The following is a 121,896-nucleotide window of genomic DNA, read 5'->3' as shown; positions in this document are numbered from 1 at the left end:
GGTGCGAAAGTGTACAATATACATGATAAATGCACACAGGAGAAACGGGACGAGTGACAAGTTCAGCACACAGTGTTTGCATTTCCAATGTCAGACACAAAACCGGCCCCAAAGATCCATTCTACCACATGGCAAATACGGAAGAACTAAATTTCAGTCTTAAAATACATCTTAAAGTCAGTACTTTCCTGCAAGGAGGAAGAAAAGAACTATAAATAAATGACAATAGAGTGAATTTGCCTGAGGTCTTCCACCCTTCAAGTCAAAGAAAACCGCATGGAAACTGTCGAATCTTAACACAATAGCTATCCTTTTATAAAATAACCTGCTTGAAATATTAATTTAACAACAAGGAAAAGCCAAGCCCTGTTCCTGTCACTATCAAAAAAAAACTTATTTATAGACTTTTGAAAACAAAATGTGTATATTAATAACTTTGCACAAATATTTGAAAGACAATTTTAGCTAGACAACTTTAGAACTTCGTGGAAATAAAATAGGCAGATAAATACTTCATCAAACATCATCAGTCGGCAGCGGAAGTATGTTGTCCTTGGTCTCGTGAAAAATGTTACCTTCTCCCTGGGTGGGCATGGAAAAAATTATGTTAGAAGGTGATATGCAGACACTGAAAGCTGGCAGGAAGCTCTCATATCAGTGATGGCTTTGCTTGTTCACAGAACAATCAGAATTTGAATTCCCATATGTTTGTACACAAATTTTCAAAATTTTAATAGAAGTTATGATACTCCTAGGAGGGCAGGGATTTATCTCCAGTGGCTGGAAGAGTGCCTGCTACATAGTAAGGGTTAATTCTTGTTCTATCAACAAATGAATACATTTTTAAAATATATCAATATATGAATTCTAAATCCAAACTGAAGGAAGTGGTTATAATATCTTGTGTTATTTTATGATAAGGTCATAGAAATTACAGGTATAGAAAAAAACAAAGCTAAAAGGCAGGCACAAAGTAGTATGGATAGAACTGTGTTAACTGCGGCTGTATAAAAGAACAAAACCATGCAAAACTAATTTATGTCATTAGAATTCAACACAGTGTTTAAGGAAATTTGCAGGGTAATCTGGAAATGCTGATAATGTTTTGATTTCTGTAATGTTCAGTTTATGAGAACTCACTAAACTATATTCATAGAAAAGAACATTTTCCTATATATAGAGTATGCTTCAATCTAAATTTTAAAAAGCAAAGATAACACATACTGTACATATGTAAATTGCTGTTATTTATGATCATAAACATAAAAGATGTTACACGAGCCAGTAAGTGAATTATGTTTATTAGATGAAATTAGTCATGAAAAAAAAACAGGTTAGGTAGTAACATGTGGTATTTTAATTCTTCATAAGCTGAATGCAAAATTAAACAAAAAATGATCATAATTGGCCTTAATTAAAGCTCCACAGAAAATAAATCAGGAGAAAAATCGCACAATGCTAACGGCAGTGGCGATTCCAGCTTTGTTCTCGACTTCCTTGTGGGTCTTTCTCAATACTTACTTTACTCTTTATAATGACAAAGGTATGACAGTAAAAAGCAAGCGGGAGAGTGAGGCCTGGGCTTCTCCCCACCTGAACGCCTGCACCTGGATGGGCTCTTTGAGGTTCTGCCTGCGCAGCTGGCACACCCCTTTGGAGGCCTTCTTCAGCATCTTCTCAGCTGCCTGTTCTTGATGGAAGTCAAGTTTGGTCTGTCTCCTCTGGAACAGCAACGCGGGGTGAACCAGATGGGTTTGCTTCCAGTTTTAAGGAAGAGCGATGGAAGCCCCTGCCAGCTCCGGACACCGGGAGGCGAGAAAGGCCCGCCCGCCCCCTTCCCCCGTTGGCGGGCGGGGGCCTCACCTGCCTCTCGGCTTCCCGCAGCAGGCTCCGGAAGCGCTCGTCGCGCAGCAGCCAGGCCGGGGGCTCGGTGTGGCCGCGGAGCTGGGCGTCCTCCAGGCGCTGGCGCAGCTCGCGCAGGGCGCACAGCTCCTCGTTCAGCTGCCGCTGCCGCGTCCGCGACGCCTGGAGGTCCAGCTCCAGGTCCAGGGACGTGCGCGCCGCCAGCGCCGCCAGGGAGGACCTGCAGGGCTGCGAGACCACGGCCGTGAGCGCGCCCACCCTGCCCGCGCCCTGCCTGCAGCTTCTTCCCCGAGTGACCGGCCCCACTGGAGGGAGACACCCGCAGCGTGGCCCGACGCCAGCACAACACGGATGTGGGCAGCACGGGTTCAAACCTCCACTCCGGTAACGAGCCAGTGACAGCAAACTGTCCGCTGTAATGACGACCTAGGCTTTGGCTAAAGCGCAGAGAAACAGACTGTCTCACACGGGGCAGGAGGGCGTCATCTTAATCAAGTGCTACTTGACAATATAAGCAAGAGCCACAAAATGCTGTGTTTTCTTTGGGTCTGAAATTTCATTTGACTTGCATCTGAAAGGCACAGCAAAAGGTTTATGACGGAAAAAATCCTAAATACCTAACAAGAGTAAAGTGATCAAATACATTATAAGGCCAGCAGAACACGCAGCTATTGTAGAAAGATGAAAAATATACCGACACGGCAAAACCTTAATGACCTACTGCGTAACGGGAAAAAAGCACGTTATAAACCACGTTGAGGGCTTTCTGGTTAAACACACGCAAGCTGTCAAAAACGTTCCTCCCCAGGGAATTCCCTGGTAGTCCAAAGGTTAGGACTCCCCGCTTCCAATGCTGGGGTGGCAAGTTCAATCCCTGGTCCAAGAACTATGACTGCAAGCCGCGCAGCGAGGCCAAAACACAACAACAACAACAACAACAAAAAACCATTCCTCCCCATATAAGCCTGAAGTAAGCAAGTCTCCTGTTTTCAAGAAAGTTCTAAGACGAGAATAGAATTTTGTACGTGGAGCTGAGAGCGGTACTTCCCACGCCACGGCAAACGACGCCGGAGAAGGCAGTTAGTGCAACAAAATCACAAATCCACGAGCCTATCAGCGTTGTCGGGGGGGACTGAATAACTGTATGCGTCTTACACACCCATAACACTATTTTGCACATATACAGAAGTTAAATGCAAATGTAAGTGACTTAAACACAAACTCACTTAAAAGCTCTGCTGAACCATTCATAGCAGAGCTCACTGGTTCCCAACCAGGGGTGACTTGGGCCCTCAGGGGACATTTCTGGTTGTCACAACTGGGGGAGGGGCTGATACTGGCAACTAGTGGGTCAAGGCCAGGGATGCAGCTCAACGGCCCACACTGCACAGGACAGCCCCCAACAAAGTCAGACCTAGGCCAAAATGCCAACAGCATGGCTGCTGAGAAATATTTTTGTTGCTGAGTTATGTATTTTCTTATCATTCTCAGTCAGCGGCTACTCTAAATACAACCACCGCAGCGAGATCTAGGAATTTCTTTTTCTTTCAAAGAATTATTGCCCAGGAAAGTCAGGGAACAACCACCTTACAAATTAAAAGTAGCAAAACTGTGTAAACTGGCATGATGTGGAGAAAAAATTCGGTGTATATAAAGGAAAACTGTAGAACAGTCCTATGTAGGAGAATGTGCCACGTTGAAAGACTCGAATTTTCTAAACTGTCTATACTCCCTTGTCAAAAAAGAAAGAAGAATCTCTTATACAGAATGGCTGCTTATTTATATTTTAAAACGTAAAGGTCATGTATTATCGTAGATTATGACATTATCTTAGGAAATTAACAAATATTGGTAACATATTGACATATACACTTTTAAAAATTATATCTAAGTAAACAAGGAAATAAACATATTACCTTTCAATTAATCTTACCTAAAATATTACCTCTTCCGGTTTGTAGAAGTAACTCCCAGGGTATGTAGGGATGGCATATTAGTCTACGTGTCACATACCTGCTTATAGCGAAGGGTTCGTCTTTCCAAAGTGTTTCGGACAAAGGGAGACTTCTGGGACAGCGTTGAACTGTCGCTGTCACTACGATAAAGCTACACCAAAAAGACTGAGGTTCAGAAACACTTCCTCAAGAATTCAACATTCATTCTCTGTGTACTCTGAACTGGATTATTTTGTTTCTCGCGCAAGTACTCAAACAGATACGCTGCTTAAAGCTTTTACCAAGACTTTGGGTTTCGCTTACAAGAAAACCCTAAAAAAGAGTTTCAGGCCAAACAAAGACAAACCAAATAAGCAGACCAATCCCCAGCCCCACCCCTGCTTCAGGTCCATCAACCAAACCAGCTGAGGTTTTCCAGGCTAATCGAGCAACACAATTTCAGTCCTGTCAATGCCAACTGCCTCTTGATATGGTGTGATGATCATGAAAACCCGCACTCTCCCCAGCGCTTTTTACTTTTTATCAATCATTCTCATTTGCTGTGTTTCTAGCTTTCGCAAGAGCTTGGAAGAGTGGCGTTCCAGATAAGAGCCTCGTTCCTGGCAGGAGGACAAGCGCACACCACTAACACCCACCCTGCCCATCAAGGGAAAAGGCCTGTCTTTAAAAAGAAAAATAAATAATGCCGACTTCATGGGAGCCAAGACATTACGTATTTCATTTGGCGGCAGGTTTTCATTTCAGTATCAACATATATCTGTGTGAAAGCAAAGTCTTGGCCTTCACGGCCTTACTTGCCATAACAATGAACCCCAGATATCAGGAAATGTCACAGCACTGCACTTACGTGCCTCCCAGTCATCACAAACATATATAAAAACAGAGGCCTCTAGACGCATCGCCGGTCAGTGCGTGCCTTTGTGCAGGGCGCAAAGCACAGGGCAGGGGCTGGAGGCCTGTCTCTGGGGAGGTGAAGGGCTTCCTCTTTCACCACCCTGTCCTCCTCATCAAGCAGGCTGGAGGCTGCTCCGCAGGGGTTCGGCAGGAGTCTAGGATAAGGAAGGACGGCCCTCGATCAGGCACCTCCAGCCGCGTGATGAAGCATCAGGCCCCGCAGAGCTGCAGCCTGATGGGGCAGGAGTGCCCCGCCTGACCCTGGGCTGCCCGGGGCAGCACGACCGGGACACCTCACTGCGCGGGGAGAGGAGCTGCAGGCCTCGCAAACGTGGCCACCCGGGGCCCAGCCCCTGTTGCTCCCTCCTGTGAGTAAAGGATTCCCTCCCCAAGGAAGGTGGGCTCCCTTCTCAGCTCCTGGGCAGTGACCTGTAAGTCCCTAGAACGTTCTAAGTGTCTCTGTTTACCTGGGGACCTTGGCCCGGCCACACAGTCTCTGCTGACAATGTGAGGGGGGCCCTGGGCCACCAGCTTGACCCTGGAGGGGCTGAAGACGAAGGTCGGCCACGCCGGCCACCAGCTGTGCCCCGTGACAACCCCCACAAAAGCCCTGGACACCAAGCCTCGGGTGAGCGTCCCTGGTCGGCTGTGCTCCGGGCACGCTACCACTGCGCCGAGAGCTGCCGCACAACTCTGCTGCGGGAGAAGGGCTGGAAGCTCCGCCCGGTCTCTCCGGAGCGCTGCCCGATGCCTCTTACCCCTGCGCGTCGGCCTGCACCCCTTCCCTGCGGCGCACCATCACCGTGGATACGACGGCTTTTCTGAGTTCCATGAGTCCTAGCCAGTTTCTGAGCCTGAGGGTGGGCCTGGCGACCCCTCAGTATCTCCCACGTGGGCCTGACGGTCTGCCTCTCTCATATGATCAAACTCTGGCTCCGCCCTAATGCAGCGGCTCCATGGTAGTCCCTTCAAGGGAAGATGCTTTCCCCAACGAGCCCCGTCAGAGGAGCGGGAGGGTCGAAGCTCTCCTCGAGCCAAATGGCGCCCCAGTGTGCTGCGCCGTGAGCACTAATCCTCAACAGCGCCTCGTCTCTGCTAGTCCGTGCTGTTACTGTCACACGGCCACGGCCGGCCGACCTCCAACCTGCTGTCCTGTCTCCACGGACCACAGCAGGTGGGGTCTCCCCCTCCACTTGTCTCAGAGTTCTCAACCCTGCGTGCAGGTGAGGGTCAGCCGGGAGCTCCAACCCTCTGCTGCCCAGCCCCGCCCGCGACCGATGAAGAATCCTTCCAGGTAGGTGGCAAAGGACTCCCGACCTACGCTGCAAACGTACTGGCTTCGTGCTCCGGGCGAGAAAGTCTGGGAACGGACAATGGTGCTGCTCCGCGTGAAGGGCGAGCCGCGGGCCCTGCGGCCGGGCCTCTCCTTCGGCAGACTCGCCACCTCTTCTGGGAAGAGATCTTCTGTGTTGGTTTCCTTATCAACCTAGAGAGTAATTTATTGTTTACCACGACTCTTTCTAGAACACAAGCATTAAATTAGTGTAGTCACCAAACAACCTTGCCATTTCCACTGGAGGTCTAACTGGCATTTCACATTTAATGAGTCTAAACGTGAATTTCTGTACTCTACCAAAAGTTTTTCATCTGTTCATGCAAAAAAATCTCAGTGTCATCCTGGACTCCTTTCTTTCTCTCACACTCCATTATCTAGACCAAGAGAAACTGCGTTGGCTCAATTTTCAGAATTACAAGTATTTTGCACACGCATGAACCTAGAGCATATTAGGCTTAGTGAAATAAGTCACACAGAGAAAGACAAATGCTGTACGAATTCACTTATATGTGGAATCTAAAAAAACAAAATAACTGAACAAACATAACAAAACAAGCAGCAGAGTCATAAGTCCAGAGAACAAACAGGGGATTGTCAGAGGGGAGACAGGTGATGGGAGGGAAGAAATAGGTGAGGGAGATTAAGAGGTACAAACTTACAATCACAAAACAAATGAATCATAGGTATGCATATACAGGGTAGGGAACAGAGCCAATACCTGTGCACTGTCTTTGTGTCGTGACAGATGTTAACTCGACTTACTGTGGAGATCATTCTGACATGTATAGAAGTATGTTGTATAACAGGAACTAACAAAGTGTTGTAGGTCAGTTATATTTCAAAAACCAACAAGCTCACTGAAAACAGACAAGATCTGTGGTTACCAGAGGTAGGGACTGGGGGAGGCGGAATTCAATGAAGGCAGTCAAAAGGTACAAACTTCCAGTTACAAGATAAACAACTACTAAGCATGTTTGTACAGCATGATAAATATAATGAACACTGCTGTATGTTATATATGAAAGTTGTCAAGAGGGTAACTTCTAAGAGTTCTCATTACAGAAAAATTTTTTTTTCTATTTCTGTAATTTTGTATCTATGTGAGATGATGGATGGTCACTAAACTTACTCTGGTATCATTCTAACATGTATATGTAAGTCCAACCATTATGATATATACTTTAAACCTACACCGTGTTTATGTCAATTATATCTCAATAAAATGAAGAGAGAAAAAATTAGGCGTTTTTTGACCCCTTGTCACCAACCCTTCATCCAAGTCACCATAATCTCCTACTCAGCACATTAGTGCTATACACTTCTCATTGCCCTGCCTGATTCCATGCCTACCCTTCTCTTGAATCTATTTCTAGTGCAATAATGGAGATCCCAGTAAAACTGAAATACAATCACGTCACCCCTGGGCTCAAAACTACTCCTCAATTTCCTACCCCTTTCAGAAAAAAACAAGAGTCCTGAGTGGACCCTACATAATTTGGCCCCTTCACTAACTCTGCTCTCAGCTGTGACAACTGCTTCTGCTCATCGCCCCAGACCATGCTCCTTGCTATTCTCTCACCATATTAGGCCTTCCTCCTCAGTGCCTCAGTGCCTCATGCTCTTCCCCAGCTCCTGCTCTTCCTTCCTTAAGGTCTCTACTCAAAATTCACCTTCTCAGAGATGCCTTAAAATGACCACCATTCCTAAAAATCTACACCCTTATGATATTATTTGTTCGTTAGCCTCTCTGTTAAAATGCTTTCTTAAACAGGGTGATTTTGCAAAAATGGTGAACTAGGAAGCTCTAAGTCCTTGTTTCTTCATGGAAACATCAAAAAACACTCAACTATACCTCAAAACAAAACAAAACAATACACTGCTGAAATAGACTGACAGGAGCTCTGCAAACAATCGCAGTCTTTAGTAAGCAAATGAATGAAGAAAAATGATAAAATATTCAAAATGAAAAAATATTCAGGTGGTAGGAAATTTTACAGCATTTTTTTTTAATAGCCCTTGACCATGGTCTTTTAGCTTAGAGGAGACAGCAGCCTAGTTCCCAATTCCCTCCCTTAAACTAGAAAAAGTAGGGTAGACCTTACTTGTAACATTTTAACATGTTAGGGAGCTAAAGGATTGGACTAGTTTTGCCTCACTTGAATCTCAGGTGCAGGAGAAGCAGCATGGCCCATCTTAGTCATAGAAAAGGAGCAGAAGCAGCAGGCGGTACTCCTGAAAGCTGCTGCTGGACTGACCTACTGGTATAAACATACAATAGACCACAAAAAGCCCTAGAATAAGCTGGGTACACACAATCTGGGAAATTGAGCATTCAAAAATTGAGCTATTTTTATAGGGGAATTGAGAAAGCAGAAAGCAGGGTCAGTCAACACACGCTGAAGGAAAGACTCAACACACACTGAAGGAAAAAACTGGGGAGGTCATAAGCTTTCGCTTCAAGGTGATGTCGAGGCTCACAGTCTGCAAAATCTGGGAAAAGTGCCTGTTTTTTCAAATGCACAATTTTCAACAACAACAACAACAAAAAATCACAAGGCATAGAAAGAAACATGGAAAGATGGCCCATTCAAAGGAAGCAAATAAATCAACAGAAATCATCGCAAAGCAAGCACAGACAACAAATCTACAATGTCAAATAATTGTATTAGATATGTCCAAAGAGCAAAAGGAAAAAAAACATGGACAAAAAAATAAGGAAATCAGGAAACAATATAAGAATATAGTAATAATGATGATAATGAGTAAAAGATATAAATTACTTTTTAAAAAAGCAAAGCTGGAGGTGAAAAAAATAAAATAAGTGAAGAAATTCACTGAAGAGGTAAAATGACATATTTAACTAGATGTAAAAACAAGAGGCAAACTGGAAGACAGGACAATTGAAAATAAGGAATCCAACAAACAAAGAAAAAAGATTGAAGGAAAGTGAACACAGCCCATAGGATCTATAGGACACTGTGTCAGTGGACCACTGTGGGATCCTTATAAGGAGAAAAGATAGAGTAGTAGAAAGATTTGTTTGAAGATATAGGAAGACTTTCCACATTTGACAAAATAGACATATAAATACAAAAAGCTTAACAATTACAAGTAGGATAAACTCAGGGTGACCCACAACAAGACACATTATTATCAAACTGAACAAAGATAATGATGTAAAACTGAAAGCAGCAAGAGAGAAATTCCTGGACACATTTAAGGAATGTGGTATGCTTTTGGAAAAAAAGAGGTGGGATTTTTAACATCCTCAGGACAGCTTACCAAAACTGGTAAACAAGTAGCAAAATTACTAGATGCAATTCTGTTGCCATGTGCACTTGCTGTTACTAAGGCATGGGGCCGTTCAAAGACTGACACTGCAGAAGCAAAAGGAAACTCTCTAGTTGATCATGCTCCCAAGACAGCAGCTCTGAAAAACGACAACAACCAACTAACCACTGTCTTTCCCTTTCAGCCGCCCAGTAACCTTACTGAAGTTTCAGGGAATGGTGTTTTCTGAAAATGGTTAAAGCTTTCAGAAAAAGGAAAAAGACACCTAAACACAGAATGGAGGAAGAGTCAACTAACAAAGAGCTGTGGACAGGTCCAAAGGGAAAGCCTATCTTTCTGTTTGGAGCTCAATATCCTATTTCACAATACATGTATGAGTTAACTCACTGGAACCCAGATAAGGTGGTATTACGAGGTAAATAATATTTTTTGAAGCCTATTTTACAACAGCCCAGAAGGTTTACTCAAGATGTGTAACTGTCCAAAATATAACCCAGGAAAGCATTTACACAGTTCTCAAAGAAATTTCCCATTACCTGCAGGTCTTTTTGAAATTTGGTATGTTGATTTTATACAAATGCCTCGCTCAGAAGTCTATCATACATTCTTGTTATAATTTGAATGTTTTCACATTGGGTTAAGGCATTCCCGTGCAGAAAGGCCACAGTGCAGTAAGTAGAGAAATCAATTTTAGAAAGGGTGATACCTCTTTGAACAATCCCCTCAGAAATACATAGTGATAAAGGAACTCATTTTACTGGACAAATTATTAAAAAAATTTGCAAAATTTTTCCAACTACGCAGCACTTAATTGTGTTTATAATCCCTAGTCTTCTGGTTAGTAGAAAGAACAAATGGAACAATTAAAAAACAACTGGCTAAAATTATGGATGCTTATTCCTCACCTGGCCTAAGGCCCTTCCATTGGTTCTCAACCTCATATCCACCCCTCTTGGCAAACATCAATTCTCTCTGAGATGATCACAGGGAGAACAATGAGATTGAATGATGGACTATATTAACTTATATTATTAAAAGGAGACACATTACATCATGGCATAGGTTTAACTGCATTTTTCAAAGGATATTCTAAGCTTGTTTCTGAAGCATATCATAGTAATCTATCCTCAAGCGAAGATCAGATGCCCCATGACTTACAACCAGGAGATTACGTACATTGGAAAAGGCAGTATTTAAAAGACTACCTCCACCCTAGATGCAAGGTCCCTTATCAGGTGCTTTTAACTAACTCATGTGCAGCAAAACTGAAGGGAACTGACTCTAGGATTCATGTTTCCCACCTAAAAAGGGCTCCTGCACCAGACTGGTCTATAGACAGGGCTGATGACCTCAAACTCACCTTAAAGTGATGCTCCAATAGGAAAGAAACACCAACACCAGGATGAGAAGGTGACATCAGAAATAGACAGCTATCCCAACAGGCCTGACCCATACGGTTATTTACAACATTTTCTTCTTGGTTTCTTGGCCTTCTGCACACAAACCAAATGTTTTCCTATAATGGGCACAATTCTGTGCAAATTTGAGAAATCACTCCAAATGTTGGGACTATGGTCAATCACCTGCATCCGGTACTTCTGGGTTATCTTGCTGGGTTTCTCCACTCCAAGGGTCTAATTGGATGGCCCTCAGGAAATTTATTTTAGAAGAAAGAAATTATAGTTCTGTCAGGCCACTCCTGATATTACTAGATGGGACCCCCTCACTTGGCCCATCAAGCATACTTATTCTGACACTAGCCATAAATATGAGTTTTCTATTGAGGTCAGTCAAGCTCAGTCAGAACAATGAACTGAATTTCAATCAAAAGGTGTAACTTTTTAATTATTAGGAGGGACCCTCCCTCAGCTACGGGATGGATTTTTACGGCTGAAAATGGTCATCAAATACGCTATGGTCATCTAAGTTTAAAGACCTCCTTATGTTGGGAACAGTTAAATCACACTAAAAATCATCAGCCTGACGACACTAGTACATTATGAAAAATGGCAATATATCATTTCCCTTAAAGATAGTGATAGGTATGGAACAGACTGGGTCAGGCGACGAGAATACAGTGCATCGCACGTAATGGAACTCAATGGCTTTGTGGGTCCAATATACGGCCCTGGCTTCCACCAGGATGGCTAGGAAGGTGTACTTTAGGATTCCCTTGGGCTCAAGGCCACTTACGTAAAAATTTAGACATAAGTCCAGCAAATTTGCCATCAGTATGAGCCCAATGGGCCAAGAGATCTGTATCTCACGGGTATGATTACTTAGCAGCTATTTTTGTGCCTTCAGTAGGTCTGGAAGATATAGTTTCCCACATCGAAGGCTTAACAGAATTCAGTCAAAAGGCCTTAAATGATAGCAACCATGCTATTAGCCTACTGAATTCTGAAGTCTCTATGATGAGAAAAGTGGTGTTATAAATTCCTTAACTTGAGGTGCCTGGTTTCCTTTGATTAACTATAATCTTTCAATGTTCCAACTACATGGTTTTTGTTGCAAAACCCCTATATATCCTGGCTCCTCCCTTACCTCTTTGGAGCAGTCTCTCAGAGGTACCTGAGAGGGTGTCTCCCAGGCTATAGTCCTCAGAAAGTCTGCCAAATAAAACAGAATTCTCAGCTTTTAGAGTGTGCTTTTTTTTTTTTTCAGTCAACAAAGCACAACGGAACAATGGAGGAATTTTGTACGTGGACTTTATACTCGATGTCATTGTTATATTTTCTGAGTATAACTCTACTGTTAAGTAAGAAAATGTGCTTGTTCTTAGATTTCTACTGAATTGTTTAGGAGGAATGTGTCATGATCTTGGATTAGTTTTCAAATGATTCAGAAGGAAAAAGAAGCTGGGTGCACACCCACATGTATACACACAAAGAATGGAAGTGTGAAGTATTAACAAAAGTGATTAGGGCATAATTTAAACGTTGGGGGAGGGGGAAATACCAAAAGTGTATCCCATGGCTGCTTACTCTGATTTGGGTCAATGACTGTAAATAAAAGTGTTATAACGTAGAACAATCACAATTATTGGCAGCCTAATCCAAAATAATTATTCCTGATGTAATGCACTTTAATCCACTTTAGAAAATGCCAAGGGAGGGACTGCATGTCCGCATTTGTTATGTGCTAAATAGTTTCGGAACAAAGATTTCCTCACTGGAGATACGGTGATGGGCACAACTAGGGTCTGGTGAACAGAAGGGCCAAATGGATGCTTCACTGCTCTTAATGTCAGAAACGGAGAAAAATGACAAGCGTCCAAAACGTTAGGGACCACAAAATACCCTGAGCCACACGCAGCCCTGAAGATGGCACATGAAGGAGTAAAAATCCACCCCGTTTAGTTGTCCACTTAATGGGTGAACTGTATGGTAGGGAGATTATATCCCAATAAAGCAGTTAATAAAGAAAAAAACAAAACTGAAAGGGCCCTATTGTATTCAATCTGGGCTGAGGGAGTCCCTCAACAGTCCCCCCCCTTTAAGAGAAATTCGGGGAACAGAAGGAAAGGTGAAAAGCCTACGCGTAGAGCTGGGGTCAGTGTACTGCCCTCGTGCAGACTGGCATACGATCCCCCGTGAGGATCCCGACTTCTGGGCAAAGGTACCGAAGAGCCACCGCACACATTCCACGCAGCGTGGCGTCTGACGAACACCCCGGCGGCCTCTCGCCCGAGGGGCTGCTGGCCGCGCTCACCTCTCGGACACAGCCTCGGCCTGCTCCACCCTGCGCTCCATCTCCACGACCTCCTCCTCCGTGTACTCCAGCTTCACCCGCTCCTCGGCCAGCTCTCTCTCCACCGCCTGCAGCTGGGCCGTGGTTCTCGCCAACAGCACCGTCATCGCGTCCTACAGGACCAAAGGGACGCTGCTAAGAAGCGGAAAGCGGGCGCCTGCACGGCCCGTGGGGAGCATCCCTGCTGCCGGGCTGGTGGCCGTCCCCGGCTGCTCTCCAGCGGGAAGCAGCTCACCCCCCGGGCTGGCAGCAAGACAGTAACTTGGCCTTTCCATGTGGCTCTGAGGACTCAAATTTTAAGCAACCAACGCATCACTCATCATCATGAACAAGTTGCATTAAAGAATATTACCATGAATGGCCACATACATCACTATAGTCCGTTTTTATTACTTCCCTTGAAACCCTGTTTCTTCGTCGCCACTGTGTTCTATTTAAGACTAAGTCTACACGCGTTTCTTAGAAACAATGTCCCCAGGAAAAGCCCCTCTTAAAGCCAGGCCACCTACTGACTTCCGAGAGGTGGCGGGCACAGGGTCCCGGGAGTCGCTGTGTCCCAGCCACTCGTCGTCCCGCCGGGGGGGCTCGGGGCCGGTGAACACCTGCACCGAGTACCAGCGCAGCTGCATCTCGCTCGAACCATCGTAATCAGCCAAGTTAATCTGACCAATGCCCTGTGCGGTGTTTAAAAAAAAAAAAAAAAAAAGGCATAACAGGCCCTGAATGACTGCACCTTAACAACCAATGGGCATCAAGGTTACCCTTTAATCTTAAGCAGAAAGAACGGAAAGTATTTCATTCTTACTAACAGGACTAAGGTAAAATGAAAGTAGTGTTAAAGTGGTGCTGGAGAATCCTAGGGAGGATGGCTCTCATGTTGCTTATTCAGCTCTAATAGAAACTGCTAGGAAGGGAAGAAGGACAGAGAACAAAAGGTAACTCACAGTGAAGGAAATGGACACTTCAGGATTGGATCTCACCCAGACTCTGGCCTATATGTTTCCTCCCTTGCTGATTTTAATCTGTATGTTACTCTGAAACAAACTGTAACCAAACAGAAAAACAGACAGAACCTGAGGAAGAGAGACAGGAAGAAAAGCAGGATTGAGGGAGAAGACAGGAGGACAGAAAGACTGAGGCAGAGACTGACAAAAAGAGAGGGGGAGAGAGGGGTGGAAGGTAGGAAGGAGAGGAGGAGGGTACCATACCAACAGTTCTCCCTGCAACTGAGGATTCACTGAGCACATGTATAACTGAAGGGACTTCAACATCACCATGTTTGAATGCACAGGGATTCTGAAAACTTCATTAAACGCCAAGGGGGCTTTCAATTCCAGAGCCTTAGAGCAGAATGTGTTTGGTGTGTCGGGGTCAAGCGGAGGCAAACAGATGCAGACGTGTCTGGAATCGAGACAGGGAGAAAAAAGCATGGACCACATACACGAACACCCCTGTATGTTACCCTTTGGATGTGAATAGGTAAAACTGCAAAGTCCTTTGGAAAAAGTCCTTTTCTCAACCAAAAGAAAGTCCAAAGAACGGACCTACCTTTGGAGAGAAAAAAAAAAGGAAAAGAAAAGAAAAAAAATAGCAAAAAGAAAACATAAAAATCAGCAATTATAACTTCAGGGGGAGTCAAACAGACTTTCTGCTTTCACCATCTTTGTGGCAAAACATCTGCACTGATCTCTGAACAGCCCCTTGGCTCCCTCTCCAAGCTCTGCCCGCCTTGCCTCTCAGAGCGCTTGCCCACCCAGGCATCTGCCGTGCTGGGCTCCTGGCCCTATCCACCCCCAGCGTGGAAGCCAGCACCCAGGAGAAGCTCCAGCATCAGTGGAGTGAAGTACAGCATCAGGGCGAACCCTCAGCCGCTGAAAACCAGGCTGCTTCCAAGGCCTTCGGGAGACCAGTTTACAAAGACGACTCACGGAAAGGGAGGGCACCATCGGGCCTGAACACCCATCACAGGTGGGTTCACCGGCCAGGGTGAGTGGGACCTCACATCCCCATCGGGCACCCATCTCCCCACTGGGGACAATACAGATTTCCTTCTCCCTGCTCGGACAAGGATGCCTGAGCCCAGCCTGAGGCCTCTTCAGGCAACTCATCAGATCGCAAGAGCTGAGTGTGGCTGTGTCGCCACCAGCCTTGTGACCAGGATGGACGTTTTCAGCCCCAACACTGCCAATGATGGGCACCCGGCATTTTGTCAGCATGGCCACGGCACATAACCAGCCTGGCTCCATTAACTCCACCTGCCTCAAATAATAAACCAGCCTCTTCGTAAAACTTACAATCCTTTAGATTTCAGACAGACATTCCCTGGTGTTTTATTCTAAATTCAGGTTCCACGACAGTCTTTTCCCACCCCAAACTGCCACGTGCAGCAGGTCAGCCAGTGGTGCCGTGTGGAGGAGGGCCCGTGGGGAGGACACGGCCCCCACCGGCACGGACCTTACATTTTGCAGTCTTCCTTCACCACCAGCCCGGCAAAGTTCTTCAGTTGGAGCACGTTCACGAGGAGACACTCGCTGGCACTGTCGTGCCTAGAAACTAAAATGCACATTCACAGACTGCAAATGCCCCACGGTGCAGAAATCCTGCTTGAACTACTGCAGTGGTCCTCACCCCACCCCAGGGGACCTGTGCAAAGTCTAGAGGCTTTCCTTACTGTCACACTGAGTGGAAGGGGGCTACTGCATGTAGTGGGTGGAGGCCAAGGCTGCTGCTCAACACCCCAGGGGGCACAGGACGGCCCCCAACCAAGAATGACCCAGCCCGAATGTCACGAGTGCTGAGAAACGCTAGGATGGCAAGAGTGAGCAAAAGAAAGCTGCTGGGATGTGAACATCCTGCCTTGTTCGTCTGAACACTGCTGGTTACTGCCTTTCTAGACACTGTAGCTAGAAACCAAAATGCTTAGTGTTGCACAGCACCTGGCTACCCCAGCTCTGGCGGGAACTTTCCTGAGGGCCTGACTGTGCCCATGGGGTGAGAGTCCCCGGCTGTGACTCGGTGTTGGAGGGTGGCAGTGGAGCCGCTCTTGCCCATCTCTCCTTCCCGCCACCACTGTCCCTTCACCTGAGACCGCTGAGATGGGCCCAGGGGTACCCAGGCCAGGGAGCAGCACCCAGATCACGCGGGTCCCTCCATCCCTCCTGGCCTGTGTGTGGAGGTGTGAGTCGCCGGGCGGGCCCCAATCTACCCATTGTCTTTATGAGCAACAGGGAAGGAGACTTCTGTACTCACAAAAATCCAACATCGATCTAGGGCCCCTCGTTACCACAAGCGTCTCCACGCGCAGGCTCGTCAGCATCCTCACTCCTGAACACAGTCGGAAAGGCACCGTGTTACTCCGAGGGGGCCTGGTTACCTCGGGCTCGGCAGAAGCTCTCTCACACTAGGGGTGCTTCTTACTGAGAAGGGCTTTATTAAGTTGCGACATAAATAAATGCTTTAAGTGACTGACAGGGCACGGCAGGTCCCCAGGATCCATGACGTCACCTCCCAGGGTACCTGCTGACGAAGTGGCCTTTTTGAGAAAATACCTCTCAAAACCACATGTGATATTCAGGACAAAGTTCAAAAACATATACTCTTAAAAGTTTTGCAGGGGAGACTTCCCTGGCAGTCCAGTGGTTAAGACTCCGCGCTTCCACTGCAGGGGGCGCGGGTGCGATCCCTGGTCAGGGAACTAAGATCCCGCAAGCTGAGCAGCGCAGCCAAAAAAAAAAAAAAAAGTTGGCGATAAGTTAAATGTATACAGGTATCTGAGCTGAAAAAATGACATCAAAGATCTCAAACAAAATAAAGCCCACAAGGGGTTTTGTCCTTGCAAAGTGATTCCTCCAGCTCAGGAAAGGGGATGGGGGGAACATCCATTTCTAGTGAACGTCCTTTCTAGAAAAGCAGGTCTCCCTCGCACACTGGTTCTCCTTTTCCGGCTCTACTGGGCTCACGCCTTCCAACCCCCGGGGCCGGAGAGAAAGCAGTCATCCTAGATGCCCGAAGCCAGGCCAGTCCCCAGACGCCACCTGGGACCAGAGGGGGTCCGTGGGGATGCTCAGGGCCCCTCCCACATGGAGAGAAGCCAGAAGAGCTGCACCCCGGAGACACACAGGGTGTCAAGCCAGACAGGTCTCAGCAGGGGTGCCTTCTGGGAAGTCAGCCCAGGGAGGCCAGAAGGTCAGCTTCTAACCTTTCGGTGGGAGGTTCAAACACGCCGCTGTCGCTGGCCAGCAAGTAATCGGACAGGCAGGTGGACACGCAGCGCACTCTCCGCTCCAGCCTCTGGGCGCTGTCTTCTCGGGGGGTCGTTGCTGCAGACGAGAGACACGGCCGGGCTCAGGAGGCAACAGTGCGGGAGCCCAGGGCAGAGCAGAGACAAAGGCACAAAGTGGCAGAGACAGGCCAGCACGTGTGCAGATGTGTGTTTACATGCACTCTGCTCCAGTCTTTTCTTATATTGGAAAATGGAACAAACAGGCTTCTGGCTACTTCTTTAAAAGCCCTTTAAATGATCATCAATCTCCCTTCACCTCCTTAATGAGCGCACAGGTCAGAAGGTGGCGGGAAGGCCCTTGGCGTGGCCCTTTGAGAGAGTGTCACACGGGAAGACCTGGAGAGAGATTTCGCCTGCACGCGGATGGCAGCGCGCTCTCCGAGAAGCAGGAGGGGGGTGTTTCCTCCTTGACGCTGCTTGGTATTCTCCATACTTTATACAAGGAACACAGGCTACACTGCTTTATAATCAGAAAACAGAGTTTTTAAAAATCATCAAATAACCTCCAACAAAATGGAGGGACTTTCAAGTCAGAGGACACAGATGCACCCAGACTCGGCCTTTGCCAACGTCTCCGTGACCCCTCTGCCACTCTAACCCCAGCGTCCTCCTCAGCAGCCCTGGGGCCAGACTGGCTTCCAGAACTGTCTCCTGGGATTAGAAAGGACCTTCACTGGGCAGCTAATTTTTGTCTCATATCGGTTTTAACCAAGAGCCAAAGACAACCACTGACACTTTCCCTTTTACCATTTCATCAACTCTTTCTATTCCTTCCCTCACAGCAACAAGTTTCTTTTAACAAAAGCAACAGAAACAGGCATGCCGTCTCCCGCTGCAAAATGTGATGATGGACACAGGAACCTCAACGCTTCTGAGAGAGACACACATGGTTAGAACACAGGCTTAAAGCATGACGCCCCAAAGTGAGCCTCACTCCAGCATCATGATGCCTCTTGTTAATAATGCAGGTCCCTCTTGTCTCTCTTCTCCGGCCATCTAAGCTCTAGAAACTAAAAATCTAGACATCTGTGCACCCCTGACACCAATGACCATCTCTTTTCTTTTTTTTTTCTTTTGCCCGCGTTGGGTCTTCGTTGCTGCACTGGGCCTTCTCTAGTTGTGGTGAGCGGGGGCTACTCTTCATTCCGGTGCACAGGCTTCTCAGGGCGGTGGCTTCTTTTGTTGGGGAGCATGGGCTCTAGGCATGCGGGCTTCAACAGTTGCAGCGCATTGGCTCAGTAGTTGTGGCACACAGGCCCTAGAGCGTGAAGGCTTCAGTAATTGCAGCTCTGGGCTCAGTAGTTGTGGCTCTCAGGCTCTAGAGTGCAGGCTCAGTAGTTGTGGTGTACGGGCTTAGCTGCTCCGTGGCACGTGGGATCTTCCTGGACCAGGACTCGAACCCGTGTTCCCTGCACTGGCAGGCAGATTCTTAACCACTGCACCACCAGGGAAGTCCCCAACCATCTCTCTTTTCAGCCAAATTATTATTCACAGCAACAATTAAACCCAGATATATTCATCGGGGTACAAAACAGGGCTGTGGCCTTTGGTCTCACAATGTTAAATGCAGACAAAAGCCGACCTTTCAAAGGTCTGCAGCACCCAGCGTGGGGGCCACTGGCTCTGGCTCAGTCAGTGGCAGAAGCTGGCTTCTTCCTAGGGTGGCCGGAGGCACCGCCTCTCAGATCGTAGATGACGACTCCCAAGTCCAGCTCTGCTCGTCACCCCGGCCCCATGGAAGGACCCAGAGCCTCCAGCTCTAAACTGCAGATAGAACCGCTCAGTTTGCTGCATGGAACCCCAGCAAACACAACGGCTCACTACTTCCATTCCCAGCCCCGACACTCGGCCTTACATGCCTTTAAGGAAGTAACACCGCACAATGATCCAGTTAACTTCCAGGCAACCCAATGATGTAACTGACAAAATTTCTCTCTCATTGCAGTGAAAGTGGATGAAGAGAGAAAGGAAATAGGGGAATCAATCCTCAGTGATCCTGGGCTTAGCACATTCACGGAGCAACTGGATGCAGGAGTTGACAGAAGGAGGTACGTTCAGCATTTGCCCTGGGTGAGAAACAGCACACGGCACACCCCACAGTACACACCGCAACCATCTGCACTTGGGCTTCTAGGCAATGAGACGGAAAGTGGGGAGCAAAGCCAGTGAGGTAAGGAATAAACAAGCTTCCACACATTCATTTTATAAACCTCTGATCTTTCCATCATGAAACACAGACAAACAGACACTGAGACCTAAGGACAGCAACACTGCTTGACAAAAGGGAGGAAAGTATAAGGAAAATCACATCGTGGGCAAAGCTGCCAGCTGGCCTATTAAAATAATGAAAGCGCTAAAGTCTGGGAAAAAAACGCAAGAAGGAAAAAAATACGTCAAGCTCTTAGAAAAGTTCTTACACAACTTTCAGAGCCAGGATGAATACCGTTCAAACAACAATAATAAGAGCAACTGTTGAGCTACATTAAAGCACAGCCATGAGCTATGCCCTTCCTGACCACACCCCGACCATCCTAAATACATTGATTCACTGCACAAACATGTGGCACAGCCTGACCAGCAAGGCAAAGTGGAAGTCCAAGGTCACTTACAGTGAACGTTTCTGTCGAGCCGCATGAGAAAAGAGATTAAAAAAAAAAAAAAAGCACAAAGTGAAAAAACTGTAGAATTTAAGCCAACAATTTTTTTTTATTTTCCAAATTCTATATTTGATTATTTAAATTTTTTATGAAGAGCAATTTCCATAATATGCAAATCATTGTCCACTAGGGTACTGACCATTATGCACTTTCCAAATGAGGAAAGTCAGTTATATCAGAATAATTAAGGGGGAAATCATATGCATGATTTTTAAATGAAATAATATGGTGTCACATTCTTTTAAACTTATCTAAATTCTCTCACACGTTATATCTCTTGAATTGATCTCATTCTTCTCCAGCTGTGTCTCATTTTTTTTAATAAGATGATTCTGTTTTTTTTTTTAATAAATTTATTTATTTATTTTTTGCTGCATTGGGTCTTCGTTGCTGTGAGCGGGCTTTCTCTAGTTGCGGCGAGTGGGGGCTGCTATTCGTTGCGGTTCACAGGTTTATCATTACCGTGGCCTTTCTAGCTGTGGAGCACGGGCTCTAGGCACGTGGGCTTCAGTGGTTGTGGCTCGTGGGCTCAGTAGTTGTGGCGCAAGGGCTTAGTTGCTCCGCGGCATGTGGGATCTTCCCGGACCAGGGTTCAAACCCGTGTCCCCTGCATTGGCAGGCGGATTCTTAACCACTGCGCCATCAGGAAAGTTCCTTATGTCTCTTTTTATTGTACTGAATGTTTGCTTTTCAAGTTCCAGGAAAGAGTCTTTGTCAAATTTATATTTGTCTTCTTTAGTTCCCAGAGCTTGTGAATGATATCAGAGTGGGAAATACTGTGAATTATTCTCAATAATTGGAACTTTGGAAATGAAATTAGTGCTTCAATGCAAGTAAAATAAAATGTTTTGCCCAGAGCGCATTAATTCTAATTTTGTTACTCATCTACTTTATGAAGTTTCTTTACTTTTTATGTGGAAAAAGTAAGGAATAGAATTTTCTATACACATTTCAATTTTGAGAAACTCTATAGTAGAATAAGCCCAAATTAAAGAATGTCTTCCACTTTAGAGCAAATATTTTCATTTCTATTATCTAGGAAAGGGAATCTTTCAGTCCCATTTCCCAAATGAGATATCCCTTTCTAAATAGCACATGCTACAATTTCCATGTGCAAGATATACATTTAAAAAGCACAAGCTATCTTATAAATATAAATTTACAGTAGGTTTATAAGTATCTAATAAATATTATAAACCAAACTTAAAATTTTCACATACTAGGTGTATCAGATCATGTTTGGTATTTTAAAAAAATCTTTAAATAATGAGATATACACAAAGGAATACAATGGTTACAAAACTTATGAATACCAGTACTTAATCCACCTCTCCAAATTAATACTATGTGATTAATTTCTTCACCATCTCTGTAATTATTTTTATCCCTTGCTGGAATTGCAGGGCTACCTACACAGCCCAGAGGAGAAGAAATATCATTTCAGGCTGCAAAGCTACTGGTTTGGGGATTTGGGATTGAATATGGCACCTGAGTGCCCCTTCTAGGATGATTTGATCAAGCAGGTGCTTTTCAGGATAAGCTTAGAGAGTGAGGTTGGTATGAAATTGTGTTGAGTCTCAAATAGAAGACTAGGATTTTAAACTTATTTTGGTGGAAATTATTGTTGAATTTTCATTAGGGGAAGTATGGAATGAGGGCTGGGCTTTAGGAAGATTTTAAAGCTTCAAATTGTTTTCACTTACTTCAATGTACAAATTCTACTTTGAATAATTATAGAAATCTGACTTTTGTTCTGAAAAATTTCCCCCAGATTTATTGAGGTATGGTTGATAAACAAAAACTGTGACAAATATATATACATTTAAAGTGATAAATGTATATATTTAAAGGTGTACAATGGTATATATTTAAGGTGATGTTTTGATATGCATACACATTATGAAATGATTACACAGTCAAGCTAATTAACATACCGTTACCTCTAGCTAGTGGGAAGCAGCCGCATAGCAGGGAGATCAGCTCAGTGCTTTGCGACCACCTAGAGGGGTGCGATAGGGAGGGTGGGAGGGAGGCTCAAGAGGGAGGGGATATGGGGATATATGCATTCGCATAGCTGATTCACTTTGTTATACAGCAGAAACGAACACAACATTGTAAAGCAATTATACTCCAATAAAGATGTTAAAAAAAAGAACTATAAACAAAACAAAACAAAACAAAACATACCATCGCCTCACATAGTTACTACTTTTTTTTCTTTTGTGGTGAGAACGCTTGAGATGTACTCTCTTGGCAAATTTCAAGTCTGCAGTACATTATGTTTTGAAATTTTTAAAAATCAAGATGTTTAGTAGGTAAAAACCAAGAAAATCGTCGAGAATTAGCAAACAAACACTTGTTTCTCTTTTCTTTTTTTGTAGTCAGTCTATATCATTAGCTCTCAAATAGAGTGATTTTTTTGTCTTCCTTCCCAGAAGACACTTGGCAATGCCTGGAGATGTGTTTGGTTGTCATTAACTAGGAAGGGTGGAGGGTATGTGCTACTGCCAGGGATGCAGTTAAACATCCTATAGTGTATAAAACAGTCCTCCACAGCAAAGAATTATCTGGCCCAAAACAACCATAGCGCTGAGGTGGAGAAGCCCTGGTGCGCACATGTGGAGGGCATACCCTGGGCAGAACACTGAACTAAGTTTGTGATTCCCAGTTAAGCCAACAATGTTAAACAGGGTATGAATGTAATAAAAACATCAATAAACAGATGAACAAAGTCAAAATATTTATGGACTTATATTAGCAAACACCAGTGCGAAATGAAAACAGAAACAGATTTCAGAATCATGCCACATTTGACTTTTAAAGTGTGGGGACGATAAAACTGTAGTAAACATGTAAAAACGGTTAAAGATGACAGTTTATTTCCCCACTCCCCTGCCCCATCTCTGTCCCCTCAGACTGATTTAAAACACAATGGGCAACTCTGAATTTTATGTTACTAAAATTTTTCTCACTAAAGCTTGCTTGAGTCAAACTTAGACTGTACTGTTCTTAGACTGGAGAGTGGAGGGAACTACATGACCTCGGGCGTCATAAATGAGGGGTGGGGTTATTGTAATGAGTACTGCGATCCTTGCCAATTTTATGAAGCTGCGATGACTCTAGGCTCAGGCATTCCCACAAGCATCAAGGGAGGCAAGGAGTCACCCTGCGTCCATGCCTGAAGCTGCTCACCCAGCCCTGCGCAAGCACCTATGAGGACCCATTCACTGAGTCAAGTACTTCTAGTTTGTAAGGGCCCAATTCTACTCATATGTGAACGCACCACCAGGTGGCAGTATCTGACCGTACCGATAGCAAAGACCTCCCAGTCTAAGAAGCTTGAAGCGCTATAACATACACCAAGTGGTGGATGAAAAATAAAGAAATTAAGTCAGCTTTTCTCCTTCCCACCCAGTCTCTCCCGTGGACCGAAAGGGGTCCTTAAATCTTTTGCTGACTTTGTGTATAACTGGACTGATACTTCTATATTTCGGACTGTTTGCATAGGGAAAAGAAAAGTTTGCACAGGGAAAAGAAGAGTAAAGGCTAGACAATAAGTGAAAATGGAAACGTTTTAAGGAAAGTTTGCAAAGGGAAAAGAAAAGAGTAAAGTTAGACAATAAGTGAAGATGAACAAGAGAATATGTGTATAAAAAAGAACAAAGTAAATACAGCTTACATATGCATATGAACTATGGAAATAATTTATATTGGGATGTTGAAATAATGTATGAGCAGCATTTGCAAACAAAAAAGATAGGAAAACAATGGAGGTGCCAATTAGCCAAGGGACTGATTCAGAACATAGCTGGTCAATAGATATGTAAACGCTGAGAGAAACTAGGACTGTGTCTATAACCCATGGGTAACAAAATGGTGTATTTGTTGAAGAGCAATGAAGCCGAGAGTCAACCAGGTCTAAGGGTGTGCCCAAGGATATGCAGTTAGAGTTGAGTAGGCAAGGATTTGAAGAGCACCAGAAAAAGTAATTTGGTAGAAATGACTAATGCTTACTGCGACAACTTCTGAAATCATCCAAAATACTGTCATTTCCTGTTTGACAGAATTAAGTCTTTGAAAATTCCAGGAACAAAGGATGAAGAGATGAAGTCACAGGGCCAACGTTAGTAGAGATTTCTGCCGGGCCACAGCCAGACAGCAGTGCCAGTGCTGGTCTGAGGCGGGAACACACAGAACGTTGCATGTGGGCACACGCCCTGGAGAGTTCGTTAAGGCCCGAGTACTTCTTTAGCAGCCTCCGAATGCGGAGGAACTGTCTCATTTTCGACAATTAAGTATATTCTGAAAACAAGCCAAATGGCTGGGAAAGACTACTTTCCATGACATTTCAAGGACCCAGGGCAAAAGCACGCGGAACGAGCAAGGGAGCCGGCGGGCGGGCGAGCGTGCGTGCGTGCGTGCGTGCGGGCCTCCTCTTGCCCTGGAGGGTCCTAAGCTGAGGGCTCACTAGGCCAGAGCAGAGCCAGCTAGCTTCCATGCAGATGCATGCGGCTTCCTCCCTGAACTCGAAACCTTTCCTCCCCGGCCCCGGGGCACCCACCGGACCCATCAGTACGTACTTGAAGCCATGGGAGCGGCAGCCGCTTGGGGTCCTCGCTCGCGAGGTCCTTCCCCGTCCCCGGGGCACCCGTGCGGCGGCAGGGACTCCGCGCCCGGCGGGTCCTCGTCCTCCACGGCGGAGGCCTGAGCACGCAGCCTGTCCAGGGGGCCCAGGACCGCCACCTCGAAGGCGTCCCCGAGCTGGGCCAGGGGCGAGTCTCGCGAGGCCGGGAGGAAGCACGTGTCCAAGGGCGAGCTAGGTGGGGACAGCGAGGACAGCGAAAAGCGCGAGGACAGGGACGCCAGGGACTGCGGCGTGTCCAGGGAGCGCCTCTGCTTGTGGAGGTCTGCGAGGCCCGGGGCGTCTACCAAGGGGACGTCCCGGCCCAGGGAGTCGAAGGGGACGAGGTCGAAGCGGGAGCGCCCGTCCTCGGCGTCGGGCTTCTCGTACTGCGGGAGGCCGTAGATGTCGGTGAAGCTGACGGAGCTCAGGGAGACCGGGCTGGAGGCCAGCGAGCCGCGGCTACTCCCCGAGGAAACGGTCAGGGTGCTGGCGGACAGGCTGAAACGACAAGAGCAGCCTGGAGCCCGCAGCTGGAGCCTGCCCGTCCGCACCGCGAGCCGAGCCTCCGGTCTGCTCCACGAGGAGCAAACCTCACCCCGGCGCCTCTTCAACACCTCTGAGCGTTTTAAGACACCCACCCCCACCCTCGCCCCTTCGTAAATATTTCCTTTGTTTCTTTGAATGTCAGTCGAGAGCAGTAGTTAACGTCAAGGGCTCTTGCTCGAGTTCAAGTTCCAGCTCACACTCAAGACTAGCTGTATGCAATTGATTTGGTCAAGGGCTTTGCCCTTTCCGAGCCTCCCACCTTCTCACCCGGCGCTGGGATGAGAGCGGTTCCTGCCTCAAGGCGCTGTGAGGGGGAGAACTGAGAAAATAATACACAGAAAGCCCTTAACACTACACTTCACGATACGGTAAGTGCTTGAAAACTGGAGCTCTTACTGAGCATCCAAATCGGATTTTAAAGATATTCATGCCTAATTAAAATGAATATCTTAAAAAGAAATACTTAAAAGTGTACATGTGCATATATGTAGATGGACATATACACTCGTGATGCTGTGAGTTACAAAATCCTTCGATAAATCTGACTTAAGTTTCATTATTCTGAAGTCACACTTGGTTCTCCTCATATTCCTTGGGTCACATATAAGCAGCTCATCTTAAAAATATCCTGTCTTCACTTTCCTGTCCTGTACTTAAAACCACTGCAGGTTCTAAGTTCTGGGAGAGAAAGCCAGGCTAAATGAATCGTGAAGTTCACAGCCACTATGTTATAACATGATAATCATGTTACCTACCTTTGTAACTCGGACTGGAGATAGGACATTAGGCAGTTGGCTTCTTCCAGCTGCATCAGGAGACAGTTTCTTTTTTCCTGAAGTAGAATCCTGTAGGTACAAAAAACAGTCCACTGGTGGATTTCAAAGATGCCAAGTATATTTTCCTAACAAGAAATTCAACTATATTTTCCGCCAAAACAGATTAATGACTATCAGTTCTAAAAGCACACCTATGTTACAAGTTCCAAGATAACTGTTTTTGTTTTCTTTCACACTGTACCTCTAGAATCCTGAACAGTGCGAGTGATCCACACTAGAAGTTGCATGTGTGATGGAACAGATGTGTGGATACAGAGATAAGATGGACAGATGGGAGGATGAGTGGGTGGACAGGCAGGTAAATAGACAGGTGGATGGGAATCCCGCAGATGGGTTCAAAGGCAGAGCTCATAGAAATCTACTGGATTTCCTTGGAATAAATCTGATTCCCTCATCCTAGGCCCTCTTCCAGGCAAAAAATAAATGCAATTCTAGTATCTAGACAATAAAAGATCAAAATCAAATAAAACATCAACTGTCATGGGTTGATATGGGTTGGAAGTATATATTTCTTCTTCCTTCTGCCTTCTTCTACTTCATAATTTTCTAGAATATTTTTCTCCTACTGTAGTAAGCCTACTGCCGAGAGTAGAGCCCTGCACATATAATAAATAATTGTTGAACAGTGGGGACTGATTAATCTTGCCTTTATAACAAAAGACCCATTTACAAATCAAAATGATTGCATTTTGATACGTGGCAGTGGAAATAGCCCATTAAACAAAGTTTTCCACCTGTTAGGGAAGGCAAAATGCTCAAAGAGAGGAAACCAGAAGGAGGTGAACTTTGGCAGCAGCCAGAGTTACAAAGTTTTGACTATTACTGATAAGCAAAACTGATATGCCACTAATTTACAAAATGGAAGACAAGCTACTCAGAATTAATTTAAAGCCTGAATGATAAACATAACCTGTATCATACCTTCGTTTCTCTTAGATGGAAACAGAACCTCAAAATGTTTCCATGTAAAGCTCTTGTTTTATAGAAAAGACACATCATTCCTTTATAATCTAGCATGCAGGAATCACAGTACATTCTGACTAATCAAATACCTTCTTCGCAAGAGCAAATGACCAAATTTAAATCTGAATAGTAAACAAGTAGTTTTCCAGGTGTGGTCCAAGGATAAATGGGGATCCCAGAGACCCTTTTAGGGTGTCTAGTAAGGCTCCATTTCTCAATGACACATCCATATGCAGTCAGAATTTCTTCATATATCTAATCAAATTGACACATCACAAAACCTGGTCAAGCAGCTGCCTTTCACTAAGTAAACCACTTGACAAAAAATTTAAAACCATACCACTCTTCTACACAATTATTATTATTTTTATTAGTTTCTGCTTTATAACAAAGTGAATCAGTCATACATGTACATCTGTTCCCACATCCCTTCCCTCATGCATCTCCCTCCCTCCCACCCTCCCCATCCCAACCCTCCAGGCAGTCACAAAGCACCGAGCTGATCTCCCTGTGCTCTGCGGCTGCTTCCCACTATCTATCTACCTTACATTTGGTAGTGTATATATGTCCATGCCTCTCTTTCGCTTTGTCACAGCTTACCCTTCCCCCTCCCCATATCCTCAAGTCCATTCTCAAGTAGGTCTGTGTCTTTATTCTCGTTTTACCCCTAGGTTCTTCATGACATTTTTTTAAATTCCATATATATGTGTTAGCAAACGGTATTTGTCTTTCTCTTTCTGACTTACTTCACCATGTATGACAGACTCTAGGTCTATCCACCTCATTACAAATAGCTCAGTTTCGTTTCTTTTTATGGCTGAGTAATATTCCATTGTATATGTGTGCCACATCTTCTTTATCCATTCATCTGATGATGGACACTTAGGTTGTTTCCATCTCCGGGCTATTGTGAATAGAGCTGCAATGAACATTTTGGTACATGTCTCTTTTTGAATTATGGTTTTCTCAGGGTATATGCCTAGTAGTGGGATTGCTGGGTCATATGGTAGTTCTATTTGTAGTTTTTTAAGGAACCTCCATACTTTTCTCCATAGTGGCTGTACCAATTCACATTCCCACCAGCAGTGCAAGAGTGTTCCCTTTTCTCCACACCCTCTCCAGCATTTATTGTTTCTAGATTTCTTGATGATGGCCATTCTGACTGGTGTGAGATGATATCTCATTGTAGTTTTGATTTGCATTTCTCTAATGATTAATGATGTTGAGCATTCTTTCATGTGTTTGTTGGCAGTCTGTATATCTTCTTTGGAGAAATGCCTATGTAAGTCTTCTGCCCATTTTTGGATTGGCTTGTTTGTTTTTTTGCTATTGAGCTGCATGAGCTGTTTATAAATTTTGGAGATTAATCCTTTGTCAGTTGCTTCATTTGCAAATATTTTCTCCCATTCTGAGGGTTGTCTTTTGGTCATGTTTATGGTTTCCTTTGCTGTGCAAAAGCTTTGAAGTTTCATTAGGTCCCATTTGTTTATCTTTGTTTTTATTTCCATTTCTCTAGGAGGTGGGTCCAAAAGGATCTTGCTGTGATTTATGTCATAGAGTGTTCTACCTATGTTTTCCTCTAAGAGTTTGATAGTTTCTGGCCTTACATTTAGGTCTTTAATCCATTTTGGGCTTATTTTTGTGTATGGTGTTAGGGAATGATCTAATCTCAAACTTTTACATGTCCCTGTCCAGTTTTCACAGCACCACTTATTGAAGAGGCTCTCCTTTCTCCACTGTACATTCCTGCCTCCTTTATCAAAGATAAGTTGGCCATATGTGCGTGGGTTTATCTCTGGGCTTTCTATCCTGATCCACTGATCTATCTTTCTGTTTTTATGCCAGTACCAGACTGTCTTAATTACTGTAGCTTTGTAGTATAGTCTGAGGTCAGGGAGCCTGATTCCTCCAGCTCCGTTTTTCGTTCTCAAGATTGCTTTGGCTATTCGGGGTCTTTTGTTTTTCCAAACAAATTTTGAAATTTTTTGTTCTAGTTCTGTGAAAAATGCCAGTGGTAGTTTGATAGGGATTGCATTGGCTCTGTAGATTGCTTTGGGTAGTAGAGTCATTTTCACAATATTGATTCTTCCAATCCAGGAGCATGGTATATCTCTCCATCTATTTGTATCATCTTTAATTTCTTTCATCAGTGTCTTATAATTTTCTGCATACAGGTCTTTTGTCTCCTTAGGTAGGTTTATTCCTAGATATTTTATTCTTTTTGTTGCAATGGTAAAAGGGAGTGTTTTCTTGATTTCATTTTCAGATTTTTCATCATTAGTGTACAGGATTGCCAGAGATTTCTGTACATTAATTTTGTATCCTGCTACTTTACCGAATTCATTGATTAGCTCTAGTAGTTTTCTGGTAGCATCTTTAAGATTCTCTATGTATAGTATCATGTCATCTGCAAACAGTGACAGCTTTACTTCTTCTTTTACAATTTGGATTCCTTTTATTTCCTTTTCTTCTCTGATTGCTGTGGCTAAAACTTCCGAAACTATGTTGAATAAGAGCGGTGAGAGTGGGCAGCCTTGTCTTGTTCCTGATCTTAGTGGAAATGGTTTCAGTTTTTCACCATTGAGGACAATGTTGGCTGTGGGTTTGTCATATATGGCCTTTATTATGTTGACGAAGGATCCCTCTATGCCTACTTTCTGCAGGGTTTTTATCATAAATGGGTGTTGAATTTTGTCAAAAGCTTTCTCTGCATCTATTGAGATGATCATATGGTTTTTCTCCTTCAACTTGTTAATATGGTGTATCACATTGATTGATTTGCGTATATTGAAGAATCCTTGCATTCCTGGAATAAACCCCACTTGATCATGGTGTATGAACGTTTTAATGTGCTGTTGGATTCTGTTTGCTAGTATTTTGTTGAGGATTTTTGCATCTATGTTCATCAGTGATATTGGCCTGTAGTTTTCTTTCTTTGTGACATCCTTGCCTGGTTTTGGTATCAGGATGATGGTGGCCTCGTAGAATGAGTTTGGGAGTGTTCCTTCCTCTGATATTGTTTGGAAGAGTTTGAGAAGGATGGGTGTTAGCTCTTCTCTAAATGTTTGATAGAATTCGCCTGTGAAGCCATCTGGTCCTGGGCTTTTGTTTGATGGAAGATTTTTAATCACAGTTTCAATTTCAGTGCTTGTGATTGGTCTATTCATATTTTCTATTTCTTCCTGAGTCAGTCTTGGCAGGTTGTACATTTCTAAGAATTTGTCCATTTCTTCCAGGTTGTCCATTTTATTGGCATAGAGTTGCTTATAGTAATCTCTCATGATCTTTTGTATTTCTGCAGTGTCAGTTGTTACTTCTCCTTTTTCATTTCTAATTCTATTGATTTGAGTCTTCTCCCTTCTTTTCTTGATGAGTCTGGCTAATGGTTTGTCAATTTTGTTTATCTTCTCAAAGAACCAGCATTTAGTTTGGTTGATCTTTGCTATCATTTCCTTCATTTCTTTTTCATTTATTTCTGATCTGATCTTTATGATTTCTTTCCTTCTGCTAGCTTTGGGGGTTTCTTGTTCTTCTTTCTCTAATTGCTTTAGGTGCAGGGTCAGGTTGCTTACTCGAAATGTTTCCTGTTTCTTAAGGTGGGATTGTATTGCTATAAACTTCCCCCTTAGAACTTTTTTTGCTGTGTCCCATAGGTTTTGGGTCATCGTGTCTCCATTGTCATTTGTTTCTAGGTATTTTTAAATTTCCTCTTTGATTTCTTCACTGATCACTTCGTTATTGAGTAGTGTATTGTTTAGCCTCCATGTGTTTGTATTTTTTACAGATCTTTTCCTGTAATTGATGTCTAGTCTCATAGCATTGTGGTCGGAAAAGATACTTGATACAATTTCAATTTTCTTAAATTTACCAAGGCTTGATTTGTGACCCAAGATGTGATCTATCCTGGAGAATGTTCCATGAGCACTTGAGAAAAATGTGTATTGTGTTGTTTTTGGATGGAATGTCCTATAAATATCAACTAAGTCCATCTTGTTTAATGTATCATTTAAAGCTAGTATTTCCTTATTTATTTTCATTTTGGATGATCTGTCCATTGGTGAAAGTGGGGTGTTAAAGTCCCCTACTATGATTGTGTTACTGTCGATTTCCCCTTTTATGGCTGTTCGTATTTGCCTTATGTATTGAGGTGTTCCTATGTTGGGTGCATAAATAGTTACAATTGTTATATCTTCTTCTTGGATCGATCCCTTTATCATTATGTAGTGTCCTTCTTTGTCTCTTCTAATAGTCTTTATTTTAAAGTCTATTTTGTCTGATATAAGAATTGGTGCTCCAGGTTTCTTTTGATTTCCATTTGATTGGAATATCTTTTTCCATCCCCTTACTTTCAATCTGTATGTATCTCTAGGTCTGAAGTGGGTCTCTTGTAGACAGCATATATATGGGTCTTGTTTTTGTATCCATTCAGCCTATCTGTGTCTTTTGGTGAGAGCATTTAGTCCATTTACATTTAAGGTAATTATCGATATGTATGTTCCTATTCCCATTTCCTTAATTGCTTTGGGTTTGTTATTGTAGGTATATTTCTTCTGTTGTGTTTCTTGCCTAGAGAAGTTCCTTTAGCATTTGCTGTAAAGCTGGTTTTGTGGTGCTGAACTCTCTCAGCTTTTGTTTGTCTGTAAAGATTTTAATTTCTCCCTCAAATCTGAATGAGATCCTTGCTGGGTAGAGTAATCTTGGTTGCAGCTTTCTCTCCTTCATCACTTTAATTATGTCCTGCCACTCCCTTCTGGCTTGTAGAGTTTCTGCTGAGAGATCAGCTGTTAACCTGATGGGGATTCCCTAGTGTGTTATTTGTTGTTTTTCCCTTGCTGCTTTTAATATGATTTCTTTGTGTTTAAGTTTTGACAGTTTGATTAATATGTGTCTTGGCGTATTTCTCCTTGGATTTATTCTGTATGGGACTCTCTGTGCCTCCTGGACTTGATTAACTATTTCCTTTCCCATATTAGGGAAGTTTTCAACTATAATCTCTTCAAATATTTTCTCAGTCCCTTTCTTTTTCTCTTCTTCTTCTGGAACCCCTATAATTCGAATGTTGGTGCGTTTAATGTTGTCCCAGAGGTCTCTGAGACTGTCCTCTGTTCTTTTCATTCTTTTTTCTTTATTTTGCTCTGCATCAGTTATTTCCACTATTTTATCTTCCACCTCACTTATCCGTTCTTCTGCCTCAGTTATTCTGCTATTGATCCCATCTAGAGTATTTTTTATTTCATTTATTGTGTTTTTAATCAATGCTTGATTCATCTTTAGTTCTTCTAGGTCCTTCTTAACTGTTTCTTGCATTTTGTCTATTCTATTTCCAAGGTTTTGGATCTTGGAAATAGAATCTTGGATCATCTTTACTATCATTATTCTGAATTCTTTTTCAGGTAGACTGCCTATTACCTCTTCATTTGTTAGGTCTGGTAGGTATTTATGTTGCTCCTTCACCTGCTGTGTGTTTTTCTGTCTTCTCATTTTGCTTATGTTACTGTGTTTGGGGTCTCCTTTTTGCAGGCTGCAGATTCGTAGTTCCCGTTGTTTTTGGTGTCTGTCCCCAGTGGCTAAGGTTTTTTCAGTAGGTTGTGTAGGCTTCCTGGTGGGGGGGACTAATGCCTGTGTTCTGGTGGTTGAGGCTCGATCTTGTCTTTCTGGTGGACAGGTCCACGTCTGGTGGTGTGTTTTGGGGTGCCTATGGCCTTATTATGGTTTTAGGCAGCCTCTCTGCTAATGGGTGGGGTTGTGTTCCTGCCTTTCTAGTTGCTTGGCATAGGGTGACCAGCACTGTAGCTTGCTGGTCATTGACTGAAGCTGGATGCTTGTGTGGAGATGGAGATCTCTGGGAGATTTTCGCCGCTTGATATTATGTGGAGCTGGGAGGTCTCTTGTGGACCCGTGTCCTGAAGTTGGCTCTCCCACTTCAGAGGCACAGCACTGACTCCTAGCTGTAGCACCAAGAGCCTTTCATCTACCTGGCTCAGAATAAAAGGGAGAAAAAGTAGAAAGAAAGAATTAGTAGAAGAAAGAAAGAGAGAGAGAAAGGAAGGAAGGAGGGCGGAAGGACAGAAAGAAAGAATGGAGTGATGGAGGGAGGGAGGAAGGAAAGAAAAAGAAAGAGTGAATGGAAGAAGGGAGGGAGGAAGGAAAGAAAGAAAGAAAGACAGGAGGGAGGGAGGGAGGAAGGAAAGAAAAAGAGTGAAAGGAAGATGGGAGGGAGGGAGGGAGGAAGGAAAGAAAAAGAAAGAGTGAAAGGAAGAAGGGAGGGAGCGAGGGAGGAAGGAAAGAGAGAAAGAAGGAAAGGAGGGGCGGAGGGAGGGCGGAAGGGAAGGTAGGAAAAAAAGAGCAGGTAAAGTAAAATAGAATAAAGTATAAAATACAGTAGCATTATTAAAATTTAAAAGTAATTATTGAAACAAAACCGGACAGATAGAACTCTGGGACATATGGTGGAAGCAAAGCTATACAGAGGAAATCTCACACAGAAGCATACACATACACATTCACAAAAAGAGAGCAGGGGGAAAAATCGAAAATCTTGCTCTCAAAGTCCACTTCCTCAATTTGAGATAATTCATTGTAAAAAGAGGAAAAGGGGAAAAAGTCTGAAATCTTGCTCTCAAAGTCCACCTCCCTAATTTGGGATAATTCGTTGTAAAAAAGAGGAAAAGGGGGAAACGTCTGAAATCTTGCTCTCAAAGTCCACCTCCTTAATTTGGGATAATTCGTTGTAAAAAGAGGAAAAGGGGAAAAAGTCTTAAATCTTGTCCTCAAAGTCCACCTCCTCAATTTGGGATGATTCGCTGTCCATTCATGCACTCCACAGACACAGGGCACATTAAGTGGACCGTGGAGCTTTAATCCGCTGCCTTCGAGGCTGCACAGAGTGATTTCCCTGTCTCTTCTCTGCTCTCACACCTCCCGGGTCTCAGCCTTGGACCTGGCCCCGCCTCTGTGCGTAGGTCGCCGGAGGGCGTCCGTTCTTCGCTCAGACAGGACGGGTTTAAAGGAGCCGCTGATTCGGGGGCTCTGGCTCACTCAGGCAGAGGGGAGGGAGGGGCGCGCAGTGTGGGGCGGGCCTGCGGCGGCAGAGGCCGGCGTGATGTTGCAGCAGCCCGAGGCGCTCCGTGCGCTTTCCCGGGAAAGCCGTCCCTGGGTCCTGGGACCCCGGCAGTGGCGGGGTGCACAGGCTCCCCGGAAGGCGGGGTGGACAGTGACCTGTACTCACACACAAGCCTTGTGGCGGCGGCAGCAGCAGCCCCAGCTTCCCACGCCCGTCTCCGGGGTCCACGCCTTTAGCCGCGGCTCACGCCCGTCTCTGGTGCTTCTTTAAGCAGCTCTCTTAATGCCCTCTCCTCACGCACCAGGAAACAAAAGGGAAGAAAAAGTCTCTTGCCTCTTCGGCAGCTCCAGACTTTTCCCCCGGACTCCCTCCGGGCTAGCCGTGGTGCACTAACCCCTTCAGGCTCTCTTCTGCCGCCAGCCCCAGTCCTGTCCCTGCGCTCCGACACAAACCCGATACCCGAGCCTCAGCTCCCAGCCCCGCCCGCCCCGGCGGCCGAGCAGACAAGCCTCTCGGGCTGGTGTGTGCCTGAGGGCACCGATCCTCTGTGCCGGAATCTCTCCGCTTTGCCCTTCACACCCCTGTTGCTGTGCTCTCCTCCGCTACTCCGAAGCTTTCCCCCTCCGCCACTTGCAGTCTCTGCCCGCGAAGGGGCTTCTAGTGTGTGGAAACCTTTCCTCTTTCACGGCTCCCTCCCACTGGTGCAGGTCCCATCCCTATCCTTTTGTCTCTGTTTATTCTTTTTGCTTTTGTCCTACCCAGGTATGTGCGGAGTTTCTTGACTTTTGGGGAGTCTGAGGTCTTCTGTCAGCATTCAGTAGGTGTTCTGTAGGAGTTGTTCCACGTGTAGATGAATTTCTGATGTATCTGTGGGGAGGAAGGTAATCTCCGCGTCTTACTCTTCCGCCATCTTCCTCCGGGGGCCTACACAATTATTAAAAATTATTTTTTATAAAATAAATTTCACATGTTAAAATATAATGGGCATTATTATCACATAATAGATGATAAATATTTTTAAACTTCTCCATTCTAATTACTCGTACATTAAATATAATCAGATAAAATCCACATAAACAAAAGTGCTTCAGGATCCTTAGACCTTTTTTTTTTTAACGTCTCTATTGGAGCTTAACTGCTCCACATTGGTGTGTCAGCCTCCGCTGTACTACAAAGTGAATCAGCTACACACACACGCAAACACACACACACACACACACATCCCCACATCTCCTCCGTCCTGCATCTCCCTCCCACCCTCCCTATCCCACCCCTCTGGTTGGTCACAAAGCACTGAGCTGATCTCCCTGTGCTATGCGGCTGCTTCCCACTAGCTATCTGTTTGTTTTTTTTACCATCTTTATTGGAGTATAATTGCTTTACAATGGTGTGTTAATTTCTGCTTTATAACAAAGTGAATCAGTTATACATATACATATGTTCCCATATCTCTTCCCTCTTCTGTCTCCCTCCCTCCCACTCTCCCTATCCCACCCCTCTAGGTGGTCACAAAGCACTGAGCTGATCCCCCTGTGCTATGTGGCTGCTTCCCACTAGTTATCTGTTTTACTTTCGGTAGTATATATAAGTCCATGCCACTTTGGTAGTGTATATATGTCCATGCTACTCTCTTACTTTGTCCCAGCTTACCCTTCCCCCTCCCCGTGTCAAGTCAAGTCCATTCTCTATGTCTGCGTCTCTATTCCTGTCCTGCCCCTAAGTTCTTCACAACCTTTTTTTTTGTAATTCCATATATATATATATATATATATATATATATATATATATATATATATATATATATATATATATATATGTCTGTGTGTGTGTGTGTGTGTGTGTTAGCATATGGTATTTGTTTTTCTCTTTCTGACTTCACTCTGTATGACAGACTCTAGGTCCATCCACCTCACTAAAAATAACTCAATTTTGTTCCATTTTATGGCTGAGTAATATTCCATTGTATATATGTGCCACATCTTCTTTATCCATTCATCTTTCGATGGACACTTAGGTTGTTTCCATGTCCTGGCTATTGTAAACAGAGCTGCAGTGAACATTGTGGTACATGACTCTTCTTTTTTGAGTTATGGTTTTCTCATGGTATATGCCCAGTAGTGGGATTGTTGGGTCATATGGTAGTTCTATTTTTAGTTTTTTAAGGAACCTCCACATAGACATTTTAATAGTGTAAATATGTTCTAGAACCAAAAACCTCAAAAATGCTACAGTAAATTCTTCTAACTATAGGCTTTTAAAGTACCCATTTCCCTATAACATTTTAATATTTAGGGAAAATATTTTAGTAAAGTCTTGTATAAAATAAAAATAACTTTAAAAAAGCAATTCTGAAGTTACAGTGAATGAATTCTTTATAGCATAATGCAAGAGACATATTATCTAACAAAAGAAGCACAGTATGATTGCCCATTTCAGGATGGCAACATGGAAAGATCCTGAACTCACTTCCTCCCACAAACATGTTGAATCTGCAGATACATATGGAAGAGTTTCCTCTGGAGAAAACATAAGAACTGGTGGAGTGACCCCTTCACATCAGGTAAATGAGAGGAGAACGCACTCAAGTAGGTAGGAAAGGCTGAGACACAATTTTGCCATAACCAGCATGGTGACCCATGATCAGTAGGGAAGTCAAAACCAAGAGCTTCTCCCTGAGAAGAAAAGAGTTTGAACCCCACATTGGGCACCTCAACTTTTAAGGCCTGCACCTGAGCGATGAGCACCCAAAACATATGACTAAAGACCGGTGGGGCTGACACCCACAAGACCTGCAGTGCTGTGGTGAACTAAAAGTCCTTAGAGGACCCCCACGTGAGCTCATCCACCCCAGGGCCCAGCACAGAAGCATTCCTTTGAAAAGGATGAAATGGGTGAATTTGCTAATTTTAAAGTGTTGGTCTGAGGGTCAGAAGGCTGGCTGTGATACTCTCTGGTGATGGAGGCTGGGGGGTGCCATCCTCTCACTTTCCTTCTGCCTTGCTAAATCCAACTTGTACATCATTTTTCCTTTCCAGTGGATGCCATCTTTCGTGATGTCCCTTTGCCTTGCTAATACCAGTGGGTACCCTATTGGTTTGCTTGTTTCTTTTAATTTCTTTTTTTTTCTGATTATTTCTCCCCCACTCCTTTCTCTGGGTGCCATTTTTATGCTCTCTCTGTGTTTTAGGTCACCTGTATCTCTAGGAGGGGGCCTTCTACACATATCCTGTACCCCAATTTTTATGTGTGGTAATGAGGTTTTTGTGGCTGCCCCTTGATTGCCTGGCTGTGGAAGTCCGGAGTCTTGGGTGTCTGGGTCCCTCAGGACTGTAACAATTGAAAGACAGTTCTTGGCAACCTACCATTCGTAGGGCACTGCACAGACAACAGACTTAAACCCAGCCTTAGTTTTTCTGAGAAAGAGTACTGTTTGCTTGTCCAGGAGCTTTAGCTTGAGGGGAAGGCTTCTAGTGTGGCACACTTCTAGAGGCCTGTGGGGTTGTTCTCAGGGAACAGAGGCTGGAGGACAGGATCTTTGCACTATCCCTCTGCTTTGTTTCAGAATGCTGATGTCTTCTTTAATGGACCTTATCTGGTGCCCCAGTTGTTGTGTCTGCTGCCGAGGGACACATCTACATTGCTTGGTTCTGGGTGTCAGTGGTGGTCAGTGGGTACCAGAAGACTGTAACCAATGGAGGAAAGTTCTTAAACAGCTACCATCCCAGAGCACGGCAGGAGGCAGAGGAACAGGGAGCTAGGTCTTTCTGTGAAAGAGGCTGATGAGCTAATTTTCATGGCTATGGACTGAGGGACAGGCTTCTAAACTAAACACATATCAGAGGCCTAACTGTAAGCCTTCCAGAGACCTAGGAAAGCAGGTGCTATCTTTGAGCTCCCCCTCTGATGCAGAGTGCTAGACTCTCTTGGAGCGGAGCTCTTAACACGTGTCTGGTGCCCTGCTTTTGTGGCTGCTGCCCATGGAGGTGGGGCCCTCCCCATCCCCCAATGAATGCCTGGCCTGTTGACCAGGGACGCTTGTGTACCTGGGTCCCATAAGAGTCAGAGACACAGCTGGCTACCACACCCAGGGCACTGCACAGATAGAACACTGAAAACACCACCTCCTTCTGTGGAAGAAGCCTGTTTGCTTGTCCAGGAACGTTGGTGTGAGGGTCAGGCTTTGGCTTTTGCACACATCCAGAGGCCTATGGACTCACTCTCTAGGAAAACAGGCTGAAGGATGAGATCTTTGCACTCTCCCATTGCCTCACTACAGTTTACCATAATCTCCAAGAAGGTGCTTATCCATTCTTATGGAGGCCTGAATTTTACAACTGTCACCAAAGGGGCACCCGCAGGTGGCCTGGTTTGGTGGCCAGCAGAGCTTAGCTTACTGTTGTATGGGACTGTACATATTTGCATTCTTTAAAAGCTGCTGCCTTTCAGGGTCAGACTTCCAATCAGCCTGAACCTAGGTGGTGCTGAAGTCTCCCCTGACCTCTTTGGGACACTGACAGGTCCTGGAACACACTCAACAACTGGGAGATATTAAAAATAAAATGAGCTGCTTGGACAAGCAATCACCAACGTTTGAGACACAAGCAAGAGCTGCAAGGTTGAAGGATAAGATTCATCTCCTAAATGAGGCCACTCCTCCAAGACTGGGAGAGGTGGCCATTTCATGAAGTGTATAAAAGCAAACACAGAAAGTCAATCAAGATGAGGAAGAGTGGAAATACTCTGTACATGGAAGAATAAAATAAAACCTTGGAGAAAAACATAATGAAATGGAGATAGGTAATTTACCTATCAAAGTAATACTCATAAAGATGCCCACTGAGCTAGGAGAAGAATGCATGAACACAGTGAGGAGTTCAACAAAGACAGAAAATATAAGAAAGTAACAAATCGAAGTCACAGAACTAAAAAATTGAAAAACACTGTAAAATACACTAGCAGGTTTCAAGAGAACCCCTAGATGAAGCAGAAGAAAGGATCAGTGAACTCAAAGTAAGGGCAGTGGAATTCACCCAAGCAGAGCAGCAAAAGGAGAAAAAAAATTTAAAAAGTGAAGGCAGCTTTAGGAATGCGTGAGACAACATTAGGTGGACTAACATGCATATTATAGGGGACCCAGAAGGAGAAAAGAGAGAGAAATGGGCAGAACCCTTATTTGAAAAAGAATGATTGAAATGTTCCTTAACCCGGGGCAGGAAACACATCCAGCTCCGAGTTCCAAATAAGCTGTTCCAAGGGAAACCACAGCAAGATGCAATATAATTAAAATGTCAAAAGTTAAAGACAGAGACTTAGGGCAGCAAGAGGAAAAGCAACTTGTTACACATAAGGTAATACTCAGAATACTATCAGCAGGTGTTTCAGCACAAACTTTGCCTCCCAGAAAGGAGCTGCACCGTATAATCAAAGTGCTGAAACAAAAAAAAAAGGATACCTAGTAAAGTTACTATTCAGAAGGAGAGAATTTTCCATACAAGCAATCCTACAGGAGGTAATCACCACTAAACCAGTCTTATAAGAAATGTTAGGGCTTCCCTGGTGGCGCAGTGGTTGAGAGTCCGCCTGCCGATGCAGGGGACACGGGTTCGTGCCCCGGTCTGGGAAGATCCCACATGCCGCAGAGCGGCTAGGCCCGTGAGCCATGGCTGCTGAGCCTGCGCGTCCGGAGCCTGTGCTCTGCAGGGGGAGAGGCCACAGCAGTGAGAGGCCCGCCTACCGCAAAAAAAAAAAAAAAAAACAAAAAAAACAAAAAAAAAAGAAATGTTAAAGGGACTTCTTTAAGCTGAAAAGAAAGGGCACTAAATAAAAGAACATATATGAAAATATAAATCACCGGTAAAGGTAAATATATAAGAAAGGCAGTGGATTAATCTTTTGTAAAGCTAGTATGAAGGTTAAAAGATGAAAGTAGTAGAAATTACTGTAAAAATAATAATTGGTATTAGGGAATACACAAGACAAAAGATGTAAAACATGATATCAAAACCATAAATATTGTGTGTGGGAAAATAAAAACTTAGAGCTTTATTTATTTATTTATTTATTTTTCGCGGTACGCGGGCCTCTCACTGTTGTGGCCTCTCCCGTTGCAGAGCACAGGCTCCGGATGCGCAGGCCCAGCGGCCATGGCTCACGGGCCCAGCCGCTCCGCGGCATGTGGGATCCTCCCGGACCAGGGCACGAACCCGTGTCCCCTGCATTGGCAGGCGGACTCTCAACCACTGCGCCACCAGGGAAGCCCAAACTTAGAGCTTTAGAATGTATTCAAACTTAAGTTGTTATCAACTTAAAATACACTGTTATAAGCTGTTATATGTAAGCCTCATGGTAACTACAAAGAAACAACCTGTTGTAGATAACACAAAAAAAATAATGACAAAGGAATCTAAGCATACCATTTGCAAACTGCGAAGGAAGAGAGCAAGCAACAAGAAAGGAATGCTAGAACGAGAAAACAATTTAAAAAAACGAAATGGCAATAAATACAAATGGACTAAATTCTCCATTCAGAAGTAGTAGAGTGACTGAATGGCTAAAAAAAAAAAACATATTTATACACGGCCTACAAGAGACTCACTTCAGGTATCAGGACAGGCACAGACTAAGAGTGAAAGGGGGGACAAAGATATTCTATAGAAATGGAAACCAGAAGAAAGCTGTGGCAGGTATATATATATCAGACAAAATAGAGTTTATGAACAAAGACTGTAATAAGAGACAAAGAAAGGTATTACATAATGATAAAGGGTCAATACAGTAAGAGGATATAACATATGTAAACATTTATGCACGCAACACAGAACCATCTATATATATATAAGCAAAGATTAACATTCCTAATGGGAGAAATAGACATCAATACAATAATAGTAGGGGATTCTAATACTCCACTTATATCAACCATACAGATCATCCAGACAGAAAATCAGTATGAAAACCTAGGCCTTAAAGAACATGTGAGAACACATAGATTTATCAGATATATACAGAACATTCCATCAAAAAAAAGAAAAAAATCCGCAGAATCACACATTTTTCTGAAGAGCACATGGAACATTCTGAAGAAGAAATTATTTTTTAGGCCACAAAAAAAGCCTTAATAAATAATGGAAGATTCAAGTGTATTTGACAACAGGTTTAAAAGTAGAGATCAATTATGAAACAAAACTGGAAAGTTCACAAATGTGTGAGATAAGCAACATGTAGTGAACCGTCCATGGGTCAATGAAGAAAACAAAAGAGAAATTTAAAGAAAAACAACCTCAAGAAAATGAGAATACAACATAACAGATTTATGGAATGCAGCAAAAGCAGTTGTAAGAGGTAGGTTCTTGGTGATAAAATGCCTAACTCAAGAAACAAAATAACTTCACACACAAAGAAAATAGAAAAAGAAGAACAAATGAAGCCCCAAGTTACTATTAGGAAAGAAATAACAGATCGGGATGGAAATAAATGTAACAAAGACTCAAGAGACAATAGAAAAGATGAATGAAATTAAGAGGCTTTTTTTCTTTTAAAAGATAGATAAATTGATGAAAGTTTAGCTAACCTCATCAAGAAAAGGACAGGGCTTAAATACATAAAATCAGAAATAAAAGAGGAGACGTTACAACTGGCACCATGGAAATACAAAGGATTATAAGAGGCTGCTATAAACAATTATATGCCAGCAAACTGAACAACACAAAAGAAATGGATGCATCCTAGAAACATGCAAGGCAAGACTGAATTATGAAGAAATAGAAAACTGAACATACCAGTAACTAGTAAGGACATTGAATCAGTAATCCAACACTTCCCACCAAACAAAACTTCAGGACCAGCAGGCTTCGCTGGTCAATTTTACCAAACAGTTAAAGAAGATTTAATAACTGTCTTTCACAAACTTTCTGAAAAAGTTGAAGATGAGGGATGCTTCCTAACTAATGATGCTAGCATTACCCTGTTACCAAAACCTGACAAGGATGCCACAAGAAAAAATTGCACTCCTATATCTGTACACACCAAATAAACACATCAAACTTCTGGAATGCTACACAGCAGTTCTAAGAGCAATGTTTTTAGTGATACCTACTACAAGACATAAGAAAATCTTCAAATATACAGCCTAACTTTGAGCCTCAAGGAATTAGAAAAAGAAGAACAAATGAAGCCTAAAGTTAACCCAAGGAAGGAAATAATAAAGATGAGAGCAGAAATAAATGAAATAGAGGCTAAAAAGACAGTAGAAATTATCAATGAAACCGAGAGCAGGTTCTTTGAAAAGATAAACAAAATCGAAAAAGCTTTAGCTAGGCTCACCAAGAAAAAAAGACTTAATTAAAATCAGAAATATCACAAATAATTAAACTAAGAAATGAATGAGGAGACATAACTAATACACAGAAGTACAAATGATCATAAGAGACTACTATGAACAATTATATACCAACAAATTGGACAACCTATGAGAAATAAATTTCTAGAAACATATAACCTGCCAAGACCGAACCATGAAGAAACAAAATTTGAAGAGACAGTTTACTAGTAACAGGACTGAATCCGTAATTAAAAACCTCCCCCAAAAGCCCAGGAGCACATGATTTCAATAGTGAATTCTACCAAACATTCGAAGAAGACTTAGTAACAATTTTTCCCCAACTCTACCAAAAAATAGAAGATGAAGGAACAATTTCAAACTCATTTTATGATGCCAGCATTATCCTGTTAACAAAACCTGACAAGGACACCACAAGAAAAGAAAGTTACAGGCCAATATGCCTGATGAACATAGACGAAAAAATCACCAGCAAAATATTAGCAAAGTGAATTCAACAATAAATTAAAAGATTCATACACTATAATCAAGTGGGAATTATTCGAGATGCAATAATGTTTCAATATTTGCAAATCAACATTGTATACCGCGTTAACAAGATGAAGGACAAAAATGATATGATTATCTCAATAGATAGAAAAAAAGCATTTGACAAAATTCAAACCATTTTTGACAAAAACTCTAAAAAAAAGTGGGTATATAGGGAGCATACCTGAACATAATAAAGGTCATTATGACAAACCCACAGCAAACATCATACTCAAACATGAAAAATTAAAAGCTTTTCCTCTAAGACCAGGAAAAAGCAAGGATGCCCACTCTCGCCACTTTTATTCAACATAGTATTGAAAGTCCTAGGCACAGCAATCTGACTAGAAAAAGAAATAAAAGAAATCCAAAATGGAAAGGAATAAGTACACCTATAACTATTTACAGATGACATGATATGACATATAGGGAACCCTAAAGACTCCACCAAAAAGTTGTTAGAACTAATAAATGAAGTTGCAGTAAATTTGCAGGATACAAAACCAATATAGAGAAATATTTTACATTTCTAAACACTAACAGTGATCTGTCAGAAAGACAAATGATGAAAGACAATCCCATTTACAATTGTATCAAAAAGAATAAAATAACAGGAATAAATTGAACGAAGGAGGTGAAAAACCTGTACAATGATGAGAGAAACTGAAGAAAAAAAACAAATAAATAGAAAGATATTCTGTGCTTGTGGATTGGCAGAATTAACACTGTTAAAATGTCAATAATACACAAAGCAATCTACAGAGTCAACGCCATCCCTATCCAAATACCAATGGCATTTCCCACAGAAGGAATAAACAATCCTAAAATTGGCATCCACAAATGACCCCAATAGTCAAAGCAATCTTGAGAAAGAACTAACCTGGAAGAATCACACTTCCTGATTTCAAACTAAATGACAAAGCTATAGTCAAATCAGTATGATATCTGTATAAAAAGACACATAGATCAATGGAGCAGAACAGACAGCCTAGAAGTAAACCTACTCATATATGGTCAGTTAATCTACAACAAAAGAGCCAAGAATATAAAATGGAGAAACAACATTCTCTTCAATAAACAGTGATAAGAAAACTGGACAGCCACACACAAAAGAATGAAACCAGACCACTAGCTTACACCATATAAAAAATTAACCAAAATGGATTAAAGACTTGGCTATAAGATGTGAAACTACAAAACTCCAAGAGGAAAACATAGGTGGTATATCAAGACCCTGACACTGGTTTTGGTAACAATATTTTGGATTTGACATCAAAAGCACAGGAAACAAAAGCAAAAATAAGCAAATGTACTATATCAAACTAAAAACCTTCTGCACAGCAAAGGAAACCATTAACCAAATAAAAAGTCAACCTAATGAATGGGAAAAGATATCTGCAAATCATATATCTCATAAGGGGTTAATATCCAAAATATATAAAAAATTCACAAAACTCAGTTGAAAAAAACAAAAATGGCCAAAGAATCTGAAATAGACATTTATCTAAAGAAGAAATACAGATGACCAACACATGTAAAGGCACATGTAAAGATGCTCAAATTCTCTAATTATTAGAGAAATGCAAATCAAAACCACAGTGAGATACCACCTCACACCTGTCAGAATGGCTATTATCAAAAAGAACAGAAATAACAAGAGTTAGTGAGGATGTGGAGAAAGGGGAACCCTCCTATACTGCTGGTGGGAATGTAAATTGGTGCAGCCACTATGAACAATAATATGGAGGTTCCTTAAAAATCAAAAATAGAGTTACCATATGATCAAGCAACACCATTTCTGGATATTTATCCAAAAAGAAAAAAGTGAAAACATTAATTTGAAAAGATACATGTATCCCAATATTCATAGCAGCATTAGTTACAACAGCCAAGATATGCAATCAACGTAAGTGTCCATTGTCAGGTGAATGAATAAAGAAGATGTGGTAAATACACACACGTGTTGGAATATTACTCAGCCAGAAAAGAAGAAAATATTGTCATCTGTGACAACATGGAGGAATCTTGAGAGGACTGTGCTAAAGTGAGATGTCAAAGACATAAAGTATGGTCTCACTTATATGTGGAATCTAAAACAAACAAATAAACTAACAAGGTCATAGATACAGAGAGCAGATTGGTGGTGGCCAGACGTGAAGGGCAGAGTGAAATGAGTAAAGGTGGTCAAAAACTTCCAGTTATCAAGTTAATTAAATCATGGGGAAGTAATGTACAGCGGTATGACTAGACTTAATCATTCTGTATTGTGTATTTGAAAGTTGCCATGAAAGTAAATCTTATAAATTCTCATGACAAGAAAAAAAAATGTTGTAACCATGGGTGGTGATGAATGTAAATGTAAATTCCCTATAAAACTGAGGTGGAAACATTTATACAAGCCAGTCTATCAGTTATTGAGAGATGTAAAAACTGGGATGTAAGCGGCCATATTTCTATTTTATTTTTCTATAAAAATAGTTATCTTAAATAAATGCCAACCTTCTGTACACCTTTTTTCAACTAGGAAGGACAAGACATACAGGAAACTTGCCAGGGTTCAACCCTAGAAGTAGAGTCTCATGTTTGCACATTAAAGAAGGTGAACTTCTAAGAACATTAAGAACTCCTTCTACAAAGACGAGTATTTTAAAAGATAACAGACTTTAAAATGTAGTGTCTAATTTACTATCTTTAAGTCATTTACTTTAAATAGTACTTTACTTTTTAAATGTTTATTTTTGATTAATTTCTACTGAAGTATAGTTGCTTTATAATGTTGTGTTAGTTTCAGGTGTACAGTAAAGTGATTCAGTTATACATATACATAGATAAACAGATATTCCCCTTTCATACTCTCTTCCATTATAGGTTATTACAAGATATTGAGTATAGTTCCCAGTGCTACACTGTAGGTCCTTGATGGTTATCTATTTTATATATACTAGTATGTATATTTTAATCCCAAACTCCTAATTTATCCATCCTCCCTTTCCCCTTTACCATTTCTGACCCAGGACCAATATATTTCATACTCAGAAGACAAGTTCACCTCTCCTTCTTTACCCCGTGGTTTCAGATCCCAACACTCAGCTCCTGCACTGGTCCCAAAAGAGACCGCATAAGCTGGACAAGTTTGGGGGACCCAGGTCTTGAATCCAAGCATAATGGTAACACCTGTTCTGGGGGTTCCCTGGATTTGTGCCCTGGCATCTCCACATGGCACGGGCAGAATCAGTCACTGGCGTGTGGGTGTCAGGTCCTAAGAAGCAAGTAGTATTCACAGGACTGAATCCATCCCATTAACAGAGAACCAAATGGAACTGCCAGGGCCTCCCACCCAGAACGTACACAAGAGAATACCATGGGAAAAATGGAAAGCGATATTAAGCTGAAACAATACAGAAGCACAAGAGCACAGATGAAACTTCCATTTCATAGTCCCTTTGCAGAGTCAGAAGCAATAAACTCTGGGTTTATTTTGAGAGAGGTGAGAGGGCACTCTACCACTCCAGGCAAATTAGCATGCACTCTGCCCTTCCTATGCACTGGACTCTCCAAACCACACCGCTTCCCTCCAGCGTTGACACTGGCTCCTAAGGACAGGACACAGACCTATCAATTAATGATGAATAACCAAGTAGAGATAACCCCCAGCAAATACAGAGGACAATCTTAACATTCGATGAAACAGTCGTTATGAGGGCATCTGTACTGACCAAATAATTCAGGTGACTATTAAACTCTACCTAGAGAATGCTCACAGAGATACAGCTTATGATCCTGGTAACACAGTGAATTTTAAGGAGCCAGTATGTTATCAAATGGGCGGTGGGCTCTCCAAAGCTCAGCAAATATCCCCAAACTTCTGACAGCTGTGCAACGTGGAAAGCAGACGGAGCCTTCCACACAATCCGTGATCACACAGCAATCTGTGATCACACACAGCAAACGCAAACCAGGAGACAGGGCACACAACGAAAGGCCGAGCAACACAGGACAAAGGACTCTGTGCTGGCTTCATGTGTCCCACGCTGGGAAAGAGCCCCAAGACCAGGTGAAGAGACGCACGTTCAGAAACAGACAAGCGAGACAGCGGAGACTTCCTGCTGCCAAATGGGCAGGCTTTGCTGGCGAGAAATCAAAGTCGGAGATAAAAGTAAGAGGTAGACTGCGGAAACGGAGATGCTGCTGATGTCAGGAACGAGGTTCCCCCCGTGGTCACGGAGCCGACCCCCACCTGCCTCCAGCCCCCTGTGGGCTGGAGACCCGACACCTGTCCGGGGCGCTGTCCTGAAAACATAGGGGGCGGGGGCACCCGGCACCTGCAGCGGGAGTGGGCGGGGTCTAAGTCGTGGGTTCTCCGGTCTTCCCTACTCCATCCGATTCTCGACCACCTCCCACTTGTAATAGGGACCGGGAGCCTCCGAGCCCTGGGCACCCCCTGCGGACGGCAGGCACCGGCTCCCTCCACCTTCCGCCAGGCCATAGCTGCCTGAGTAATAAGCCTTCGGCTTTGCCAGTTGCTCCTCCGCTGGAAGCCGGCCCCGCCTGCCCAGCCAGCCCACCTTTCCGTGGCACCCTGCACGGATGTGGCCTGGGAGCGCTGGATCTTCTCCTCCAGGCGCCGCCGCTCCTCCTCCAGCCGGGCCACGTCTTCCGCCGGCCTCGTCTGCTGGACGATGAGCTGCAGATCATGAAGCAGGGCCTCCTTCTCTTTGATGAGCTGCAGCCGGTCCCTGTCGGCCTCGGCCATGCCCAGCCAGGACTCGCTCTCAAACTGGGAGGGCTGCCTCTGGATATTTGTGACTCTGCGAGACAGGGACACAGAAAAATCCATGAACTTCACTTTTAAAATTCTCTTCACAATACAGACGCTAAAATCCTCAACTAAGTATTAGCAAATTGAATCCAACATAACACAAAAAGAATTACACCACAACCGTCAAGTGGGATTTATCCTAGGTGTGCTGGTTCAACATTCAAAAATCAATTAATATAATCCATCACAGCAACAGATTTAAAAAGATCATGTGACCATATCAAGAGATGCAGAACAAGCATCTGAAAAAATCTAGCATTCATTTAGTATATATAAAAAACAAAACAAAAAACCCTCACTAAAATAGAAATAGAAACTTCCTCAATTTGATAAAGAACATCTACAAAAAAAAATACAACTAATACCATTCTTAATGGTATGAAGCTCAAGCTTTCTCACTGAGATCAAGTTCAGAACAATGGTGTACCCCATCACCAATCCTTTTCAATGTCGTATGGAAGTCCTAACTAACGGAATAAAATAAAAGGAGTACACTGTGCACAGATTGGAAAGAAAGACATAAAACAGTCCTTGTTCACAGTTCACATAATCGTCTATGAGGAAAACTCCAAAGAAACTGATAACAAAAAAAATTTCCCCTGGAACTCTTAAGCAATTAGTGCAAGATTGCAGGATACAAGCTTATACAAAAATCAACTGCTTTCCTATATACCATCAATAAACAAGTGGATCTGAAATTTAAAACACAGTACCATTCACATGGCACCTCCAAAAATGAAAGTTATAAGTCTAACCAAACTTGTACAAGATCTATACAAAGGAAATTACAAAACTATGATGAACTGATACAAAGAAGAACTAAATAAATGAAGAGACATTCCATGTTCATGGATAGGAAAGATTTGACACTGTCAAGATGTCACTTCTTCTCAGCTTGCTCTATAGATTCAAAACAATCCCAATCAAAATTCCAGCAACTTATATTAGTGGACATAAACAAATTGATTCTAAAGGGGCAACAGGTCCAGAACAGGCAACACAATACTGAAGGAAGAGAACAAAGCTGGAGAACTGACACTATGAGACATCAAGACTTAATATAAAGCAGTACAGTAATCAAGATAGTGTGGTACTGGCAAAAGAACAGGATAGTAAAGACAGTCTTTTCGTCAAATGGTGCTGGAACAACTGGACATCTACATGCAAAAAAAAAAAAACAAAGCATCTAGACACAGACTTCACACCCTTCACAAAATTTAACTCAAGACCTAAATGTAAAAGGCAAAACTGTAAAACTCTTAGAAGATTACATAGGAGAAAACTAAGACCTTGGTTTGGAAATGTCATTTTAGATACAATACCAAAGGCATGATCCATGGAAGAAATAATGGGTAAGTTCAACTTCATTAAAATTAAAATTTCTGCTCAGTGAAAGACAATGTCAACACATGTGAGACAACAAATCACAGACTGGGAAGAAACATTTGCAAAAGACACATCTGATCAGAACTGTTATCCAAAATGTAGAAAGAATACTTAAAACTAAACAGTGAGAGAACAAACAATTCAATTAAATGGGCCAGAGACCTTAACGGACACCTCACTGAAGAAGATAAACAGACAGCAAAGCATATGAAAAAAAGATGCTCTAAATCATACGTCACCAGGGAAATGAAAATTAAAACAACAGTGACATTCTACTACACAGCTATTAGAATGGCCAAAATGAGGACACTGACAACATCAAATGCTGGTGAGGATGTGGAACAACAGGCACTCCCACTCACTGCTGGAAGGAATGCAAAATGCTACAGCCACTTTGGCAGTTTCTCATAAAACTAAACATACTCTTACCATGTGATCCAGCAGTCACACTCCTTGGTGTTTACCCAAAAGAGCTGAAAATTTATGTCCATACAAATCTGCACATGGATGTTTATAGCAGCTTTGTTTATAATATACAAACCTTGGAAGCAATTTGTTTCCATCTCATTTCTTATTAATTTTGTCCTGCATTTATTTATATCATCTATGTATCAAGAAACACTTCCCTTTATGTCTTTACATTTTATCAATGGAAATATATGTTTATTCCATCAATAAAATTGTGCATAGGATAAAAAAATAAACTTGGAAGCAACCAAGATGTCTTACTTTAGTAGACGAACAGAGAAATAAACTATGGTACATTTAAACAATGGGATATTATTCAGCACTAAAAAGGAATGAGCCATCAAGACATGAAATACAGGAAGGAAACTTACACAGTATTATAAGTGAAGGAAGTCACTCTGAAAAGGCTACATACTGCATAATTATATGTGTATGACTTTCTGGAAAACTATGGAGTTAGTAAAATCTCAGTGGTTTTCATAGGTTAGTGCTGAGGAAGGAATGAGTAGGCAGAGCACTATGGATTTTTAGGGAAGTGAAAACACTGTACTGAATAGCATAATATTGGATACATGTCATTATACATTTGTCCAAATGCACAGAATGTACAATACCATGAACAAACCCTAATGAATCACTTCAGGTGATTATGATGTGACAATGTACGTTCATGAAGTGTAACAAATGTACCTACCCTCTGGTACATCTCTGGAGATGTTTATAGTGAGGGAGGTTATATGTGTAGATAGGTAAGAAGTACATGGGAACTCTATATTGTCCACTGAGTTTTGCCGTAAACCTGAAAATGCTCTAAAAAATAAAATATATGTAAAATATAAATATAAAATATACGTAAGAAGGTAAAATGCCATGTTCTTTCATGAATAATCTACCTAAATACTTACCTAAACATTTTAAACGTTATTCACTGTAACCTTAAAGGTTACATCTCTAGAAAATAAGAAATTGATCACTGTGTTTGGTAAATGCTACAGCAAAACATGTAACAATTACTTGCTAAGCACAGCAATGACCTATTTTCTGAGTTTAGTACAGCCTGGCAAATTCCAGCCTACACTGTGCATTTTCAGAACAAACATGCAAAATGCCCAGAGGAATATTCACAAGAGGCGACATTCCTTCAAAAAATATGAGCAAGCTAAAGAGAAGAAGTATATGATTAATAATGTGACCACTGTAGATAATCAATATGGATAATGAATTTTGAAATATTACATGTGGAAATTTTAAAGTCCAACACTACTACATCATAATAAGCAAGAAAAAATTCAATATAAAACCACTTAGCAAACCGAAGACCTATGTCAGTTAATGCTTGTCCTTAGCAGAGAGTCATGTGATCTGCTTTTGTTGATATTTTTACATTTTCTAAGAAGCCAAGAAAAGTGAAATTCCAGACATACATAAATTATACACATAGATGAGAGCCAATTATTTAGCCAGAAAGTATCCTCCTTACACTAGCTGGTATCCTGCTGTTTTGTCTTCAAGATAGTATTTCATTTTTAATGAAAGAAATTTCTTTTTGATATGCTTTATAGCTTTAAGAAGGACATATTTTAAACAACTGTGTTTTAAGATGTTACCAAAGGGTGAAAAGAGGTAAAGTCTCTAAGCAGGTGAGAGTAATGCTAAAGTAGTGGGACAATATTGAAAACAAGGGGCCCTAAGCATTTGAGGAGAAATATGATGTATTGATTGTCTCAGATTTGCCCATGTTCTAAAATTAAGACTAGGAAAGATAAACAAACAGGCAAAAACTATAGTCAAATATTGAATTTCAGAAGCCAGACTATTTATTATTATTTAGGTCAATATAAATAATTGCATTTAAGTTCTTTCAAACAAAATGAAATGGAATATCTACTGCTATTACCTGTTACTCTAGTTCTTAAAATGTCTTTGAAAATAATTATGTGTGGCTTTTTCCATTAATGGCTCAACATTAACCTATTGAGCCAAATAAATAAATGGAAAAAAATAGTTTAACTTAGCTTGGTCTGAGGGACTGATACTCAGTCTAAGAGGGAGGAAAAAGGGAGTTCTCAACTAGCCAGGAAGATTTTAAAAAGCTGGAAAATCTCCATTCTTACTGAATCAGATCTTTACAAGTGTTAGCAATATTTTGAATTTGACATTTTAAATGCACTTGACAGTTTGTTACATGTATTCGGAAGCTAAACGAAAAATGAGAATCCATTATTTTGTATTACATTAGACACTGCATTTTGGTAAAATTTTAGGTAGACACATACTGAACTGTGTTCAATTTCTCTCCAGGGAAAAAGAAGTAAGCAGAAGGCAAGATTTTTAAAATGAGTTGCTTACCTCTTTCTGGCCTCCTCACATTGCCGATTAAATCTGACTTGGTCTACAAGGTTTGCTTTATCATCAAAGGCAAACTTTGGGGAATAAAAGAAAAACAATAAAAATTCATATTAAAACATTTTCAAAATTGTAAATTCATTTAAATTTCAGCAACAGTTAAAAATACTCTTTTAATTCTTCTTTAAATTTCAATTTTTCAAAGCACTGGAAGGAAATGTACCAAATAAAATTCTGTTGCAACCTCTGACCAGAGGAGTTTGGGAATCCGGGTTTAATACTATCCAAACAGTTGAACTCTTTTTTCCTCAGTGGAAATATATTCATTTGTTATTATATCGAACAAAATTGAAGTTTTTTAAAGAAAGAAATAATTTATTAAGGGTTGATACAAAGGTTTAAAATGTTATCCCATTTTGTACACTGTTCTCAAATATCCAGTTTCTCAATGAATACGGAATGATCATGTCCTAGTAAGAAACAATAAAATCTGAAGAAGACAGACTAGTATGTGTTTGGGGTATAGGATAACTCTCTCCAATATGGTATGGTATATAAAAGAACAAAATGTTAAAAGAAGGAAATCAAAGAATAAAAATGACTGGGATTGGGCAACATTACTTTAAGAGCTAGAATATAAAATGTGGTGTTCTGGATCCAATCAGTAGCTGTATTTAAATATTTTTCCTACCAATTACACTGAAGTGATCAACATGCTAGACAAAACAAAAAGACTTATACGAAACACAATTGTGGCTTATTTTTTTTCATTCCTGGAAATGTCATAAAAATGTATTTTCAATAAATCCTTCAGGGGCTTCCCTGGTGGCACATGGGTTAAGAACCCTCCCTCCAATGCAGGGGACACGGGTTCAATTCCTGGTCCAGGAAGATCCTACATGCCGTGGAGCAACTAAGCCTGTGTGCCGCAACTAAGGAGCCTGCGCTCTAGAGCCTATGAGCCACAACTACTGAGCCTGTATGCTGCAACTAATGAAGCCCGCTCACCTAGAGCCTGTGCTCTGCAACAAGAGAAGCCACCGCAACTAGAGAAAGCCTGCACACAGCAACAAAGACCCAACGCAGCCAACGATAAATAAAATAAATTTTAAAAAATCCTTCAAGGTGATTTGAATTTACTAGATCATATATTATGACCACTAAGTCTTTTTCCTTTTAATAACTTCATGTCAACAAATATTTAAGAACATTCTACTTGAATGATTAGTAATTAATTTGTTGATACACATTTTAATAAATTTCTATTGTGAATTTCTCTATACGTATATTGCCTTAGAAATATACTGAATGACAAGATGAAGAAGTGGCTTATCATGCCCTGAAATTCTCCAATGAAATGAGTCACAATCATATATTTAAACAGTTCTATCAGCTCCCCCTTTCCACAAACTCTGCTCAGTATACATATTTAGATATGAAGTTTGACATCTTCAGTAACTTTCCAGAGTAGAAATGCTCTACTCGTCTTTTCATCACCCTGTTTATCACTGAGCTTGTTCTTCAGTGAGATTAATACACTTCACTCCTTAAATCTCTTCTAAAAGTAATTTACAAACTTGTAGCCTTCACCCTTCTTTGAGACAAATAAAAATGTTTTAGTAAAAAACAAAGCAACTTACAATTAAAAAATACCAAAATGGTTCCTGTCTCAGTTTCTATATAGTCCTATATCATGTACCACAAATTCCAAATTCCAATGTTATGTTGATATTGCTTATAAGTCTCTGGTTACAAATCCCTATTCTTGAAAAACATGTCATATACATAACATCTGCCCTCAGAACTGACTCATAATATTAACTAAAATAGATACTCTTCAAAGTTGGCCCTCAACAATCTTCACCTTCTGTTATTCAGCCCATGTGTAATCACCTCTACTAGAAAGTAGGTTGGACCCAGTGACTTGATTCGATCCAACAGAATAGAGCAAAGGTAAAAAGAAGTCATTTCTGTGATTATGTTACAATGGATTGTTACTCCCATCATGTTAGGTGACTTTCTCTATTGCCTTCTCAGCTTGCACATTTTGGTGAAACAAACTGCCATGCTGAAAAGTATAAGTGATTTACAATGTTGTGTTAGTTTCAGGTGTACAACAAAGTGATTCAGTTTTACATATACATGTATCTTCTCTTTTTAAAATTCTTTTCCCATGTAGGTCATTACAGACTGTTGAGTAGAGTTCCCTGTTCTATAGAGTAGGCCCTTATTAGCTATCAATTTTACACATAGTAGTGTCTATATGTCAATCCCAATCTCCCAGTTTATCCCTCCTCCCCTTTCCTCCTGTCTAACCACAGTTTGTTTTCTACATCTGTGACTCTATTTCTCTTTTGTATATAGGTTCATTTGTATCTTTTTTTGATTCCACATATAAGCAATATCATATGACATTTGTCTTTCTCTGTCTGACTTACTTCACTTAGTATGATAATCTCTAGTTCCATCCATATTGATGGAAATGGCATTATTTCATTTTTTTATGGCTGAGTAGTATTCCATTGTATATATGTACCACGTCTTTATCCATTCCATGGTCAATGGACACTTAGCTTGCTTCCATGTCCTGGCTATTGTAAACAGTGCTGCAGTGAACACTGGGGTGCATGTGTCTTTTCAAATTATGGTTTTCTCCGGATATATGCCCAGGAGTGGGATAGCAGGATCATACATAGCTCTATTTTTAGCTTTTTAAGGAAGCTCCATACTGTTCTCCATAGTGGCTGCACCAATTTACATTTCCACTAACAGTGGAATTTATTGCTTGTAGACTTTTTGATAATGGCCATTCTGACTGCTGTGAGGTGATACCGCATTGTAATTTTCATTTGCATTTCTCCGATAATTAGTGATGTTGAGCATCTTTTCATGTGACTTTTGGCCATCAGTATGATTTATTTGGAGTAATGTCTACTTAGATCTTCCACCCATTTTTTTGATTGGCTTTTTTTTTTTTTGATATTCAGCTGCATGAGCTCTTTGTATATTTTGGAGATTTATCCCTTGTTGGTGGCTTTGCAAATATTTTTTCCCATCTGTCTTTCCCTAGTCCTTTCACTTTGTTTATGGTTTCCTTTGCTGGGCAGAAGCTTTTCAGCTTAATGAGGTCCCATTTGTTTATTTTTGTTTTCATTTTCATTACTCTAGGAGGTGGGTCAAAAAAGATCTTGCTGTGATTTATGTCAAAGACTGTTCTTCCTATGTTTTCCTCTAAAAGTTTTATAGTGTCTGGCCTTACTAATCCATTTGGAGTTTATTTTTGTGTATGATGTTAGAGAATGTTCTAATTTCATTCTTTTACATGTAGCTGTCCAGTTTTCCCAGCACCCTTTATTGAAGAGACTCTCTTTTCTCCCTTGTATATTCCTGCTTGTTTGGTCACCTAATCTGAGACTGACTTTCTAATTGACCTGACACATTGACTGCAGTTTTAAAGCCTTACATAGCAAGAGCTAACTTATGATATCATATGTACTTATGATATTGGGCATAGCTTTTTGATATTTTTCTCTATAGTAACATGATGTAGTAGACAGTGAAGGAGTTTAATAATCAGGGATGTAATTTTGAACCCAGACTTGCCTCTCTCAGCTTTAAGACCTTAGGTAACCTGGCACTTTAGTCTCCTCATCATACTACATAACAGAGATGGGAACAACTGGTTAAAATGAGGTCAGACATGGGAAGCAGGCTGCCCCTGTACACTTCAGAGTCTCATCAATAAGAATAATTTATTATTATTATAACTCTGTAACAAGCTTCACACTAATAGTTTTAGGACATTCTACATAAATCATTACAAAAGTCTTTGATCTTACCCGTTTCTCCTCATGCTAGTTAGAAATACCTACATTCTAATTCTAACCTTCTGACAAGAAGCAATGACTAATTAAAGAAACTGAGTGAGTCAGACTTCTTTCCTTCTCTCAGTCTCTCCAAAATCTTTAGAAAAAAAAATTATTTTTTGAGTTAACAGATTCTTCCCTGTGTGTTACAGTTAGTGACCATATTCTTTAAACCAAATAATACATGTGGTTGAAAATGTACAAGTGTACTATTAAGAACAATGAGGGGAAACCTGAAAATAGGCTGTCCCAGAAAATTATACTTCCAAAAGAGGAAATGTTTGCTGAGTTTTAAAAGAGTAGCTAATTATTTTAAAACTTGAGTTTGATGTCAATCTATTTTCTTTTTTCTCTCTTCATCTTCTTCTTTCTTCAGATTTCCACTTACACAACTTTGTTTAATAAGGCCTAGGAAAAAGAAGCAGTCCAAGTGGCTTTCTATTTAGCAAAAAATTAACAGCAAATGTCACTCAATGACATTACAAAAGTACTGCTTTTAAATGTTCACAGTCCAGTTTCAAGTACTGATTCCCAACCCTCGCCTAACTCAAGGATCACACATTATCAAAAGTGCATTTTGAAATTCTACCAAGTCTGAAACAGAATTAATTTTAATTCAGGTAAATTTCCTAACCTTCTTTTAGAACAATGACAAATAGTACCAAAGTAGAAGCCAAGAGTGCCTCAGCTACAAAGCCTTTAGTAACCCAGTGTTGTAAAGTCAATCCTCAGGCAACCAGGGGAAAAATCCATTCTTCCACCTCTTTTTATAAGTAAAGTTTTATAGGAACATAGCCACATCAATTTGTTCATCTAGAACATATGACTCCTTGTGTACTAGATGGCAGAGCTGAATAGCTAACAGACACTGCATCCCTCCAAATCCTAATACATTCACTGTCTGATTCTTTTACAGAAAAAACTTGCCAATCTGTGCATTAGAAAGTCATGTTTTGTTGAAAAAATGTTTAAACTCAACTCTGCAAAGGGTTCTGTTCTTTTAAAAAATCCAAGTCACAAAGACAAAGGTAGCTAACAATTTAACAACATCCCATACTACTGAACCTTCACAAGAGAGAATCAAACAATATGCTGTCTTTCAACCTAACTGCATGAAAGATTAAATATTTGTGAAAATGGAAAATTAAACAAAACTGCTGATGGCAACACAAAAGAAGCCCTTCTCTCTTAGCACACTTGTTTCTTGTCCCTTAAGCAAGCATACCTCTCCAATGATATCTGTTTGAGATACAGCATCACAGAACTGTTGAGGCAAATGAGAATCTACAAGTGAGTCCAAATTCTGAGAAAAATCCTGCAGAGAGTCAGTAATAAAGGAGAAATTCTTGAAACCATTGGTAAGGTTCACCAGGCTCTGTAACAGAGTAAAGCAAACTATTTGAAGAGAGATGTAATGCTTCCCTTCTCTTTAAAGCAGTCATTTCACTCGAGTTATAGGTCTCCAACCCTCACTAGGCAGTTGGCCCACCACACTCTCTGTTCTAGTTAGATTTAAAAGAAAATTTTCTCACTACTTGCACCTTTAATAAAATGTTTTGTACTTTAATCCAGTGATTAAGTGAGTCTGATGGATTTTGACTAAAATGGCAAATAATTGTGGTACCATTTTACCTAGCTTTTTTTTTTTTTTTTTTTTTTTTGCGGTATGCGGGCCTCTCACTGTTGTGGCCTCTCCCGTTGCGGAGCACAGGCTCCGGATGTGCAGGCTCAGCAGCCATGGCTCACGGGCCCAGCCGCTCCGCGGCACGTGGGATCCTCCTAGACCGGGGCACGAACCCATGTCCCCTGCATCGGCAGGCGGACTCTCAACCACTGTGCCACCAGGGAAGCCCCTTACCTAGCTTTTAAAATCTTTGTTTCCTAAAGAAAAACAGTAATGTTAGTAAGAAAAAAAAATGCTAACATCCCCTTGAGACCTTCATAGGTAAACCACAGAGAATTTGAAAACAATTCCCATACTGTGCTCATATATGTTTTAGAGAGCTCAAATTCACCTAACACAATGCTTTCAAACTGAACCATTCTGTGGCATTTAATGCAATCACAATGTTGTACAACCACTGCTTCTTATCTAGTTCCAAAACATTTCCACTTTGAACAGGCAGTATCACTGTTTCCCTGTCCTTAAGCAAATGACAATCACTTTTTTTTCTCTAACGATTTACTTATTGTGAATATTTCATATAAAAAAATCATACAACTTGTGTCTGGCTCCTTTCATTTATAATAACATTTCTGAGATTCAAACACATAACATGTCAACTACTTCATTCCTTTTTATGGCTGAATAATATTCCATTATATATATAGTGGAATATATATTCATTCATCAGCTGATAAGCACATTATTTCTATATTTTTTCTACTGAAAAATAATGTTGCTATGAATATGTATGAACTCGTATGAATACCTGTTTTAAATTCTTTTACATATATATAAATTTGGCAGTGGAATTGCTGGATCATACAGTAAAAGTAAGTTGTACTTATTGAAGTATTCTCAAACTGCTTTCCAGAGTGTCTGCATGTTTTATAATCAACAGCAACACACGAGGGTTTGATTTCTCCATATCCTCACCAATGCTTGTTATGTGCAGTTTTTAAATTATACCATCTTATTGTGTGGGAAATATTATTTCACTGTGGTTGGCTTTGCATTTCCTCAATGATTAATTATGCTGAGCATTTTTTCATATGCTTACTAGCCATTTGTCCATCTTCTTTCGAGAAATATCTGTTTAGGTTTTATCCCCTTTCAATTGAATTGTTTGCCTTTCTTTTTTTTAGGTTTAAGAGATTTTCTGTTCTTGTTCTGCATGCTAGATACTTTAAAAATATATGATTTACAAATATTTTCTCTAATTTTGTGGATACCTTTTAACTGCTGGCATCACTTAATGCATAACACTTTATTTGAACTTCAAACTATCTATTTTTTTCTTTTATTCTCTGTGCTCTCTTGTGCTATATCCAAGAAAAGACTACCAAATCCAATGCTTTGAAGATTTTCCTCTGTGTTTTCCTCAAAGAGTTTTGTAATCTTAGCTCCTGCATTTACATCCTTCATCAATTCTGAGTTAACCTTTTTATAGTGTAAGGTAAGGGTCCAGCTTCATTCCCCTGCATGTGAATATCCAGTTTTTCCAACACCATTTGTTGAACAGTTTCCTTTTCAGTAATGAATAACAGTCTTGACTCCCTTGTGGAAAATCAATTGACCTTATATATGAGAGCTTATATATGGGCTCTGTATTCTATTCCATTGGTCCATATGTTTGTCCTTATGCCAGTAGCACAGTTTTGTTACTGTGGCTTTGCGCTAAGTTTTGAAATCAGGAAGTATGTGTCCTTTCACCTTGGTCTTTCTTTTTCAAAATGTTTTGACTACTTAGGTGGTCCCTTGAAATTCCATATGAATTTGAGAACGGATTCTCTATTTCTGAAAAAGAAAACACTACTGGGGCTTTGACAGGGATTGTACTGAAAATATTGATTACTATGGATAGTATAATCCTTTGAATAATATTAAGTCTTCAAATCCATGAGCATGGGATAACCTTCTTTTATTTATGTTTTCTTTACCAATTGTTCATCATTAGCATATGGGATTTTTCTTTGTCAGTATTCTCATTTTGTTCACATTGTCTTCTAGACTTACTGTAGTATTTTGTCCACATTTTTTATTAGGCTTTTTGATGATATCTTACACCTGTGTTTTAAAGTCTTTGTAGAATATGTTTGATATCTGGGATTCTTACAGATACTTTCTGTCAATTAATTTCCTCCCTAGAATGAACCATGTTTTCCTGTTTTTTTGTATGCCATGTGATTTTCTGTTGAAAACTGAACATTTAACTTTTATAATATGGTAATTCTAAAAATCAAGTTCTCCCTCTTCCCCATGGCATTTTTTTTTTGGAAAGTTACAATAGTCCTTTTTTTTTTTTTACAAACTATATTTACAAAGACTATTCCTAATTATGTGTGATCACTGAAGTCTGGTTCCTTTATCTAATGTTTAGCTAATGTTTGATAGTGACTTCCTTGAATTCCAGGAGCTGCAAAAACAAAAGTAAACCACCTCTCTATATTTGCAGACTGGCTCTCTTCTCAGGCATTCCTCTACCACTTAGCTATACTTAGCTTATACTCTGAGCCTAAGAGAGCAGCACAAGCTCTAAAGGTCATCTGAGGACTTTTCTGAGTATGTCTTTTACCTCTGCATACCCATAGCTTTCTAAATTCCTCCTCATATATAACTGCTTTAGATGTCCTAGTTTACCAGAGTCTCATCCCAACTTCTTCTCAGGGCCTTAAATACTGTATGACTCTACTGTATGACTCCACTCATAAGCTGTCATCCAAGGTAACTCCATGCTTACTGTCAGCCTTGTAACTTTTAGAGCAGTGACTGATGTTTTTCTCATGCAGGTTCCAAGTTATACAAAATGAACACCTCGCATCAGATTTTAAGGTAACCCCAAAATAGATTTAAACAGGTATACACATTAATTTCTACATAAGGTCTGCTGTGATCCCTCCAGTTCAAGGCAGGGAGCTAGATACCATTTCCTCAAGACCAAGATAGTACTGCATTGGGAATGGAATGCGGCACGGGCAAGGGATGGGGCATCAAGTAAAAATGCCATGAAATTTCGCAGTGTTTTGAACATAGATTTTTCTTGTTGTAAATTTGTGTGGTTCCTATAAGCCTCTGTCTCTTTTTCAGAATGCCCACAATGTTGGATCCATCAGTTTTTCTTTTCTTTCTTTTTTTCTTTTTTCTTTTTTCTTTTTCCAAGGGTTTGGGACTTCTGAATCTTCCATGTCACCTCTATTATGGGTTTCTACAACCTGCTATTTTCCACCCTAATTGTACAGGGTTAAAGTTAATATACATGCTAGTTTGCCAGAAACCACAAAAATTTTGGAAAACAGAACCTCTTAGTGTAAAAATTAAACAGATTTCAAATTTTCTACACTGATTTTACATTTCTGAACATATTCCTCTTCCACGGTTCTTACTACAAACTCAAGAACCAGAATACCTGGGTGCAATATAACTTGTATCTGTGGCTGTAAACAAAAGTTTCTTAGAAGGGGTCATTTTTTAGTATAAGAAAGCTAAAATAACTTATTTGATTTTAAAATAGCTTATTTGATTTTAGTGCAATATAACTTGTATACGTGGTTGTAAACAAAATTTTCTTAGAAGGGGTCAGTTTTTAGTATAAGAAAGCTAAAATAACTTATTTGATTTTAGTGAAAGAGGGTGTTGCTCTTGCCTCTTCCTGGAGGTTCCCATAGATTGTGAGGCTATGGACATCTCAGAGAAAATTCTGAGACTTGAAACTCCTTCCATAAACACTCTATCCTTTCTCAAGCAAAGCAAGTTGATGATTTATCCACTGCTATGCACTGTAGCCTCAGAGGGGCCAGAGCAGGGAACCCAGCTTTGACCTGGGTCAAAACCTCAATATATACACTATCAAATATCACTACGTTCACTCTGAGGTTTTGGCTAGGATTAGATGTGTAATGCATGCAGAACATCTCATCCAATTCTGTGCACACAGTAGGTTCACTAATGGTAGCTAGTCTTGTTACAATTGTTCACAACTAAACTAAGAATACACCATTTACCTACCATGACCTGGAAAGTCATTTACAAATACAGATTTGTGGACCCCAACTACAGTCATTCTAATTCACTAGAATAGGTTAGGGCCCAACAATGTGCATTTTAACCACTATTTAGGAAACTCTGCTTAATTCACTACAGCCTTGAGTTTAGGAAGCACTGGTATACATTAAAGTTATATATGCACCTGTCTTATTTTGCCTCTATGCTTGATCTTTACTTTATATATCCCTGTATGTCTTATACTGTGCAGAATCTATATAAATGCATATAAGGTTGTACGTGCCCACTTAGCGGATTGAGTAAATGAAGAAAAACTGAAAAAAAATTAAAAACTATAACTAAAAAGAGACCATAGGGATCTCCCTGGTGGTCCAGTGGTTAAGACTCTGCCCTTCCACTGCAGGATACACAGGTTCAATCCCTGGTCAGGGAAATAATATTCCACAAGCCACATGGTATAGCCAGAAAAAAAAGAAGTAAAAATGAGAGACCATAAAAGGAAAAACTGAATGCATTACAGCATCAAGCAAAAAGACCATCATATATCCACTTGCAAAAGCACATCTTTTTCTCAAAATAACAGAAGCTACAGGAGCCAAAAAGGGGCCAAAAAGATAGTAATAACAATAAAGCAAAATAAAACTAACAAGAGCTCAGATATATAATTTTTCAACATCCATATTATGGAATACTGTGCAGCTATAGCTAAAGAATAAAGAGCTAGTTTTGTATATATTTGCAAAAGTACAGGATAGTATTATTATATGAGTAAGACAGCAAGAACAAACTGAATGAATATAATTAGCTTTTGCATGAAGGCTATTTTTATGTCCTTATAAACACTAGAAGAGTACACAAGAAACCATTAAAAGCAATTATGGGGCTTCCCTGGTGGCGCAGTGGTTGGGAGTCCACCTGCCGATGCAGAGGACACGGGTTCGTGCCCCGGTCTGGGAGGATCCCACATGCCGCAGAGTGGCTGGGCCTGTGAGCCATGGCCGCTGAGCCTGCACTTCCGGAGCCTGTGCTCCGCAGCGGGAGAGGCTGCAACAGTGAGAGGCCCGCGTACCGCAAAAAAAAAGAAAAAAAAAAAAGCAATTATGGGCTATGAAAGGACATGATGATTCCAAGACCTTTTTTTTTTTTTTTTTTGCGATAGGCAGGCCTCTCACTGTTGTGGCCTCTCCCGTGTCAGAGCACAGGCTCTGGACGCGCAGGCCCAGCAGCCATGGCTCACGGGCCCAGCCGCTCCGCAGCACGTGGGATCCTCCCGGACTGGGGCACGAACCCGCATACCCCGCATCGGCAGGCGGACTCTCAACCACTGCGCCACCAGGGAAGCCCCAAGACCTCTTATTATATACCTTTTTAATTGTTTTGATTATTGAACAACATGAACATTCCCAATTTAAAAAAATTTTTAAACATATATAAATTATATATACATAACATAATAAACCTATTAACATGCATGTGTGTATAGATACACAGACATATATAGATGAGAAAAGGAGGATACATATGTATGTATGTGAATATATACAGAGAGGAAAGAAAGACAGACAAGCAGACTGGCAGACGGAAGGACGGATGTGGGTTCTGAAGAGCACTGGGTCCTCTTACTTGCATCAGGTCCCGCCTTTCCTTCTCGCCTGTACAAATGGTTTTTTGATGGTCCTGAGTTTGCTCCTTATAGCCTGTGCCTCATCCAGTTTGTAGCTGGTGTGAGCACTTGACATCTTTCAATCAATCCTGGTTCAAAAAGAAATATGAGTCATTCTATGCGAGATTATAACATTCCATTAAATAATAATAACAGTAACCCCAAACGTTACACACACACACACACACACACACACAAAGACAGCAAGAAAAAAAAAACCCTTCTTTCTTTCTGGTACATAAAAATAAATAAACATAAGTGAGATCTGTGTGCAGGGAGAATATATGGGGTAAAGCTAAAAACAGTAAATTATCAGTAACAGTTTTGTGCAAAGTTGAAAAATTCTACATTTCTTCTACATATCTCTTTTATTTCATTCTGGTTCCAATTTGTTACTCTTTCCTAGCCATCTTCTCAATTCTTTCCTTCAATTCAAATACATATACAAGGAAATTTTTCTCCTCCTTCCTTTCTTTTATTTCTTCTTTCCTTATATCTACCCACCCATAAATCATAAACTAATATACTTCCTTCCTTATTTCCTTTCATTTCTTCTTGTTCCTTCCTCCTGCCCTCCCTCCCTTCCATCCATTTGTTCATACATCCTTCCAGCCAATCCCTGTGTGCAGCAAGGGTGGTAGAAGCAGAGCACTGAATAAGACAAGGCTTGGCTCCACCCTTTAAAGAGGACGCAGTTTTCTGTAGCCAGAGAGAGAACGAACTCCTTCTCTGGAAAGTCACCAGCTTGCATTTCAGGCTCCAGATCCACGATGACACAGATTCTAGCTCTAAATTGTTTCCCCCATGTTACCGAAAAATCCAGATGCTTAACAGCCAGTCCAAGCTCCCTTCTGTTCCACTCACAGAGCATCCTGGCATGCTGGTGAGTATAAGTGACACTCCAGCTCTACAGTGGGACCCTGGGCAAGACACTTCACCTCTTTAAACCTCAGTTTCCTCATGCCTCAAATGAGGACACTAAAAATGTCCCTCCCATTTAATGAGAAATGTAAGGAAAGGGCTTACTTGGCAGAGACCTGGCATATAATGTCTGAGCTGATTATTATTATCAGGATAATGCTCAGTCTACTTACTCATGAGAGAAAAAGTAAATAATTCACCAACTCTAGTACTTTATTATCATTAACAAATTCCTGGCCACAAATGTCACAACTCACAGCAAAACTCAGCACCAGAGCTGATCTGAGCCATCAGCACCACTGGAATGAGAGAACAAGCAGGAATTCATTCCCTCCCTTTGGAATAGGGCTTCAGGGCTCAACAGCACTGCTATAATTGCCATCTGCAGCAAACAAAATATTTATGAAAACTGGTCCCGAGTCCTCTTCCTTGGAAAGTGGATACAGATGCACTGGGGGACCCCACACATTGAATGGTGACACCCCTACATCCCAGCAAGGCCTGGCCTCATGGGCACTTCCATAATGGATCAGTTAGAGAGGTGTATGTTCCTCATATACACATTGCTTTGAATGTTCCTATAAAGCATAAAGTTTTATTTACACATTTTTAGAGCAAGGTACATATATTTTTTAACTACAGAGTGTTTCATGAAGAAAGTTAAAATAAGTGAACAAAAACTAAAACTTGGACTACAGGCAAAATTTCTTTCTTTTTTCTCTGCTCTCCTTTCATTAAACGCCTACTCCAGCTCTTTCATGCAACAGTTCATCCAAACCATTGAGGTGGTAAGCTTTAACACTATATCACCTTTGAGTCACTGTCAGATTCAGTGATAAAATATAAAAAGTTCCTCTTGGTGGCTATTAAAAACGGGGAGTCAAAAACGATGGCAGGAGTAGGCATATTAGCCCTTTATATATTCTTTTATATCATCCCTCAAAACTAGTCCCACCTTTACCATAATCACTGGCTTTCTCCCTCACTCCTAAGTGCCTTACGCAGACTTATAAGTCAAAAGTGATATGCATAAACAGTCCATCTCATACCTTCTTACCAGTATAAACTCACAAAAAATCAGTGTAATTCACTACAATTTTACACAGGAGGCACTATGTGGTTGTACAATGTGATGACATCAGAAGTCAGGAGATGACTCTTGGTCCAAGATCTCATGCAAGTTAACTGTGTCATCTTGAGAAGTTTCTGAACTCCCAGAAGTCTTGGTGACTTCATGAGGATGCCAAGTCTGCAATGGGCTTCCCAAACCCAGCTGATCATCAGAACTATCCGGATCCCTACTGAACTTCACTCTCTAGAGGTAGAAGTAGATTTGTTCATACATTAATCAGGTCCCAGAACAACCAACTTGGAGGAGTCTCTTCTTACAATGATTATTTTTAGCTGGTGGATGTTACTTATAATTAGACTGACCTCCATGCTCTCAGTACAGTTTTAAATATGCAGGTAACTGACACTAGAAAGAGAGCGCCATTATTCCAGGACTGAGCTACATCAGAAATACAGATGATGTTCTCCTCCATATCCAGTTCAGAGCTCAGACTCGGAGTGAGGTCCCTTGAACAGGGCTGTTCATCCACAGACTGCAGAAACACCAGGACATACATAGTAGGAAAATATAAAACAGAAGGAAAGCCCAGGGCTTCCCTGGTGGTGCAGTGCTTAAGAATCGGCCTGCCAATGCAGGGGACACAGATGTGATCCCTAGCCCGGGAGGATCCCACATACCACGGAGCAACTAAGCATGTGTGCCACAACTACTGAAGCCAGTGCACCTAGAGCCCGTGCTCCCCAACAAGAGAAGCCACCACAATGAGAAGCCAGTGCACCACAATGAAGAGTAGCCCCCGCTCACCACAACTAGAAAAAGCCTGCACACAGCAACGAAGACCCAACACAGCCAAAAATTAAAAAAAAAAAAAAGAAAGAAGAAAAGCCCACACAGTTTTCCATTGTAGGCACTCTATGGAGAACCAAGATTCTCTAATACAAGGCAGAAATAAAAGACCATCATTCTCATAGGACTGCATCTACCAATGACGTGGCCCAACTTTTCTTTAGGAAAAAATGAAAATTACTTACACGGTAATGTATTCTTCCATTCATTCTGTGAAAAGGATGTATATCATACATTTATGCATATGTTTACATTTTAATTTCATCACTCAAATGAAATCTGTAGACTTTCAAGCAAAAACCCAAGGCCAGAAAAGTGTGATTTCTCTGTAAGAGTCAATGCCACTGTTAACCAGGTCTACTGACTCCTCCAGAATGAAAAATACAGCAAATGAATTGTCACTTGACACTGACACCCATATAGAGAAATGAAATTATACTGCATTGAACAAAGTGTTTTTAATTGCTTGAAAGTCAATGGTAATCAAATAGTCATAGAGTATAGACACACACACACTGTTAAGCCCACAACTAAGACTCTAACCACATCAGCTTCAGCTTTGTACTTAGGTGTTGTGGCTTCCTTATATCTTTTAGCAGCTACAGAGTCTAAGTGCAGCCATCAGTAAAGCCAGGCACTGCGCCAGCTGCCTGTCAAGGCACCAGCATATACAATGGGAACGGCCACTACCTGGAGGAAAACAGGCCCCAATTCCCATGAGGGAGAGGGATCAGCAACCCTATAATGCAGGGGTTCCTAACAGGCCAATATTGGTCCACAGCCTATTAGGAAACAGGCTACACAGCAGGAGGTGAGCAGTGGAAGAGTGAGCAAAGCTTCATCTGCCACTCCCCATTGCTCACATTACCGCCTGAACCATCACCCACCCATCACTGGCATTAGTGCCTGAACCATCCTCCCACAAACCCCCGTCCATGGAAAAATTGTCTTCCACGGAACCTGTCCCTGGTACCAAAAAGGTTTGGGACCACTGCTATAATGCCTCTCATTGGCAGACACCACAAAGTGTCTTGGAGAACAAAAGTTCAACTGCAAGGCCACAGAAGTGGGCCCTGACCTTACCTCCACCCAAGTGGCTCGAAAGGAATGAAGGTTGACTGAGAGCAGCTGCTTTCACTCTGTCCTGAAGGTGTCCCAGCATAGTGAGGTGGGGTAGCTAAAGGGAGAGGCCAAGCAGGAGTCGGGGATCCTCACCCCTGCTTTGGCAATCCCCTCCCTTCTCTCCATCTCAGACAGTCTGCTTACACAGAATATGTCATTTAACGGGAAGGAAAGAAGAAAAGATTCCACTGTTAAAAAGTGTCAAAGCTATTAAAAAAGAGATCTCAATGTTCTGAGACTGTCTGAATCACTGAAATTTTGAAATAGTTATCTTTAGACACTATTATACAAAATATTATTATATGAAAATAGTTAAATGTTTCAAGTACCTACTAGGTGACAGGGTCTTGCTACATGGTTTATGTCTGTCAACTCATTTAATTCCCTCAACAGCCTTATGAGAGAAGTATAATTTTCTACGATTTTATAACACAAAACTGAGGCTCAAAAAGATTAAGTGCCCCCACATGAAAAGTTGGTATCTTGTATATCTGGGATTCAAACCCTTATTTCCTGACTCTAAAGTCTAAACCCAGTCAACCTCTGTAGCAATGCTTGTTTCTACTAGAAATATACTCTGTTTAGTGCAACATCCACCACCACCCCCTTTACAGTGGGCAAAGTAGGATCCATATGTTTTTATAAGGGCAATGTATTTATATGTTTAATTTTATATGTCAGACTTGGTTGAGACACAATGTCTAAAGATTGAGTCAAACATTATTCTGGGTGTTCTTGTTAGGGTGTGTTTTTAAATGAGACCATTTATATCAGTGGATGCTGCACCGGCTCCCCCACACACCCTGCTGCTGCCAGGGCCAGTCTTGCACCCACAGACAGGCACTAGGAAAGGCCCCCGTGGCTGGGCACTAGCAGAAGCCCTCACTGGGGCCAGCTCTCCTGCATCACATCTGCTGGTTCCCCCACACACCGGGTCCCTGCCGGGGCCAGCTCTCACGTGCTTGTGGCTGCCTGCTACCCCATGTACCTGGTCCCCAGCAGGGATCCCACAACCCTGGCTACCGCTGCCTCTGAACCCCTTCCTCATCGGGGCAGACTTGTGTGCACTGGCACAGCCTCTGGGGCAGACCCCTGTGGGCGGCCCACACACAAAGATGGGGCTGAAACCACAGCAGAGACCCAAGGGCCAGGTAACTAAGGACAGTGAGGTCCTCCTCACTACACCTACCTAGGGGTCTTGGAGGGTCTCCTGGGGAGGCAAAGATCGACTATAGCTCACTGAGAGGGCAAGGACACTGGTAGCGAATGGCCCAGGGAAAAATGATTAGAGTGAGCTCTCCCAGAGGTCCACATATCAGCATGAAAAACCAGGCCCATGCAGCAACCTGCCCGCTCCAGTGCTGGAAAGCTTCAGGCCAAACAACCACCAAAACTGGAACACAGCCTCACAAATCAGCAGACTAAAGACATACTGCGCTCACAGCCACCTCAAAGCACACCCCTTCACAAGGCCCTGCCCATCAGACGGTCAAGACCCAGCACCAACATCCAGAGGGCAGACACCAGTCCCTCCCACCAGGAAGCCTGCACAAACTCCTGGACCAACCTCATCCATCAGGGGGCAGAAACAAGAGCAAGAGTAACTACAATCCTGTAGCCTGTGGAAAGAAGACCACAAACACAGGAGGTGAGACGAAGTGAGATGACACAGAAATATGCTGCAAAGAAATAAAATAAAAACCCACAAGAAAAACTAAATGAAGAGAAGATAGGCAATTCACCTGAAAAATAATTTAGAGTAATGATAGTAAAGATGATGCGAAATCTCAGAAAAAGAATGGAGGCACAGAGTGAGAAGATACCAGATATGTTGAACAACGAGCTAGAAGAGTTAAAGAGCAAACAGAGATGAATGCCAATAACTGAAATGAAAAATACACTGGAAAGAATCAATAGCAAAATAACTGAGACAGAAGAACAAATAAGTAAACTGGAAGACAGAATGGTGGAGATCACTACCACAGAACAGAATAAATAAAAAAGAATGAAAAGAAATGAGGAAAGTCTCAGCGACCTCTGGGACAATATTAAACACACCAACATTTGCATTATACCAGTCCCAGGAGAAGAAGAAAAGAAAAGAAAGGGCTGGAGAAAATATTTGAAGATATTACAGCCAAAAACTTCCCTAACATGACAAAGGAAACACTCACTTAAGTCCAGGAAGCACAGGGAGCCCCATACAGGATGAACCCAAGGAGGAACATGGCAAGACACATATTAATCAAAGTGATAAAAATAAAAAGAAAAGAAAAAAATATTAAAAGGAACAAGGGAAAAGGAACATATAACATACAAGAGAATCCCCATAAGGTTATCAGCTGATTTTTCAGCAGAAACTCTGCAGGCCAGAAGGGAGTGGCATGATATATTTCAAGTGATGAAAGGGAAAAACTTACAACCAAGAATACTCTACCCAGCAAGGCTTTCATTCAGATTTGATGGTGAAATCAAAAGCTTTACAGACAAGCAAAAGTTAACAGAATTCACCACCACCAAACCAGTTTACAACAAAAGCTAAAGGAACTTTTCTAGGTGGGAGAGAGACCAGCAATTTAAAACAGCCTTGTACATATATAGACTGCTGTATCAAACCCTCATGGGTTGTAATGAGGTGGATGGACCTAGAGTCTGTCATACAGAGTGAAGTCAGAAAGAGAAAAACAAATACTGTATGCTAATGAACACATAAGGAATCTAAAAAAATGGTACTGATGAACCGAGTGGCCGGATAGGAATAAAGACACTGATGCAGAGAATGTACTTGAGGACATAGGGAGGAAGGGGAAGCTGGGACGAAGTGACAGAGTAACACTGACACATATACACTACCAAGTGTAAAATAGACAGCTAGTGGGAAGCCTCTGCATAGCAAGGTTGATCAACCCGATGCTCTGTGACCACCTAGAGGGATGAGAGGGTTGCTCAAGTGGGAGGGAATATAGGGATATAAGTATAGATGCAGCTGATTCACTTTGCTGTACAGCACAAACTAACATAAGCTTGTAAAGCAATTACACTCCAATAAAGATATTTTTTTAAAAATTCATGGGCACAGCAAATGCAGAAATAACAGATACACACACACAAAACAAACAGCAACCCTAACACAACACTAAAGATGGTCATCAAATGACAAGGGAACAAAAGAGGAAGGAAAGGGGAAGAACCTACAAAAACAAACCCCAAACAATTAAGAAAATGGTAACAGCAACATACATATCCATAATTACCTTAAATGTAAATGGATTAAATGTTCCAACCAAAAGACACAGGCTGGCTGAATGGATACAAAACAAGACCCATATATATGCTGTCTACAAGAGACCCACTTCAGACCTAGAGACACATACAGATTGAAAGTAAGGGGATATTCCATGCAAATGGAAATCAAAAGAAAGCTGGAGTAGCAATTCTTATATCAGACAAAATAGACTTTAAAATAAAGACTATTAGAAGAGACAAAGAAGGACACTACATAACACTCAAGGGATAGATCCAAGAAGAAAATATAACAGTTATAAATATATGTGCACCCAACATAGGAGCATCTCAATACATAAGGCAAATGCTATCAGCCATAAAAGGGGAAATCAACAGCAATGCAATAATAGTGGAGGACATTAAAACCCCACTTACACCAATGGAGGGATCATCCAAACAGAAAATAAAGAAGGAAAAACAAGCTTTAAATGACACAATATACTAGATAGATTTAATTGATGTTTATAGGATATTCCATCTGAAAGCAGCAGAATACGCTTTCTTCTGAAGTGCACATGGAACATTCTCCAGGAATGATCACATCTTGGGCCACAAATAAAGCCTCGAAAAATTTAAGAAAACTGAAATTTTATCACGTATCTTTTCCAACCACAACTCCATGAGATTAGGAATAAATTACAGGAAAAAAAAACTATAAAAACACAAACACATGGAGGCTAACCAAAACACTACTAAATAACCAAGAGATCACTGAAGAAATCAAAGAGGAAATAAAAATACATAGAAACAAATGACAATGAAAACATGACAACCAAAAACCTATGGGATGCAGCAAAAGCAGTTCTAAGAGGGAAGTTTGTAACAATAAAATCTTACCTCAGGAAAAAAGAAAAATCTCAAAGAAACAACCTAACCTTATACCTGAAGCAACCAGAGAAAAAACAAACAAAACCCAAAATCAGCAGAAGGAAAGAAATCATAAAAATCAGAGTAGAAATAAAAACAAAGAAAACAACAGCAAAAATCAATTAAACTACAAGCTATTTCTTTGAGAAGATAAATAAAATTGATAAACCTTTTGCCAGACTCATCAGGAAAACAAGCAAGAGGACTCAAATCCATAAAATTAGAAACGAAAAAGTAGAAGTTACAGTGGACACCAAAGAAATATAAAGGATCCTCAGAGACTACTACGAGCAACTATACGCCAGTAAAATGGAGAACCTAGAAGAAATCCACAAATTCTTAGAGAGGTACAACCTTCCAAAACTGAACCAGAAAAAAATGGAAAATATGAACAGACCAATCATAAGTACTGAAATTGAAACTGTGAATAAAAAACTTCCAACAAGAGCTTCCCTGGTGGCGCAGTGGTTGAGAGTCCGCCTGCTGATGCAGGGGACATGGGCTCGTGCCCCAGTCTGGGAAGATCCCACATGCCGCTGAGCAGCTGGGCCCATGAGCCATGGCTGCTGAGCCTGCGCATCCAGAACCTGTGCTCCACAACGGGAGAGGCCACAACAGTGAGAGGGCTGCGTACCACAAAAAACAAAAACAAAAACTTCCAACAAAAAAAAAATCCAGTACCAGATGGCTTCACAGGCAAATTTTACCAAACATCCAGGCAAGAGTTACCACCTACCCATCTGAAACTCTTCCAGACCAGTTCCTCTCATCAGGAAGATGCACAAGCCTCTTAGATAGCCTCATCCACCAGAGGGCAGACAGCAGAAGCAAGAAGAATTACAATCCTGCAGCCTGTGGGAGGAAAAGCACATTCACAGAAAGATAGACAAAATGAAAAGGGAGAGGACTATGTACCACATGAAGGAACAAGATAAAACCCCAGAAAAACAACTAAATGAAGTGGAGATAGGCAACCTTTGAGAAAAAGAATTCAGAATAATGATAGTGAAGATTATACAGAACCTTGGAAAAGAATGGAGGCAAAGATCAAGAAGATGCAAAAAATGTTTAACAAAGACCTAGAAGAATTAAAAAACAAACAAACACTGATGAAAAATACAATAACTGAAATGAAAAATACACTAGAAAGAATCAATAGCAGAATAACTGAGGCAGAAGAATGGATAAACGACCAGAAAGGCGGAATGGTGGAATTCACTGCCATGGAACACAATAAAGAAAAAAGAATGAAAAGAAACGAAGACAGCCTAAGAGATCTCTAGACAACATTAAATGCACCAGCATTCACATTATAGGTGTCCCAAAAGGAGAAAAGAGAGAGAAAGTACACGAGAAAATATTTAAAGAGATTATAGTCGAAAACTTTCCTATCATGGAAAAGGAAATAGCCACCTAAGTCCAGGGAGTGCAGAGAGTCCCAGGCAGGACAAACCCAAGGAGAAACAAATCAAGACACATAGTAATCAAACTGCTGAAAAATTAAAAACATAGGGAAATTATTAAAAGCAACAGGGAAAAATGACAAATAATACACAAGGGAACTCCCAAAAGGTTAACAGCTGATTTATCAGCAGAAACTCTACAAGCCAGAAGGAGTGGCACAATATATTTACAGTGATGAAATGGAAGAACCTAAAACCAATATTACCCTACCTGACAAGGATCTCATTCAGATTTGTTGGAGAAATTAAAAACTTTATGGACAAGCAAAAGCTAAGAGAATGCAGCACTACAAAACCACCTTTACAACAAATGCTAAAGGAACTTCTCTAGGCAGAAAACACAAGGAAAGGAAAAGACCTACAATAACAAACCCAAAACAGTTAAGAAAGTGGTAATAGGAAAATACATACTGATAATTACCTTAAATGTATATGGATTAAATGCTCCAACCAAAAGACATAGACTGGCTGAATGGATAAAAAACAAGACCCATATATATGCTGTCTACAAGAGACCCACTTCAGACCTAGGGACACATACAGACTGAAAGTGAGGGGATGGAAAAAGATATTCCATGCAAATGGAAATCGAAAGAAAGCTGGAGCAGCAGTTCTCATATCAGGCAAAATTGACTTTAAAATGAAAACTATTACAAGAGACAATGATGGACACTACATAATGATCAAGGGATTGATCCAAGAAGAAGATGTAACAATTGTAAAATTTTTGCATCCAACATAAGAATACGTCAATATATAAGGCAAATGCTAACAGCCATAAAAATGGAAATCGACAGTAACACAATCATAGTAGGGGACTTTAACACCCCACTTACATAATGTACACATCATCCAAAATGAAATTAAATAAGAAAACACAAGCTTTAAATGATACATTAAACAAACAGACTTAATTAATATTTATAGGACATTGCATACAAAAACAACAAAATACACTTTCTTCTCAAGTGCTCATGGAACAGTCTCCAGGATAGATCATATCTTGGGTCACAAATCAAGCCTTGGTGAATTTAAGAAAATTGAAATCATATCAAGTATCTTTTCCGACCACAATGCTATGACACTAGATATCAATTATAGGAAGAAAACTGTAAAAAATACAAACACATGGAGGCCAAACTATATGCTACTAAATAATCAAGAGATCACTGAAGAAATCAAAGAGGAAATTTTTAAAAATCTAGAAACAAATAACAATGAAAACACAATGACCCAAAACCTATGGGATACAGCAAGAGCGTTCTAAGAGGGAAGTTTAGAGCAATACATTCCTACATCAGGAAACAAGAAAAATCTCAAATAAACAACCTACCCTTACACCTAAAACAACTGGAGAAAGAATAACAAAGAAACCCCAAAGTTAGCAGAAAGAAAGAAATAATAAAAATCAGATCAGAAATGAAAAAGAAATGATGGAAACAGTAGCAAAGATCAATGAAAGTAAAACCTGGTTCTTTGAGAAGGTAAACAAAATTGATAAACGAGTAACCAGCCTCATCAAGAAAAAAAAGGGTAAAGACTCAAATCAACAGAATTAGAAATGAAAATGAGAAGTAACAACTAACACTGCAGAAACACAAAGGATCATGAGAGATTACTACAAGCAACTATATGCCAATAAAATGGACAACCTGGAAGAAACACAAATTCGAAAAGCACAACCTTCCAAGACTGAACCAGGAAGAAATAGAAAATATAAACAGATCAGGCACAAGCACATGAGACTGTGATTAAAATCTTCCAAAAAACAAAAGCTCAGGACCAGATGGCTTCACAGGTGAATTCTATCAAACATTTAGAGAAGAGCCAACACCTATCCTTCTCAAACGCTTACAAAATATAGCAGAGGGAGGAACACTCCCAAACTTATTCTAAAAATCCACCATTACCCTGATACCAAAACCAGACAAAGATGTCACAAAAAAAGAAAATTACAGACCAATATTTCTGATGAACAAAGATGCAAAAATCCTCAACAAAATACTAGCAAACAGAATCCAACAGCACATTATACACCATGATCAAGTGGGGATTATCCCAGTTATGCAATGATTCTTCAATATATGCAAATCAATCAATGTGATAAACCATATTAACAAACTGAAGGATGAAAAACATATGATAATCTCAGTAGATGGAGAAAAAGCTGCCAAGAAAATTCAACATCCACCTAAGATAAAAACTCTCCAGAAAGTGGGCACAGAGGGAATCCACCTCAATATAACAAAGGCCATATATGACAAACCCACAGCCAACATCCTTCTCAATGGTGAAAAGCTGGAACCATTTCCTCTAAGATCAGGAACAAGACAAGGTTGCTCATTGTCACCGTTATTATTCAACATAGTTTTGGAAGTTTTGGCCACAACCATCAGAGAAGGAAAAGAAATAAAAGGAATCCTAATTGGAAAAGAAGTAAAACTGTCACTGTTTGCAGATGACATGGTATTATACATAGAGATCCTAAAGATGCTACCAGAAAACTACTAAAGCTAATCAATGGATTTGGTGAAGCAGCAGGATACAAATTAAATGCACAGAAATCTCTTGAATTCCTATACAGTAGTGATGAAAAATCCGAAACAGAAATTAAGGAAACACTCCCATTTACCACTACAAGAAAAAGAATAAAACACCTAGGAATAAACCTGCCTAAGGAGACAAAAGCCCTGTATGCAGAAAACTATAAGACACTGATGAAAGAAATTAATGATACAAACAGATGGAGAGATATACCATGTTCTTGGATTGGAATATCAACACTGTGAAAATGACTATACTACCCATAGCAATCTACATATTCAGTGTAATCCCTAGAAAACTACCAATGGCATTTTTCACATAACTAGAACAAAAAACTGCAGTTTGTATGGAAACACAAAAGATCATGAAGAGCCAAAGCAATCTTGAGAAAGAAAAATGGAGTGAGAGGAATCAGGGTCCCTGGCTTCAGACTACACTACAAAGCTACAGTAATCAAAACAGTATGGTACTGGCATAGAAAGAGAAATATAGATCAATGGTACAGGATAGAAAACCGAGATATTAACCCTCCCACATATAGTATGAGAAAGGAGGCAAGAACATACAATGGAGAAAAAACAGCCTCTTCAATAAGTGGTCCTGGGAAACTGGACAGCTACATGTAAAAGAATGAAATTAGAACACTCCCTAACACCATACACAAAACTCAACTCAAAATGGATTAAAGACCTAAATGTAAAACTGGATACTATAAAACTATTGGAGCAAAACATAGGCAGAACACACTCTGACATTAACTGCAGCAAAATATTTTCTGATCTACCCCATAATGAAAATAAAAACAAAAATAAACAAATGGGTCCTCATTAAGCTTAAAATCTTCTGCACAGCAAAGGAAACCATAAACAAAACAAAAGACAACCCTCAGAATGGGAAAATATTTGCAAATGAAGACACCAACAAGGGATTAGTCTCCAAAATATACAAACAACCCATGCAGCTCAGTATCAAAAAAACAAAGAAGCCAGTCAAAAAATGGGAAGAAGATCTAAATAGACATTTCTTCAAAGACATACAGATGGCCAAGATGCCCATGAAAAGATTGTGAACATCACTAATTATCAGAAAAATGCAAATCAAAACTGCAATGAGGTATCACCTCACACCAGTCAGAAAATCAGAAAATCTACAAACAATAAATGCTGGAGAGGGTGTGGAGAAAAGGAAACTGTCTTGTACTGTTGGTGGGAATGTATATTGATATAGACACTATGGAGAACAGTACAAAGTTTCCATGAAAAACTAAAAATATAGCTACCATGTGATCCAGAAATCCGAATCCTGGGCACATATCCAGAGAAAACCACAATTCAAAAAGATATATGCACCCCATGCTCATTGCAGCACTATTTACAATAGCCAGGACATGGAAGCAACCTAAATGTACACCAACAGAGGAATGGGTAAAGAAGATGTGGTACATATATGCAATGTAATATTACTCAGCCATATAAAGGAACAAAATAATGCCATTTGCAGCAAATTGGATGGACCTAGAGATTGTCATACTGAGTGAAGTAAGTCAGACAGAGAAAGACAAATATCATATGATATCGCTTATATGTGGAATCTAAAAACATGGTATAAATGATGTTATTCACAAACAGAAAAAGAGTCACAGATGTGGAAAACAAAGATATGGTTACCAGAGGAAGGGGAGGAAGGATAAATTGGGAGATTGGGATTGACATACAGACACTACTATATATAACATACATAACTAATAAGGGCATAGTGTATAGCACAGGGAACTCTACTCAATACTCTGTAATGGCCTATACAGGTAAATAATATATAAAAGAGTGGACACATGTATGTATAGCTGACTTACTTTGCTGTATACCTGAAACTAACAGAACACTGTAAATCAACTATATTCCAATAAAAACTATTTTTTAAAATTAAAAAATCAGTGGACTCTGAGTAAAACATATTAGTCTGCATAATGTGGGTGAGCTTTATCCAATCAGATGTATGTTCTTGGGCATCACCCATTTGGGAAACTCATTCTGAGTCCTCCCCGCTATGTCTCTGGATGCTAGTAATGAATTACATGAAGATAATCTTTCAAAACAAGCTTCAGAAACTTTAGGGCAGCAGAGCCTACTACTCCTTTCAGTGGAAAAGGATAGCCCAATTTATCTGGAGAGTTTAATTACTTGTTGTAAGAGTTTTTAATATTTGTTTACACCAAGTATTTCACACATTTTATATATGTTCTGAAGTGTTTTACAAAAGGCTTCAAAAGAAATGTGAAATAATACTACACTGAGAAATTTCTCCTATAAGACTGACAAAAACACTAAGGTTTGACAACACATGCTGTTAGTAAAGTTCTGGAAAAGAGAATCACTTGTGTCAGTGATGGAAATCCAAAATGGTGCAATATCTAACTATACAGCAAACGCATTTGCCATTTGGTCCAGAAATTCCTCTTTAAGGAAATCATCCTGAAAAGATATATGTGTAAAACCTTAAGTAAAAAGCTGATGGGAAATGTTATAAATGCATGCATCAGATTGACAATACGAAAACCCAATGAGTAGCTTCACACCAAGAAAAGAGACAACCAGCCCTTTAGCAGAAGTGACCCAGGAGGACACAGCCACAGCACATATAGAAGCACCCTAGCAGGCATCTGAGAATCTGAAGGTTGGCAGGGTTGTACACAGTAAAATTACAGAATGGATACTGGTGCACCGGGAAGCATCACAAAGATGGACAAAATGAGTAACGAAACCAGTAGCTGATGTTGAAAATGAAGCTTGCATTGTTTAAGAGAAAAAAAATTACATGCTGTGCTAACTAACTATAGCTAATTAAAGGAACTCCTTTTGTAGATCCAAAATCAGAGGAGAATGAACACATTCCTGGGTAATGGTAAGGGAAGCAAAAAGAAGACAATTAGTTTAAATGACTTCAGATCAAGATGACATAGAAGACGCAATCCTCCATCCCCCCACAGAGATCATCAATGAGTTATCTAGGAGCAAAACAGCTCTGGGAGAGCTCTGGTTTCCATTGAGACACTTCAGCAACACAGGGAAACAAAAACCCTGAGAATAACTACACAAAAAGGGAATGAAGAACAGCCTCATTTTATCTGATTGTCCCCTTCCCCAGGCAACACTACTCAGCATCAGGTGAGAACCACTCAGCTATAAAGAGTTCCCCTTGCCAGTAAAGGGACAGTGGGGTAAGCAACCACCTTCCCTGCTTACTAGGGCATGAGACCAAGGACTCACTTTGGTTCACCACACTGAGACATTGACAGACTGAGATGTAGAGAGATGGCTAAGAAGAAAGAAGAGCAGAGGTTTCCAAAAGCAGGAGAAGCAACTGTGGTTCCCAGTAATCTGGCCTGCAGTGGACCTTACCACTGAAGAAACATATAGCCTGCTCAATTGCCACAACTACCCTGCAGATTTCATCAGCCCCTTGCCATTGGTGTTATTGTCTGTTGATGCCAACCTTACCCTCCCTCCAGAGCCCAGGATCTGCACTCGTAGCCAGCCCAGGCCTCTGCAGCTGCATGAATTACCAATACCATGCTCATTTCTTTGGCCCACCAGCATGCACATGCTTAGGACTGGCTTCTCCTGCTATTCATCTGAATGCTATCTGCCTGAACCCTCATCACTGGCCTCAACAAACAGCAGTACACACACCTGGGCAGAGTCTGTGCAGCCACAGGAGAGCACACCAACAACTAATACACCACAGCAGCTTGCGGGTCCAGATTCTGCCCTCTCTCCTGTCACTGGCCTGCAACACTGTGTACACCTGCAACTAGCTCCTCCCGCTGTGCACTTGCAAAATCCCAGTCCACCCCCTGCCACTGTCTCCACTGCCATATACTTGTATCAAGAACCAGTAGACACAGTAGTGTACATCAACAGCCAGGGTCTTTGCAGATGCCAGTGAGCCCACACTTGGTCCCAGCCCTTACCCTGGCCCCCACCAATACATGTGTCTGGAAACAGCCACTGCTACTATATAGGCACCAGGGGCTGGCCCCACAGCCAAGTATATGCAAAACCACTGGTTCTAGCCACCACTGTTTTTTTCCCTTTTCTATAGTCACTGTACCCAGAGTAACTGCTGAAGACCTTAACAGCCATTGCAGCCACTACAGGGCACCTGCAGTTGTCAATGCGGTGGACCTGAAAGTCTATGCTAATGAGTCACCAAACCCTCCACATGTCTAGTCCAGGTATATGCCATGACAACTGGTGCCCCATACCACTAAACTAGGGGTCAGAGCATTCTCTAACATGCTGTAAAGGATAAGGACATCCACTATGTTAAGGTCTTTCCAACTGAAGACACAGTCATAAATTAAACTTGAAACCATCAAGTCTGGAATAGGTGATGGCTTCTTCAGATGCACAGACACCTACACAAGGCACAGGGATCATGAAGAGTCATAACACTATCTAAGGAAAACCGTAAAGTAATAGAGAACACAGTAAGAATACAATAATTAACCCAAAGAAATGGAGATTCAGGAATTATCAGAGAAATAATTCAAAATAATTATTCTAAAGATGATCACAGAGCTGCAAGAGAACATAGAAAAATAATAATGTTTTCAGGAAAACAACACAAGCACAAAATAAGTTCAACAAGCAGATAGAAAGCATTAAAAAGAAACAAAGAATGAATTGAAGAATTCAATAGAGAGCTTCAATATCTGACTTGACAAGCAAGACAAGCAGAAGAAAGAATCAGGGACCTCCAAGACAGATCATTTGAAATTATCCATTCTGAGGAGCAAAAGGAAGGACGAATGAAAAGGAATTAATAAAGCCTACAGGACCAATGGGATGACAATAAGAGAAACAATTTACACAGCACTGGAGTCCCAGAAGGAGAAGAGCAGGAGAAAAGATTGTGGAAAGATATTTGAAGGAATAATGGCTGAGAAGTTCCCAAACCTTGGGACAGATTTGGACATCAAACTTCATAAAGCAATTAGGTCACTCCAAAATTCCAATCCAAAGTTTTTTTCTCCAAGACTCATTATAATAAAACCCTCCAACAGGGGCTTCCCTGGTGGTGCAGTGGTTGAGAGCCCTCCTGCTGATGCAGGGGACACAGGTTCATGCCCCGGTCTGGGAAGATCCCACGTGCCATGGAGCGGCTAGGCCCATGAGCCATGGCCACTGAGCCTGCGCTTCTGGAGCCTGTGCTCCACAACGGGAGAGGCCACAATAGTGAGAGGCCCGTGTACCGCAAACAAACAAACAAACAAAAAACAACCCTCTAACTTCAAAGACAATGTTAAGCCATCAGAGAAAAATCATTCTCTCACACAAAGGAACTCGTATAAGGCTATGAGAGGATTTCTCAACAAAACCTTACAGGCCAGGAGAGAACAGAGTGATATATGCAAAGGATTGAAACAAAAAACACTGCCAACCAAGAATGTTTTATCCAGCAAAGTTGTCCTTCAGAATTAAAGACAAAATAAAGTCATTCCCTATAAACAAAAGCTAAGGGAATTTATAACCACTAGACCTATCCACAAGAAATCCTGGAAGGAGTTCTTCAAGCTAACACAGAAAAACACTAATTGGTAACAGGAAAATATATAAGATACAGGTAAAGCCATGTCTATATATTCAGTTTCAGAATATTCTAACACTTTAACATGGAGGCATATTGACCACTTAATTCTAGTATATTGGTTGAAGGACAAAAGAACTGAATAAGCTGGAGTAACAATAACTTGTTAATGAATATAAAATTTAAAAACAAGTAAAGTGTGATATCAAAAATATCATATAGGTAGGGGGGTTTAAAGGGTTGAGTTTTTGTATACAATCAAAATTAAGTTGTTATCAGCTTAAAATAGATTGTCATATCTTTAAGACATTTCAAGTAAGCCTCTCACAAAACAAAACTCTGTAACAGATACAAACAAGGTAAGAAGAAGAAAATCAGAGTACCAACTACAAAAATCATTAACTCACAAAGGAAGACAGCAAGAGAAAAAAGGAACAAAGAAACTTATAAAACAGTCAGTAAAGAATGAACACATCATTGTGGCATGTGGGATCTTTAGTAACAGCATGTGGAATCTTTAGCTGTAGCCTGCATGATACAACTAAAACAAAAAAACAAAAAAACAAGATCCCACATGCCACAATGAAGATCTTGCATGTGGAAAGGAAGATCCCAAGTGCCACAACTAAGACCCGACAGAGCTAAATAAATAAATCTTTTCTTTAAAAAAAAAAAGAAGAATTGGGCTTCCCTGGTGGTACAGTTGTTGAGAGTCCGCCTGCCAATGCAGGGGACACGGGTTTGTGCCCTTGTCCGGGAAGATCCCACATGCCGCGGAGCAGCTGGGCCCATGAGATATGGCTGCTGAGCCTGCGCGTCTGGAGCCTGTGCTCTGCAACAGGATAGACCACAACATTGAGAGGCCCACATACTGCAAAATAAGAAGAAGAAGAAGAAGAAGAAGAAGAAGAAGAAGAAGAAGAAGAAGAAGAAGAAGAAGAAGAAGAAGAAGAAGAAGAAGAAGAAAAAGAAGAAGAATTAACATGTCAGCAGTAACTCCTTACATATCAATAATTCCTTTAACTGTAAATGGGCTAAATGTGCCAATCAAAAGACATAGAGTGGCTAGATGGATAAATAAACAAACCCACTTATATGTTGCCTACAAGGGACTCACTTCTGATTCAAGGACACATATAGGCTCAAAGTGAGGGGATGTAAAGATACTCCATGCAAGTAGAGCACAAAATACTTACAACAGACAATAGGGACTTTAAGCTAAAAACAGGAAGAAGAATCAAAGAAGGTCAAATAATGTAAGGTCTATAATTACATTATAATAATGTAATTATAAAGGATCAATTCATCAAGAAGATACAACAATCTTAAATATACACGAATCCAATATTAGAGCTAAATATAGTAAGCAAATACTAACAAATTTTAAGGGAGTAATAAACAACGATCCAACAATGGTATGAGACTTTAACACCCTGCTTTCAACAATGGATAGGGTTTCCCTGGTGGTGCACTGCTTAAGAATCCACCCACCAATGCAGGGAACACGGGTTTGAGCCCTGGTCTGGGAAGATCTCACATGCCATGGAGCAACTGTGTCCCTGCACTACAGCTACTGAGCCTGTGTGCTAGAGCTGATGAGCCAGAACTATTTAGCCTGCATGCCACAACTACTGAAGCCCACACGCCTAGCGCCTGTGCTCCACTACAAGAGAAGCCACCACAATGAGAAGTCCACAAACCACAATGAAGAGTAGGCCTCGCTCACTGCAACTAGAGAAAGCCCCCATGCAGCAATGAAGATCTAACACAGCCAAAAATAAATAAATAAAATAAATAAATAAATTTAAATATCACCAATAAATCATAAAAAAAGGGATAGATCATCCAGATAGAAAATCAAGTTGAACTGTACTTTAGACAAAATGGACCTAACAGGACATTCCATCCAACAGCAACTGAATACCCTTCTCCTCAAGAATACATGGAATATTCTCCAGGACAGATCATGTGTTAGGTCACAAAACTATCTTTAAGAAACCTTAAAATCTTATCCTTAATCTTAAAAGACTGACATTATAACAAGTATCTTCTCTGATCACAAATATAAAACTAGATATCAATTACAGGAGGTGGAAATTAAATAATACACACCTGAAAAACCAATGGCTCAAAGAGGAAATCAAAAAAGAAATTTAAAAATATCTTGAAACAAATGTAAATGTAAACACAACATACTAAAACCTATGGGATGCTGCAAAAGCAGTTGTAAGAGGGAAGTTTAAAGTCAATAAACACCAGATATTTTGAGGGGAGAAAAAGGTCTCAAAAAACAATGTACTTTTACACCTCAGGGGAAGAGAAAAACAAACTAAGCCCAAACTTAGCAGAAAGAAGGAAATAACAAAGATCAGAGAAGAAATAAATGAAGTACAAATTAGAGAAAATTTAAAAAATCAAGGAAACTAAGAGTTGGTTTTTTAAAAGGTAAACAAAATTTTAGCTACACTTACCAAGAAAAAAAAGAGAGAGAAGGCTCAAAAAATTATGAATGAAAAGGAAGACACAGATACAAAGGATTATAAAAAGCTACTAACAATTATATGTCAACCACTGAACAACCTACAAGAAATGGAAAAATTCCTAGAAACATAAAACCTAACAAGAGTGAATCATGAAGAAATAGAAAATGTAAACAAACCAATAAGAATAAGGAGACTGAATCAAAATCTCTCAATAAAGAATAGTCCAGGTCCAGAAGCCTTCATGGCTAAACTCCAGCAAACATTTGAAGAAGAATTAATATATATCCTTCTCAAACTCTTCCCAAAAATTAAAGAGGAGGGAACACTCCAAAACTCATTTTACAAAGTCAGAATTACCCTGGCATTACCAAAGCTAGCTAGATAAGTTTACTACAAGAAAAGAAAACGCGGACCAATATCCCTGATAAATATAAATGCAAACATTCTCAACAAAATACTAGCAAACAGAATTCAACAATACTTTAAAAGGATCATACACCTTGATCAAGTGGTATTAGTTCTTGGGATGTTGGCATGTTTCAACATACAAAAATCAATCCATGGATTACACAATAATAGAATGAAGGATAAAAATCATATAAAGTATTGATAATTTTCAACATGTTTTCATGATAAACATTCTCAACAAATTGGTTGTAGAAAAAACATACCTCAACATAATATAGGACATAACATGACAAATCCCCAGCTAATACACTCAAGTGAAAGGCTGAAAGAAACCTTTTCCTCTAAGATGATAAGAGGCATGCTCTAGCTACTTTTATTCAAAATAGTACTGGAATTCCTAGCCAGGGCAATTAGGCAAGAAAAGACATTTCAAACTGGAAAGGAAGAAGTCTCTGTCTCCACATGACATAAGCCTGTATATGGAAAATCCTGAAGACGCCACCAACAAAACAGTCCTAATAAACAAATTCAGCAAAGTCGCAGCATTCAGTATCAAGGTACAAACATCAGTTGTGTTTCTACACACCATAATGAAATATCAGAAAGAGAAACAAAGAAAAAATCCAATCACAATAGCACCAAGACCAAGAAAATACTAGGAAAAAGTTTAACTAAGGAAGTGAAAGTACTATACACTGAAACCTACAAGACAGTAATGAAAGAAATGAAAAACATGAATGAAAAGTTTCTCATGTCAATGATCAGAAGAGATAACACTGTTAAAATATCCATGCCATTCAAAGGCATCTATAGAGTCCATGCAATCCCTATCAAAACTCCAAAGGCATTTTTTGCATAATTAATAAAGAACAATTCTGAATTTGTAAAAAAAAGTTCTCATAAAGCCAAAGCAATAATGAGAAAGAAGAAAGCTGGAGGAATCAAACTATATGATTTTAAACCATATGAAAAAACTATAGTTATCAAAACAATATGGTACTGATATAAACAGACACATAGACCAACGTAGCAAAACTGAGAGCCCACTATGGGTTAAACTAATATTTGACAAGGCAGCCAAGAATATTCAAGGGGAAAGAAAAGTCTCTTCAATAAATTATATTGGGAAAACTGGATATTCATATGCAGAACAGTGAAACTGGACACATATCTTACACCATTCACAAAAATTAACTGCAAACAGATTAAGGATTTAAATTAAATGTAAGACCTGCAAATGTAAAAATTCTCTCAGAAAACACAGGGAAAAAGTTCCTTACCATTGGAATTAACACAGGTTATATCAAAAATATATTAAAAACTCATACAACTTAATAGCAAAATAACAAACAATCCAATTTAAAAATAAGGGGAGATAGCTAGTAGGAAGCAGCCACATAGCACAGGGAGATCAGCTCAGTGCTTTTTGACCACCTAGAGGTATGGGATAGGGAGGGTGGGAGGGAGACACAACAGGGAGGGGATATGTGTATATATGTATATGTATAGCTGATTCACTTTGTTATACAGAAGAAACTAATACACCATTGTGAAGCAATTATACTTTAATAAAGATGTAATAAATAAATAAATAAATAAGAAAAGAAAAGAAATTCAATTCCAACTGGTCTAAAACCGAAAAGGGAAATTACTGATTAAAAACTCATTTATTAAAAATAAATAAATAAATAAGGAGAGGATCTGAATAGAGAGTTTCCTAAGAAGACATACAGATGGCCAATAGGAGCATGAAAATATGCTCAATATCACTAAGACTCAGGTAAATTCAAATCAAAACCACAATGAGATACCACCTCACACCTTTCAGAATGGCTATCATCAAAATGATGAGAAATGCTGTTGGTGAGGATGTGGAGAAAAGGGAATTCTTGTACATTGTTGGTGGCAATACAACAACTACAGAAAACATAATGGAGGTTCTTCAAAAAAATAAAAATAGAGCTAACGTATGATCCAGCAATTCTACTTCTTGGTATATATTACAAGGAAATGAAACCTCCATCAAATAATATGCACTCCCATATTCACTGCAGTATTATTCACAATAACCAAGTCACAGAAAGAACCTAATGATCCACTGACAGATGACTGGATAAAGATATACATACACAGAGTGCAATATTATTCAGCCACTAAAAAGAATGGTATCTTACCATCTGTGATAACCTAAAGAGAGCTGGAGGCTTTATGCTAAGTGAAATAAGTCAGACAGAAAAGACAAATACTGTATTATTTCACTTATATGTGGAATCTAAAAAAAATTGAATTCACAGAAACAGAGAATAGAGTAGTGTTTACCAGGGTCTAAAGGGTGGGGGAAGTGTGGAGATGCTGGTCAAAGGGTATGGACTTCCAGTTATACGATGAATAAATTGCAGAGCTGTAATGTCCATAAAACAACAACAACAACCCCTCCCCCCAAAGAAAGACAAATAACTCATAAACCCAACCAATCTAGATAATTAAGAAAATTAACTTCAACCAACTATTAAAGAATAGGACTTGACCTATGTTAATTACCTTTATGTGACACTGAAATAACATATTTGTTGAACAGTGACATTCATCTTTTACCTTATAAAGAGCAATACTGCAGTCACATGACACAGGATTTTTGAATCTGCATATTGGATGCAAACAGTGGAATGCTGCTACCTTTAACAATAATAGTTACCATATGGATTCCTACCATAAACTGAAAGCTGACTATGTATTAGATGCTGCTGCTGTTATCAGAATGATTACCATTCACAAATCAATGTGAAAATTAGGCACAGAAAATGTGAAGCATGTGCCCAAGTTCAGGAAATGAAGGCAGGATACAAATCAAGAATAATTTCATCCAAAAAGTAAACCAGTAATGTTATCATTGGTAAAATAACACTTGTTCATTAACTTAATATAGCTCACAAATTATAAGAAATTCATCCCCAAACTCTTAATAGGAATATAGTTCTAATTGTAAAGATGACAACAGGAGGAAGACCTATAAACTATATTGTCAAATAGAACATTCTGTAATGATGGAAATGTTCTATTATTTGAGTTGTCCAATACAGTCATCATTAGCTTGGTGGTTCTCAACTGAGGGGTAATGTGTCCACCTAGAAGATATCTACCAGTACTGGAGAACATTTTTGGTTGTCACAATCAAGAGGTGTCACTGGTATCCAGTGGGGAGAACCCAGGGATGCCGCCAAATACCATACAATGGACAGGACATCCTCCATAAAATATCACAGGACAAATGAAAATGTCAATTGCGTTGAGGTAGAGAAAAGCTGAACTAACCACGTACGGCTAGTAAGCACTTGAGTATGGCTAATGAGAAAGGAGAACTTAATTTTTAAATTAATGTACTTCTAATTAAGAAAATTTAATTTAATAATGATTATACAGCTTTATTTATATATATCAAGTATGTAGCTAGAGATAATGAGCATAATATAAAAATAAGAATCTTGTTTTTCAAGTATTTTAAAAACTGAGTATCGTCAAAGAACAGATTCTGTGATGAACATATACACACTACTAAATATAAAATTGATAACCAGCAAAGACCTACTGCATAGCACAGGGAAATATACTCAATATTTTGTAATAACCTAAATGGAAAAGAATATATATGTGTATCTATATATACACATAACAGAATCACTTTGCTGTATACCTGAAACTAACACAACACTGTAAATCAACTATACTTCAATACAATTTTTTTTAACTTAGGGAAATAATGAGCATAAATAAAAGCATAAAAGTGAACACCCATGAAGCTTTAGGACACATGTCCCGGCACCAAACAGGTCAGGGCAACAGGAAATCGCAGGGAAACTCTCCCTCTGTTACTGCAGGCCACTCACTCTTTCAGGGTCTCCACCCCCTTTTCTTTGTACCGCAGTTCTTGCTTCATCTGGGTCAGCTCTCATTTTAATCTGGAAAGCTAAAGACAAATTACATTTTTTTCCACAAAAAGAAGCTGTGAAAAATGATTTCTACAGTTGTTGGCATTGTCATCTAAGTTTCTGACTAGCTTGCAATTCATGGGGTCACCCAGTCTTTCCATGACCTCCCATACCTGGCATATCAAACAGCTCTGGCAGAGGGGCTGGCTCGCTTAGACACAAAAGGCCCGGGTCACCAACAGCTTTCTACCTATGTGGAGCCCTGGAACCGGCAATGATTTTCTTTTTCAAGGTATTGATTTACACATTGCAATGAGCAAACTTTGTCATACATTTTTCATCCTCTCTTCTGCTTACTACCCACAGATCTCACCTAGGAAACCCTGTTGCTCAAAGCATGGCTTCCCACTACCTGAAAGTCAGTCGCCTGCAGTGCTTATTTAAACAGGTGCTAGGACCCACTCCAGGCGAGCAGGGGACACTTAATTGCGGGCGTTTGTTGGCAGGGAGCCCTGTCTCTTCCAGGGGCAGCCAGCATGGTAATGAGACAGTTGCTATGGAAATGGGGATGGGGCTCACACTTTGAACTGATGCCCCAGGTGTTTTTTGCTAGTGCACTAGGATGTGAGAACCACAGCACTAAAAGAGACACTCTGGTTTAGGCACTGAGACACTAGGATGGGAGGCTTGGTCTCTAAGATGTCTCCTGTCCCCCCTCCCAGACACCAAAGACAAGAGGATGAAGAGATGGAACACGGTGGCACACAAAGAACCTGGCACCACTGGCAAGGAGTACTGGCACCTTCTGGTCAAACACCATCGCAGGCAAGATTTCTCTGGGAATACAGAGACCAGGGAAGAGCAGCAGATGTTAAAGCTGCCAAGGGACAGAGCTGGCATCCCACTAATACAGGGAAGCAGCCCTGTGAGCTCGGGCCCTGACATTGCCAAATCTTTCCAAACGTTGGGTGAATCTAGCCCTATGAAATACACAGAGGGATACAAGCAATTTTTCTTAAATGGGCTGAGGCTTTAAAATGAAAATTTTCTATTCCTATCAAAGGAATTAAGTAAATCATAATAAGTGATGTTATCAGTATATAAAAAATACACATGCTGCTTCTAGTGTAAAAACACTCATTTTTACTCACCCTATCACAATGACTTGCTATTTCTGCTTTTATTTGGAGTGGGTTGTACTTAGTATTTGTTGAATATCCAGAAAAGACTAAATAGAAAGAAAATATTTTATTTTACAATAGATCCATTAAAATAAATAAATGCATACAGACAAGATCCACTTTATTGATTCACCTTATTAATTACCTCTTAGCATCACACATACAAATTAAAATTAACACTGACAACTAAAGAACTAACATTTCACAGCCTCAAATTTTTTTAATGGTTGATTTTTACTTAAGGATTTGTTTGCAGATGACATGACCCTTTGTATGAAAAATCTGAATGAAATGACCAAAAAAGTAAAAAAACTTCCAGTAACTAATAAATGATTATAGCAAGACTGTATGATATAAGGTTAACATATAAAAGTCAACTGCTTTCCTAAATACCATCAATAAACAAGTAGATCTGAAATTTAAAACACAATACCATTCACATGGCACCCCCAAAAGTGAAATACATAGTTATAAGTCTAACAAAACTTGTACAAGAGCTATACAAAGAAAATTACAAATCTCTGATGAACTGAAACAAAGAACTAAATAAATGAAGAGACATTCCATGTTCATGGATGGGAAAGATTCAATATGCCAAAATGTCACTTCTTTCCAGCATGCTTTATAGATTCAAAACAATCCCAAACCAAATTCTAGCAACTTATTTTGTGGACATCAACAAATTGATTCTAAAGGGGCAATAGGCCCAGGACAGCCAACACAATATTGAAGAAGAACAAAGCTGGAGAACTGACACTATCAGACCTCAAGACAATATAAAGCTACAGTAATCAAGAAAGTATGGTAGGGCTTCCCTGGTGGCACACTGGTTGAGAGTCCGCCTGCCGATGCAGGGGACACAGGTTCGTGCCCCAGTCCGGGAAGATCCCACATGCCATGGAGCGGCTGGGCCCGTGAGCCATGGCCGCTGAGCCTGCGTATCCGGAGCCTGTGCTCCGCAATGGGAGAGGCCACAGCAGTGAGAGGCCCGCGTACCGCAAAAAAAAAAAAAAAAAAAAAAAAGAAAGTATGGTAGTGGCAAAATAATACAATAGCAAAGACAGTCTTTTCAACAAATGGTGCTAAAACAAGTGGACATCCACATGCAAAAAAAAAATCATCTAGACAGACTTCACACCCTTCACAAAATTTAACTCAAGACCTAAATATAAAACTCAAAACTATAAAACTCTTAGAAGATTACATAGGAGAAAACTAAGAAGACCTTGGTTTTGAAGTGTCATTTTACATACAATACCAAAGGCAGGATAAATGAAAGAAATAATGGGTAAACTCAACTTCATTAAAATTAAAACTTCTGCTCAGTGAAAGCCAATGTCAACACATGTGAGAAAACAAATCACAGACTGGGAAGAAATATTTGCAAAAGACTCATCTGATACAGAACTGTTATCCAAAATATAGAAAGAATACTTAAAACTCAACAATGAGAGAACAAACAACTCAATTAAATGGGCCAGAGACCTTAACAGACACCTCACTAAAGAAGATAAACAGACAGCAAAGCACATGAAAAAAAGATGCTCTAAATCATATGTCATCAGGGAAATAAAAATTAAAACAACAGTGAGATTCCACTACACACCTATTAGAATGGCCAAAATGAGGACACTGACAACATCAAATGCTGGTGAGGATGTGGAGCAACAGGCACTCCCATTCACTGCTGGAAGGAATGCAAAATGCTACAGCCACTTTGGCAGTTTCTCACAAAACTAAACATACTCTTACCATGTGATCCAGCACTCACACTCCTTGGTATTTACCCAAAAGAGCTGAAATTTTATATCTACATAAAAACCTGCACACTGAAGAAGGTTCATAACTCAAAACTGCCAAAACTCGGAAGCAACCTAGATGCCCTTCAACAGGTGAATGGTAAATAAACTTTATTACATCCAGACCATACAGTATTATTCAGCACTAAAAAAGAAAAAAGAAAAAAAAAGTCAGGAAGCCATAAAAAGATATGAAGAAACCTAAAATATACATGTGAAAAAATATACAAGTGACAAAAGCCCATCTGAAAAGTCTGCATGCTATATGATTCCAAGTATATGACAATATGGAAAAGGTAAAAACTGTGTATTCTACAGCAAAAGAATCAGTCATTGCCAGAGGTTGTAAGGGGGAGGGGGGAATTAATAGGTAGAAACCAGAAGATTTTTAGAGAAGTAAAAATACTCTAAAGTATACTGTAATGATACATACATGCCAGTATACATAGGTCCAAACACACAGAATGTGAGTTTGGACCTATGTCCCACCAAGAGGGAACCTAATATAAATGATGAATGCTGGGTAATGATGATATGTCAATATATGTTCATCAGTTGTAACAAATGTGCCCTCTGGTAAGTGAGGGGGGAGGTTCTGTATGTGTAGGCACAGTGGGATAAGGGAAATTTCTGTACTTTATGCTGAATTTGGCTGTAAATGTAAAACTGTAAAAAATAAAGTTTTTAAAAGGTAGCTTTATAGTAATCTGTCAGTATATGGCAGGCCTGAGAAAATGCAATTCCTCCAAGGTTTTTTTCACCACACAAACTGAAGAGCCCACACTTTTATCCTGAGTTGGATTTCAGAGATATGTAATAGCTAAAATACAATACATGGCTTACTGCTTTCATAAACAGTGCAGTGCACATTATTTAAAGTCCTTTTACAGGCACAGCATCATTACCAAGAATAACCCATATCTAGGGGTAAATAAGACACACAGAACTTTTACACAGTCAGCCACTTTCTGGCAGCACAGAGTGCTGCAAGCCTTTTCCAGTGTCTCGACACCTAGACCACCTTAGTGGTCATTTCTAATTTCTATCACCCCTCCACCTCTCTGCATCCCTTTTTCTTGATGCTTCTGGCTCCTTTCTCTTAGGCCTTGAAGCTACAGTGACTTGGTTCCTGCCCTTTTCTGAGTTGTGGAGACTCCTCTTTCTTCATCTGAGAGTCACCCCACACTGGTGTATTCTGCATCCAGGTCATTTTCATTAGTTTCTCCTGCTTATAAGGCCCATCTGCAGGGCCAGCATTCATTCTTTTATTCCTTTGATCTGGGTACTGAAGGCTATCATTCAGGTAACTTAGGTGGCAACACCTAGAAACTAGTCCAAAATCATTTCCTGACCTCATATTGGAGCGTGTGGCTTGTAGAGGAAGAATGTCATCTGCTATATCAGTAAGCAAAGCAGGTACCTCTAATAGTACACCCTGAGGAAACACAGGATACTGGCTCCAGATAGCTGAAGTTCATATCAAATTAATGATTTCACTGAACCCAGACTCTTGTATCTTCCCATATATGGGAAAACACTAAATTCCTTAATGTGACATATCTGCTTTCTTTTATGAACAGTAATCTTTTACCTGTTTTTCTGTTGCAAAACTCTTTTATATGCTGGTCCCTCCCTTACCTCTTTGGATCAGTCCCTCAGAGCTATCTGAGACACTGCCTCATGGGCTTGAGTCTTCAGTAAGAGCGCCGAAAAAAACAACTCCCAACTTTTAGGTTGCGCATCCTTCAGTCAACAGCTACATGCCATGCCTTAAACACCAAGATTGTTTAATAGCTCCACATACAACCAAATCCAAATAATTTGAACAGGTCAGAACCTCCTATTTAAAAAACAAACAAACACAAAAACTCTTTTCTCTGTAAAACTTATTTAACTCAATGTCAGTCAGAATTCCAAACAACTGAATCCACTGGAAATAAATTTCTGTTACAGCTAAAATACTTGCCAAAATTACCTAAAATTTTCATTTACTAAGAATCATAGTTACACAAACACAATGGATTAAGTATTTAAAGAATATAAATCTTCCTTAGGCCAAGTCCTATTCCTTTTGTTTTGCCTCTTTCTTTCCATTTATTAAGATCACAAACAAAATGAATACCTCAAATAATGTCGCTGAAAGAAATCACTCATACAAAATCTCCACTTTAAAGACTGGGACTCAAACACAGTAAGTTAAGCAAAACTAGAAGACAGAGAAACACACAGCAGATGAAGAGGCAAAGTAAAAAGTCACCAGACCAAACAAATGAATAGGAAATAAGCAGTCTACCTAAAAAATAATTCAGAGTAATGACAGTAAACATGACCCCAAATCTTGGAAATAGAATGGAGAAAATACAAGAAATATTTAACAAGGACCTAGAAGAATTAAAGAGCAACAAACAACGATGAACAACACAATAAATAAAATTATAAATTCTCTAGAAGGGATCAATAGCACAATAACTGAGGCAGAAGAATGGATAAGGGACCTGGAAGATAAAATAGTGGAAATAACTACTGCAGAGCAGAATAAAGAAAAAAGAATGAAAGGATTGAGGACAGTCTCCAAGACCTCTGGGAAAACATTAAATGCACCAATATTTGTATTATAGGGATCCCAGAAGGAGAAGAGGAGAAAAAAGGGACTGAGAAAATATTTGAAGAGATTATAGTTGAAAATCTTCCTAATATGGGAAAAGAAATAGTTAATCAAGCCCAGGAAGCACAGAGATTCCCATACAGGATAAATCCAAGGAGAAACACACCAAGACAAATATTAATCAAACTATCAAAAAGTAAATACAAAGAAAAAATATTAAAAGCAAGAAGGGAAAAACAACAAATAACGTACAAGCAAATCCTCATAAGGTTAACAGATGATCTTCCAGCAGAAAATCTGCAAGCCAGAAGTGAGTGGCAGGACATATTTAAAGTGATGAAAGGGAAAAACCTACAATCAAAATTACTCTACCTAGCAAGGATCTCATTCAGATATGATAGAGAAATTAAAACTTTTACAGAAAAGCAAAAGCTAAGCAAATTCAGCACCAACAAACCAGCTTTACAACAAATGCTAAAGGAACTTCTCTAAGCAGGAAACACAAGAGAAGGAAAAGACCTACAATAATAAACCCAAAACAATTAAGAAAATGGTAAGAGGAGCATATATACTGACCATGACATTAAATGTAAATACATTAAATGCTCCAATGAAAAGGCAAAGACTCAATGAATGGATACAAAGACAAGACCCATATATATGTTTTCTACAGGAGACCCATTTCAGACTTAGGAACACAAACAGACTGAAACTGAGGGGATGGAAAACGATATTCCATGCAAATCAAAATCAAAAGAAAGCTAGAGTAAGAACACTCCTACTGGATAAAATGGACTTTAAAATAAAGACTATCACATGAGACAAAGAAGGACGCTACATAATGATTAAGGGATCAATCCAAGCAGAGGATAAAACAATTGTAAATAATTATGCATCCAACATAGGAGAACCTCAATACATAAGACAAATGCTAACAGCCATAAAGGGGAAATCGGCAGTAACAAAATCATATTAGGGGACATAAACACTCCCCTTTCACCAATGGACAGATCAACCAAAATGAAAATAAATAAGGAAACAAAAGCTTTAAATGAATATTAAACAAGATGGACTGGGCTTCACTGGTGGTGCAGTGGTTGAGAGTCCGCCTGCCAATGAGGAGGACACAGGTTCATGCCCCAGTCCGGGAAGATCCCACATGCTGAGAAGTGGCTAGGCCCATGAGCCATGGCAACTGACCCTGTGCATCTGGAGCCTATGCTCTGCAATGGGAGAGGCCACAACAGTGAGAGGCTCATGTACTGCAAAAACAACAACAACAACAACAACAAACAAACAAGATGGACTTCATTGATATTTATAGGACATTCCATATAAAAACAACAGAAGAAACTTTCTTCACAAGTGCTCATGGAACATTCTCCAGGACAGATCATAACCTGGGTCACAAATGAATCTTTGGTAAATCTAAGAAAATATAAATTGTATCAAGTATCACTTCTGACCACAGCGCTATGTGATGAGATACCAATTAGAGGAAAAACTCTGTAAAAACTACAAACATATGGAGGTTAAACAATACACTATTTAATAAAAAAGAGATCACTGAAGAAACCAAAGTGGAAATCAAAACAATATGTAGAAACACATGACAATGAAAACCCGATGACCCCAAACCTACGCAATGCAGCAAAAGCAGATCTAAGAGGGAAGTTTATAGCAATACAATACTACCTCAAAAAACAAGAAACATCTCAATTAAACAACCTAACCTTACATCTAAAATAATAAGAGAAAGAATTTTTAAAAGTCCCCAAAGTTAGCAGAAGGAAAGAAATCATAAAGATCAGATCAGAAATAAATGAAAAAGAAATGAAGGAAACTATGGAAAAGATAAATAAAATTAAAAGCTGGTTCTTTGAGAACATAAAAAAAATGGATAAACCATCAGCCAGACTCAAAAAGAAAAAAAGGGAGAAGATTCAAATCAACAGAATTTGAAATGAAAAAGGAGAAATAACAACTGACACTGCAGAAATAAAAAGGATCATGAGAGACTACCAGAAACAACTATACGCCAATAAAATGGACAACCTGGAAGAAACGGACAAATTCTTAGAAGAGCACAACTTTCCGAGACTGAACCAGAAAGAAATAAAATATATAAACAGACCACGCACAAGCACTGAAATTGAAACTGTGATAAAAAAATCTTCCAACAAACAAAAGCCAGGGACCAGATGGCTTCACAGGCGAATTCTATAAAACATTCAGAGAAGAGCTAACAGGTTTCCTCCTTAAACTCTTCCAAAATATAGCAGAGTAAGGAACACTCCCAAACTCAGTCTATGAGGCCATCATCACCCTGATACCAAAACCAGACAAAGATATCACAAAAAAAGAAAACTACAGGCCAATTTCACTGATGAACATAGATGCAAAAGTCCTCAACAAAATACTAGTAAACAGAATCCAACAGCACATTAAAAGGATCATACACCATGATCAAGTGGGGTTTATTCCAGGAATGCAATGATTCTTCAATATATGCAAATCAATCAAAGTGATACACCATATTAACAAACTGAAGGAGAAAAACGATATGGTCATCTTAATAGATAGAGAAAAAGCTTTTGACAAAATTCAACACCCATTTAAGATAAAAACCCTCTATAAAGTAGCCATAGAGGGAACTTACCTCAACAAAATAAAGGCCATATATGACAAACCCACAGCCAACATTGTTCTCAATGGTGAAAAACTGAAAACATTTGCACTAAGATCAGGAACAAGACAAGGTTTTCCACTCTCACAACTATTATTCAACATAGTTTTGGAAGTTTTAGCCACATCCATCAGAAAAGAAAAAGAAATAAATGGAATCCAAATTGTAAAAGAAGTAAAGCTGTCACTGTTTGCAGATGACATGATACTATACATAGAGAATACTAAAGACGCTACCAGAAAACTACTAGAGCTAATCAATGAATTTGGTAAATTAGCAAGATACAAACTTAATACACAGAAATCACTTGCATTCCTATAAACTAATGATGAACAATCTGAAACAGAAATTAAGGAAACACTCCCATTTAACACTGCAACAAAAACAATAAAATATCTAGGAATAAACCTACCTAAGGAGAAAAAAGACCTGTATGCAGAAAACTGTATTACATTGTTGAAAGAAATTAAACATGATACAAACAGATGGAGAGGTATACCATGTCCTTGGATAGGAAGAATCAACACTGTGAAAATGAATATACTATCCAAAGCAATCTACAGATTCAATGCAATCCCTAGAAAAACTGCAATGACACTTTTCACAGAACTAGAACAAAAAATCACACAAGTTGTATGACAACATAGAAGACCCAAATACCCAAAGCAATTTTGAGAAAGAAAATCGGAGCTGGAGGAATCAGGCTCCCTGACTTCAGACTATACTACAAAGCTACAGTAATCATGACAGTATTGTACTGGCACAAAAACAGAAATAAAAATCAATGGAACAAGATAGAAAGCCCAGAGATAAACCCACACACATATGGTCACCTTATTTTTTTTTAATTTAATTAATTTATTTATTTGTTTTTTGCGGTATGTGGGTCTCCCACTGTTGTGGCCTTTCACATTGTGGAGCACAGGCTCCAGATGCACAGGCTCAGCAGCCATGGCTCATGGGCCCAGCCGCTCCACGGCATGTGGAATCTTCCCAGACTGGGGCATGGACCCGTGTCCCCTGCATCGGCAGGTGGACTCTCAACCACTCTGCCACCAGGGAAGCCCCTGGTCACCTTATTTTTGATAAAGGAGGCAAGAATATACAATGGAGAAAAGACAACCTCTTCAATAAGTGGTGATGGGAACACTGGACAGCTACATGTAAAAGAATGAAATTAGAACACTCCCTAACACCATACACAAAACTCAACTCAAAATGGATTAAAGACCTAAATGTAAGGGCAGACACTATAAACTCTTAGAGGAAAAAATAAGGAGAACACGCTGTGACATAAAACAGAGTAAGATCCTTTTTGACCCACCTCCTAGAGCAATGGCAATAAAAACAAAAATAAACAAATGGGAACTAATGAAAATTAAATGCTTTTGCACAGCAAAGGAAACCATAAAAAAGATGAAAAGACAACAATCAGAATGGGAGAAAATATTTGCAAATGAAGCAACTGACAAAGGATTAATCTCCAAAATTTACAAGCAGCTCATACAGCTAAATATCAAAAAAACAAAAAACCTAATCCAAAAATGGGCAGAAGACCTACACAGATATTTCTCCAAAGAAGATATACAGATTGCAAACAAACACATGAAAGGATGCTCAATATCACTTATCATTAGGGAAATGCAAATCAAAACTACAATGAGGTATCACCTCACACCAGTCAGTATGGCCATTATCAAAAAATCTACAAACAGTAAGTGCTAGACAGGGTGTGGAGAAAAGGGAACCCTCTTGTACTGTTTGTGGGTATGTAAATTGATATAGTCACTATGGAGAACAGTATGGGGGGTCCTTAAAAAACTAAAAACAGAACTACCATACGACCCAGCAATCACACTACTGTTCATATACCCTGAGAACACCATAATTCAAAAAGGGTCATGTACCACAATGTTCACTACAGCTCTATTTACAATAGCCAGGACATGGAAGCAACCTACATGTCCATTGACAGATGAATGGTTAAAGAAGATGTGGCACATATATACAATGGAATATTACTCAGCCATAAAAAGAAAGGAAATTGAGTTATTTGTAGTGAGGTGGACATAGAGTCTGTCATACATAGTGAAGTAAGTCATAAAGAGAAAAACAAATACCATATGCTAACACATATACATGGGACCTACAAAATAGTGGTTATGAAGAACAAGAGGCAGGACAGGAATAAAGACACAGATGTAGATATTGGACTTGAGGACATGGGGAGTGGTAAGGGTAAGCTGGGACGAAATGAGAGAGTGGCATGGACATATATACACTACCAAATGTAAAATAGATAGCTAGTGGGAAGCAGCCACATAGCACAGGATCATCAGCTTGGTGCTTTGTGACCACCTAGAGGTGTGGGATAGGGAGGGTGGAGGAAAACACAAGAGGGAGGGGCCATGGGGATACATGTATATGTATATGTATGGCTGATTCACTTTGTTATGTAGCAGAAACTAACACACCATTGTAAAGCAATTATACTCCAATAAACATGTTAAAAAAAAGAACCCCCTACAGAACCAAGACTACCAGAAAGACTCCCACATAATCAGAGAGGAAGGGGAAAAAGCACTGAGTTGGGACCTGTGCCCCTGGGAGGGGACTAAAAAGAAAAGGGAGGCTACACAGGCAAAGACCCACCCTGGGGAATGAGCAGGTCAAGCCACAGACTGGGTTCCACATGGAGGAGACTAGCACTGTGAGGCCTGGCTGCAAGGAGAACTGCTGGGACAGACAGAAAGGCTGGAGAATCTGACACTCCACACCTGAGAAGTGTTTGTGTGCTGCCTTGCCCACAGGAAAGATGGACAGCATAGATTGAGAAGACACAGGTGGCTCCTCATTTCTCATGAAACCCTGGGCGCATTGATTCCCCAGACTGACCCAAGCAAACACCCTAGTAGGCTTTCTGCATGTCACAGCTCCACAGTAGGCTACAAAGCCAAGGACAGAACTTGGCCATGGGAGGCAGAGGCACCGCAGACCTTAAAGAGGTATCTGAATGGGGCAAAGGCAGCCATTTCTGGCACTTACTTTCAGGAGAAAGTTCCTCTTTCTCTTACACTACTCCAGCAACATGGACCTGACCACACCTCTGATAGGGCAGTAATAGCCACTGAGCAGAGGAGAAGCCCTGGCTCAAACTGACTCTGGCTCTAGCCGCTCCATCTCCAGTCCCACCACCTACCAAGTTGATAGCTGCCAGCACACCCCGAGGAAAGACATGACTAGTGATCACATCAGATCAAGCTCTCCCAACAAAGGCACTGGGCACATGCAGGAAAAGCATTTGACAAAATTGAATATTCATTCATGATAAAAACTTTAATCAAAATTGGTATAGAGGGAACTTATTTCAAAATAATGAAGGCCATTAATGACAAAGCCAGCCAATATAAGTACTCAATGGTGAAAAGCTGAAAGCCTTTCCTCTAGAATGAGAAAGAAAACAAAGATGTCTGCTCTTGCCTCTTCTATTCAACTTAGTATTGAATACCTGGCCAGAGCAATCAGACAGGAAAAAGAAATTAAAAGCATCCAAACTGGAAGGGAAGACATAAAACTGTCATTATTTGCAGGTGACAAGATACTGTATATGGAAAACTCTAATGTCTTCACCAAAAAACGATTAAAACTAATAAATGAATTCAGTAAACTTGCAAGATACAAGATTAATATTCAGAGCTGTTGCTTTTCGATACACTAACAATGAAATATCAAAAAAGAAGGCAAAAAACCAATCCTGCTTAAAGTTGGATCAAAAAAATTTAATTTAATATCTAGGAATAAACTTAACCAAGGAGGAGAAAGACCTATACTCTGAAAACTATAAAATACTGATGAATTAAAGATGATGCAAAGAAGTGGAAAGATAACCTATGCTGTTTTGTTGGAAGAATTAATATTATTAAAAGGGCCATACTGCTCAAAACAATCTACAATTTAAAGCTATTGCTATCAAAATATCAGACATTTGTCACAGAACTAAAACAAATAATCACAAAATTTATATGGAACCACAAAAGACCCCAAGTTGCTGAAACACTCTTGAGAAAAAAGAACAAAGCTGGAGGTATCACACTCCCTGATTTCAGACTACGTTACAAAGCTACAATAATCAAAATGACACGAAATTAGCACAAAAACACTCACATAGATCAATGAAAGAGAATAGAGAGACCAGAAATAAATCCACACACCTGTGGTCAATTAACCTATGAAAAAGGAGGCAAGAATAACAATGGAGAAAAGACAGTCTTTTCAGTAAGTGGTGCTGGGAAAGCTGGACAGCTGCATGTAAATCAATGAGATTAGAACATTTCCTCACACTGTACACAAAAACAAACCAAAATAGTTTAAAGACCTACATGAAAGCCCAGAAATCATAAAACTCCTGGAAGAGAATAGAGGTGAAACACTCTTTGACATGAATTGTAGCAATATTTCTTTGGATCACTCTCCTAAGGCAAAAGAAATAAAAGCAAAAATAAACAAATGGGACCCAATTAAGCCTAAAAGCTTTTGTACATCAAAGGAAATCATCCACAAAACAAAAAGACAACCTATGGAATGGGAGAAGATATTTACAAATTATGTGACCAACAAGGGGTTAATGTCCAAAATATACAAACAGCTCATACAACTCAATATCAAAAAGCAAACAAACAGACAACCCAAACAAACATGGGCAGAAGACTTGAATAGACATCTTTCCAAAGAAGACACAAAGATGGCTAACAGGCACTTGAAAAGATGCTCAACATCACTAATTATGAAGGGAATGCAAATCAAATCTACAGTGAGGTATCCACTCACACCTGTCAGAATGGCCATGATCAGAAAGTCTAGAAAACACAAAATGTTGGTGAGAACGTGGAGAAATGGAACTCTCGTATGCTGTTGGTGGGAATGGAAACTGGTGCATCACTGTGGAGACCAGTATGGAGGTTTCTTATATTTACTAAAAATAGAGCTACCATATATGACTCAGCAGTTCCACTACTGTATATATCCAGAGCAAGAATGAAAGCACTAATTTGAAAAGATGCACATACCCCAATGTTCACAGCTGCATTATTTACAATAGCAAAGATATGGAAGCAACCTACATGTCCATCAACAGATAACTGGATTAAGAAAATGTGATATTTGTGTATGTGTGTGTGTGTGTGTATATATATATATATACATATACATATATATATATATATATACACATACATACATACAATGGGATATCAGTCAGTTATAGTAAAAGAATGAAACCCAGAGATTTGCAACAATATGGATGGACCTAGAGAATATCATGCTTAGTGAAATAAGTCAGACAGAAAAAGACAAATACTATCTGATATCACTTACATGTGTAATTCAAAAAAATAGTAATAATAATAATACAATGGCTGTATCTGCAAAACAGAAACAGACTCAGATATAAAAAAGGAATTTGGTGCTTACCAAAGGTGACAGAGTAGGGGGAAGAGACAAATTAGGGGTACGGGATTAATGGGTACAAGCTGCTATTAAACTACTACTAAAATAGATAAGAAACAAGAATATAATGTACAGCACAGGGAATTATACCCACTACCTTGTAATCACCTACAGTGAAATATAATTTATGCAAAAAAAGTTTTTTTAAAAACCAAGCCTACCCAATATCTCTGTAATTAGGAGGTTTGCCTCAGTCCTGGTCTGGTGACCAATAGTGAACCAGAGGGAGCTGCAGGGTTCCCCTGCCAGGATCAGAGAAGGAAAGAAATTAGTCCCAGTCCCAGCTAGGTCACCTTTGGGACAACTTTCTTTCTCCGTACACATCCCCTTCCCTTAACAGGAAACAGATATTGAAACAATAATGAAGACTCACTCATGGGTGATTCCTGCAGTGTTAAAATGAATTTTCATTCCTATAGAAAGGGGAAAAAAAGGTTTTACATTTTGAAAAGAAATAAAACCTAAAATACTTCTACAGCAAAAAAAAAAAAAAGAAGAAGAAGAAGAAGAAAATTCCACTTGAAAATAGCACCTAGAAGAAATAAATACTTAAAAACAAGTTTATGGACAATCAAAGGTGGCAGAAGAGTAAGACGTGGAGATCACCTTCTTCCCCACAAATACACCAGAAATACATCTACACGTGGAACAACTCCTACAGAACACTTACTGAACACTGGCAGAAGACCTCAGACCTTCCAAAAGGCAAGAAACTCCCCACGTACCTGGGTAGGGCAAAAGAAAAAAGAATAAACAGAGACAAAAGGATAGGGATGGGACCTTCACCAGTGGGAAGGAGTCGTGAAGGAGGAAAGGCTTCCACACACTAGGAGCCCCTTCGTGGGCAAAGACTGCGGGTGGCGGAGTGGGGAAGCTTTGGAGCCATGGAGGAGAGCACAGCCACAGGGCTGCGGAGGGCAAAGCAGAGACATTCCCACAGAGAGGATCGGTGCTGACCAGCACTCACCAGCCCGAGAGGCTTCTCTGCTCATCCGCCGGGGCGGGCGGGGCTGGGAGCTGAGGCTCGGGCTTCGGTCGGAGCGTAGGGAGAGGACTGGGGTTGGCGGCATGAACACAGCCTGAAGGGGTTAGTGCACCACGGCTAGCCGGGAGGGAGTCCGGGAAAAAGTCTAGAGCTGCTGAATAGGCAAGAGACTTTTTCTTCCCTCTTTGTTTCCTGGTGCGCGAGGAGAGGGGATTCAGAGCGCCGCATATAGGAGCTCCAGAGAAGGGCGTGAGCCGCGGGCTATCAGCGCGACCCCAGAGACGGGCATGAGATGCTAAGGCTGCTGCTGCCACCACCTAGAATCCCGTGTGCAAGCACAGGTCACTCCCCACACCTCCCCTCCCGGGAGGCTGTGCTGCCCGCCACTGCCAGGGTCCCGTGATCCAGGGACAACTTCCCAAGGAGAACTCATTGTGCGCCTCATGCTGCTGCAATGTCACGCCGGCCTTGGACGCCGCAGGCCAGCCCTGCATCCGTATCCCTCCCTCCCCCTGGCCTGAGTGAGGCAGAGCCCCTGAGTCAGCGGCTCCTTTAACCCCGTACTGTCTGAGCAAAGAACAGACGCCCTCAGGCGACCTACAAGCAGAGGCAGGGCCAAATCCAAAGCTGAAACACAGGAGCTGTGTGAACAAAGAAGAGAAAAAGGGGTTTCCCTGGTGGCAGAGTGGTTGTGAATCTGCCTGCTAATGCAGGAGACACGGGTTCAAGCCCTGGTCTGGGAAGATTCCACATGCCACGCAGAGCAACTAGGCCTGTGAGCCACAACTACTGAGCCTGCACGTCTGGAGCCTGTGCTCCACAACAACAGAGGCCGTGATACTGAGAGGCTCGTGCACCACGGTGAAGAGTGGCACCCGCTTGCCACAACTAGATGAAGTGCTCACACAGAAACGAAGACCCAACAGAGCCATAAATAAATAAATAAATAAATAAATAAATAAATAAATAAAGGAAAGTACCCTTAATTAAAAAAAAAGAAAAAAAATGTATTTCACACCAGGGTCAAAAATTAAAACAAAAACAGAAAAAAAAAGAGAGAGAGAAAAGAAAATCTCTCCCAGCAGCCTCAGGAGCAGCGTACTAAATCTCCACAATCAACTTGATGTACCCTGCATCAGTGGAATACTTGAATAGACAATGAATCTTCCCAAATTGAGTAGGTGGACTTTAAGAGCAAGATATATTATTTTTTCCCCTTTTCCTCTTTTTCTGAGTGTGAATGCTTCTGTGTGAGATTTTGTCTTTATAGCTTTGTTTTCACCATTTGTCCTATGGTTCTGTCTGTCCTTTATTTTTTTTTACTTAAAGAATTTTTTCCTTAATAATTATTTTTTTATTTTAATAACTTTATTTTATTTCATCTTACTTTATTTTATTTTATCCTGTTTCTGTCTTTCTTTGTTTCTTTTCTTTCTTTCTTCCTTCCTTCCTTCCTTCCTTCCTTCCTTCCTTCCTTTCTTTCTTTCTTTCCTTCCTTCCTTCCTTCCTTCTTTCTTTCTTTCTTTCTACTTTTTCTCCCTTTTATTCTGAGACATGTGGATGAAAGACTCTTGGTGCTCCAGCCAGGAGTCAGTGCTCTGCCTCTGAGGTGGGAGAGCCAACTTCAGGACACTGGTCCACAAGAGACCTCCCAGCTCCACATAATATCAAATGGTGAAAATCTCCCAGAGATCTCCATCTCAACGCCAGCACCCAGCTTCACTCAACAACCAACAAGCTACGGTGCTGGACACCTTATGTCAAACAACTAGCAAGACAGGAACACAATGCCACCCATTACCAGAGAGGCTGCCTTAAATCATAATAAGGCCACAGACACCCCAAAACACACCACCAGCCGTGGACCTGTCCACCAGGAAGACAAGATCCAGCCACATCCACCAGAACACAGGCACTAGTCCCCTCCACCAGGAGGCCTACACAACCCACTGAACCAAATTTAGCCACTGGGGACAGACACCAAAAACAACGGGAACTACGGACCTGCAGCCTGCAAAAAGGAGACCCCAAACAGACAACCCAAACAAACATGGGCAGAAGACTTGAATAGACATCTTTCCAAAGAAGACACAAAGATGGCTAACAGGCACTTGAAAAGATGCTCAACATCACTAATTATGAAGGGAATGCAAATCAAATCTACAGTGAGGTATCCACTCACACCTGTCAGAATGGCCATGATCAGAAAGTCTAGAAAAAACAAAATGTTGGTGAGAACGTGGAGAAACACAGTAAGATACAGTAGGTACAGGAGAACACAGTAAGATAAGCAAAATGAGAAGACAGAAAAACACACAGCAGATGAAGGAGCAAGATAAAAACCCACCAGACCTAACAAGTGAAGAGGAAATAGGCAGTCTACCTGAAAAAGAATTCAGAATAATGATAGTAAAGATGATCCAAATCTGTGAAATAGAATACAGAAAATGCAAGAAACATTTAACAAGGACCTAGGACAGCTAAAGAAGAAACAAACAATGATGAACAACACAATAAATGAAATTAAAAATACTCTAGAAGGGATCAATAGCAGAATAACTGAGGCAGAAGAACGGATAAGTGACCTGGAAGTAAAATAGTGGAAATAAGTACTGCAGTGCAGAATAAAGAGAAAAGAATGAAAAGAACTGCAGACAGTCTCAGAGACCTCTGTGACAACATTAAATGCACAAAACATTCAAATTATAGGGGTCCCAGAAGAAGAAGAGAAAAAGAAAGGGACTGAGAAAATATTTGAAGAGATTATAGTTCTAAACTTCCGTAATATGGGAAAGGGAAGAGTTAATCAAATCCAGGAAGCACAGAGAGTCCCATGCAGGAAAAATCCAAGGAGAAACACACCAAAACACACATTAATCAAACTATCAAAAATTAAATACAAAGAAAACATATTAAAATCAGCAAAGGACAAAACAAAACAAAACAAAACAACAAAAGGGAATTCCCATAAGGTTAACAGCTGATCTTTCAGCAGAAACTCTGCAAGCCAGAAGGGAGTGGCAGGACGTATTTAAAGTGATGAAGGAGAAAAGTCTACAACCAAGATTACTCTACCCAGCAAAGATCTCATTCAGATCTGATGGAGAAATTAAAAACTTTACAGACAAGCAAAAGCTGAGAGAGTTCAGCACCACCGAACGAGCTTTACAACAAATGCTAAAGGAACTTCTCTAGGCAAGAAACACAAGAGAAGAAAAAGACCTACAATAACAAACCCAAAACAATCAAGAAATGGGAATAGGGACATACATATCAATAATTACCTTAAATGTAAATGGATTAAATGCTCCAACCAAAAGACACAGATTGGCTGAATGGATACAAAAACAAGACCCATATATATGTTGTCTACAAGAGACCTGCTTCAGACCTAGGGACACATACAGACTGAAAGTGAGGGGATGGAAAAAAATATTCCATGCAAACATAAATCAAAAGGAAGCTGGAATAGCAATTCTTATATCAGGCAAAATAGACTTTAAAATGAAAACTATTACAAGGGACAATGAAGGACACTACATAATGATCAAGGGATTGATCCAAGAAGAAAATGTAACTATTATAAATATGTATACACCTCAATACATAAGGCAAGTACTAACACAATCATCGTAGGGGTCCTTTAACACCCCACTCTCACCAATGGACAGATCATCCAAAATGAAAATAAATAAGGAAACACAAGCTTTAAATGATACATTAAACAAGATGGACTTAATTGATATTTATAGGACATTCAATCCAAAAACAACAGAATACACATTCTTCTAAAGTGCTCATGGAGCATTCTCCAGGATAGATCATATCTTCGGTCACGACCCTCAGCATTGAAGAAAATAATTCGAAATGAATCAACACACAAAGGATTAATCTCCAAAATATATAAACAGCTCATGCAGCTCAATATTAAAAAACCAAACAACCCAATCCAAAAGTCGGCAGAAGACCTAAATAGACATTTCTCCAAAGGAGACATACAGATGGCCAGGAAGCACAAGAAAAGCTGCTCAGCATCACCAATTATTAGAAAAATGGAAATCAAAACTACAGTGAGGTATCACCCACACCAGTTAGAATGAGTATTATCAGAAAATCTACAAAAAACAAATGCTGGAGAGGGTGCGGAGAAAAAGGAACCCTCTCCCACTGTTGGTGGGAATGTAAAATGATACAGCCACTATGCAGAACAGTAAGGAAGTTGCTTAAACAACTAAACATGGAATTACCATACGACCCAGCAATCCCACTACTGGACATATACCCAGAGAAAACCATAGTTCAAAAAGACACATGCACTCCAATGTTCATTGCAGCACTATTTACAATAGCCAGGACATGGAAGCAACTCAAGTGCCCATCGACAGATGAATGGATAAAGAAGATGTGGTACATATACACAATAGAATATTACTCAGCCATATAAAGGAAATTGTTTGATTTGTACAGACCTGGATGGATCTAGAGACTGTCATACAGAGTGAAGTGAGTCAGAAAGAGGAAAACAAATATCGTATTTTAACACATATATGTGTAGCCTAGAAAAATGGTACAGATGAACCATTTTGCAGGGCAGAAACTGAGACACAGATGTAGAGAAGAAACGTATGGACACCAAAGCGGGAAAGTGGTGGGGGTCGTGTATGATGAATTGGGAGATTGGGAATGACATATATATATGTATATTAATATGTATAAAATGGATAACTAATAAGCACCTCCTGTATAAAAAAATAAATAAAATAAAACTCAAAAAAATAATTTAAAAAAGAAGGAATCAATGATTAAACAGTAATTTTAAAAGAATTTTTAGAAATGGAAAACACTGCTAAATAATCGGTTCAAAGAAGAAATGTTTATAGAAATTAGAGAATATTTTAAACTCAATGATAATAAAAAGTACTGCCAATCAAAACGTGTGAGACGAAGCTAAAGCAGTACTTGGAGAGTTTATACTTCAAATGCGAACATAAGCAAAAAGAAATGCTAATCAAATTTAACAGCATATAAAAATGATAATATATAATGACAAAATTGAGTTTATCTCAATAAAGTAAGGTTTTTTTTACATCTTTATTGGAGTATAATTGCTTTACAATGGTGTGTTAGTTTCTGCTTTATAACAAAGTGAATCAGTTATACGTATACATATGTTCCCATATCTCTTCCCTCTTGCATTTCCCTCCCTCCCACCCTCCATATCCCACCCCTCTAGGTGCTCACAAAGCACCGAGCTGATCTCCCTGTGCTATGCGGCTGCTTCCCACTAGCTATCTACCTTACGTTTGGTAGTGTATATATGTCCATGACTCTCTCTCGCTTTGTCAATAAAGCAAGGTTTTAACATTAGAAAATTAAATTTGTTATAACGTTACTAGATGAATGGAGGGAAATTTTAAAAAAGAAATCATACAACATGATAAAGTACAATTAATTCCAGGTGTGCAATAATGGTTTAACATAAATCAATTAGTGTGATACAGAAATTAACAATGTAATATAAAAATCATATGCTCATCTCAAGACATGCAGAGAAGTTATATAACAAAATAGAACACCCACTTATAATAAAAACTCTTCAAAAATGAGTATTGCTGGAACATAGTTCATATATTAAAAGTCATATATGAAAAGTGCACAGCTATACACAAGGTGAAGAGCTAAAAGGTTTTTCTGTAAGATAAGGAACAGGAAAAAAGTGCCAAATTCTAACTCTTTTATTTAACATAGCATTAGAAGTTCAAGACTGAGCATTCAGGTGGAAAAGAAATAAAAGTGTTTAAACTGGAAAGAAAGAAGTAAGACTGCAACTATTTGCAGAAGACATGATATTAAGTAGAGAACCCTACAGTTCAAAATTTAGACCACAAAAACTTTAAAAATAATGAATGAATTAAGGTTGCAATATACACAATTAATATACAAAAATTTGTTACATTTGTACAAGTAATACCAAACTATTAAAGAAGTTAAGAAATCAATTCTTTTCACAATTGCATCAAAATGAGTAAATTACCTAGGAATAAGTTTAACCAAGAAAGTAAAAGTTGGTACAATAAAAACTATAGTTTAGTAAAAAGAATTGAAGCAGAGACAACAAAATTGAAAGATATTCCATGTTCATGATGAAAAAATTAATGTTGTCTATACTACCCCAATCACAGGTTTAATGCAATTCTTATCAAAATTCCAATGGCATTTTTCAAAGAAATAGAACAAACAATATTAAAATGTGTATGGAATAAAAAAAGAATCCGATAAGATGAAACAATCATGACAAAGAACAAAACTGGAAGCATCCTAGTTCCTAATTTCAAACTGTATTTCAAAGCTATACTTACCAAAACAGTATTGTTTGGCAGGACTGCTGGTGGATGTGTGAGTGATCGGGCCTGCTATCAGAGCACAAGGGCAGTTGAACAGGTCAGGATTCCCATAAGGTGCTGCTGTGGGCAAACCCAGTGTCAAGGTTCACAATACTCTCCTCCTGCTCTGGCTCACAGACTGTCGCGACTGACACATGAGTCTATTGGTGGACTCTGTGCTGGGTTTTGTAGCCAGGCCTGGGACTGCCATCTATGGAAAAAACAAACAACAACAAAAAAACAATGCCAGGATCTCTAGTTGGAAAAGCTTAGTACCCAGGTCCACAGATGGGCAGGCCTGATGCTGAGATCTCTGTGTTGGCCTTATGCTAGAGTCCCTTGGAATGTCTATTTCTACTTGTGTGAGTTTGGGCAGAATGTATCTTTCAAAGATTTTGTCATCTAGGTGATCAAATTTGTGGTCTCAGAGTTGTTCATAGCACTTCTTTATTAACTTGCCCTGTTTATGATAAGTAGTAATATCCCCTCTTTAATTTCTGATATTAGTAATTTGTGCATTCTCTTCCATGAAAATTAGGGATGTTGGAAGTTAGAAATATGTTAATTTTTTGAATGAAACAGTTTTTGTTTTGTTGATTTTTTTTCTGTTTCAATTTTATTGACTTCTGCCCTAACAGTTACTTTTTCCCTCTTCATTTGGTTTAGTTTGCCTTTTTTCCTAGTATCTTAAGTGCAAGCTTGGGTTACTGGTTTTAGATATTCTGTTTTTTAAACAGAGGCATTCAAAGTTTTAAGCTTTTCTCTAAGCACTGCTTTTGCTGCATCTCAGAAATTTGGATAAGTTGTGTTTCCAATTTTTTTCAATACAGAATCTTTAAAATTTCTCGACTTCTTTTGATCCAAATGTTCTCTGGAAGTGTGTTTTCATTTACAAGTGTTTTGAGATTTTTCCAGCATTTTTCTCTCATTGTTTTCAATTGAACTGCACTATCATCTGAAAGCAGACATTTGTGTTATTAAATCAACAAAATGTGTTAAAGTGCATTTAAGAATGAGAATTTGTCTGTCTTGGAGAATATTTCATATGTGCTTTAGAAAATATTCTGCTGTCTTTGGAGTAAGTATTCTATATATATATCTCTATTAAAATAAGCTGATTTATGGTGCTGTTCACTTCAACTATGTCCTTGCTGACTTTCTGTCTATGGGCTCTCTCATTTATTGAAAAAAGTTGTTGAAGTCTCCAACTGTAATAAGAAATATATGGGGCTTCCCTGGTGGCGCAGTGGTTGAGAGTCCGCCTGCCGATGCAGGAGACACGGGTTCGTGCCCCGATCTGGGAAGATCCCACATGCCACAGAGCGGCTGGGCCTGTGAGCCATGGCCACTGAGCCTGCACATCCGGAGCCTGTGCTCTGCAATGGGAGAGGCCACAACAGTGAGAGGCCCACGTACTGCAAAAAAAAAAATATATATATATATATATATATGTATATATATATATATATATATATATATATATATATATATATATATATATATATATATATATATATATATATATGTTTCCCCCCTTTTATCTGTTTGCATATATATCGTGATACTGTTAGGTAAACATATACTAAGGATTTTAAACTTGTTTCAGAGAGTTTTTTGACTTTTGATTATGTAATGCTCATATTTACTCTTCATAAATTTCTTGCTCAAAAGTCAGCTTTGTTTGAAATTAAAATATGTACTCTGGCATCCTTTTGATTAACGTTCACACGGTATATCTTTCTCATCCCTTTGTTATTAGTGCATATAGTTTTAAAGTTGGTTTCTTCCGGACAACTGATAGTTTTGCACTTTTTTTCATGCATGCACACTGACAGTTACATTTTTTTTGCTGTTGTATAATTGGCATAAAATATTATATTAGTCTCAGGTGTACAACATAATAATTTAATATTTGTGTATATTGCAAAATAATAACCACAATAAATCTTAACATCCATTACCATGGTTATTTTGCAGGCAGGAAAGGCAGAAGCCACTCTGACAGTGAGGCAGTATATTTCCTGAAAAGGAGAGAAAGGGTAAAAGAGGTGAGTGGGGGGTGGAGGGAGGGAGTCTGCCCAGCCAGGTGTGCCACAGTTGGAGGAACAAGTTGCCCTCACTGAGGAGAGACTACAGTAGCAGAGAGGGGGAAAAATAAGCAAAGACCACAAAAGGAAATCATATTGTCTCCCCTGGAAGGTAAGAGGAATTCCAAGGTCCACTGGAACCCTCCACTTGAGGATTCCTGTATTGAGCTATGGGCACACACAAAGCCCAAAGTGCTGAATGTACACCTCTTCCTATTCTGCCACCATCCTTGGTTTTTACTTATGCACGTACTCCTAATGTTATTTGAAGATAGCACTAATGAGAGAATTCAAAATCTTGTACTATAGCACCATCTCTGAAAAAAAAAAAATGAAGGGCTCCAAACTATCAACCTTATATATTCTTAGAATCAAAGCAAACAAAGCCTTGCACAAATAAGGAAGGTGTTTGCTACTTCAAATGCAGATCAGAGGCAGTTTTCATCAAATACCATGAATAAACTCATGGTAATACATTATCAAAAAAACTAACAATGTTATGCAACTGAACCCAAAGATATAAAATATTGCCATCAAAATGTTAATGGATTTATAATAGGTGTTATGAAAAATTGATGAGCTACAGGAAAACTCAGAAAGGCAATCTCAGAACAAACTTAACTAAAGAAGGAGTAGTTTACCTAAAAAGACTACAATTCTAAATGAGAAAATAAACATAAATTCTGGAGCAAACAAACTCCATAAACGTGGTAAAAAATTGCCTTAGAATGCACTGGAAATAGAGTAGATTACATGGCAGAGAGAATTAGTGAACTCAAATAGAAATTTGTAATAATTCAGAGGAAGATGAGTGAGAACTAAGATTTTTTAAAAGGGAAGAAACCTTGCTGGAACTATATGACTTCATGAGAAAGGCCAACAAAAGAATAATGATTATTCCAGAAGAAGAGAGGGAAAGAGAACATAGAGCTTAGTTAAAGAAATAATAACTGGGAACTTCCCAAACCTGGGAAAACAACTGGATATAAAAGTCCACAAACCAGTGTAACACCTTATTACCTCAGTGAAAAGTTTAAAAGACCTCCAAGATATATTATATCGAAACTGTGAAAAGTCAGTGATAAGAAAAGAATTTAAATGGCAGCCAGGGGAGAGAAACACAGTTAACCTATATACGTATCCCCATTAAGCTATCAGCAGATTTTACAGCAGAAATTCTATATGTCAGAGGATATTGGAATGGCATACTCAAAATATTAAAAGATAGAAACTGACAGCCAATAATATTATGTCCTGCAAATTTATGTTTTATAGATAAAAGAATGCTTGGCTTTTCAAGACAGAAAAAAGCTGAGAGATTTTACTAACACTGGATCTGCATAACAAAGTGTGTGAAAGGAGCTCTTCAAATGAAATAAAAAGATAAAAATACACAAACAAATCTGATTCAGATGATACACTCAGAATTAGAATACTGTACCTCTTTTCAGGAATAGTATATTCAAATCTTAACTATAACACAAAGGATAAAAAAAGTATTAAAAAACATAGCAAAAAATAAAAATAAACATAGCTATTAGTAATAAAATAATAACATAAAGAGATCAGTTTTTTTTATTGGAATATACAAGTAGAAGTAAAAGTAAACATAGGAAAGAAGCTCATCGATATTGGTGTTCACAATAATTTGGTGGGCATGACACCAAAAGAAAAAACAACAAAATAAAATCTACAAATGTGACATCATCAAGCATAAACTGTTCTCCACAGCAAATAATAAACAAACAAACAAAATAAAAAGGCAGCTCACAGAATGGGAGGAAAAATTGCAACCCATATAAAGGATAAGGGGATAATATCCAAAATATATAAAGAACTCAGTCAAATCAATAAAAATAACCAAAAAACAATCTATTTTTTAAAAAATGGACATGTGAAATAAACAGACATCTCTCTAAAGAGAATATCAAAATGACCAACAAGAACATAAAAATATACTCAGCATTCCTAATTATCAGGGAAATGCAAAAATTTAAATGATATATTACCTCACACTTGTTACAGTGACAATTGTTAAGAAGACAAGATACGACAGGTGTTGGCCAGGATGTAGTGATATGGGAACACTCATATATTGTTATTGGGAAATGGAAATTGGTCCAACCACTTTAGAAAACCATAACAATGTTCCTAAAAGAAATTTAAAATAGATCTACCATATGCTCCAGCAATTCCACTTCTGGCTATACACACAAAGAGAAAGAAAACAGGGTTTTGATGAATTATGTACTACCATGTTTATTGCAGGATTATTCACTGTAGTCAAGATATGGAAATTACCCAAATGTTCATCAATGGATGAATTTTATAAAAGATGTGGTACATGTACATGATGCAATATTTCTCAGCCATGAGAATGGAAGATATTCTCCCATTTGCAACATCATGGATGGACCTTGTTCACATTATGTTAAGTAATATAAGTCAGACAAAGACAATTACTGTGTGATACAACTGATATGTGGAATGTAAAAAGTTAAACCTTTAAAACACAGAGGATAATGGTGGTTACTGGGGAATGGAGGGGAGGTAAAAGTGATTGTGTTTAAGGGTACAAGCTGGTGATGAATAATAAACAAGCCATGGATACCTAATGTACAGTATAATGAATATGAACAATAATATTGTGTTATAATTAGGTACCGTGATAAATATTACTACATTGGCAAGTATATTAAAATACATAAATGTACCAAAATAACACACTCTACACCTTAAACTTACACAACGTTACACATTAATTTATTTTTAAGAAATAATGGCTGAAATCTTCCAGATTCTGAGGACAGAAATGGCCACCCAGATTTATGAAGCTCAAAAGTCCCCACACAGATTGAGTCCAAAAGTCTTCAAGACACATTTTAATTAACTTGTCAAAAACTAAAGACAGACAGAATTTTGAAAGTAGCAAGAGAAAGTAACTCATCACATGTGAGGAAACTCCAATGAGTCTATCAGCTGATTTCTCAAAAGAAATTTTGAGGTCCAGGAGAGATTTTGAGAACATATGTAAACTAACAAAAGAAAATAAATGCCAACTAGAAATTCTGTACCCAGCAAAACTGTATTTTACATATAAAGGAGAAATAAGTACTTTCTCAGATTAAATATTTTCAGACAAACTTCTGGGGAAGTTTGTCACCAGACATGCATCACTCAAAGTGCTACAGGAAGCTCTAGAAGTTGAAATGTAAAGATGCTAAACAGGTACATGAAAGCATAGAAAATTATAAATCTCACTGGAAAGGATAAACAACTAAAGAAAAGCAGAATATTGTAATGATGGTGCAGAAATAATTTTAAACCCTAGTGTAAAAGGTAAAAGACAAAAGTGGTGGCAAAAACTGTAACTGAAAATACTTGTAAATACACAATGTACGTCTCATGGTAGCCACAAGGAAATATTCTACATTAGATACACAAAATATAAGAGAAAAAATCAAAGCATATTTTTGAAAAAAAATCAACAAATCTCTAAGAAACACAGCAAGAGAGGAAGAGAGGTACAATAGAAGTAGAAAAGAGACAGAAAAAAATTTACAAAAAGGCATACCACGTTAATACCCAGAAATAATTACTGTAAATGAACATACACTAAACTTTTAATCAAAAGGTTAGATTGCTAAAAAAATCTGTATTTTCAAAAAAGAACAAATTATATCTTTAGAGAAGAGACTAACTTTAAATTTAAGAACACACTTACACTGACACTGACGGTTGGAAAATTATATCCCAAGCAAATAGCAACCAAAAGAGAGCAGGTGTAACTATCCTCATACCAGACACAATTGACTTTAATTCAAAAACTATCACAAGAGAAAAATAATCTCTTATTATATACTAAAAATGTGTCATATAATAATAAATGTATCAAATCATTATATAATAATAAATGTGTCAAATCATGAGGGATGTATGCATCTACCTCCAGAGAACCTAAATATGTTTAGGTTATAAAAATAGTTATAATAAATATATCAAATCATGAGGAAGATGTATGCATCTTCCACCAGAGAACCTAAATATGTTTTAAAAATATTGACAGATAGAAAGGGAGAAATAGAGCACAATACAATAATTGTAGAAGACATACCCCACTTTCAATAATGGAGACAACACCCAGGCAGAAAATCAAGAAAAGAGAAGAGCTGAACACCTGCAAATAGAAAATTTTACTTCTTCTTTCCAGTTTGCATGCCTTCTTTTTCTGGCCACATTGCACTAGCTAGAGCTTCCAGTACTGTGTTGAATAGAAGTGGTGAAACCATGCATTTCCTTTATTCCTGATCTTAAAGGGAAAACTTTTCATTCTTTCACATTGAATATGTGTTCACTGTGTGTTTTTCACATATCACTTTTTTTTTTCATGATGAAGGTTGCTTTATTTTTACTATACATTATTTTCAGCCTGAAAAATTACTGTTTGATATTACCAACTTTGGTATATAAATTAAGTCAAAAACATTGTGAAATTATACCTTTTTTATTATTTTTTTTTGCTTTATAACAAATTTAATCAGTTATACATATACATATGTTCCCATATCCCCTCCCTTTTGCGTCTCCCTCCGACCCTCCCTATCCCACCCCTCCAGGCGGTCACAAAGCACCGAGCTGATCTCCCTGTGCTATGCGGCTGCTTCCCACTAGCTATCTACCTTACGTTTGGTAGTGTATATATGTCCATGCCGCTCTTTCACTTTGTCACAGCTTACCCTTCCCCCTCCCCATATCCTCAAGTCCATTCTCTAGTAGGTCTCTGTCTTTATTCCTGTCTTACCCCTATATTCTTCATGACATTTTTTTTCCTTAAAGTCCATATATATGTGTCAGCATACAGTATTTGTCTTTCTCTTTCTGACTTACTTCACTCTGTATGACAGACTCTAGGTCCATCCACCTCACTACAAATAGCTCAGTTTCATTTCTTTTTATGGCTGAGTAATATTCCATTGTATATATGTGCCACATCTTCTTTATCCATTCATCCGATGATGGACACTTAGGTTGTTTCCATCTCCGGGCTGTTGTAAATAGGGCTGCTATGAACATTTTGGTACATGTCTCTTTTTGAATGACGGTTTTCTCAGGGTATATGCCTAGTAGTGGGATTGCTGGGTAATATGGCAGTTCTATTTTTAGTTTTTTAAGGAACCTCCATACCGTTCTCCATAGTGGCTGTACCAATTCACATTCCCACCAGCAGTGCAAGAGTGTTCCCTTTTCTCCACACCCTCTCCAGCATTTATTGTTTCTAGATTTTTTGATGCTGGCCATTCTGACTGGTGTGAGATGATATCTCATCGTAGTTTTGATTTGCATTTCTCTAATGAGTAAAGATGTTGAGCATCCTTTCATGTGTTTGTTGGCAGTCTGTATATCTTCTTTGGAGAAATGTCTATTTAGGTCTTCTGCCCATTTTTGGATTGGGTTGTTTGTTTTTTTGTTATTGAGCTGCATGAGCTGCTTATAAGTTTTGGAGATTAATCCTTTGTCAGTTGCTTCATTTGCAAATATTTTCTCCCATTCTGAGGGTTCTCTTTTGGTCTTGTTTATGGTTTCCTTTGCTGTGCAAAAGCTTTGAAGTTTCATTAGGTCCCATGTGTTTATTTTTGTCTTTATTTCCATTACTCTAGGAGGTGGGTCAAAAAGGATCTTGCTGTGATTTATGTCATAGAGTGTTCTGCCTATGTTTTCCTCTAAGAGTTTGATAGTTTCTGGCCTTACATTTAGGTCTTTAATCCATTTTGAGCTTATTTTTGTGTATGGTGTTAGGGAGTGATCTAATCTCATACTTTTACATGTCCCTGTCCAGTTTTCCCAGCACCACTTATTGAAGAGACTGTCCTTTCTCCACTGTACATTCCTGCCTCCTTTATCAAAGATAAGGTGACCATACGTGCGTGGGTTTATCTCTGGGCTTTCTATCCAGTTCCATTGATCTATCTTTTGTTTTGGTGCGAGTACCATACTGTCTTGATTACTGTAGCTTTGTAGTATAGTCTGAAGTCACGATCCTGATTCCTCCAGCTCCATTTTTCGTTCTCAAGATTGCTTTGGCTATTCGGGGTCTTTTGTGTTTCCATACAAATTTTGAAATTTTTTGTTCTAGTTCTGTGAAAAATGCCAGTGGTAGTTTGATAGGGATTGCATTGAATCTGTAGATTGCGTTGGGTAGTAGAGTCATTTTCACAATGTTGATTCTTCCAATCCAAGAACATGGTATATCTCTCCATCTATTTGTATCATCTTTAATTTCTTTCATCAGTGTCTTATAATTTTCTGCATACAGGTCTTTTGCCTCCTTAGGTAGGTTTATTCCTAGATATTTTATTCTTTTTGTTGCAATGGTAAATAGGAGTGTTTTCTTGATTTCACTTTCAGATTTTTCATCATTAGTATATAGGAATGCCAGAGATTTCTGTGCATTAATTTTGTATCCTGCAACTTTACCAAATTCATTGAATAGCTCTAGTAGATTTCTGGTAGCATCTTTAGGATTCTCTATGTATAGTATCATGTCACCTGCAAACAGTGACAGCTTTACTACTTCTTTTCCAATTTGGATTCCTTTTATTTCCTTTTCTTCTCTGATTGCTGTGGCTAAAACTTCCAAAACTATGTTGAATAAGAGCGGTGAGAGTGGGCAGCCTTGTCTTGTTCCTGATCTTAGTGGAAATGGTTTCAGTTTTTCACCATTGAGGACGATGCTGGCTGTGGGTTTGTCATATATGGCCTTTATTATGTTGAGGAAAGATCGCTCTATGCCTACTTTCTGCAGAGTTTTTATCATAAATGGGTGTTGAATTTTGTCAAAAGCTTTCTCTGCATCTATTGAGATGATCATATGGTTTTTCTCCTTCAATTTGTTAATATGGTGTATCACGTTGATTGATTTGCGTATATTGAAGAATCCTTGCATTCCTGGAATAAACCCCACTTGATCATGGTGTATGATCCTTTTAATGTGTTGTTGGATTCTGTTTCCTAGTATTTTGTTGAGGATTTTTGCATCTATGTTCATCAGTGATATTGGCCTGTAGTTTTCTTTCTTTGTGACATCCTTCTCTGGTTTTGGTATCAAGGTGATGGTGGCCTTGTAGAATGAGTTTGGGAGTGTTTCTCCCTCTGCTATATTTTGGAAGAGTTTGAGAAGGATAGGTGTTAGCTCTTCTCTAAATGCTTGATAGAATTCGCCTGTGAAGTCATCTGGTCCTGGGCTTTTGTTTGTTGGAAGATTTTTAATCAAAGTTTCAATTTCAGTGCTTGTGATTGGTGTGTTCTTATTTTCTATTTCTTCCTGATTCAGTCTTGGCAGGTTGTGCATTTCTAAGAATTTGTCCATTTCTTCCAGGTTGTCCATTTTATTGGCAGAGAGTTGCTTATAGTAATCTCTCATGATCTTTTGTATTTCTGCAGTGTCAGTTGTTACTTCTCCTTTTTTATTTCTAATTCTATTGATTTGAGTTTTCTCTCTTTTTTTCTTGATGAGTCTGGCTAATGGTTTATCAATTTTGTTTATCTTTTCAAAGAACCAGCTTTTAGTTTTATTGATCTTTGCTATCATTTCCTTCATTTCTTTTTCATTTATTTCTGATCTGATTTTTATGATTTCTTTCCTTCTGCTAACTTTGGGGTGTTTTTGTTCTTCTTTCTCTAATTGCTTTAGGTGCAAGGTTAGGTTGTTTATTCGAGATGTTTCCTGTTTCTTAAGGTGGGATTGTATTGCTATAAACTTCCTTCTTAGAACTGCTTTTGCTGCATCCCATAGGTTTTGGGTCGTCGTGTCTCCATTGTCATTTGTTTCTAGGTATTTTTAAATTTCCTCTTTGATTGCTTCACTGATCACTTCGTTATTAAGTAGTGTATTGTTTAGCCTCCATGTGTTTGTTTTTTTACAGCTCTTTTCCTGTAATTGATACCTAGTTTGATAGCATTGTGGTCGGAAAAGATACTGGATACAGTTTCAATTTCCTTAAATTTACCAAGGCTTGATTTGTGACCCAAGATATGATCTATCCTGGAGAATGTTCCATGAGCACTTGAGAAAAATGTGTATTCTGTTGTTTTTGGATGGAATGTCCTATAAATATCAATTAAGTCCTTCTTGTTTAATGTATCATTTAAAGCTTGTGTTTCCTTATTTATTTTCATTTTGGATGATCTGTCCATTGGTGAAAGTGGGGTGTTAAAGTCCCCTACTATGATTGTGTTACTGTCGATTTCTCCTTTTATGGCTGTTAGTATTTGCCTTATGTATTGAGGTGCTCCTATGTTGGGTGCATAAATATTTACAATTGTTATATCTTCTTCTTGGACCAATCCCTTGATCGTTATGTAGTGTCCTTCTTTGTCTCTTCTAGTAGTCTTTATTTTAAAGTCTATTTTGTCTGATATAAGAATTGCTACTCCAGCTTTCTTTTGATTTCCATTTGCATGGAATATCTTTTTCCATCCCCTTACTTTCAATCTGTATGTGTCTCTAGGTCTGAAGTGGGTCTCTTGTAGACAGCATATATATGGGTCTTGTTTTTGTATCCATTCAGCCACTCTGTGTCTTTTGGTGGGAGCATTTAGTCCATTTACATTTAAGGTAATTATCAATATGTATGTTCCTATTCCCATTTCCTTAATTGTTTTGTGTTCGTTATTCTAGGTTTTTTCCTTTTGTTGTGTTTCTTGCCTAGAGAAGTTCTTTAGCATTTGTTGTAAAGCTGGTTTGGTGGTGCTGAACTCTCTCAGCTTTGCTTGTCTGTAAAGGTTTTAATTTCTCCCTCAAATCTGAATGAGATCCTTGCTGGGTAGAGTAATCTTGGTTGCAGCTTTCTCTCCTTCATCACTTTAATTATGTCCTGCCACTCCCTTCTGGCTTGTAGAGTTTCTGCTGAGAGATCAGCTGTTATCCTTATGGGGATTCCCTTGTGTGTTATGTGTTGTTTTTCCCTTGCTGCTTTTACTATGATTTCTTTTGTTTAAGTTTTGACAGTTTGATTAATATGTGTCTTGGCGTATTTCTCCTTGGATTTATTCTGTATGGGACTCTCTGTGCCTCCTGGACTTGATTAACTATTTCCTTTCCCATATTAGGGAAGTTTTCAACTATAATCTCTTCAAATATTTTCTCAGTCCCTTTCTTTTTCTCTTCTTCTTCTGGAACCCCTATAATTCGAATGTTGGTGCGTTTGATGTTGTCCCAGAGGTCTCTGAGACTGTCCTCTGTTCTTTTCATTCTTTTTTCTTTATTTAGCTCTGCATCAGTTATTTCCACTATTTTATCTTCCACCTCACTTATCCGTTCTTCTGCCTCAGTTATTCTGCTATTGATCCCATCTAGAGTATTTTTTATTTCATTTATTGTGTTTTTAATCGATGCTTGATTCATCTTTAGTTCTTCCAGGTCCTTGTTAACTGTTTCTTGCATTTTGTCTATTCTATTTCCAAGATTATGGATCTTGGAAATAGAATTTTGGATCAGCTTTACTATCAATATTCTGAATTCTTTTTCAGGTAGACTGCCTATTACCTCTTCATTTGTTACGTCTGGTAGGTTTTTATCTTGCTCCTTCATCTGCTGTGTGTTTTTCTGTCTTCTCATTTTGCTTATGTTACTGTGTTTGGGGTCTCCTTTTTGCAGGCTGCAGATTCGTAGTTCCCGTTGTTTTTGGTGTCTGTCCCCAGTGGCTAAGGTTTTTTCAGTAGGTTGTGTAGGCTTCCTGGTGGGGGGGACTAATGCCTGTGTTCTGGTGGTTGAGGCTCGATCTTGTCTTTCTGGTGGACAGGTCCACGTCTGGTGGTGTGTTTTGGGGGTTCCTTTGTCCTTATTATGGTTTTAGGGAGCCTCTCTGCTAATGGGTGGGGTTGTGCTCCTGCCTTTCTAGTTGCTTGGCATAGGGTGACCAGCACTGTAGCTTGCTGGTCGTTGAGTGGAGCTGGGTGCTGGTGTTGAGATGGAGATCTCTGGGAGATTTTTGCTGCTTGATATTATGTGGAGCTGGGAGGCCTCTTGTGGACCCGTGTCCTGAAGTTGGCTCTCCCACTTCAGAGGCATAGCACTGACTCCTGGCTGCAGCACCAAGAGCCTTTCATCCACCCGGCTCAGAATAACAGGGAGAAAAAGTAGAAAGAAAGAATTAGTAGAAGAAAGAAACAGAGAGGGAAAGAAAGGAAGAAGGGAAGAAAGGAAGGAAGGACGGAAGAAAGAAAGAAAGGAGGGAGGGAGGGAGGAAGGATGGAAAGAAAGAAGGAAAGAAAGGAGGGAGGGAGGGAGGAATGAAAGCAAAAGGAAGAGTGAATGGAAGAAGGGAAGGAGGGAGGGAGGAAGGAAAGAAAGAAAGAAAGAAAGACAGGAGGGAGGCAGGGAGGAAGGAAAGAAAAAGAAAGTGGAAAGAAGAAGGGTGGGAGGGAGGGAGGGAGGAAAGAAAAAGAAAGAAGGAAAGGAGGAGTGGAGGGAGGGAGGGAGGAAGGGGAGGTAGGAAAAAAAGAAAGAGCAGGTAAAGTAAAATAGAATAAAGTATGAAATATAGTAGCGTTATTAAAATTAAAAGTTATTATTGAAAAAAAAACGGACCGATAGAACCCTGGGACATATGGTGGAAGCAAAGCTATACAGAGAGAATCTTACACAGAAGATTACACATACACATTCACAAAAAGAGAGCAGGGGGAAAAATCAAAAATCTTGCTCTCCAAGTCCACCTCCTCAATTTGGGATAATTCGTTGTAAAAAGAGGAAAAGGGCGAGAAGTTTGAAATCTTGCTCTCTAAGTCCACCTCCTTAATTTGTGATAATTCGTTGTAAAAAGAGGAAAAGGGGGGAAAGTCTTAAATCTTGCCCTCAAAGTCCACTTCCTCAATTTGGGATGATTCGCTGTCCATTCATGCACTCCACAGACGCAGGGCACATCAAATGGTCCGTGGAGCTTTCATCCCCTGCCTCCGAGGCTGCACAGAGAGATTTTCCTGTCTCTACTCTCACAGCT

The 121,896-nt window shown here is 39.8% G+C and overlaps 1 pseudogene across 1 annotated transcript; it reads right to left on the bottom strand.

Annotated features, from left to right (window-relative positions):
- Positions 1 to 516: 516 nt before the first annotated feature.
- Positions 517 to 92,002, bottom strand: LOC308609680 (protein WWC3-like; annotated as a pseudogene). The gene is made up of 21 exons: positions 91,825 to 92,002; positions 88,817 to 88,893; positions 87,624 to 87,703; positions 63,100 to 63,228; positions 57,037 to 57,186; positions 51,949 to 52,022; positions 47,492 to 47,734; positions 25,954 to 26,043; positions 24,609 to 25,150; positions 17,288 to 17,408; positions 16,339 to 16,413; positions 15,549 to 15,635; positions 14,298 to 14,490; positions 13,599 to 13,763; positions 13,051 to 13,202; positions 12,512 to 12,578; positions 6,034 to 6,198; positions 3,877 to 3,969; positions 1,864 to 2,091; positions 1,594 to 1,721; positions 517 to 582 (listed from the first exon to the last, which is right to left on the bottom strand). The product of its transcript is annotated as a protein WWC3-like (transcript).
- Between the last annotated feature and the right edge of the window lie 29,894 nt (positions 92,003 to 121,896).

The sequence above is a fragment of the Mesoplodon bidens genome (assembly GCF_964165515.1).
Source record: "Mesoplodon bidens genome assembly, chromosome: Y".
Classification (NCBI taxonomy): Eukaryota; Metazoa; Chordata; class Mammalia; order Artiodactyla; family Ziphiidae; genus Mesoplodon; species Mesoplodon bidens.
Note: the sequence above shows the minus strand (reverse complement) of the source record. Positions and strands in the feature narration are given on the sequence as shown.